Source organism: Pan paniscus, chromosome Y, assembly GCF_029289425.2.
Source record: "Pan paniscus chromosome Y, NHGRI_mPanPan1-v2.0_pri, whole genome shotgun sequence".
Taxonomy (NCBI): Eukaryota; Metazoa; Chordata; class Mammalia; order Primates; family Hominidae; genus Pan; species Pan paniscus.
The window spans coordinates 45,747,763-45,861,761 of NC_073273.2; the positions used below are offsets into that span (position 1 = coordinate 45,747,763).

Sequence of the window (113,999 nt, forward strand, 5' to 3'; positions counted from 1 at the left end):
TCTGTCATCTATCCATTCATCCACCTATCTATCCATCTATTTATCCATTCATCTATCTATCTATCTAATCTATCTATCTATCTATCTATCTATCTATCTATCTATCTATCTATCTGTTATCTGTCTATTTTATCTATTTTCTATCTATCTATCTATGTCTATCATCTATCTAAAATTCATCCATTATGGCTGGGCAAGGTGGCTCACGCCTGTAATCCCAGCATTTTCGGAGGCTGAGGCGGGCAGGTCACTTGAGGTCAGGAGTTCGAGACCAGCCTGGCCAACATGGTGAAATCCTGTCTCTACCAAAAATATAAAAAATTGGCGGGGCGTGGTGGTGCACACCTGTAATCTCAGCTACTCAAGAGGCTGAGGCAGGAGAATCACTTGAACCTGGGAGGCGGAGGTTGTAGTGAGCTGAGATCGCGCCACTGCACTCCAGCCTGGGTGACAGAATGAGACTCTGTCTCTTAAAACAAAATAAAATACAATAAAATTCATCTATCATCTATCTATCAAATATCTATCAGTCAATCATCTATCTAGCTATCATCTGTTACCTATACATCTATTCATCTATCATATATATTTTCATCTGTCATCTATCAGTCATCTATCTGTCTTCTATATATATCATCTATTTTTTAAATTTCTTTTGAGACCCATTTTCACCACACCTGGCCTCATCATAGAATCTTTCTCCCCTCCCTCTCTTTTCTCCACCTGCACAACCCTGATCTCATGCAGGTGACCGACGACCCTCCCCCCCAACAGTGTGACTCCCACCTGCATGCATCTTATAAACAGTCTTCTCCAGTTTAGGCATGCAAAGGATTGAATGTCTGCATTGCTCTTCCTTTGGTGCAGTGCGGTTGGGCAGGTGCAGTGCGATTGGGCAGGCACAGAGGGGTTGGGCAAGTGCAGTGCGGTTGGGCATGTGAAGTGGGGTTGAGCAGGTTCAGTGTGGTTGGGCAGGTGCAGTGCGGTTGGGCAGGTACAGTGGGATTGGGCAGGTGCAGTGGGATTGGGCAGCTGCAGTGGGGTTGGGCAGGCACAGAGGGGTTGGGCAAGTGCAGTGCGGTTGGGCAGGTGAAATGGGGTTGAGCAGGTTCAGTGTGGTTGGGCAGGTGCAGTGCGGTTGGGCAGGTGCAGTGGGATTGGGCAGGTGCAGTGGGATTGGGCAGGTGCAGTGGGATTGGGCAGGTGCAGTGCGGTTGGGCAGGCACAGTGTGTTTGGGCAGGTGCAATGGGGTTGGGCAGGCGCAGTAGGGTTGGGCAGGCGCAGTAGGGTTGGGCATGCACAGTGGGGTTGGGCAGGTGCAGTGGGGTTGGGCAGGTGCAGTGGGATTCGGCAGGTGCAGTGGGGTTGGACAGGCACAGTGGGGTTGGGCAGGTGCAGTGGGGTTGGGCAGGTGCAGTGGGGTTGGGCAGGTGCAGTGGGGTTGGGCAGGTGCAGTACGGTTGGGCAGGTGCAGTGCGGTTCTGCAAAAGCTCCCTCTCAGCCAATATTGACAGCCTCTGCCCACCCATTCCTTGGAGAGGGTCCTTAGGTGCCAAAGAACACAGGGGAGGGGCTGATCGCCACAGCCTTCAGGGGCCTCAGTCATCCTAGGCCCTATCTCTGCTGGCTGTTTTTTATTTTTTATTTTATTTTATTTTATTTTATTTATTCATTTATTTTGAGACAGAATCTCGCCCTGTCACCCAGGCCAGAGTGCAATCGCATGATCTGGGCTCACTGCAACCTCTGCCTCCCAGGTTCAAGCGATTCTCCTGCCTCAGCCTCCTGAGTACAGCACCTGCAATTACAGGTGCCTGCCACACCCGGCTAAGATTTTGTATCTTTAGCAGAGACGGAGTTTCACCATGTTGGCCAGGCTGGTCTCGAACTCCTGACCTCAGGTGATCCGCCCGCCTCGGCCTCCCAAAGTGCTGGGATTCCAGGCATGAGCCACTGTGCCTGGCCACAGCTCCTCTCTGTCACCCAGACTGGAGTGCAGTGGCGTGATCTCGGCTCACTGCAACCTCTGCCTCCCAGGTTCAAGTGATTCTCCTGCCTCAGCCTCCTGAGTAGCTGGGATTACAGGCGTGTGCCACCACACCCAGCTTTTTTTATTTTTATTTTTATTTTATATTTGTAGTAGAGATGAGTTTCACCACGTTGGCCAGGCTGGTTTTGAACTCCTGACCTCAAGTGATCCACCTGCCTTGGCCTGGCAAAGCGCTGGGATTGTAGGCATGGCCACCACGCCCGGCCTCTGCTGTCTCTTTGACACGAGGCCTCTGCTTCTGAGCTAAATGGGGCCTGAGGTCTCTGAAACCCACAGGTGCCTACCCAGGAATGTGGTGCTCCCTTGGGGAGGTGGACCTGCTTCCTGGGGTGTCCTGTGGGAGTCTCCTCCTCTCACTTCTTGCAGGCCCAGAGGATTCCACGCTTTTCCTTCCTTGCTGTGTTTTAGACGCTTCTCCCCGCCAAGAGCCTGGCCCCATCTCTTCCCCAAGCTTTGACTTGTGAATCAAAAGGTCAGGGGTAGAAGGTTCCGGAAGACTGCCTCTGCTCCATCGTCAAATCTCCCCTGCAACTCGGAAGCAAGGGGCTGGCTGGGGTTTGCAGGAGGGACGTGGAACACCCACGAGGGAGGAAACAGCTGCCACCTCATCGTCAGATCCATCCCAAGCTCGGCTCTCTCTTGGCTCCAAGCCCTGAAGTCCCCTGTAGGCCCTAGATCACCTGTCAGCCACCATCTCAGTTGATGTTTCAGTATCTGTGGCGATTGAATTACTCACTGATCGTGGGAGGCAAAATAATGTCCCGTAAATATGGCCATGTCCTAATCCCATGTGGGAGACAGAATAATGGCCCCAAAGATGTCCACGTCCTAATTCCATGTGGGAGACAGAATAATGGCCCCAAATATGTCCACGTCCTAATCCCCATGTGGGAGACAGAATAATGGCCCCAAATATGTCCACGTCCTAATCCCCATGTGGGAGACAGAATAATGGCCCCAAATATGTCCACGTCCTAATCCCATGTGGGAGACAGAATAATGGCCCCAAAGATGTCCACGTCCTAATCCCATGTGGGAGACAGAATAATGGCCCCAAAGATGTCCACGTCCTAATCCCATGTGGGAGACAGAATAATGGCCCCAAAGATGTCCACGTCCTAATCCCATGTGGGAGACAGAAGAACAGCCCCAAAGATGTCCACGTCCTAATCCCCATGTGATAGACAGAATAATGGCCCCAAAGATGTCCACGTCCTAATTCCATGTGGGAGACAGAATAATGGCCCCAAAGATGTCCACGTCCTAATCCCATGTGGGAGACAGAATAATGGTCCCCAGCATGTTCTTACCTGGATAAGCATGCTGTCGACACATTACAGAATGCTCTCTATGGAAGGAGGACTTTTATTCCAGGGATATTGCCATGGAGAGATGATTCTGGAGTGTCCACATGGGCCTGACATGTAATTACAATTGTCCTTATAAGGAACAGGTGTGGTGGTTCACACCTGTAATCCCAGCACTTTGAGAGGTTGAGGCAGGTGGGTCACCTGTGGTCAGGTCAACATGGTGAAACCCCATCTCTACTAAAAATACAAAAATTAGCCAGGTGTGGTGGCAGGTGCCTGTCATCCCAGCTACTCGAGAGGCTGAGGCATGAGAATTGCCTGAACCCGGGAGGTGGAGGTTGTAGTGAGCTGAGATCGTGCCACTGCACTCCAGCCTGAATGACAGAGCGAGACTCCATCTCAAATAATAATAATAATTTATAATAATAATAATAATTGTCCTTATAAGAGGGAGGTAGGAGAGTCACAGTCCAGTGAGATATGAGGAGGCAACAGCAGGCCTGAGTGACAGCAACCACCAATGAAGAAAGTCAGCCTTTTCTAGATGTGGGAAATGGAGGGAAATGAATTTCCGTCTCGTCTTAGTCTGTTTTGCGTTGCTACAAAGGGATTCCCGAGGCTGGGTAATGTGTTTTAAAGAGAGGTTTATTTGGCTGGACGCGGTGGCTCAGGCCTGTCATCCCAGCACGTGGAGAGGCCAAGGGGGGGCGGATCACGAGGTCAGGAGTTCGAGACAAGCCTGACCAACAGGGTGAAACCCTGTCTCTACTAAAATACAAAACAAAACAAAAAAAAGTAGCCGGGAATGGTGGCGGGCGCCTGTACTCCCAGCCACTTGGGAGGCTGAGGCAGGGGAATTGCTTGAACTGGGGAGATGGAGGTTGCAGTGAGCAGAGATTGTGCCACTGCACTCCAGCCTGGCGACAAAGCAAGACTCCAACTTAAAAAAAAAAAAAAAACAGGTTTATTTGGCTGATGATTCCACAGACTGTACAGGAATTGTGCCTTCAGCATCTGTTGCTGAGAACCTCAACAACTTCCACTCCTGGTGGGAGAGGAAGGGGAGCTGGTGTTACATGTTGGGAGAGGTGGCAAGAGGCAGGGAAGGAGGTACCAGCCTCTTTTTCTTTTTACCTTTTTTTTTGGAGACAGAATCTAACTCTGTTGCCCAGGCTGGAGTGCAATGGCGTGATCTTGGCTCACTGCAGCCTCCGCCTCCCAGGTTCAAGCGATCCTCCTGTCTCAGCCTCCCGAGTAGCTGGGACTACAGGTGCACCTGCCACCACACCCGGCTAATTTTTTGTATTTTAGTAGAAACGGGGTTTCACCATGTTGCCCAGGCTGGTCTCGAACTCATGAGCTCAGGCAATCCACCCGCCTCGGCCTCCCAAAGTGCTAGGATTACAGGCGTGAGCCACCGCGCCTGGGTACCAGCCTCTTTTTCATAACCAGCTCTTTCAGGAACAAATAGAGAAAGAACTCACTCATTACTACAAGAAAGGCACCAAGCCATCTATAAGGAGTCCGCCCCCTCTTGATTCAAACACCTCCTGCCAGGTCCCACCTCCGACCCAGAGAACCAAATTTCAAACTGAGATTTGCAAAGGACAAACAACCAAACTATATCATCACTTTGTCCTGCAGAAGGAACCGGACCTACTAAAAACTGGATTTATAACCCAGGGAGGCCTGGCACTGTACAATAATAATTTTTTTTTTTTTTTTTTTGAGATGGAGTCTCGCTATGTCATCCAGGCTGGAGTGCGGTGTTGTGATCTCGGCTCACTGCAACCTCCTCCTCCCGGGTTCACGCCATTCTCCTGCCTCAGCCTCCCGAGTAGCTGGGACTACAGGCGCCCGCTACCACGTCTGGCTAATTTTTTGTATTTTTAGTAGAGATGGGGTTTCACTATGTTAGCCAGGCTGGTCTCGATCTCCTGACCTCGTGATCCGCCCGCCTCAGCCTCCCAAAGTGCTGGGATTACTGGTGTGAGCCACCGCGCCCGGCCATCAATTTTTTTTTTTTTTTTTTTTAAATGAGATGGAGTTTTGCTTTTGTAGCCCAGGCTGGATTGCAATGGCGCAATCTCAGCTCACCAGGTCAGTTATTCAAGGAGGAGGCTACACAGTACCTCAGTGGTTGGGTTGGAAGGAGATGCAAAAGCTTCTTGGAGTCTAAGCATCTTTGCGAAATATCACTTTTTTTGAGACAGAGAGATGGGGTCTTAGTTTGTCACCCAGGCTGGAGTGCAGCGGTGCAATCATAGCTTACTGTCAGCTTGAACTCAAGTGATCCTCCCACCTCAGCCTCCCGGAGAGCTGGCACTACAGGCACAAGCCACCACGCCCAGCTAATTTTTGCCTTTTTGGTAGAGACAGGGTCTTGCTATGTTGCCCAGACTGGTCTTAAACTCCTGTCTCCAGCAATCCTCCAAAGTGTCAGGATTACAGGCATGAGCCACGGCGCCCAGCCAAATATCAGGTTTTTATTATTTATTATTATTGTTTGTTTTGAGATGCAATCTTGCTCTGTCACCCAGCTTGGTGTGCAATGGCGCGATCTCGGCTCACTACAACCTCCGCCTCACGGGTTCAAGCAATTCTCCCGCCTCAGCCTCCCAAGTAGCTGGGATGATGGGCGCCCGCCACCGCTCCTGGGTAAATTTCTGCAATTTTAGTCCAGATGGGGTTTCACCATGTTGGGCAGGCTGGTCTTGAACTCCTGACCTCAGGTGATCTGCCTGCCTTGGCCTCCCAAAGTGCTGGGATTACAGGCGTGAGCCACCGCGCCCAGCCCCAAATGTCATGTTTTTAAATAAAAACATAGAAAATGATATAAAGGTTCACAGCATCATCAAGAAAACAGTTCCTCACTGTCGCAGAGGCGGAGATGTCCATGCCATTCCTACACTCTCTGGGTCTCAGGTAATTTCCTTCACGGTCAAGACCTCTTCGCGGTAGCCTTTACCTTCCTCTGGGGTGAATTCCTCCCAGATGATCTGAGAAAAAGGAGGGTTCAGGCTGTCAGATCTTCACGAGCTCAGCCTGGGACTCAGTGGGCTGTGTTTATTTTCTTTTTCTCCCTCGAGACGGAGTCTCATTCTATTGCCCAGGCTGGAGTGCAGTGGTGTCATCTCAGCTCACTACAACCTCGGCTTCCCGGGTTCAAGCGATTCTCCTGCCTCAGCCTCCTGAGTAGCTGGGATTACAGGTGACCGCCACCACAAATTTGACTGATCAGATGAGGCCCACCCTTCTCCTTTAGACCTTCAGCTGATTAGATGAGGCCCCCCTTCCCCCTTTAGACCTTCGACTGATCAGATGAGGCCCACCCTTCCCTATATACCTTCAACTGATTAGACGAGGCCCACCCTTCTCCTTTAGACCTTCAGCTAATCAGATGAGGCCCACCCTTCCCGATACACCTTCAACTGATTAGAAGAGGCCCACCCTCCCCCTTTAGACCTTCAACTGATTAGACGAGGCCCACCCCTCCCCCTTTAGACCCTCGACTGATTAGACGAGGCCCACCCTCCCCCCTTTAGACCTTCGACTGATTAGACGAGGCCCACCCTTCCCCCTTTAGACTTTCGACTGATTAGACGAGGCCCACCCTCCCCCCTTTAGACCTTCGACTGATTCGACGACGCCCACCCTTCCCCCTTTAGACTTTCGACTGATTAGACGAGGCCCACCCTTCCCCCTTTAGACCTTCAACAGATTAGATGAGGCCCACCCTTCTCCTTTGGACCTTCGACTGATTAGATGAGGCCCACCCTTCCCTATATACCTTCAACTGATTAGACGAGGCCCCCCTTCCCCCCTTTAGACCTTCAACTGATTAGGTGAGGCCCACCCTTCCCTATATACCTTCAACTGATTAGACGAGGCCCCCCTTCCCCCCTTTAGACCTTCAACAGATTAGATGAGGCCCACCCTTCTCCTTTGGACCTTCGACTGATTAGATGAGGCCCACCCTTCCCTATATACCTTCAACTGATTAGACGAGGCCCCCCTTCCCGCTTTAGACCTTCAGCTGATTAGATGAGGCCCACCCTTCCCTATATTCCTTCAACTGATTAGACGAAGCCCCCCTTCCCCTTTAGACTTTTAACTGATTAGATGAGGCCCACCCTACCCTATATACCTTCATGTGATTAGATGAGGCCCACCCTATCCTATATACCTTCAACTGATTAGACGAGGCCCCCCTTCCCCCTTTAGACCTTCGACTGGTTAGACGAGGCCCACCCTTCCCTATATACCTTCAACTGATTAGATGAGGCCCAGCCTACCCTATATACCTTCGAGTGATTAGATGAGGCCCACCCTTCCCTATCTACCTTCAACTGATTAGATGAGGCCCGGCCTACCCTATATACCTTCACGTGATTAGATGAGGCCCACCCTATCCTATGTACCTTCAACTGATTAGACGAGGCCCCCCTTCCCCCTTTAGACCTTCGACTGATTAGATGAGTCCCACCCTTCCCTATATACCTTCAACTGATTAGATGAGGCCCACCCTTCCCCTTTAGACCTTTAACTGACTAGATGAGGCCCACCCTTCCCCCGTATACCTTCGACTGATTAGATGAGGCCCACCCTTCCCCCTTTAGCCGCCACCAGCTAAATTTTGTACTTTCAGTGGAGATGGGGTTTTACCATGTTGGCCAGGCTGGTCTCAAACTCCTGACATCGAGGTGATCCACTCGCCTCGGCCTCCCAAAGAGCTGGGATGACAGGCGTGAGCCACTGCACCTGGCCAGGAATTTTTCCTGGGGTAAAGATCTGAGACAGATCCACCCATGGGACCTCATAGTTGACGATGAACAGGGTGGTCTTTGGAAGAGCTTGTGAGCATGAAACCAGGGCAGGGTACAGCAGGTGCTAAGCCCCTGGAGCTGACGGAGCTCAGAGAAGGGAAGGTTGAAGCCTGAAGCCATCATCCTGGCACCTCGATGTGGGGGACCCCTGGGGGTCAGTGGAAAGAAGCGGGGGCCGGGGAGGAGGCTGGCGTTGGGGTGGAAGGTAACGGAATGACAGATGGCCGGGTCTAGGATGGGGGTGTGCAAGTGGCAACCAGGAGGATGTTACCTATGTGGCAGGGAAGAGGGCGGTGGGGGCAACCCTGGGCTCGAACTGGAGTTCCCCATGGGAGGAAGACACAGCCCCTGAGCTGGAGAGAGTTGAGTGGGAGAGGGCCACCCACGGGGTCTTGGGATGTGGGTCACGCAAGTCTCTCACCCTTAGTCACCCTCTCTGGGGTCTTGCTGTTCAGCCTCTCTCTTGGTCTCTCTGCCTCTTTTCTGTCTCCCTCTCTGTCTCTCTTTCCTCCCCCTCTCACCTTCTTCCACCCCCATCTCTGGGTCTCTATCTCCATCTTCCTGTGTGTCTGCCTCTTTTGGGTTCAGTCTCTGTTTCTCTTTCATCTCTTGGCCTTCGTCTCTGATACCCGGCACCACTGACGTGTCCCCGTGACTAGGCTACAGTCCCCAGTTATTGAATCGAACCATGACTCAGCGGCTGGTACGAAGGGGCTTTGTAGATGTCAAGTCCACAATCAGCTGATTTCCAGGAAAAGAAATTGGACTGGAGAATGTGGGTGGGCCTTATCTAATCAGTCAAAGGTCTAAAGGGGGTGGGCCTCATCTAATCAGTTGAAGGTCTGAAGGTGGTGGGCTTTGTGTAATTAATAAGCTGAAGGTCTAAAGGGGAAGGGGGGAAGGCTGGGCTTCATCTAATCAGTCGAAGGGCTGAAGGGGGATGGGTGGGCCTCATCTAATCAGTTGAAGATCTAAAGGGGGGAAGGACGGGCCTCATCTAATCAGTTGAAGGTGTAAATGGGTAGAGTGGGCCTCGTCTAATCAGTTGAAAGTGTAAAGAGGAAGAGTGGGCTTTATCTAATTCATAAGTTGAAGGCCTAAAGGGGAAGGCTGGGCTTCATCTAATCAGCTGAACGTCCAAAGTGGAAGGGTGGGTCTCATCGAATCCATCCAAGATCTAAAGGGGGAAGGGTGGGCCTCATCTGATCAGTCAAAGGTCTAAAGGGGGAAGGGTGGGCCTCATCTAATCAGTGGAAGGTACATAGGGGAAGGGTGGGCCTCATCTGATCAGTCAAAGGTCTAAAGGGGGAAGGGTGGGCCTCATCTAATCAGTGGAAGGTACATAGGGGAAGGGCGGGCCTCAACTAATCAGTCGAAGGTCTAAAGGGGGAAGGGTGGGCCTCATCTAATCAGTGGAAGGTATATAGGGGAAGGGCGGGCCTCAACTAATCAGTCGAAGGTCTAAAGGGGGAAGGGTGGGCCTCAACTAATCAGTGGAAGGTATACAGGGGAAGGGCGGGCCTCAGCTAATCAGTGGAAGGTATATAGGGGTAGGGTGGGCCTCATCTAATCAGTGGAAGGTATATAGGGGAAGGGCGGGCCTCATCTAACCAGTGGAAGGTATATAGGGGAAGGGCGGGCCTCAACTAATCAGTCGAAGGTCTAAAGGGGGAAGGGTGGGCCTCATCTAATCAGTGGAAGGTATACAGGGGAAGGGCGGGCCTCAGCTAATCAGTGGAAGGTATACAGGGGAAGGGCGGGCCTCAGCTAATCAGTGGAAGGTATATAGTGGAAGGGTGGGCCTCAGCTAATCAGTGGAAGGTATATAGTGGAAGGGTGGGCCTCATCTAATCAGTGTAAGGTATATAGGGGAAGGTCGGGCCTCAACTAATCAGTCAAAGCTCTAAAGGGAGAAGGGTGGGCCTCATCTAATCAGAGGAAGGTATATAGAGGAAGGGTGGGCCTCATCTTATCCGTGGAAGGTATATAGGGGAAGGGCGGGCCTCAACTAATCAGTCGAAGGTCTAAAGGGGGAAGGGTGGGCCTCATCTAATCAGTGGAAGGTATATAGGGGACGGGCGGGCCTCATTTAATCAGTTGAAGGTATATAGGGGAAGGGCGGGCCTCAGCTAATCAGTGGAAGGTATATAGGGGAAGGATGGGCCTAATCTAATCAGTCGAAGGTATATAGGGAAGGGTGGGCCTCAGCTAATCAGTGGAAGGTATGTAGGGGAAGGGTGGGCCTCATCTAATCAGTCAAAGGTTTAAAGGGGGAAGAGTGCGCTTCACCTAATCAGTCAAAGGTCTCAAGGGGGAAGGGCGGGCCTCATCTAATCAGTGGAAGATATATAGGGGAAGGGCAGGCCTCAACTAATCAGTCGAAGGTCTGAAGGGGGAAGGGTGGGCCTCAACTGATCGGTCGAAGGTCTAAAGGGGGAAGGGCGGGCCTCATCTAATCAGTGGAAGGTATATAGGGGAAGGGTGGGCCTCATCTAATCAGTGGAAGTTATATAGGGGAAGGGCGGGCCTCATCGAAACAGTGGAAGGTACATAGGGGAAGGGCGGGCCTCATCTAAACAGTGGAAGGTACATAGGGGACGGGCGGGCCTCATCTAATCAGTGGAAGGTCTAAAGGGGGAAGGGTGGGCCTCATCTACTCAGTGGAACGTACATAGGGGAAGGGCGGGCCTCATCTAATCAGTGGAAGTTATACAGGGGAAGGGCGGGCCTCAACTAATCAGTCGAAGGTCGAAAGGGGAAGGGTGGGCCTCATCTAATCAGAGGAAGGTATATAGAGGAAGGGCGGGCCTCATCTTATCCGTGGAAGGTATATAGGGGAAGGGCGGGCCTCAACTAATCAGTCGAAGGTCTAAAGGGGGAAGGGTGGGCCTCATCTAATCAGTGGAAGGTATATAGGGGACGGGCGGGCCTCAACTAATCAGTCGAAGGTCTGAAGGGGGAAGGGTGGGCCTCAACTGATCGGTCGAAGGTCTAAAGGGGGAAGGGCGGGCCTCATCTAATCAGTGGAAGGTATATAGGGGAAGGGTGGGCCTCATCTAATCAGTGGAAGTTATATAGGGGAAGGGTGGGCCTCATCTAATCAGTGGAAGTTATATAGGGGAAGGGCGGGCCTCATCTAAACAGTGGAAGGTACATAGGGGAAGGGCGGGCCTCATCTAAACAGTGGAAGGTACATAGGGGACGGGCGGGCCTCATCTAATCAGTGGAAGGTCTAAAGGGGGAAGGGTGGGCCTCATCTAATCAGTGGAACGTACATAGGGGAAGGGCGGGCCTCATCTAATCAGTGGAAGTTATACAGGGGAAGGTCGGGCCTCAACTAATCAGTCGAAGGTCGAAAGGGGAAGGGTGGGCCTCATCTAATCAGAGGAAGGTATATAGAGGAAGGGCGGGCCTCATCTTATCCGTGGAAGGTATATAGGGGAAGGGCGGGCCTCAACTAATCAGTCGAAGGTCTGAAGGGGGAAGGGTGGGCCTCAACTGATCGGTCGAAGGTCTAAAGGGGGAAGGGCGGGCCTCATCTAATCAGTGGAAGGTATATAGGGGAAGGGTGGGCCTCATCTAATCAGTGGAAGTTATATAGGGGAAGGGCGGGCCTCATCTAAACAGTGGAAGGTACATAGGGGAAGGGCGGGCCTCATCTAAACAGTGGAAGGTACATAGGGGACGGGCGGGCCTCATCTAATCAGTGGAAGGTCTAAAGGGGGAAGGGTGGGCCTCATCTAATCAGTGGAACGTACATAGGGGAAGGGCGGGCCTCATCTAATCAGTGGAAGTTATACAGGGGAAGGGCGGGCCTCAACTAATCAGTCGAAGGTCGAAAGGGGAAGGGTGGGCCTCATCTAATCAGAGGAAGGTATATAGAGGAAGGGCGGGCCTCATCTTATCCGTGGAAGGTATATAGGGGAAGGGCGGGCCTCAACTAATCAGTCGAAGGTCTAAAGGGGGAAGGGTGGGCCTCATCTAATCAGTGGAAGGTATATAGGGGACGGGCGGGCCTCATTTAATCAGTTGAAGGTATATAGGGAAGGGTGGGCCTCAGCTAATCAGTGGAAGGTATATAGGGGAAGGGTGGGCCTAACCTAATCAGTCGAAGGTATATAGGGAAGGGTGGGCCTCAGCTAATCAGTGGAAGGTTTAAAGGGGGAAGAGTGCGCTTCACCTAATCAGTCAAAGGTCTCAAGGGGGAAGGGTGGGCCTCAGCTAATCAGTGGAAGGTATGTAGGGGAAGGGTGGGCCTCATCTAATCAGTCAAAGGTTTAAAGGGGGAAGAGTGCGCTTCACCTAATCAGTCAAAGGTCTCAAGGGGGAAGGCTGGGCTTCATCTAATCAGCTGAACGTCCAAAGGGGAAGGGTGGGTCTCATCGAATCCATCCAAGATCTAAAGGGGGAAGGGTGGGCCTCATCTGATCAGTCAAAAGTCTAAAGGGGGAAGGGTGGGCCTCATCTAATCAGTGGAAGGTATATAGGGGAAGGGCGGGCCTCAACTAATCAGTCGAAGGTCCAAAGGGGGAAGGGTGGGCCTCATCTAATCAGTGGAAGGTATATAGGGAAGGGTGGGCCTTGTCTAATCAGTGGAAGGTATACAGGGGTAGGGTGGGCCTCACCTGATCAGTGGAAGGTATATAGGGGAAGGGCGGGCCTCATCTAATCAGTGGAAAGTATATAGGGGAAGGGTGGGCCTCATCTAATCAGTTGAAGGCATATAGGGAAGGGTCGGCCTCATCTAATCAGTCGAAGGTCTAAAGGGGGTGGGCCTTGTCTAATTAATAAGCTGGATGTCTAAAGGGGAAGCGGGGAAGGGTGGGCTTCATGTAATGAGTTGAAGGTCTAAATGGGAAGGGTGGGTCCCATCTAATCAGTCAAAGGTCTAAAGGGAGAAGGGTAGGCCTCATCTAATCAGTCAAAGGTCTAAAGGGAGAAGGGTAGGCCTCATCTAATCAGTCAAAGGTCCTAAAAGGGAAAGGTGGGCTTCATCTAATCAGTCAAAGGTGTAAACGGGGAGAGTGGGCCTCATTTAATCAGTTGAAAGTCTAAAGGGTAAGGGTGGGCCTTATCTAATAAGCTGAAGCTCTAAAGGGGAAGGGTGGGCCTTATCTAATCAGTCGAAGGTCTAAAGGGGAATGGCGGGTTTCATCTAATCAGTCGAAGGTGTAAATGGGTAGAGTGGGCCTCGTCTAATCAGTTGAAAGTCTAAAGATGAAGAGTGGGCTTTATCTAATTCATAAGTCGAAGGCCTAAAGGGGAAGGCTGGGCTTCATCTAATCAGCTGAACGTCCAAAGGGGAAGGGTGGGTCTCATCGAATCCATCCAAGATCTAAAGGGGGAAGGGTGGGCCTCATCTGATCAGTCAAAAGTCTAAAGGGGGAAGGGTGGGCCTCATCTAATCAGTGGAAGGTATATAGGGAAGGGTGGGCCTCATCTAATCAGTGGAAGGTATATAGGGAAGGGTGGGCCTCATCTAAACAGTGGAAGGTATATAGGGGAAGGGCGGGCCTCAGCTAATCAGTGGAAGGTATATAGGGAAGGGTGGGCCTCGTCTAATCAGTGGAAGGTATACAGGGGTAGGGTGGGCCTCACCTGATCAGTGGAAGGTATATAGGGGAAGGGCGGGCCTCATCTAATCAGTGGAAGGTATATAGGGGAAGGGTGGGCCTCATCTAATCAGTTGAAGGCATATAGGGAAGGGTCGGCCTCATCTAATCAGTCGAAGGTCTAAAAGGGGTGGGCCTTGTCTAATTAATAAGCTGGATGTCTAAAGGGGAAGCGGGGAAGGGTGGGCTTCATGTAATGAGTTGAAGGTCTAAATGGGAAGGGTGGGTCCCATCTAATCAGTCAAAGGTCTAAAGGGAGAAGGGTAGGCCTCATCTAATCAGTCAAAGGTCTAAAGGGAGAAGGGTAGGCCTCATCTAATCAGTCAAAGGTCCTAAAAGGGAAAGGTGGGCTTCATCTAATCAGTCAAAGGTCTAAACGGGGAGAGTGGGCCTCATTTAATCAGTTGAAAGTCTAAAGGGTAAGGGTGGGCCTTATCTAATAAGCTGAAGGTCTAAAGGGGAAGGGTGGGCCTTATCTAATCAGTCGAAGGTCTAAAGGGGAATGGCGGGTTTCATCTAATCAGTCGAAGGTGTAAATGGGTAGAGTGGGCCTCGTCTAATCAGTTGAAAGTCTAAAGATGAAGAGTGGGCTTTATCTAATTCATAAGTCGAAGGCCTAAAGGGGATGGCTGGGCTTCATCTAATCAGCTGAAGGTCCAAAGGGGAAGGGTGGGCCTCATCTGATCAGTCAAAAGTCTAAAGGGGGAAGGGTGGGCCTCATCTAATCAGTCGAAAGTATATAGGGAAGGGTGGGCCTCAGCTAATCAGTGGAAGGTATATAGGGGAAGGGTGGGCCTCATCTAATCAGTGGAAGGTATATAGGGGAAGGGTGGGCCTCATCTAATCAGTGGAAGGTATATAGGGAAGGGTGGGCCTCAGCTAATCAGTGGAAGGTATATAGGGGAAGGGTGGGCCTCATCTAATCAGTGGAAGGTATATAGGGGAAGGGCGGGCCTCATCTAATCAGTGGAAAGTATATAGGGGAAGGGTGGGCCTCATCTAATCAGTTGAAGGCATATAGGGAAGGGTCGGCCTCATCTAATCAGTCGAAGGTCTAAAGGGGGTGGGCCTTGTCTAATTAATAAGCTGGATGTCTAAAGGGGAAGCGGGGAAGGGTGGGCTTCATGTAATGAGTTGAAGGTCTAAATGGGAAGGGTGGGTCCCATCTAATCAGTCAAAGGTCTAAAGGGAGAAGGGTAGGCCTCATCTAATCAGTCAAAGGTCCTAAAAGGGAAAGGTGGGCTTCATCTAATCAGTCAAAGGTCTAAACGGGGAGAGTGGGCCTCATTTAATCAGTTGAAAGTCTAAAGGGTAAGGGTGGGCCTTATCTAATAAGCTGAAGGTCTAAAGGGGAAGGGTGGGCCTTATCTAATCAGTCGAAGGTCTAAAGGGGAATGGCGGGTTTCATCTAATCAGTCAAAGGTGTAAATGGGTAGAGTGGGCCTCGTCTAATCAGTTGAAAGTGTAAAGAGGAAGAGTGGGCTTTATCTAATTCATGAGTTGAAGGCCTAAAGGGGAAGGCTGGGCTTCATCTAATCAGCTGAACGTCCAAAGGGGAAGGGTGGGTCTCATCGAATCCATCCAAGATCTAAAGGGGGAAGGGTGGGCCTCATCTGATCAGTCAAAAGTCTAAAGGGGGAAGGGTGGGCCTCATCTAATCAGTGGAAGGTATATAGGGAAGGGTGGGCCTCAGCTAATCAGTGGAAGGTATATAGGGGAAGGGTGGGCCTCATCTAATCAGTGGAAGGTATATAGGGGAAGGGCAGGCCTCATCTAAACAGTGGAAGGTATATAGGGGAAGGGCGGGCCTCAACTAATCAGTCGAAGGTCCAAAGGGGGAAGGGTGGGCCTCATCTAATCAGTGGAAGGTATATAGGGAAGGGTGGGCCTCGTCTAATCAGTGGAAGGTATACAGGGGTAGGGTGGGCCTCACCTGATCAGTGGAAGGTATATAGGGGAAGGGCGGGCCTCATCTAATCAGTGGAAAGTATATAGGGGAAGGGTGGGCCTCATCTAATCAGTTGAAGGCATATAGGGAAGGGTCGGCCTCATCTAATCAGTCGAAGGTCTAAAGGGGGTGGGCCTTGTCTAATTAATAAGCTGGATGTCTAAAGGGGAAGCGGGGAAGGGTGGGCTTCATGTAATGAGTTGAAGGTCTAAATGGGAAGGGTGGGTCCCATCTAATCAGTCAAAGGTCTAAAGGGAGAAGGGTAGGCCTCATCTAATCAGTCAAAGGTCTAAAGGGAGAAGGGTAGGCCTCATCTAATCAGTCAAAGGTCCTAAAAGGGAAAGGTGGGCTTCATCTAATCAGTCAAAGGTCTAAACGGGGAAAGTGGGCCTCATTTAATCAGTTGAAAGTCTAAAGGGTAAGGGTGGGCCTTATCTGATAAGCTGAAGGTCTAAAGGGGAAGGGTGGGCCTTATCTAATCAGTCGAAGGTCTAAAGGGGAATGGCGGGTTTCATCTAATCAGTCGAAGGTGTAAATGGGTAGAGTGGGCCTCGTCTAATCAGTTGAAAGTCTAAAGATGAAGAGTGGGCTTTATCTAATTCATAAGTCGAAGGCCTAAAGGGGATGGCTGGGCTTCATCTAATCAGCTGAAGGTCCAAAGGGGAAGGGTGGGTCTCATCGAATCCATCCAAGATCTAAAGGGGGAAGGGTGGGCCTCATCTGATCAGTCAAAAGTCTAAAGGGGGAAGGGTGGGCCTCATCTAATCAGTCGAAGGTATATAGGGAAGGGTGGGCCTCAGCTAATCCGTGGAAGGTATATAGGGGAAGGGTGGGCCTCATCTAATCAGTGGAAGGTATATAGGGGAAGGACGGGCCTCATCTAATCAGTGGAAGGTATATAGGGCAAGGGCGGGCCTCAACTTATCGGTCGAAGGTCTAAAGGGGGAAGGGTGGGCCTCATCTAATCAGTGGAAGGTATATAGGGAAGGGTGGGCCTCAGCTAATCCGTGGAAGGTATATAGGGGAAGGGTGGGCCGCATCTAATCCGTCGAAGGTCTAAAGGGGGAAGAGTGGGCCTCATTTAATCAGCTGAAGGTGTAAAGGAGAAGAGTGGGCCTCATCTAATCAGTCAAAGGTCTAAAGGATAAAAGCTGAGGTTCCCCGTACAAGAGTTTTATTTCCTTTTTAAAAATTTCATCTCCCACTCTGAGAATGCAGGACGGTTCTGCCTCTGGGATGAGCATCAGCCCTGGCCTGACTTTCCAGCCTGCCAGCCTACTGCAACATAAGACGCAGTCCCTGAGCCGGAGAGAGGTGGGTGGGAGAGGAGCGCCACTGGGGTCTCAGGGTGGAGGTCACATGGTTTCTCGCCCTTGTTCACCCTCTCTGGGCTCTCGCTGAGACTAAGTCCGACTCCTCTGTCTTCCCTGTCTCTCTCGGTCTCTCTGTGTCTCTTTTCTCTGCCTCCCTCTCTGTCTTTTTCCTCTATCTGTCTCTCTTCCACTCTCATCCCTTGGTCTCTGTCTCTGTCTCTCTCTCTCTCTCCCCTGTCCGTGTCCACCTATGTCTCTCTGTTTCTCTGTCTTTTTCTCTTTGTCCCTGTCTCTATGTCTCCTTCTCCCTCTCTCTCTCTCTTTTTCTGTCTGTGTCTTTCTCTGTGTCTCTGTGTCTTTGTCTCTCTCCCCTCTCTTTGCCTCTGTTCCTCTCTGTCTCTCTCCTCTCCCTGCTGGGGATGATTTTTTTGTTTTGTTTTGTTTTTGATAGAGAGTTTTGCTCTTGTTGCCCAGGTTAGAATGCAATGGTGCGATCTCGGCTCACTGCAGCCTCCGCCTCCTGGGTTCAAGTGATTCTCCTGCCTCAGCCTCCAGAGTAGGTGGGATTACAGGTGTGCGCCATCACACCTGGCTAATTTTTGTAATTTTAGTAGAGACGAGGTTTCTTCAGGTTGGTCAGGCTGGTCTCGAACTCCCGACCTCAAGTGATCCACCTGCCTTGGCCTCCCAAAGTGCTGGGATGACAGATGTGAGTCACCGCGACCGGCCCCCGCCTGGGTCTTTATGTTTGTTGTTTATCTGTCTCTGTTTCTCCATCTGTGTCTCTCTGATTGTCTTTTTCTCTTTGTAGGTCAGTCTTGCTCTCTGTGTGTGTCTCTCTCTCTTTCCTTCTCTCTTTTCTCCCTCCCTCTCTCTGTTTCTCTGTCTGTGTGTCTGCCTTTGTTTCTGTCAGTCTGTCTGCCTGTTTGTTTCCCTCTCCTTTGTGTCTTCTTCTCATTCTCTTCTACATTCCTCTCTCTCTCCTCCATCTCTCTCCCTCCATCTTTCTCTGCCTCTGTCTCTTGTCTCTATTTCCGCCTCTCCTCTCTACCTTCTTTTTTCTTTTGAGATGGAGTCTCACTCTGTCAGCCAGGCTGGAGTGCGGTGGTGCGATCTCGGCTCACGGCAACCTCCGCCCCCTGGGTTCAAGCCGTTCTCCTGCCCCAGCCTCCCGAGTCACTGGGATTTCAGGCGTACACCACCACGCCCAGCTAATTTTTTGCATTTTTAGCAGAGATGGGGTTTCACCACGTTGGCCAGGCTGGTCTCGAACCTCTGACCTCAGATGATCCACATGCCTCAACCTCCCAAAGTGCTGGGATGACAGGCATGAGCCACCGTGCCTGGCCCTCTCTACCGTCTTCTCCTCCTTTTTTTGACCACCACCCTGCCTCAGTTTCTCCTGATGGAGCTCACAGAGATGACTCTGACCCCAACCCTGGAGAAGACCCCGACCCGGGAGAAGGCCCAGGAGTGGGATACAGATTCCAGCCACACCGGTGGTGACGCTGCGGTCCCAGCTGGTGGAGAAGCAAGATGGTCGACACTCAGAGGCCGTGTCCCACACTCCCCACTCCCCACCTTCCATCCCAGGTCACTGCTCCGCCCACCCCTGCCTACCTCGTCTTCCACCTCATGGTTATCATTCAGTTTGTCTTTGATCTGTGGAACTGGCGGGAACAGCTGCTGTATCCTAAGGAACCTGAGACACAGAGAAAAAGTGTGAAGAGAATGAACCCCGGGTCACCAGAGTTCCTTCCATCAACGCCCTGTGCCGAGGGATGCTACGTGCAGGGTGTCTGCGCTCAACTATGCAGAACTTCACTAAGAATCACCAAGTGACGAAAATCTTAAGGAACTAGGCCGGGTGCAGTGGCTCACACCTGTAATCCCAGCACTTTGGGAGGCCGAGGCGGGTGGATCACTTGAGGTCAAGAGTTCGAGACCAGCCTGGCCAACGTGGTGAAACCCCGTCTCTACTAAAAATACAAACATTAGCTGAGTATCGTGGTGCTTGCCTGTAATCCCAGCTATTCAGGAGGCTGAGGCAGGAGAATTGCTTGAACCTGGGAGGTGGAGGTTGCAGTGAGCCGAGATTGCACCACTGCACTCCAGCCTGGGTGACAGAGTGAGACCCCATCTCAAAAAAAAAAGAAAAAGAAAGAATCACCAAATGACGAAAATCTTAAGGAACTAGGCTGGGCATGGTGGCTCACACCTATAATCTCAGCACTTTGGGAGGCCGAGGCGGGTGGATCACCTGAGGTCAAGAGTTCGAGACCAGCCTGGCCAACATGGAGAAACCCCGTCTCTACTAAAAATACAAAAATGAGCTGGGCATGGTGGCAGGTGCCTGTAATCCCAGCACTTTGGGAGGCTGAGGCAGGAGAATCGCTTGAACCTGGGAGGTGGAGGTTGCAGTGAGCCGAGATTGCAACACTGCACTCCAGCCTGGGCAACAAGAGCAAAAGTCTGTCTCAAAAAAACAAACAAACAAACAAAAAAACCACCTCCAACCCAGAAACCACGCTCTTCAAGGCTGGTGGGATCAAGGCAGGTGTTTCCCCTCTGGAGCTCAGCCCTTCAACATCAGTGACCTCAGACTCCCTGAAGCTGCCCACAGCTGACTGCCTGTTCCATTCCCATCCCTGTGCCCGAGGGGCTGAGGGAAGATTCTAGAAAGATTCCCTGTGAGCATCACTGTGCATTCCTGTAGGATCTCCCATTTTCTCCATTCTTTTTGTTTGTTTTGAGATGGAGTCTCGCCCTGTCACCCAGGCTGGAGTGCAGTGGTGCAATCTCAGCTCACTGCAAGCTCCGCCTCCCGGGTTCACGCCATTCTCCTGCCTCAGCCTCCCGAGTAGCTGGGACTACAGGCGCCCGCCACCACACCCGGCTAACTTTTTAGTAGAAACGGGTTTCACTGTGGTAGCCAGGATGGTCTCGATCTCCTGACCTTGTGATCCACCCGCCTCGGCTTCCCAAAGTGCTGGGATGACAGGCGTGACGCCGTTCTAAGAGACAGAAGAGGAGACACAGACACAGAGGAGGAGGTCACGTGGAGACGGAGGGAGAGACGGCAGTGACGGGGCCACAAGCCCAGGGACGTAGGGAGCCTCCAGGATCTGGGAAAGGCAGAAAGGATCATCCCTTACAGGCAAAAGCCACAGGACACAGGAAGATACCGTAACCTTTGTGCCTGCACTCTGTGTTTCTCTCTTTTTATGTATTATTATTATTGTTATTTTTTGAGACGGAGTTTCACTCTTGTTGCCCAGGCTGGAGTGCAACGGCGTGATCTCGGCTCACCTCAACCTCCGCCTCCCGGGTTCAAGCGATTCTCCTGCCTCAGCCTCCCGAGTAGCTGGGATGAGAAGCGCCCGCCACCATGCCCGGCTAATTTTTATATTTTTTAGTAGAGATGGGGTTTCACCGTGTTGGCCAGGCTGGACTTGAACTCCTGACCTCAGGTGATCTGCCTACCTCGGCCTCCCAAAGTGCTGCGATTACAGGCATGAGCCACCGTGCCCGGCCGGGGTCAGTTTTTAAAGTATAATTTATTTATTTATTTACTTACTTACTTGGAGACGGAGTTTCGCTCTTGTTGCCCAGGCTGGAGTGCAATGGCGTGATCTCTGCTCACCGCAGCCTCCGCCTCCCGGGTTCAAGCGATTCTCCTGCCTCAGCCTCCCGAGTAGCTGGGATGACAGGCACCCGCCACCAAACTCGGCTAATTTTGTATTTTTAATAGAGTGGGGGTTTCTCCACGTTGGTCAGGCTGGTCTCGAACTCCCGACCTCAGGTGATCCTCCCGCCTCGGCCTCCCAAAGTGCTGGGATGACAGGCGTGAGCCAACACGCCCGGCCAAGGCTGTGTTTCTCTTTCTCAGAGACAGAGACTGGACAAAGCGCTTTCCTCCCGGCCTGGCCTGTTTTCCTGGGGGAGGCCCAGGTGTTTCACAGGTTACCTTTTAAAGAGGAAGACGAGGATGATGCCACAGACAAGGGTTCCCACGATCAGGAGCACGTAAATGTACACAGAGCCGAGGTTCCCGTTGTCAGAACCTAGAGAGACACACAGGTTTGCGTCTGCGGTGAATCGTTGACAGACATGTGAAAGGAAATTAAATCTCTTCGGGTGTCCAAATGCATTTAGCCAAAGGGAACAGTCAAGCTGAGAACTGGGTCCAGCAAACCTGCCTCCCTCTTTTTGGTTCTTAAGTAAGATGGCTCTGAGATGAAAGCAACCTGCCTGCCCTATGTTTTGCCCACAAGGAAATTTCTGCTGAGCTGTTAAAACTTCGCCACCATGGGCTGGATGCGGTGGCTCACGCCTGTCATCCCAGCACTTTGGGAGGCTGAGGCGGGAGGATCACCTGAGGTTGGGAGTTCGACACCAGCTTGACCAACATGGTGAAACCCCATCTCTCCCAAAAATACAAAAATTGGGCCAGGCACGGTGGCTCACACCTGTCATCCCAGCACTTTGGGAGGCCGACGCGGGAGGATCACCTGAGGTTGGGAGTTCGAGACCAGCCTGACCAACATGGTGAAACCCCGTCTCTCCCAAAAATACAAAAATTGGGCCAGGCACGGTGGCTCACACCTGTCATCCCAGCACTTTGGGAGGCCGACGCGGGAGGATCACCTGAGGTTGGGAGTTCGAGACCAGCCTGACCAACATGGTGAAACCCCGTCTCTCCCAAAAATACAAAAATTGGGCCAGGCACGGTGGCTCACGCCTGTCATCCCAGCACTTTGGGAGGCCGACGCGGGAGGATCACCTGAGGTTGGGAGTTCAAGACCAGCCTGACCAACATGGTGAAACCCCGTCTCTCCCAAAAATACAAAAATTGGGCCAGGCACGGTGGCTCACACCTGTCATCCCAGCACTTTGGGAGGCCGAGGTGGGCGCATCATCTGAGGTCAGGAGTTCGAGACAAGCCTCACTAACAGGGTGAAACCCCGTCTCTACTAAAAATACAAAAAAATTAGCTGGCCATGGTGGTGGGCGCCTGTAGTCCCAGCTACTCAGGAGGCTGAGGCAGGAGAATAGCTTGAACCTGGGAGGCGGAAGTTGCAGTGAGCCGAGATCGTGCCATTGCACTCCAGCCTGGGTGACAGAGTGAGACCCTGTCTCAATAAAAATATTTAAAAAATGGCCAAGCATGATGCATGTCTGTAATCCCAGCTACTCAGGAGGCTGAGGCAGGAGAATCGCTTGAGCCTGGGAGACGGAGGTTGCAGTGAGCCAAGATTGTGCCATTGCACTCCAGCCTGGGTGACACAGCGAAACTCCATCTCAAAATAAATAAATAAATAAATAAAAATAAAAATACAAAAATTGGCCAAGCGTGATGCATGTCTGTAATCCCAGCTACTCGGGAGGCTGAGGCAGGAGAATCGCTTGAACCCAGGAGGCAGAGGTTGCAGTGAGCTGAGATCGTGACATTGCACTCCAGCCTGGGTGACAGAGTGAGAGTCCGTCTCAAAAAACAAAAAATAAATAAACAAAAAAACATTTCTTACAGGTGCAGTCACCCCGGCCCACCAGACACGAATGCACCTCTGATCATCCCTGTACCCCGTTTTGTCTGTGTGATCTGGGAGGTAGAGGTGCACCACTGCACTGCAGCTCACATTTTTTCTTCTGTACCCTTTGTTGAGGTGAAAACCGCATACTTCTCAATATCCTGTCCCTTCCCCTTTTCAATTTGGAGCCCTCAAAATCGTCTTCAGAGAAAAGCATAGACCTGTCTCCTGGGCGGCCCAGACCTGGCTTTGAAGAGAGCTTCCCCGGACGGACACGGTGGCTCACGCCTGTCATCCCAGCACTTTGGGAGGCCGAGGTGGGCGGATCACGAGGTCAGGAGATCGAGACCATCCTGGCTAAAAAACGGTGAAACCCTGTCTCTACTAAAAAAAAAAAATACAAAAAATTAGCCAGGCGTGGTGATGGGCACCTGTAGTCCCAGCTACTTGGGAGGCTGAGGCAGGAGAATGGCGTGAACCCAGGAGGTGGAGCTTGCAGTGAGCCGAGATTGCGTCACTGGACTCCAGCCTGCGACAAGAGCGAAACGCCGTCTCAAAAAAAAAAAAAAAGAAAAAAAGAGGGAGAGAGCTTCCCCTTGGCCAGGGAGCCGGAATGGTGATGGTTTGACTGGACAAAGACTGACTGATTGTTTCCCAGTGGGGCAGAGGGAGGTGTGGCTTTAGGAGGGCTATCAGTGGGGTCCTTCTCTGGCTATTAAGGGATTCTAGCTCATCCACCCTGAAAAAAACACCAGCAAAGCAATGTTGCATGACCCCGTATGAGTATGAGACCACCTCCTTCTACTTTTTCTTTTTTTTTTTTTTTTTTTTTGAGACAGAGTCTCACTCTGTCACCCAGGCTGGAGGGCAATGGCGTGATCCCAGCTCACTGCAACCTCCACCTCCCGGGTTCAAGTGATTCTCCTGCCCTCAGCCTTCTGAGTAGCTGGGACTACAGGCAGCCGCCACCACGCCTGGCTAGTTTTTGCTTTTGTTTTTGTGTTTTGTTTTTGAGATGGAATCTTGCTCTGTCGCCCAGGCTGGAGTGCAGTGGTGTGATCCCAGCTCACTGCAACCTCCGCCTCCCGGGTTCAAGTCATTCTCCTGCCCTCAGCCTCCCGAGTAGCTGGGATTACAGGCATGTGCCACCATGCCTCGCTAGTATTTTTTTTTTTTTGAGATGGAGTCTCACTCTGTCACCCAGGCTGGAGTGCAGTGGCGTGATCCAAGCTCAGTGCAACCTCCGCCTCCCGGGTTCAAGTGATTCTCCTGCCTCAGCCTCCCGAGTAGCTGGGATTACAGGCACCTGCCGCAATGCTGGGCTAATTTTGTATTTTTAGTAGAGACGGGGTTTCACCATGTTGGCCAGGCTGGCCTCAAACTCCTGACCTTGTGATCTACCTGCCTCGGCCTCCCAAAATGCTGGGATTAGAGGTGTGAGCCACTGCACCCGGCCGAGTTTTTGTATTTTTAGTAGAGATGGGGTTTCACCATGTTGGCCAGGCTGGTCTCAAACTCCTGACCTCCGGTGATCCGCCGGCCTCAGCCTCCCAAATTGCTGGGATTACAGGCGTGAACCTCTGCACCTGGCCCTTCTCTGGTTATTAAGGGAGCCAACTCATCCGTCCTGAAAAAACATCAGCAAAGCAATGTTGCGGGAGCAAGTACGAGACCACCTCCTTCTTCTGAGCCTCAGCGATAAGCTCAGAGCCTGACACTACTCCCCGCGACGTGCTCAACTCGATCTCAGCGCCCAGGACAGAGCACCTGACCTCTGTGCCTGCTCCAGAGTGGCCGCAGACGGCACAAACATCCCTTACCTCTGCCCAACGCTTACCAAATTCAATGGCTTCACTCCAGGAGCTCCAATTCAAGATGCGGACGTCTGCAGCTCTGATCTTCACACTGTGTTTTGCTCTGGGCTCAGAGCTTGGAAAGTTGTATCTATTTTCCAAATCACCAGAAACATTAATCTTCGGAGGAAAAAAGAAAGTTAGAGATAGGCGTCTTCCTTGTGGGGGAAAAGGTTGCCTTTTTGCGTTCTTCTGTCTTTTAAATTTTTTTCTCCTTTTCTTTTTTTCCTTTTTTTCTTTTGTTTCTACCACTCTGAATGCACTTGGTCTGATCGGGTCTTGGAAGCTAAGCAGAGTCAAGCCTCGTTAGTATTTCGATGGGAGACAAGTTGGGAAAATTTGGGTGATGTAGGCTTTAAATTATTTTATTTTATTTATTTATTATTATTATTTTTTTTGAGACGGAGTCTCACCCTATAGCCCAGACGGGAGTGCAGTGGCGCGATCTCAGCTCACTGCAACCTCCGCCTCCCAGGTTCACGCCATTCTCCTGCCTTAGCCTCCCCAGCAGCTGGGACTACAGGTGCCCGCCACCACGCCCGGCTAATTTTTTGTATTTTTAGTGGAGACGGGGTTTCACCATGTTGGCCAGGATGGTCTCGATCTCCTCACCTCGTGATCCGACCGCCTCGGCCTCACAAAGTGCTGGGATTACAGGAATGAGCCACCACGCCCGGCCTCTTTTATTTTATTTTATTTGAGACACACTCGCTCTGTCGCCCAGGCTGGAGTGCAATGGCATGATCCGGGCTCACCGCAACCTCCGCTTCCCGGGTTCACGCCATTCTCCTGCCTCAGCCTCCCACGTAGCTGGGATTACAGGCGCCCGCCACCACGCATGGGTACGTTTTGTATTTTTAGTAGAGATGGGGTTTCTCCATGTTGGCCAGGCTGGTCTTGAACTGCTGACCTCAAGTGATCCGCCCACCTCAGCCTCCCAAGGTGCTGGGATGACAGGCGTGAGCCACCGTGCCTGGCTAAAATTTTATTTTCTGAAACAGAAATTGTTGGCCAGGTGTGGGGGTGGGCGCCTGTAGTCCCAGCTACAGGCTGAGGCTGTAGAATCTCTGTAGGGAGGCTGAGGCAGGAGAATCGCTGGGAGGTGGAGGTTGCAGTGAGCCGAGATCGCACCACTGCACTCCAGCCTGGGGGACAGAGCGAGACTCCATCTCAAAAATAAATACATACATAAATAAATGATTCAGGATTAACAACTGATCTTAACAGACCTTCAGACGGATAGTTTAGCAAGGGATATTAAGATCCCCAAGTCTAGCATACTCATCGGACAGAGGAGGATACTGAGGGTCAGAGTGGCCGCGAGACTTGGTAAATACCTGGCAACAGTACTCACTCTAAAAGCATTTTAGAGGGAGACATAATCTCCTTAGACAGTCACTAGAATATATTCTTAACCCACGTAGAGGAAAGAGGAATAAAATGGGAAAATCAGTAGAACAGGCTGAGCATAAATATTCCAACCATTGGGACATGAAGGTTGAGGCCAAGAGCAGACCCTGCCCAGTGAGAACTATGAGGGGGTCCTCACCCGTCTGAGATCTGCGTCCTCCGGTTCAGGATCCACCGTGTCCACCCCTGGGCCACACTGGCACCAAGAGTCCCATAAACCAAGACTGTAGGGTTATACTGGGTTCGTGGAGACTGTAGGGTGATGCTAGGGTTGTGAGTGGTTCAACTGTATGTCGGGCAGACTATTCTCCTGTCTACACTGGATCCAGGTAGACGTGGGGCAGGCTCTCCTTCTTGTCTACACTGGGTCTAGGGGGAGGTGGGGCGGGGTCTCCTCCTGATCACACTGGGTCTAGGCAGACATGGGTTATGGGTAGGGGACTATAGGGTTACACCGGGGGTCATGTGGGGTTACACTAGGGGTCGTGAGTAGGGGACTGTAGGGTTCCACCAGAGGTCATGGGTAGGGGACTGTAGGGTTCCACCGGGTGTTGTGAGTAGGGGATTGTAGGGTCACACTAAGGCTCCTGAATAGGGGACTATAGGGTTACACCAGGGGTCATGTGGGGTTACACTAGGGGTCGTGAGTAGGGGACCGTAGGGTTCCGCCAGGGGTCATGGGTAGGAGACTGTAGGGGTCGTGAGTAGGGGACTGTAGGGTTCCACCAGGGGTCATGGGTAGGAGACTGTAGGGGTCGTGAGTAGGGGACCGTAGGGTTCCGCCAGGGGTCATGGGTAGGAGACTGTAGGGGTCGTGAGTAGGGGACTGTAGGGTTCCACCAGGGGTCATGGGTAGGAGACTGTAGGGGTCGTGAGTAGGGGACCGTAGGGTTCCGCCACAGGTCATGGATAGGGAACTGTACGGTTACACTAGGTGTAGTGACTAGGGGACTGTAGGGTTCCGCCAGGGGTCATGGGTAGGGGACTGTAGTGGTCGTGAGTAGGGGACTGTAGGGTTACGCCGGGGGTCATGGGTAGGGGACTGTATGGTTACGCTAGGGGTCATGAATAGGGAACTGTAGGCGTTGTGAGTAGGAGACTGTAGGATTACTCCGGGGGTCGTGAGTAGGGGACTGTAGAGTTACACTAGGTGTGGTGAGTAGGGCACTGTAGGGTTACGCTGGAGGTCGTCAGTAGGGGACTGTAGGGGTCGTGAGTAGGGGACCGTAGGGTTACGCTGAGGGTTGTCAGTAGGGTCTGTGGTTTCACTTACCAGCAGGTTTTCCGTGCCAGGCTGGGTATTCTAGAAACAAAACAAAACACAACACAAGGCTCACTGTTTCCATTTCTAAAACACTGTAGATGGTTCACACAGTGTCTCCCCTGGTGTGGGCACCGAATGGGAAGGAGTCCCTGCGGAGTGGCAGGCAGGTCTCCCTCCACAAACCCCGAATCTACAAGACAGGTAGGATGAGGAGCTGCAAACACAGAAGTTTTCCTGGCCAGGTATCTTCCTGTAACCCATCCAGAAAGGTCCCACTGGCCTTGGGGCATGGTATTCTCCTGTCGTCCAGGTAGACATGGAGAGTCTCTCCTTCTTGTCTACACTGCGTCCAGGTGGTTGTGGGACAAGAGCTCCTCCTGTCTACACTGCGTCCAGGTGGTTGTGGGACAAGATCTCCTCTTGTCTACACTGGATCGAGGTGGACATGGGGCAGGGTTTCTTCCTGTCTACACGGCGTCCAGGTGGTTGTGGGACAAGATCTCCTCTTGTCTACACTGGATCGAGGTGGATGTGGGGCAGGGTTTCTTCCTGTCTACACTGGGTCCAGGTAGTTGTGGGACAAGAGCTCCTCCTGTCTACACTGGGTCTCCATGGAGGTGGGGCAGGGTCTCCTTCTTTCTACACTGCGTGTAGGTGGAGGTGGGGCAGGGTCTCCTCCTGTCTACACTGGGTCCAGGTAGACATGGGGCAGTCTCTCCTTCTTGTCTACACTGGGTCCAGGTGGTTGTGGGACAAGAGCTCCTCCTGTCTACACTGGATCGAGGTGGATGTGAGGCAGGGTCTCTTCTTGTCTACACTGGGTCCAGGTGGTTGTGGGACAAGATCTCCTCTTGTCTACACTGGATCGAGGTGGACATGAGGCAGTCTCTCTTCCTGTCTACACTGGGTCCAGGTGGTTCTGAGACAAGAACTCCTCCTGTCTACACTGGGTCTCCGTGGAGGTGTGGCAGGGTCTCTTCCTGTCTACACTGGGTGTAGGTGGAGGTGGGGTCAGGTCTCCTCCTGTCTACACTGGGTCCAGGTAGACATGGAGAGTCTCTCCTTCTTGTCTACACTGGGTCCAGGTGGTTGTGGGACAAGATCTCCTCTTGTCTACACTGGATCGAGGTGGACGTGAGGCAGTCTCTCTTCCTGTCTACACTGGGTCCAGGTAGTTGTGGGACAAGCGCTCCTCCTGTCTACACTGGGTCTCCGTGGAGGTGGGGCAGGGTCTCCTCCTATCTACACTGGGTCCAGGGAGACATGGGGCAGGGTCTCCTTCTGTCTACACTGCGTCCAACTGGAGGTGGACCAGAGGCTCTCCTTGCTGGTGGCATCGTCCCCCACACCTCCCAGTCCACTTCCTGGTTCCATGGTTGCAGGATCATCCTTGTCCACCCTCCCTGCAACCTCTTTCAAGGTGGCTTCACAGGCCACAGACCCTTCACCTCTTCCTCCGCTACCCGAAGTGCGTTCACCCCAGAGTCACCGCTCACCACCCACCCATCCTTCCCCCAGGCCACTTCCCCGGGATTCCCAGGCTCCTGTGCGGGCGTGTCCCGTACGCCTCCCTCCTGGTGCCCAGCCCCGGGGAGCTCTCACCGACCTTTCTGTGGACGTCCAGCTGGTACTGAAAGTCCAGGTACGACAGCTTCTGATAGGTCCTGGGCTGTTTCCACCGTACGAGGCAGTGCGTCGTGTTGCAACGTACGGTGACATTGCTGGGAGGGTTGAATCGTTCTGTAACGAGGGCGCAGGACACACCCCTGAACCCGAGAGGTCCTGTCTACACTGGGTCCAGGTGGAGGTGGGGCAGGGTCTCCTCCTGTCTACACTGGGTCCAGGTGGAGGTGGGGCAGGGTCTCCTCCTGTCTACACTGGGTCCAGGTGGAGGTGGTGCAGAGTCTCCTCCTGTCTACACTGGGTCCAGGTGGAGGTGGAGTAGGGACACCTCTTTGACTACACTGGGTCCAGGTGGAGATGGGGCAGGGTCTCCTCCTGTCTACACTGGGTCCAGGTGGAGGTGGGGCAGGGTCTCCTCCTGTCTACACTGGGTCCAGGTGGAGGTGGTGCAGAGTCTCCTCCTGTCTACACTGGGTCCAGGTGGAGGTGGAGTAGGGACACCTCTTTGACTACACTGGGTCCAGGTGGAGATGGGGCAGGGTCTCCTCCTGTCTACACTGGGTCCAGGTGGAGGTGGGGCAGGGTCTCCTCCTGTCTACACTGGGTCCAGGTGGAGGTGGTGCAGAGTCTCCTCCTGTCTACACTGGGTCCAGGTGGAGGTGGGGCAGGGTCTCCTCCTGTCTACACTGGGTCCAGGTGGAGGTGGTGCAGAGTCTCCTCCTGTCTACACTGGGTCCAGGTGGAGGTGGTGCAGAGTCTCCTCCTGTCTACACTGGGTCCAGGTGGAGGTGGGGCAGGGTCTCCTCCTGTCTACACTGGGTCCAGGTGGAGGTGGAGTAGGGACACCTCTTTGACTACACTGGGTCCAGGTGGAGATGGGGCAGGGTCTCCTCCTGTCTACACTGGGTCCAGGTGGAGGTGGGGCAGGGTCTCCTCCTGTCTACACTGGGTCCAGGTGGAGATGGGGCAGGGTCTCCTCCTGTCTACACTGGGTCCAGGTGGAGGTGGTGCAGAGTCTCCTCCTGTCTACACTGGGTCCAGGTGGAGGTGGAGTAGGGACACCTCTTTGACTACACTGGGTCCAGGTGGAGATGGGGCAGGGTCTCCTCCTGTCTACACTGGGTCCAGGTGGAGGTGGGGCAGGGTCTCCTCCTGTCTACACTGGGTCCAGGTGGAGGTGGTGCAGAGTCTCCTCCTGTCTACACTGGGTCCAGGTGGAGGTGGGGCAGGGTCTCCTCCTGTCTACACTGGGTCCAGGTGGAGGTGGTGCAGAGTCTCCTCCTGTCTACACTGGGTCCAGGTGGAGGTGGTGCAGGGTCTCCTGTCTACACTGTGTCCAGGTAAATGTGGAGTAGGGACACCTCTTTGTCTACACTGGATCCAGGTGGAGGTGGTGCAGGGTCTCCTTCTGTCTACACTGGGTAAAGTGGAGGTGGTACAGGGTCTCCTCCTGTCTACACTGGGCCCAGGTGGGCGTGGAGTAGGGACATCTCTTTGTCTACACTGGGTCCAGGTGGAGGTGGGGCAGGGTCTCCTGTCTACACTGGGTCCACGTAAATGTGGAGTAGGGACACCTCTTTGTCTACACTGGGTCCAGGTGGAGGTGGTACAGGGTCTCCTTCTGTCTACACTGGGCCCAGGTAAATGTGGAGTAGGACACCTCTTTGTCTACACTGGGTCCAGGTGGAGGTGGTGCAGTCTCCTCCTGTCTACACTGGGTCCAGGTGGACGTGGAGTAGGGACACCTCTTTGTCTACACTGGGTCCAGGTGGAGGTGGTGCAGGGTCTCCTGTCTACACTGTGTCCAGGTAAATGTGGAGTAGGGACACCTCTTTGTCTACACTGGATCCAGGTGGAGGTGGTGCAGGGTCTCCTTCTGTCTACACTGGGTAAAGTGGAGGTGGTACAGGGTCTCCTCCTGTCTACACTGGGCCCAGGTGGGCATGGAGTAGGGACATCTCTTTGTCTACACTGGGTCCAGGTAGAGGTGGTGCAGGGTCTCCTTCTGTCTACACTGGGTAAAGTGGAGGTGGTACAGGGTCTCCTCCTGTCTACACTGGGTCCAAGTGGGCGTGGAGTAGGGACATCTCTTTGTCTACACTGGGTCCAGGTGGAGGTGGTGCAGGGTCTCCTTCTGTCTACACTGGGTAAAGTGGAGGTGGTACAGGGTCTCCTCCTGTCTACACTGGGCCCAGGTGGGCGTGGAGTAGGGACATCTCTTTGTCTACACTGGGTCCAGGTGGAGGTGGTGCAGGGTCTTCTTCTGTCTACACTGGGTAAAGTGGAGGTGGTACAGGGTCTCCTCCTGTCTAAACTGGGCCCAGGTGGGCGTGGAGTAGGGACATCTCTTTGTCTACACTGGGTCCAGGTGGAGGTGGTGCAGGGTCTCCTTCTGTCTACACTGGGTAAAGTGGAGGTGGTACAGGGTCTCCTCCTGTCTAAACTGGGCCCAGGTGGGCGTGGAGTAGGGACATCTCTTTGTCTACACTGGGTCCAGGTGGAGGTGGTACAGGGTCTCCTCCTGTCTACACTGGGTCCAAGTGGAGGTGGGGCAGCTACCATGTACAGGAGAGATACCCACTGCGGCAGGGGTTCCAGGGTGGGAGGTGGGGATGGGCTTGGTGGGCAGGAGTCACACTTCTGTGAGAGTCCTAAGCCTGAAGAGGCTGGGAACGCCCAACGGGATGAAGGAGTCCATGGGTGGGATGCGGCGGGCTTGGGAAGAGGAGAGCGTGTGGGCATATGGGACTGGCTCCACGAGGCCAGCCAGGAGCAGGGCACTGGGACACGAAGTGGTGCTGGTGAGGAAGAAATGAAGAAAGAGGAAGGAAGGAGGAAATGAGTGAAGGAGAAGGAAGGAATGAAGAAGGGAGGGAGAGAGGGAGGGAGGGAAGGAAGAAGGGAGGGAAGGAGGAAGGAAGGAAGGAAAGGAGGGAGGGAAGGAAGGAAGGAAGAAAAGGGAAGAGAGAAGAAAGGCAGAAAGGCAGGGAGGAAGGAAAGAAGGAAGGAGGTAAAGAGGGAGGTCAGGCGCGGTGGCTCACGCCTGTAATCCCAGCACTTTGGGAGGCTGAGGCAGGCGGATCATCTGAGGTCAGAAGTTCGAGACCAGCCCGGCCAAGATGGTGAAACACTGTCTCTACTAAAAATACAAAAATTAGCCGAGCGTGGTGGTGTGCACCTGTAATCCAAGCTACTAAGGAGGCTGAGACAGGAGAATCGCTTGAACCTGGGAGGCAGAGGTTGCAGTGAGCTGAGATTGCACCACTGCACTCCAGCCTGGGTGACAGAGCGAGACTGTATCTCAAAAAAAGGAAAGTTAAATCAGCTCAGTTCTAATTTGTTACAGCACCAAAGTTACACAGATTTTTGTTTGTTTGTTTTTGAGACAGAGTCTTGCTCTGTCGCTCAAGCTGGAGTGCAGTGGCACAATCTCACCTCATTGCAATGTCCACCTCCTAGGTTCGAGTGATTCTCCTCAGCCTTCCGAGTAGCTGGGATTACAGGCACGTGCCACCATGCCTGGCTAATTTTTGTATTTTTAGTAGAGATGGGGTTTCCCCATGTTGGTCAGGCTGGTCTTGAACACCCGATCTCAGGTGATCGGCCTGCCTCGGCCTCCCAAAGTGCTGAGATTACAGGTGTGAGACACCACACCTGGCCTCAGTTACACAGATTTTAAGGCAAATTCCATTTCACCTATAAACAATAGGAAAATCATATGTGTTATTCTCACCTATTTTCTTTGTGTCCAAAAGTGAATCAAAGAATTGGATGCCAATTTCTCGGCTGGTTCCATTAACCAGAAAGTAATTGCGAGACGTTAATCCTGACAGGTTATCCAGGTGACATCCCACATGGGTTCCTGAGTCTTGTATGTAATAAGGACACCGGATCTCCCTCCTTCTCCTGAAAGATTAGAAAGTGCTCAGAGAGCAATCAGGAAAACAAAACAAAACACAAAAACACAAAACAAAACAAAAACAATCACAAAACAAAACACAAAAACACAAAACAAAAACACAAAACAAAAAACACAAAAACACAAAACAAAACACAAAACAAAAACACAAAAACACAAAACAAAACAAAAACACAAAACAAAACATAAAAACACAAAACACAAAACAAAACAAAAACAAACACGAAACAAAACACAAAAACACAAAACAAAAACACAAAACAAAACACAAAAACACAAAATAAAACACAAAACACAAAACAAAAACACAAAAACACAAAACAAAAACAAACACAAAACAAAACACAAAAACACAAAACACAAAAACACAAAACAAAACAAAAACACAAAACACAAAAACACAAAACAAAACACAAAAACACAAAACAAAACAAAAACAAACACAAAACAAAACACAAAAACACAAAACAAAACAAAATGAAACAAAAACACAAAAACACAAAACAAAAACAAACACAAAACAAAACAAAAACACAAAACAAAAACACTAAAACACAAACAAAAAAACAAAACAAAACAAAAACAAACACAACACAAAACAAAAAACACAAAACAAAACAAAAACAAACACAAAACAAAACACAAAACAAAACAAAAACACAAAAAACAAAAACACAAAAACACAAAACACCACAAAAACATGCAACCAAAAAAACACAAAAACAAAAGAAAAACACAGAAACACAAAACAAAACAAGAACACAAAAACACAAGGCAAAACAAAAAGAAACACAAAACAAAACAAAAAACACAAAACAAAAAACACAAAACAAAACAACAACAACAAAAAACAGTCCAGGTGCAGTGGCTCACGCCTGTAATCCCAGCACTTTGGGGAGGTTGAGGCAGGCAGATCACTTGAGGTCAGGAGTTCGAGACCAACCTGGCCAGCATGGTGAAACCCTGTCTCTACTAAAAATACAAAAATTAGACAGGTGTGGTGGAGTGCACCTGTAGTGCCAGCTACTTGGGAGGCTGAGGCAGGAGAATCACTTGAACCCTGGAGGGAGGCGCAGGTTGCAGGGAGCTGAGATCACATCACTACACTCCAGCCTGGGCGGGCGACAGAGCAAGACTCTGTCTCTAAATACATATATGGGGCCTAGTGTGGTGGCTCACGCCTGTAATCCCAACACTTTGGGAGGCCAAGGCAGGCAGACCACTTCAGCTCAGGAGTTCGAGACCAACCTGGGCAACATGGCAAAACCCCGTCTCTACTAAAAATACAAAATTTAGCTGGATGTGGTGGCGGGTGCCTGGAATCCCAGCTACCTGGGAAGCTGAGGCAGGAAAATTGCTTGAACCCAGGAGGTCGAGGTTGCAGTGAGCCGAGGTGGCACCATTGCATTCCAGCCTGGGCAACAGAGCAAGACCATGTCTTAAAAAAAGAAAAAGGAAAAAAAGAAAACCAGCATGATTTTTTCTCCCATCCCTGCATTCCTCATAATTCTTCACATGAGGTGAACACTTACTTTGAGTTTTGTATGTACAAAAAATACTGGACGTCACGGGGGGCCGCCGGACCCCTCGCCCAGGTGCAGTTCATTAAATCCGCATTGTAGATGAAACAGGAGAAATTCTGAGCAGCAGTACCCTCCCTTCCTGGGAAGAGGTAGAAACAAAGTAATTTTCACTCCGAAGTCCAACGGGATGTACTTTGATGCTGGCGGGGTGGTGGGGCCAGTGCTGTAAACGGATCCCTGAGCTGTCCTGCTTACCTGAATTTGGATAAAGCAGTTTCTGTTGAAATCCTCTTTGACTAGTATTCACGTGAACCTCAAATGTGACTCCTCCATGCAGACAGATTTCACGAAATGTGCACGAACATTCGTTGTTACTGAGCTGAAGAATTGCAACCAGACAGAGCCGATTAGGAAACAACCTTCTGTCTCCTACAGTCTTCAGGCTGGAGTGCAGTGGCGCGATCTCAGCTCACTGCGCCCTCCGCCTTCCAGGTTCAAGCAATTCTCCTGCCTCAGCCTCCCGAGTAGCTCGGATTACAGACACCTGCCACCACACCCTGCTAATTTGTGTATTTGTAGTAGAGACAGGGTTTCACCATGTTGGCCAGGCTGGTCTCAAACTCCTGACCTCAGGTGACCCACCCGCCTCGCCCTCCCAAAGTGCTGGGATTACAGGCGTGAGCCACCATGCCCGGCCATGGTATTGGTTTTTACCTGGATTTGGCGACATGCACCTGCCTCCCTTTGTGAAATCATCCCCCTAAGCTTCCTCCGAGGACTCTGAGTGGATACGCCAAATACCAGCTTGCAGGTGAAAACTCAATCTTATACTCTAGCAGTGCTGAAAGTATCAGACTAGAGGCCAGGTGCCGTGGCTCACACCTATAATCCCAGCACTTTGGGAGGCCGAGGCGGGTGGATCACTTGAGGTCAGGAGTTCAAGACCAGCCTGGCCAACATGGTGAAACCCCATCTCTACTAAAAATTAAAAAATTAGCCAGTTGTGGTGGCAGGCACCTGTAATCCCAGCTACTCGGGAGGCTGAGGCAGGAGACTCTCTTGAAACCGGGAGGCACAGGTTGCAGTGAGCTGAGATCACGCCAGTGCACTCCAGCCTGGGCGACAGACAGAGACTCCATCCCCCCAAAAAAAGGGTCGGACATAGTGGCTCACACCTGTAATGCCAGCACTTTGGGAGGCGGAGGTGGGTGGATCACTTGAGGTCAGGAGTTCGAGACCAGCCCGGCCAACATGGTGAAACCCCGTCTCTACTAAAAATACAAAAATTAGCCAGGTGTGGTGGTGGGCACCTGTAATCCCAGCTACTTGGGAGGCTGAGATAGGAGAATCGCTTGAACCCAGGAGGCACAGGTTGCAGGGAGCTGAGCTCACGCCAGTGCACTCCAGCCTGGGCGACAGAGCGAAACTCCATCTCAAAAAAAAAAAAAAAAAAAAAAGTATGTCATCTGGGGTAACATAGCAAGACCACGCATCGCTCCGTGTAACATCTACCTATGGAATTGATTATCAATCTTCCAATCACCTATTATCACCTATCAGTCAATAAATCATCTATCACCTACCTATCGATCACCCATATTTCTCTCTTCCTCTCCCTCCTCCTTCTATTCTTTCTCTGTGTTTCTCCCTCCTTCCCTCCCCTCTCCCCGCTCTTCTGTCTCTGTCTCCTGTGTTCCAAAAACCCTGACCTTAATCCCTTGGGGAACCAGGACGGTGACACACTGACAACGTGACTGACACTTTACTTTCTCCGTCCTACTTCCACCACAGACCCAGGCGCACAACCAACTGCATTTGCCAGGATTTCTCTTCTCTTGGGGTAAAATACGCTCTTGGGGTAAAATACGGTAACACAGGCTCTGCCTCAGGGAATCAGGCCCTGGTACACATTGTGGACATGAGCTAACAGCACTTTCCCGGTCCCCGTGAGATTATTGGCTCTGACATTTCTCCAAATACCACACTTGTGTTGTTTGTGTCTGTGGCCCTCTCGCTTTTATTTAATTGAATTTATTATTATTATTTTTTGAGACAGAGTTTTGCTCTTGTTGCCCAGGCTGGAGTGCAATGGCACCATCTCAGCTCACCGCAACCTCCGCCTCCCGAGTTCGAGTAATTCTCCTGCCTCAGCCTCCCGAGTAGCTGGGATTACAGGCACCTGCCACCAGACCCAGCTCACTGCAACCTCCACCTCCCGGGTTCAAGTGATTCTCCTGCCTCAGCCTCCCAAGTAGCTGGGATTACAGATGCCTGCCACCACGCCCGACTAATTTTTGTGTTTTTAGTAGAGACAGGGTTTCACCATGTTGGTCAGCCTGGTCTTGAACTCCTGACCTCAGGTGATCCACCTGCCTCGGCCTCCCAGAGTGCTGGGATGACAAGTGTGAGCCACCACACCCGGCCTTATTTTATTTTATGAGACGGAGTCTCGCTCTGTCGCCCAGGCTGGAGTGCAATGGCACAAGCTCGACTCACTGCAACTTCCACCTCCCGGGTTCGAGTAATTCTCCTGCCCTCAGCCTCCCGAGTAGCTGGGATTACAGGCATGCACCAGCACGCCCGGCTAATTTTGTATTTGTAATAGAGATGGGGTTTCACCATGTTGGTCAGGCTGGTCTCGAACTCCCGACCTCAGGTGATCCGCCCACCTCGGCCTCCCAAAGTGCTGGGATTACAGGCGTGAGCCACCGCGCCCGGCTGGCCCTGTTGCTTTTAACTCAGAAAGGGGTGTGTAAAGGACAGGGGTTGAGCATGGGAAATTCGTCTCACCCTGGGTTCCACGACTCTGTTCTTCTTGTCAGTTAAGAAACACCTGCTGAAGGTTGTGTTTTCTTGGCAGTCCCAGCTTAAATTCATCGTCCTGGAGTCAAACCTCACATTGAGACTAGAGGCTGGTACCACTGTTCGCAGATCTGCAAGGAGCGGGCACTGGATTCAGAATTTCCTCTTTTCTTTTCCTTTTTTTTTTTTTTTTTTTTTTTTGAGACGGAGTCTGGCTTTGTCTCCCAGGCTGGAGTGCAGTGGTGTGATCTCAGCTCACTGCAAGCTCCGCCATCCGGGTTCAAGTGATTCTCCTGCCTCAGCCTCCCGAGTAGCTGGGATTACAGGCGCCGACCACCATGCCCAGCTAACTTTTGTATTTTTAGTAGAGACGGGGTTTCACCATGTTGGTCAGGCTGGTCTCGAACTGCCGACCTCAGGTGATCCACCTGCCTCAGCCTCCCGAAGTGCTGGGATAACAGGCATGAGCCACCGTGCCCGGCCGGCCCTGTTTTCTCTCCTCCCACCCGGCTCTGGGAGGTGAAGTTCAGGGCTGAAGCCTGCTGATTTTCCTCTGTCACCCACGTGGCCCCAGGACGTCCCACATCCTCAGGTATCTGTTCCTCCCTTGTCCATCTTCCCTCCTTTTCACAGCCCCCTGGCTGTTTCTGAAAAAGGAGATTTCTGCTGCAGAAACATTCGAAAATCATCTGAAGACTGGGGGTGGTGGCTCACGCCTCTAATCCCAGCACCTTGGGAGGCTGAGGCAAAAAGCTGACTTGAGCCCAGTAGGTTGGGATCCATCTGGGCAACATAGCAAGATCGCATCTCTTAAAAAAAAACAATTTTTAAAAAAATTTAAATTAGGCAGGCGTGGCGGTGCACATCTGTGGTCCCAGCTTGCTCCTTCTCCACATGGAGATGTTTACTGCAGAAATCATCAAAAACTGGCCGGGCGCGGTGGCTCACGCCTGCAATCCCAGCACTTTGGGAGGCTGAGGTGGGCGGATCACCTGAGGTCAGGAGTTCGAGACCAGCCTGGCCAACATGGTGAAACCCTGTCTCTACTAAAAATACAAAAAAATTAGGTGGACATGGTGGCGGGTACCTGTAATCCCAGCTACTCAGGAGGCTGAGGCAGGAGAATCGGTTGAACCCAGGAGGTGGAGGCTGTAGTGAGCCGAGATCTCGCCACTGCACTCCAGCCTGGGAGACAGAGTAAGACTCCATCTCAAAAAAAAAAAAAAAATCAAAAACTAGTCTTGGCAACATAGCAAGATCTCCTCTATAAAATTAAAAAAAAAAATTAAATTAGCTTGGCATGGTGGTGTATTTCTGCAGTCCCAGCTACTTGGGAGGCTGGAGTGGGAGGATACTTGATCCCAGAAAGTTGAGGCTGCAGTGAGCCGAGATCACGCCACTGCACTCCAGCCTGGGAGACAGAGCGAGATCCTGTCTCAAAAAAAAAAAAAAAAAAAGAGAGAGAGAGAAAGAAAACCGCTTGAATGAGAACAGGCAAAGGCTCTTTGTCCAGAGTGATGTGGCTCTGAACACGCTTCCCAAATTATGGAACCTTGGCAGTTTTATATAAAGCTGAAGGAATTTGAGAAAATTGCAGAAACAGAAAGCTGTCTTTGTCTGTCTTCCCTGAACCAGGTCACAAACACCTGGAAATATTTTCCTGAAGCAGGCCCTGACACCCTCAGTCAAGAGGGTGCCTCCCGGAAATGCAAATCAAAACCACAATGAGCTATCATTCCACGCCAGTCACAGTGGCTGTTATTAAGAAGTCAACAAACAAGAGGCTGGGTGTGGTGGCTCATAGCTGTAATCCTAGCACTTTGGGAGGCCGAGGCACGGGATCACCTGAGGCCAGGAGATTGAGACCAGCCTGGCCAACATGACAAAACCCCGTCTCTATTAGAAATACAAAAATTAGCTGGGCATGGTGGTGTAATCCCACCTACTCGGTGGGATTAGCGCCTGTAATCCCAGCTACTCGGGAGGCTAAGGCAGGAGAATCGCTTGAGCCCGGGAGGCTGAGTTTGCAGTGAGCTGAGATTGAGCCATTGCACTCCAGCCTGGGCAACAAGAGGGAGACTCTGAAAAAAAAGAAAAAGAAAGAAGGAAAGAAAGAAAGAAAGAAAGAAGAAAGAGGAAAAAAGAAACAAAGAAGGAGAACAAACAAAGAAGGAGAAAGAAAGAAAGAGAGAGAGAGAGGGAGGGAGGGAAGGAAGGAAAGAAAGAAACAATGGAAGGAAGAAAGAGAGAGAGGGAAGGAGGGAAGGAAGGAAGAAAGAGAAAGAAAGAAGGGAGGGAGGGAAGAAGGAAGGAAAGAAAGAAACAATGGAAGGAAGAAAGAGAGAAAGGGAAGGAGGGAAGGAAGGAAGAGAAAGAAAGAAAGAAGAAATGAATCAGGAGGGAGAGAAGGATGGAAGGAAGGAGAGAAGGAAGGATGGAAAGAGGGAGGGCAGGAGGAAGAGAAGGAAGCAAGGGAGGGAAGAAGGAAGGGAGGAAAAAGGAAGGAAACAAAAGAAAGGAGGAACGAAGGAAGGAAGGAAGGAACACTTTGGCCCATGCAGACATGGGTGCTCATCCTGGCCCCATCACTACCTGGATGGTCATTGGGTTAAACTGTGGAGGTATCTGAGCCTCCGTTTTCTCATCTGTAGAATGGGTGGATGGGAATTAACAGCAGAAAAGGAGGTGAGAACAAGAGGCGCTCTGAGCTTCTGGTGGGTTGGCTGGTGCTTATTGGGTCCCTCATAAACATTAGAGATGAAATGCAGATGGGCCCACGTATCCAGATAGGTCTCCAGATGCAGGACATCTAAACAGGGGCCGCGGAGAAGGTTCAGCCAGGTTTCCATACTTACCCGATTTCCCTGGGATCAGGAGGAATGCTGGGTGTGGTAACTCACAGAGCAGAAGGCTTGTCACCAGGAGAAGCATGGTGCTGGTCAGAGAGAAGGGAAGAGCTGCAGGAGAGAAAATATCACACAGTGAGAAGGTTGCCTCTCCCAGGACATTCCTGGCAGGGGACCCCAGGGAGGTGATTTGGGGAAACAAACCCAGGATGGTGGTCAGCTGCTGACCTGGTCAAATGAGGGGTCATGGCCAGCTGGGGAAGGTCTGCAGGGCCATTATTCTGTCTCCCACATGGGACTAGGCTGTGGACATCTCTGGGGCCATTATTCTGTCTATCACATGGGGATTAGGACGTGGACATCTTTGGGGCCATTATTCTGTCTCGCACATGGGATTAGGACGTGGACATCTTTGGCATCTCAAGATGGTCAATCTAGAGTCAAGCTTCCATGGTTCACGGGTCATGGCTCAGCTGACCTTCACGAGGGAACCCATAGCTGACACTAAAGGCAGGTTCTAACACACTTCAAGGAAATTGCAGTCACTTTCGTTCATTTTTCGTAGCTTTTACTTTCTGTTAATAATTAGTGGATTTGGGGAAATAAGATAAAGGATGGCTCAGGTTTTCATTTTCATAACTTTTGTTTCGTTTTGTTTTGCTCTTTTGTACTTTTTTTTTTCTTTTTTGAGACGAAGTCACGCTCTGTCACCCAGGCTGGAGTGCAGTGGCGCGATCTCGGCTCACTGCAACCTCCACCTCCCAGGTTCACACCATTCTCCTGCCTCAGCTTCCCAAGTAGCTGGGACTACAGGCGCCCACCACCACACCCAGCTAATTTTTTTTATTTTTTATTTTTAGTAGAAACAGGCTTTCACCGTGTTAGCCAGGATAGTCTCGATCTCCTGATCTCGTGATCCACCTGCCTCGGCCTCCCAAAGTGCTGGGATTACAGGTGTGAGCCACCGCGCCCGGCCCTGCTCTTTTATACTTTTTTAAAAATCTTGACTTTTGCAACAGCTATAAAAGGCAAGTGAAAAAAAAAAAAAGAAGAGGAAGAAAGAAAGTGTGAGTACATAAAACGACATGAATGAAGTTTAAATACTTATGACTAAGGGAAAGAAGCCACTTTGAGATGGCTGCAGACTGAGTCATTCTAACACTTGGACACTGTGGAAAAGACAAAATCATGGAAACAGTAAAAAGATCTGGAGTTGGTTGGTGTTGGGCAGACGGAGGGATGAATACATGGACCTCAGAGGATTTTTAGGGCAGTGAAACTACTCTTATTTGATACTTCTTTATGCAAAAAAGGAAGAAGAAGAAGGAGGAGGAGGAGAAGGTGCAGGAGGAGGAGAAGGAGGAGGAGAAGGACGAGGAGGAGGAGGAGGAGAAGGAAGAGAAGGAGGAGTAGGAGGAAGAGGAGGAGAAGGAGCAGGAGGAGAAGGAGGAGGAGAAGGAGCAGGAGGAGGAGAAGAAGGAGGAGGAGAAGGAGGAGTAGGAGAAGGAGGAGGAGGAGAAGGAAAAGGAGGAGGAGGAGAAGGAGGAGGAGGAGAAGGAGGAGGAGGAGAAGGAGGAGGAGGAGAAGGAGGAGGAGAAGGAGGAGGAGAAGGAGGAGGAGAAGGAGGAGGAGGAGGAGAAGGAAGAGAAGGAGGAGTAGGAGGAAGAGGAGGGGATGGAGCAGGAGGAGAAGGAGGAGGAGAAAAGAAGCTACTCGGTATGATTCTACAAATGGTGGATCCATGTCGATATACTTCTATCCAAGCCCATAAGGAAGAAGAAGAAAAAGGAGGAGGAGAAGGAGGAGGAAGAAGAAGAAGAAGAAAGAAGAGAAGAAGAAGGAGGAGGAGGAAGAGGAGGAAGGGGGGAGAAGGAGGAGGAAGAAGAGAAGGAGGAGGAGCTACAAACTCAACCAATTGTCAACCAGAAAATGTTTAAATTCATTTATAGCCTGGAAGCCCCCACTTTGAGTTGTCCCGCCTTTATGGACCAAACTAATGTATTTCTTTTCTTCTTCTTCTTTTTTTTTTTTTTTTTTTTTTTTGAGACAGAGTTTCACTCTTGTCGCCCAGGCTGTGCAGTGGTGCAATCTCGGCTCACTGCAACCTCCGCCTCCCGGGTTCAAGCGATTCTCCTGCCTCAGCCTCCCAAGTAGCTGGGATTATAGGCACCCGCCATTATGCCAGGCTAATTTTGCATTTTTAGTAGAGAGGCTGTTTTGCCATGTTGGCCAGGCTGGGCTCGAACTCCTGACCTCAGATGATCTGCCTGCCTCAGCTTCTCAAACTGCTGGAATTACAGGCATGAGCCACTGCACCCGGCCTTTGTAGCATCTTTAGTTCAAGCGTCTGCACCTGGTGGGACCCATCTGTCCACCCTGCGGTTCCTGCTCCAAACCTCCTCTCTGAAAGATTGCGTCTCTCGGCCGGGCACAGTGGCTCACGCCTGTAATCCCAGCACTTTGGGAGGCCAAGGCAGGCGGATCGCCTGAGGTCAGGAGTTCGGGACCAGCTTGGCTAATACGATGAAACCTCGTCTCTACTAGAAATACAAAAATTAGCCAGGTGGGGTGGTGGGCACCTGTAATCCCAGCTACTCGGGAGGCTGAGGCAGGAGAATCGTTTGAACCCAGGAGGTGGAGGCTGCAGTGAGCCGAGATCGCGCCACTGCCCTCCAGCCTGGGTGACAGAGGGAGACTCTGTCTCAAGGAAAAACAAACAAACAAAAAAAAACGGTTGTGTCTCTCAGACCGTTCCTCTGCAAGAGGAACCTCGCTTGCTAAAAGGAAGTAAAAGCATGTAGGCCACACCTGTTTCTTCTTCTCCTGCCCCTGCCCCCTCACTCATCTGTAGCCCACATGACAGGGATGTGGCCACTTCCCCCACTGGACTGCGGCACCCCGCTTCTTGGAGCCTGCTTCTGGGTCCTGCAGGTGTTTCTGGGCACTGGACAGACTCTCCTGTGGCACCCTAGAGATGCACGTTCTGTCTGGGTGGGCCTGACATTGAGATCCAGATACAACACCCCAGGTGGTGGTAACAGGTGTAGAAGTCCTGTTCCTTGAGACTGGCCCCCCTCTGCTGAGTCACTAAATGTTGAGATTCAGACACAACTCCCCAGGTGGTGGTAACAGGTGTAGAACTCTTGTTCCGTGAGACTGGCCCCCTCTGCTGAGTCACTAAATGTTTGGGATATTTGTGTACTTCTCTTGCACTAGTTATTATTATTATTATTAATTATTATTATTATTTTGTAGACGGTCTTGCTCTGTTGCCCAGGCTGGAGTGCAATGGCACGATCTCGGCTCACTGCAACCTCCGCCTCCCGGGTTAAAGCGATCCTCCTGCCTCAGCCTCCCGAGTAGCTGGGATTACAGGCGCCTGCCACCATGCCCGGCTAATTTTTGTATTTTTAGTAGAGACAGGGTTTCACCATGTTGGCCAGGCTGGTCTCAAACTCCTGATCTCAAGTGATCCCCCTGCCTCGGACTCCCAAAGTGATGGGATGACAGGTGTGAGCCACTGTACGTACGGCCTTCTTGGTTGACTTATTTATTTATTTTTTGGAGATGGAGTCTCACTCTGTCACCCAGGCTGGAGTACAGTGCCGCCGTCTCGGCTCACTGCAACCTCTGTCTCCTAGGTTCAAGTGATTCTACTGCCTCAGCCTCCGAGTAGCTGGGACTACAGGCACGCACCAACATGCCTGGCTAATTTTTGTATTTTTAGTAGAGATGGGGTTTCACCATGTCGGCCACGCTGGTCTCGAACTCCTGACCTCAGGTGATCCACCTGCCTCGGGCTCCCAAAGTGCTGGGATTATAGGTATGAGCCACTGCGCCTGGCCTCTGGAGTACCTAGTCTTTCACAATTTTACTTTCATAATAAACTTGCTCGCCCTGAAATTTTTTTTTTTTTTTTGAGACTGAGTCTCATTCTCTCGCCCAGGCTGGAGTGCAGTGGTGCCATCTCGGCTCACTGCAACCTCCGTCTCCTAAGTTGAAGCAATTCTACTGCCTCAGCCTCCGAGTAGCTGGGACTACAGGCACGCACCAACATGCCTGGCTAATTTTTGTATTTTTAGTAGAGATGGGGTTTCACCATGTTGGTCAGGCTGGTCTCGAACTCCTGACCTCAGGTGATCTGCCCACCTCAACCTCCCAAAGTGCTGGGATTACGGGCATGAGCCACTGCGCCCGGCCTCTGGAGTAGCTATTCTTTCACTATTTTACTTTTGTAATAAATTTGCTTTGGCTTTGCACTGCTGACTCACCCTGAATTTTTTTTTTTTTTTTTTTTTTTTTTTTAGATGGACTCACTCTATCGCCCAGGCTGGAGTGTAGTGGCATGATCTCCACTCACTGCAAGCATCACCTCCCGGGTTCACACCATTCTCATGCCTCTGTCTCCCGAGTAGCTGGGACTACAGGCACGCACCACCACGCCTGGCTAAGTTTTGTATTTTTAGTAGAGACGGGGTTTCACCATGTTGGTCAGGCTGGTCTCGAACTCCTGACCTCGTGATCCACCCACCTCTGCCTCCCAAGGTGCTGGGATTACAGGTGTGAGCCACCGCGCCTGGCAGCCCTGAATTCTTTCTTGCGTGAGATCCAAGAACCCCCTCTTGGGGGCTGGATCCGAACCCCTTTCCTGTAACACAAGCTCCCTTGGTTGATGCTTTAAGAGAACCATGAGATGGGGCAGGAAGGGGTTATAACGAGCGACTTCTAAGCTTTCTGTCATTTCTTCACCTCCTTTCCCTGTCTTCTCAGCTACTGCGTAAGCTTTATTTATTTAGAGACGGAGCCTCGCTCTGTCTCCCAGGCTGGAGTGCAGTGGCGCGATCTCAGCTCACTGCAACCTCCGCCTCCTGGGTTCAAGTGGTCCTCCTGCCTCGGCCTCCCGAGTAGCTGGGATTACAGGCATGCACCACCACGCCCAGCTAATTTTTGTATTTTTAGTAGAGACAGCATTTCACCATGTTGGTCAAGATGGTCTCGATCTCCTGACCTTGTGATCCACCTGCCTCGGCCTCCCAAAGGTCTGGGATTGCAGGCGTGAGCCACCACACCTGTCTGCTACTGTGTATGCTTTCTAGGAGGCCAGGATATGCCTCCCCAGACAAGACTGTGGGAAATCAGTATATGCCACTTTAAAATACATTTCACCCCAAAATATATTTACTTGACATATTTTGAAATGGTCCTGCAAAACTGTCTGTTGGCTGACCACAGAGGCTCACGCCTGCAATCCCAGCACTTTGAGAGGCTCAGGTGGGTGGATCACTTGAGGACAGGAGTTCAAGACCAGCCTGGACAATACGGTGAAACCCTCTCTCTACTACAAATACAAAAACTAGCCGGGTGTCATGGCGGGCGCCTGTACTCCCAGCTACTCGCGAGGCTGAGGCAGGAGAATCACTGGAACTCGGGAGGCAGAGGTTGCCGTGAGCCAAGATCATGCCGCTGCTCTCCAGCCCAGGCAACAGAGCAAGACTCCGTCTCCAAAAATTAAAAATAAATAAATAAATAAATATATAAATATATAAACAAACATAAAACCAAGCTGCTGGCTGGGTGAGGTGGCTCACGGCTGTAATCCCAGTACTTCTGGATGCTGAGGCAGGCAGATCAGGTGAGGTCAGGAGTTCGAGACCAGCCTGGCCAACATAGTGAAACCCTGTGTCTACTGAAAAACAAAAACAAACAAACAAACAAACAAAATTTAGCCAGGCGTGGTGGCGTACCTCTGTAATGCCAGTTACCTGGGAGGCTGAGGTGGGAGAATTACTCCAACTCCGGAGGCAGAGGTTGCAGTGAGCTGAGATCGCTCCACTGCACTCCAGCCTGGGCGACAGAGTGAGACTCTGTCACAAAAAATAAAACAAATAAAATAAAACAGCCAGACACGGTGGCTCACGCCTGTAATCCCAGCACTTTGGGAGGCTGAGGTGAGCAGATCATGTGAGGTCACAAGTTTGAGACCAGCCTGGCCAACATGGTGAAACCCCGTCGCTACTAAAAATACAAAAATTGGCCGGGTGTGGTGGCTCACGCCTGTAATCCCAACACTTTGGGGGGCTGAGGCGGGCGGATCACGAAGTCAGGAGATCGAGACCATCCTGGCTAACACGGTGAAACCCCTTCTCTACTAAAAATACAAAAAATTAGCTGGGCGTGGTGGCGGGCGCCTGTAGTCCCAGCTACTCGGGAGGCTGAGGCAGGAGAATGGCGTGAACCCGGGAGGCGGAGGTTGCAGTGAGCCGAGATCGCGCCACTGCACTCCAGCCTAACAGACTGAGCAAGGCTTCATCTCAAAATAAATAAATAAATAAATAAAATAAAATAAAGTAAAATAAGTAAACAAACAAAAACATATAAAACCAAACTGCCGCTCAACCAGCTTGGATACGTGTTCTCAGGATCTCTTTACACTATTTTCCCTGGGCCTTCTTGCTCACTCATATTTGGCTCAGAATAAATCTCTTTAAATATTTTGCAGTGTTTGGGACGGACTGTCGCTCTGTTGCCCAGGCTGGAGTGCAGTGGCGCGATCTTGGCTCACTGCAACCTACGCCTCCTGGGTTCAAGCGATTCTCCTGCCTCGGCCTGCGGAGTAGCTGGGACTAGAGGCACCTGCCACTACACCCAGCTAATTTTTGTATTTTTAGCAGAGATGGGGTTTCACCATGTTGGCCAGGCTGGTCTGGAACTCCTGACCTGATGATCCCCCCGCCTCAGCCTCCCACAGTGCTGGGATTACAGGCTTGAGCCACTGCGCCTGGCCGGCTCTTTTTTTTTTTTTTTTGACAGGTTCATGCGTCTCTTCTGCCTGGAGACCCTTCAGGAGGATGTGCCTTGTCACGCTGTTTCAGGAGGATGTGTACTGTCTCGGAGGGAACGTGACATGTTAAATTTGTCATAGGTCAGACAGTTCCTCATTCAGATTCTTCTGCCCTGAGTTCTCACTTCTATCCTGGTTCATCATTACGGAGCAAAACATTTCAGTTCTTTAGACTTCACTTAAAAAAAAGAAAATCCCCAACCACATTACCGACAGGCCGAAGGAAGCACGTACAGGGTTCTACGCAAACATCGCCGCTTCTCGGATCTGCTGTCTCCACGGATTTTCCTGCTGTAAACTGTGAAAGGTAAATAAGTCTCAGGACCCCAAAATCATGAAAGGTTATAGTGGAAACTGTCTTAGGCAAACCTGCCTCGCATTTTATTCGTAAATAAGGTACTACAAAGGTTTTAAAAATTACATACTGGGGCTGGGCGCCATGGCTCACGCCTATAATCCCAGCACTTTGGGAGGCCAAGGCTGGTGGATCACCTGAGGCCAGGAGTTTGAGACCAGCCTGGCCAACGTGGAGAAACCCTTTCTCTGCTAAAAATACAAAAATTAGTTGGGCATGGTAGTGCATGCCTGTAATCCCAGCTACTCAGGAGGCTGAGGCAGTAGAATTGCTTGAACCTGGGAGGCGGAAGTTGCAGTGAGCTGAGATCGTGCCATTGCACTCCAGCCTGGGTGACAGAGAGAGACTCCATCTCAAAAAACAACACAAAACAAAACAAAAAAAGAACTACATATCTCCCTCACAATCTGGCCACAAGGAAATCCTTGGAGACAAAGGACAAACAGATTTCAAAGTCTGATTGTTTCCTCTCCCCTACCTTTTTTTTTTTTTTTACTAAGAGTTTCGCTCTGTTGCCCAGGCTGGAGTGTAGTGGCGTGATCTCCACTCACTGCAACCTCTGCCTGGGAGATTTAACCGATTCTCCTGCCTCAGCCTCCTGAGTAGCTGGGATTACAGGCACCCACCACCACACCACACCTGGCTAATTTTTGTATTTTCAGTAGAGACGGGGTTCCACTATGTTGGCCAGGCTGGTCTCGAACTCCTGACCTCAGGTGATCCACCTGACTCGGACTCCTGAAGAGCTGGAATTACAGGGGTGAGCCACTGCGCCTAGCTCCTCTGCCCTATTGTTCATGTAAAAATGCAGATTTAGGCCTGGGCGCGGTGGCTCATGCCTGTCATCCCAGCACTTTGGGAGGCCGAGATGGGCAGATCACGAGGTCAGGAGATCGAGACCATCCTGGCTAACAGGGTGAAACCCCGTCTCTACTAAAAATACAAAAAAATTAGCTGGGCATGGTGGTGGGCGCCTGTAGTCCCAGCTACTCAGGAGGTTGAGGCAGGAGAATAGCTTGAACCCAGGAGGCGGAGGTTGCAGTGAGCCAAGATCGCACGACTGCACTCCAGCCTGGGCAACAGAGCGAGACTCTGTCTCAAAAAAAAAAAAAAAAAAAAAAAAAAATGCAGATTTACTGAGCCAGGCTAAACTGTGTATTCTGTGGAAAACTGATCAAGGACTCGAATGAAACCTTTTGTCACTTAGGGCCTTACCGGACATCATCAATGCATATCTTACACGTATTGATTGATGTCTCATATATCCCTAAAATGTATAAAAGCGGCCGGGTGCAGTGGCTCATGCCTGTCATCCCAGCACTTTGGGAGGCTGAGGCAGGTGGATCACTTGAGGCCAGGAGTTCGAGAACAGCCTGGCCAACATGGTGAAACCCTGTCTCTACTGAAAATACAAAAATTAGCCGGGCGCGGTGGCAGGTGCCTGTAATCTCAGCTACTCGGGAGGTTGAGGCAGGAGAATCGCTTGAACCTGGGTGACGGAGGTTGCAGTGAGCCGAGATCGCAGCACTGCACTCCAGCCTTGGCTACAGAATGAGACTCTGTCTCAAAAAAAAAAAAAAAAAAAAAAAAAAATACAAAAATGAGCTGCGTGTGGTGGTCCATGCCTGTAATCCCAGTGACTCAGGAGGCTGAGGCAGGAGAATCGTTTGAACCCGGGAGGCAGAGGTTGCAGTGAGAGTGAGCCGAAGATCGCACCACTGCACTCCAGCCTGGGTGACAGAGCAAGACTGGATCTCAAAAAAGAAAAAAAAAAAAAAAAAAAAAAAAAAAAGGCCGGGCACAGTGGCTCACGCCTGTCATCCCAGCACTTTGGGAGGCCGAGGCAGGTGGATCACTTAAGGTCAGAAGTTCAAGAACAGCCTGGCCAAGATGGTGAAACCCCGTCTCTACTAAAAATAGAAAAATTAGCTGGGCGTGGTGGTGAGCGCCTGTAATCCCAGTGACTCGAGAGCCTGAGGCAGGAGAATCATTTGAACCTGGGAGGCAGAGGTTGCAGTGAGAGTGAGCTGAAATGGCACCCCTGCACTCCAGCCTGGGTGACAGAGCAAGACTGGATCTCAAAAAAAAAAAAAAAAGAAAAAAAAAAAGGCCGGACGCAGTAGCTCAAGCCCGTCATCCCAGCACTTTGGGAGGCCGAGGCAGGTGGATCATTTAAGGCCAGGAGTTCGAGACCATCCTGGCCAACATGGTGAAACGCCGTCTCTACTAAAAATACAAAAATTAGCTGGGCGCATTAGTGGGTGCCTATAATCCCAGCTACTCGGAAGGCTGAGGCAGGAGAATCGCTTGAACACGGGAGGCGGAGGTTACAGTGATAGTGAGCTGAGATTGCACCATTGCACTGCAGCCTGGGTGACAGAACAAGACTGGATCCCCAGCTCCCTCCCCCCCCCCAAAAAAAATGTATGAAAGCAAATTGTGCCCTGTGTATCCACAGCACCTGTCATCGCGATTTCCTGAGGCTCTGTCATGGGCAGGCGTCCTTAACCTCGGCAAAATGAACTTTCTAAATGGACTGAGACCTGTCTCAGATACCTCTTTTTTGGTTTACAGGACATTTTGCACTCACGGAAAATTATGCAACATCTTTCCGTTTTGTCTGTACCGCTTATACTTTTTTCTCTTCTTCTTTTTTGTGTTTATAGAATGAGTTTTCTTTCCCCTTTCTGGAAATTTTCGGCTGATCCTAAAATAGAGGCCGCCAAGCTTCCTTCTCAGATTCAAAGCAAGAATGATGGAGAGTGAGGGAAATCATGATATTTTACCCCAACACAGGGCTCCGTGGTATAACAAGGATTTTTAATGAAAAACCCTTTCATGCCGGGCGCGGTGACTCACGCCTGTCATCCCAGCACTTTGGGAGGCCGAGGAGGGCAGATCATGAGGTCAGGAGATCGAGACCATCCTGGCAAACACAGTGAAACCCCATCTCTACTAAAAAAAAAAAAAATACAAAAAAAAAAAAATTAGCTGGGCGTGGTGGCGGGCGCCTGTAGTCCCAGCTACTCAGGAGACTGAGGCAGGAGAATCACTTGAACCTGGGAAGCAGAGGCTGCAGTAAGCCAAGATTATGCCCCTGTACTCCAGCCGGGAGCAGTGGTTCACGCCTATAATCCCAGCACTTTGGGAGGCCGAGGCGGTTGGATCACCTGAGGTCAGGAGTTCAAGACCAGCCTGGCCATCACAGTGAAACCCCATCTCTACTAAAAAAAAAACAAAAAAGTAAAAACAGTTATCTGGGCACGATGGCTCATGCATATTATGCCAGCTATTTGGAAGGCTGAGGAGGCAGGAGAATCGCTTGAACCTAGAAGACGGAGGTTGCAGGGAGCCAAGATTGCACCACTGCACTGCAGCCTTGGAAACAGAATGAGACCATCTTAACAGAAAAAAAAAATACAGCTAAGAAACATATTTTGGGGCAACATATGTTGTTTTTTTCTCTGTCTTGTAACGTTTGCCAGAGTCAGGTTGGAAAGTAAGTCACGATATACCGGGTTCAATAAATCCCATTTGATGAGAATTTATGGTTTGTAGGGCTTGCCTCCTCAGACCTCTTAGATAGGAATTTGGGCAAGATGAAAAAAGTCAGAGGCCCGGTGTGGTGGCTGGTGCCTATAATCCCAGCACTTTGGGAGGCTGAGGCGTGTGGATCACTTGAGGTCAGGAGTTTGAGACCAGCCTGGCCAACCTGGTGAAATGTTGTCTCTACTAAAAACACAAAAATTACTCAGGCAGTAGTGGTACGTGCCTGTAATCTCAGCTACTTGGGAGGCTGAGGCAGGAGAATTGCTTGACCTTGGGAGGCAGAGGCTGTGGTGAGCTGAGATTGTGCCACTCCAGTCTGGGTGACAGAGTGAGACTCCATCTAAAAAAAAAAAGAAAAAAAGAAAGAAAAAAAAAAAGAAAAAGAAGAAGCTAGGTGCAGTGGCTCATGCGTATAATCCCAGCACTTTGGGAGGCCGAGGCGGTTGGATCACCTGAGGTCAGGAGTTCAAGACCAGCCTGGCCAACATGGTGAAACCCCATCTCTACTAAAAATACAAAGAAAATTAGCAGGGCATGGTGGCAGGTGCCTGTAGTCCCAGCTACTCAGGAGGCTGAGGCGGGAGAATCGCTTGAACCCAGGAGGTGGAGGTTGCAGTGAGCTGAGATTGCACCACTGCACTCCAGCCTGGGCGGCAGAGTGAGATGCCGTCTCAAAAAAATAAAATAAAATAAAATAAAAAAGAATAAAGAAAAAAATCAGAGTTCAGTCCCCAGTAGAAATTATATATTGCTCCTCAATAGAATTCCTCTTTCCCCCCAACCCTATAACCTTTTTTTTTTGTACCAGGATGCAATTCCCTATCCTTTCTGTAGTCTCAATGTGGTGTACTAGCTTCTGAACCTTATTGTGGGGTGGAGTCCTCATTCTGAAGAATCTGGTGTATGCACATTCTATCAATGTGTAAATCTGGCTGGGTACAGTGGTTCACGCCTCTAATCCTAGCACACTGGGAGGCCGAGGGAGGCGGATCACCTGAGGTCAGGTGTTCGAGACCAGCCTGACCAATATGGAACAACCCTGTCTCTACTAAAAATAGAAAAATTAGCCAGGCATGGCAGCACATGCCTGTAATCCCAGCTACTGGAGAGGCTGAGGCAGGAGAATCAGTTGAACCTGGAAGGTGGAGGTTGCAGTGAGCCGAGATCATGCCACTGCACTCCAGCCTCGGTGACAGAGCGAGACTCCGTCTCAAAAAAAAAAAAGAAAAATAAAGTGCATGTCTTTTCTCTTATTAATCAATCTGCCTCATGTCTGTCATCTACAGCAAACCTATAGGGGACCAAGAGCTTTCAGCCCTCGAGAAGAGTTTCTCGAGTTTAAACCAAAAATCTAAAGAGTGAAATCCGGCCGGGTTCGGTGGTTCATGTCTGTAATCCCAGCCCTTTAGGAGGCCAAGGTGAGCGGATCATTTGAAGTCAGGAGTTCCAGACCAGCCTGGCCAACATGGTGAAACACCATCCCTACTAAAAATACAAAAATTAGCTGGGTGTGGTGGTGGGCACCTGTAATCCCAGCTACTCAGGAGGCTGAGGCAGGAGAATCACTTGAACCCGGGAGGCGGAGGTTACAGTGAGCCGAGATCGCGCCACTGCACTCCAGCCTGGGCGACAGAGCAAGACGCTGTCTCCAAAAAAATAAATAAATAAATACAAAAATTAGCTGGGCATGGTGGCACGTGCCTGTAATCCCAGCTACTCAGGAGGCTAATGCAGGAGAATTGCTTGAACCCGGGAGGTGGAGGTTGCAGTGAGCGGAGATCGCGCCATTGCACTCCAGCCTGGGCGACAGAGTAAGACGTTGTCTCCAAAAAAAAAAAAAAAAAAAAAAAAAAAAAAAAATACAAAAATTAGCTGGGTGTGGTGGCAGGTGCCTGTAATCCCAGCTACTCAGGAGGCTGAGGCAGGAGAATCGCTTGAACCCGGGAGGCGGAGGTTGCCGTGAGCAGAGATCGCGCCACTGCCCTCCAGCCTGGGCGACAGCACGAGACTCTGTCTCAACAAAAAGAGTGAAATGTGATTTCGCACACCTATAAAACGTGCAACAAGCTGTCCAAATCCAGACTCTTAGTACCCCAATCTGGGTGGTAACTTAAGATGCCTCATTTCTGTCTTTCTTAAAATTTGTAATAACTTAATCTGTTTTGTATACACGAGGGATGGGGGAATCTTACGATGTTGCCCGGGCTGGTCTGGAATTGCTGTGGCCTCAAGCAATCCTCTGTCACCTCAGCCTTCCAAAATATTGGGATTACGGGCGTGCGCCACCACGCCCAGCCTTAAATGTTCCATTTATTTATTTATTTATTTTGAGACAGAGTCTCACTCTGTCACCCAGGCTGGAGTGCAATGGTGCGATCTCAGCTCACTGCAACCTCCGCCTCCCGGGTTCATGCGATTCTCCTGCCTCAGCCTCCCAAGTAGCTGGGATTACAGGCGCCCGCCACCACGCCCCGGCTAATTTTGGGTATTTTTAGTAGAGATGGGGTTTCTCCATGTTGGCCAGGCTGGTCTCGAACTCCTGACCTTAGGTGATCCGCCCACCTCGGCCTCCCAAAGTCCTGGGATTACACCACGCCTGGCTTAGAGGGACTCCATCTTGAATAGGGGCTGGGAACAAGGAGGCTGGGACAGGCTGGGCAGCATTCCCTGGAGGTCAGACATTCCCGACGACGCAAGATATGTGAACAGATCGATACTGTTTACTAGACAGACCCAGGACTGAACAGACACAGAAACCTCCTGATGTGTTGATATCTTCAGAACAAAAGCTTTCCTAGTGTGAGAATCCGTTTTGCTTTAAAAATGATAATATTGGGCCAGGCGCGGTGGCCCACACCTGTCATCCCACCACTTTGGGAGGCTGAGGCAGGAAGACAGATTGAGTCTAGGAGTTCAAGACCAGCCCGGGAAACACAGTGAAACCCTCGTCCCTACAAAAATACAAATATTTGCCAGGAATGGTGGCATTTGCCTTTGACCCAGCTACTGGGGAGGCAGAGATGGGAGGATTGCTTGAGCCCAGGAATTCAAGACAGCAGTCAGCTGTGATTGCACCACTGCCCTCCAGCCTGGGTGACACAGCCAGATGATCTCAAAATAATAATAATAATAAAATATATATAATATGTATATATACAATATTGATTACTGCAAAAGATAGTCATGACAAAGATGAATCCTTTATCAGACACCCTTGTAGTGGAGCATCTCTCCCCACGATTTTTTTCTTTTAGTTATCTTTTTTTGGGGACAGAGTTTTGCTCTTGTTGCCCAGGCTGGAGTGCAATGGTGCGATCTGGGCTCACTGCAACCTCCACCTCCCAGGTTCAAGCGATTCTTCTGCCTCAGCCTCCCGAGTAGCTGGGATTACAGGCACACACTGCCACACCTAGCTAATTTTTTCTATTTTTAATAAAGGTGTGGTTTTGCCATGTTGGCCAAGCTGATCTCGAACTCCTGAGCTCAGGTGATCCGCCCGCCTCAGCCTCCAAAAGTGTTGGGATTACAGGCATGAGCCACCGTGCCCGGCCCCCCTTTACTATCTTAATAAGCTTGCTTTCAGTTTGCAATGTGAACTTGCCTCCAGTTCTTTCTTGGGCAAGATCCCAGAACCCTTTCTTGGAGTCTGGATCAGGACCCCTTTCTAGTAACCAGTAACACCATCACACTCCCTCCCCCTTTCAGCTCTGCGTTCATCTCTTTTCCTCTCTCTTTTTTTTTTTTTTTTTTTGAGATAGAGTCTCGCTCTTGTTGCCCAGGCTGGAGTGCAGTGGTGCAATCTCAGCTCACTGCAAGGTCTGCCTCCCGGGTTCAAACGATTCTCCTGCCTCAGTCTCCTGAGTAGCTGGGATTACAGGTGCTTGCCACCACCATGCCCGGCTAATTTTGTATTTTTAGTAGAGACGGGGTTTCTCCATGTTGGCCAGGCTGGTCTCGAACTCCTGACCTCAGATGATCCGCCCGCCTCAGTCTCCCAAAGTGTTGGGATTACAGGCGTGAGCCACCACGCCCGGCCGCGTTCATCTCTCGAAACGGCTTCCGGATGCCACAGATAGCTATGAATTCACGTAATAATTCCGTGCTAGATACTACACCCCAACGCCCTGTAGCTTAGCAATGTACAGCCAATCATTAATCAATTGTTTTTTCTGTAAACCAACGAGAATTCCCAGCAGCTTCACAGAAGCCCCTCCCTGTCCTCCAGCAACACCTCCCTCTTTTTATTTTATTTTATTTTTTTAATTTTGCTTTAAAAACCTGCATATAACAAAGGCAGAAGACAACTCATATGCAAGGTTCCTTGGCTCTCAGTCTTCTGGGCCGCTGTCCCCACTTCGGCTCGAGTCAACGTTTGAAATCTTATGTTATAGTTCAGTCTCTTTCTTTTCTATCGACAGACACAGCAGAAACATGTACCCGGGTGACTCGACATGCTCAAAGACCCCAGAAGGAAAGAACTTAGCTTACCCCCACGGCATCCGCTTCCTCTCCTTCCACCTGCCTTTCTTCTCTCGGAGACTCCCGCTTCTCAGTAGCTCCTTTCAGAGTTCCTCTGTGTCATCATAGCCTCCCTGCCCCTCCCTCCCCAGCTTCCTCATTTCATAGGATTGGGAAACCTGTAACTGCTCCGTGAGTTCATTGGCTCCTGACCTCGGCTCCAAAGACTGGCCCGTGGAACAGCTCAAGTGTGAGTCCCACACACATCTACACACACACACCTGCACACACGTATGTCTGCACACATATCTGCACACGGAGACCTGCACACGCACACATCCCCACACGCCTGCACACACGTGTACACACACTCCTGCACACATGCTTGCACGCGCGTGCATGTTTGCACACACATCTGCACACACAGACCTGCACACACATATCCCCACACACCTGCACACAGTGCGCACGGGTGTACACACAGCTACACACACATCTGCACACACACCTGCACAGACATGCATGTCTGCACACACAACTGCACACACAGACCTGCACACACACATCCCCACACACCTGCACACAGTGCACATGGGCATACACACAGCTACACACACATCTGCACAAACAAGCACACTGGCACAGTCCTGCACACACACCTGCACACACATACATGTCTGCACACACATCTGCACACACAGACCTGCACACTCACACATCCCCAATCTCCTGCACGCACACGCATATCTGCACACACAGACGTGCACACACATCCCCACACACCTACACACAATGCACATGTGCATACACACAACTACACACACATCTGCACACACACCTGCACACACATCTGTACACACACACCTCCATACACATGCATGTCTGCACACACAGACCTGCACACACACATCCCCACACACCTGCACACAATGCACATGTGCATACACACAACTACACACACATCTGCACACACACCTGCACACACATCTGTACACACACACACCTCCATACACAAGCATGTCTGCACACACAGACCTGCACACACACATCCCCACACACCTGCACACAATGCACATGTGCATACACACAACTACACACACATCTGCACACACACATGCACACACACCTACACGCACGTCTGTACACACACACACCTCCATACACATGCATGTCTGCATACACAGACCTGCACACACACATCCCCACACACCTGCACACAGTGTACCTATCCATACACACAACTACACACACATCTGCACATGCCTCTGCACAAACAAGCATATTGGCACACACACACCTGCACACACACTTGCACACACACAAATACAGATGCCTTTTGTGCTGTCTACAAAATCATAAGAAACACCAAGCAGGCCAGGGGCAGTGGCTCACTAAAAAAAAAAAAAATACAAAAATTAGCCGGGCGTGGTGGCGAGTGCCTGTAATCCCAGCTACTCAGGAGGCTGAGGCAGGAGAATCCCTTGAACCCAGGAGATGGAGGTTGCAGTGAGCTGAGATGGTGCCATTGCCCTCCAGCCGGGGCAACAAGAGCAAAACTCCGTCTCAAAAAAAAGAACCAAGCAGACTGGACATGTGTTACGATACAAACAGTTGGCGCCTAAACAAAGCATAGGGCGTCATGCACATGCAATGGAAAACACCTGGATAGCAACATCAGCAAAGGTGAAAGATGGCTGACCAGGCTGCACCTCTACCGTCTTAGCCTCCCCATTCCTGCAGGAGCTGTCTAAGTCCATTCATGTTGCTGTAAACGAATACCTGAGGTTGGGTAATTGATAAAGAAGAAATCATCGGCTGGGCGCGGTGGCTCACGCCTGTAATCCCAGCACTTTGGGAGACCGAGGCAGGCGGATCATGAGGTCAAGAGATCAAGACCAGCCTGGCCAACATGGTGAAACCCCATCTCTACTAAAAACACAAAAATTAGCTGGGCGTGGTGGCGTGCACCTGTAGTCCCAGCTACTTGGGAAGCTGAGGCAGGAGAATCAATTGAACCCGGGAGGTGGAGCTTGCAGTGAGCCGAGATGGTGCCACTGCACTGCAGCCCGGCGACAGAGCGAGACTGTGTCTCAAAAAAAAAAAAGATTATAAATCATGCTGCTATAAAGACACATGCACACATATGTTTATAATGGCACTATTCACAATAGCAAAGACTTGGAACCAACCTAAATGTCCAACAACGATAGACTGGATTAAGAAAATGTGGCACATAGACACCATGGAATACTATGCAGCCATCAAAAATGATGAGTTCATGTCCTTTGTAGGGACAGGGTTGAAGCTGGAAACCATCTTTCTCAGCAAACTATCGCAAGGACAAAAAACCAAACACCGCATGTTCTCACTCATAGGTGGGAACTGAACAATGAGAACACATGGACACAGGAAGGGGAACATCACACACTGGGGCCTGTTGTGAGGTGGGGAGAGAGGGGGAGGGGTAGCATTAGGAGATATACCTAATGTTAAATGACGAGTTAATGGGTGCAGCACACCAGCATGGCACATGTATACATATGTAACAAAGCTGCATGTTGTGCACACGTACCCTAGAACTTAAAGTATAATAATAATAAAATTAAAAAAAAAAAGGTAAAAAAAAAAAAGAGATTATTTATTCGGCTCATAGTGGTTCTCCAGGTTGTCCAGGAAGCGTGGTGTTTGGACCTGCTTGTGGTGAGGACGTCACGCTGCTTCCAGTCATGACAGAAAGTGAAGGGAAGACATTGTGTGTGGAGAGACCACATGGGCAGAAAGGAAGCAAGAGAGAGGAGGGGAGGTGCCAGGGTCTTTTCAACAACCAGCTCTCCAGGAAACTGAGAATGAGAACTCACTCATGACTCTGGGGGCAGGACCAAGCCATTCATACGGGATTCACCCACATGGTTTAAACATCTCCCACCAGGCCCCACCTACCACACAGGGGGTCAAATTTCAACATGAAACCTGGCAGGACCAAACAAACCGTACCCAAACTGTAGCATGCTGCCTCTCTCCAGAATTGATGTAGAGAAGGTTATCTTCCCAAGAGCTCAAGCACGTGGCTCACGAAGGCTGCTGGAACTGGCCACCATGGTGGATCTTCTTGTGAATGGCTCATACTTTGTTGCTGACATCGATGTAGAGAAATTTAACTTTCCAAGAGTTCAACCAGATGGCTTACCAAGGCCCAAACTGCAAACTATAGTGGGTCTGCTTGTCAATGGCTCATACCCTGTTTCTGACTTTCACCATTCATGTAGAGAAGTTTGTCTTTCCAAGAGCCAAATCAGATGACTCACCAAGGCTGCTGGAAGTGGGCACAATAATGGGCCTTTTTGTCTTTAATGAGTCATGCCCTGTTGTTGACATCAATGTAAAGAAGTTTATCTTCCCAAGAATTCAACCAGATGGTTCACCCAGGCTGCTGGAACTGGGCATTATGGTGGATCTTTTTGTCAAAGGCTCATATCTTCTTGTTGACATTGATGTAGAGAAGTTTATCTTCCCAAGAGCTCAACCAGATGGCTCACCCAGGCTGCTGGAACTGGCACCACGGTGCATCTTCTTGTCAAAGGCCCATATCTTCCTTTTGACATTGATGTAGAGAAGTTTATCTTCCCAAGAGCTCAACCAGACGGTTCACCAAGGCTGCTGGAACTGGCACTGTTATACTTCTTCTTGTCAATGGCTCACACCTTGTTTCTGAGTTTCATCATCAATGTGGAGAACTTTAAATTCCCAAGAGTTCAACCAGATGGCTGACCAGATGCACAACGCGATATAATGGCTCGTATCTCACGGCTCACTCCGCGCTTAGGGCCAGATCCATTCAATTGTATATCAGACCCTCACAAAGCACCTTAAGCATTTTTCTTTTCTTTTCTTTTTAGATGGAGTTTTGCACTCTCTCCCAGGCTGGAGTGCAATGGTGCAATCTCGGCTCACTGCAATCTCCGCCTCCCGGGTTCATGCGATTCTCCTACCTCAGCCTCCCGAGTAGCTGGGATTACAGGCACCCGCCACCACACCTGGCTAAGTTTTTGTATTTTTAGTAGAGACGGGGTTTCACCATGTTAGCCAGGCTGGTCTCTATCTCCTGACCTTGTGATCCGCCTGCCTCGGCCTCCCAAAGTGCTAGGATTACAGGCATGAGCCACTGCACCCCGGCCTGAAGTGAGTTTTTCTTGTTGTTTTCTGTTCCTGGATGGGATGGCAGAACTGGTTGAGCCAGATGGCCAGTCTAGGTGGTGTCAGCTTATCCGCCAAATGCAGGCTCTGCAAAACATCTCAAGCATCGATCTTAGTTTTACAACAGTGACATACTCCTGCAGGAGCCCTAAACTGTAATTTCTAATTTTGTAGCTAATTTGTGAGTCCTCTGAAGGCAGACTGGACCTTAGCTCTTAGGGAAAGGGGCTGTTTTCCATTTTGTTTCAGAATTACACCACGAACTGAATTTCTTCTCTCTTTTTTTTTTTTTTTTAATTTTGAGAAGGAGTCTCGCTCTGTCGCCCAGGCTGGAGTGCAGTGGCGCGATCTCGGCTCACTGCAAGCTCCACCTCCTGGGTTCATGCCATTCTCCTGCCTCAGCCTCCCGAGTAGCTGGGACTGCAGGTGCCCGCTACCACACCCGGCTAATTTTTTCTATTTTTAGTAGAGACGGGGTTTCACCGTGTTAGCCAGGCTGGTCTCGATCTCCTGACCTTGTGATCCGCCCGTCTCGGCCTCCCAAAGTGCTGGGATTACAGGTATGAGCTACCTCGCCCGGCCTGAATTTCTTCTCAAAGTTAGTTCGGCCTACGCCCAGGGAATAACAAGGACAGCTTCAACGTTCAAAGCAAGACAGAGTCAGTTAGGTCTGGCCTCTTTCCCCCTCATAATTTCCTCAGTTAGCATTTTGCAAAGGCGGTTTTAGCCGCAAGCGCTGGGTTCTGTAGGGAACCAGGAATAGGAAGCTGCTGCCCCTACATGCGTGTGAACCCGGCAAATCTGAGACAGGACTCAGTGAATTTAGAAAGTTGATTTTGCCAAGGTTGGGAGCTTGTCACGGGACAATGATGTCTCACCCAACCAGCGTGTATCCAGCATGAACGTCGAATAACTGAGACAGGTCTCAGTCAGTTTAGGAAGTTGTTTAGCCAGAGCTAAGGATGTAGAGCCGTGACAGGTGCATAAGGGGCTCAGAGCACAGTGCGATTTGTTTTTTGTTTGTTTCTTTGTTTGCTTTGAGATGGAGTTTCACTCTTGTGGCCCAGGCTGGAGTGCAATGGTGCAATCTCGGCTCACTGCAACCTCCGCCTCCCGGGTTCACGCGATTCTCCTACCTCAGCCTCCTGAGTAGCTGGGATTACACGTGTGCGCCACCATGCCCGGCTAATTTTGTATTTTTAATAGAGACGGGGTTTCTCCATGTTGGTCAGGCTGGTCTCGAACTCCTGACCTCAGGCGATCTGCTCGCCTCGGCCTCCCAAAGTGCTGGGATTACAGGCGAGTCACCGCATCCGGCCTCACAGTTGGGTTTTATACATTCTAGGGATACATAAGAAATCAATTAACATAAGCAAGATGGGCCAGGGGCAGTGGCTCACACCCCTGACCTCAGGTGATCCGCCCCTGTCTGCCTCCCAAATGGCTGCATTCTTTTGAGTTTCTGATTAGCCTCTCTAAAGGAGGCAATTAGATATGCATCTATCTCAGTGAGCAGAGACGTCACTTTGAATACAATGAGAGGGAGAGGCTCTAAGCAGTTCCCAGCGGGGCCCAGAGATTTATTTTTCTTTCTTCTCGCCCAGGCTGGAGTGCAGTGGTGCGATCTGGGCTCACTGCAAGCTCCACCTCCTGGGTTCACACCATTCTCCTGCCTCAGCCTCCCGAGTAGCTGGGACTACAGGCGCCCGCCACCACGCCCGGCTAATTTTTTGTATTTTTAGTAGAGACGGGGTTTCACCGTGTTAGCCAGGATGGTCTCGATCTCCTGACCTCGTGATCCGCCCGCCTCGGCCTCCCAAAGTGCTGGGATTACAGGCATGAGCCACCGTGCCAGGCGATTTATTTTTCTTTCACAAGGGACATCAGCTTTCCTGGAAGGGGCTAGAAGCAGGTGAAGGAGGAGATGGGTTGGGGAGGAGGTGGGGTAGGGGAGCAGGGGAGCTGGGGAGAAAGTTGAGTTGGGGGAATGCAGAGATAAGAAATAAAAGTTCTGGGCTGGCCACGGTGGCTCACGCCTGTCATCCCAGCACTTTGGGAGGTGGAGGCGGGAGGATCACCTGAGGTCAGAGGAGTTAGAGACCAGCATGGCCAACATAGTGAAACCCTGTCTCTACTAAAAATAGAAAAATTAGCCGGGCATGGTGGCAGACGCCTGTCATCCCAGCTATTCAGGGGGCTGAGGCAGGAGAATTGCTTGAACCCGGGAGACAGAGGTTGCAGTGAGCCGAGATCGCGCCATTGCACTCCAGCCTGGGGGACAGGAGCGAGAGACTTTGTCTCAAAAAAAAAAAAAAAAAAAAAAAAAAAAAAAGAAAGAAAGAAAAGAAAAGAGAAAAGAAAAGAAAAGAAAAAAAAGAAATAGAAGCTCTGCTCTCAGGGGAATGGGATTAAGGGGCAAGGAGAGGGGCTCAGCTTCCCCAGGGAGAAACCATTCAGCTGAGGGGAGGGGTCTGCAGAGCACCTGCCCTCTGTCGGGTTGGGAGCATTCATGATGCTGCCAGAGAGCTTCTCATTCAGGCTGTTCTTTGTTCTCTACGTGACAGAAAGCGGCCCTCACAGGGGTCTCCCTGGGGCACCGTGATCAGAATGATCCTGTCCAGATAACTCCTTCCCAACTGGAAATTCTCCATGACAAAAAGCTCATGCTTCTGGGCCGGGCTCGCTGGCTCACGCCTGTAATCCCAGCACTTTGGGAGGTTGAGGCGGGCAGATCACGAGGTCAGGAGTTCAAGACCAGCCTGGCCAACATGGTGAAACACCATCTCTTACTAAACACACCAAAGAAATATTAGCTGGGCGTGATGGCGGGCGCCTGTAATCCCAGCTACTCGGGAGGCTGAGGCAGGCGAATCACCTGAACCCAGGAGGTGGAGGTTGCAGTGAGCTGAGTTCATGCCACTGCACTCCAGCCTGGACGACAAGAGTGAAACTCCATCTCAAAACATAAAACAAAACAAAACAAAACAAAAACAATCTCTTGCTGACCAGGCTCATTGACTCACACCTGTAATCCCAGCACTTTGGGAGGCCGAGACAGGTGGATCAGTTGAGGTCAGGAGCTCGAGACCAGCCTAGCCAACATGGGGAAACACCATCTCTACTAAAAACATCAAAAAAAGGCTGGGTGCAATGGCTTACCCTGTCATCCCAGCACTTTGGGAGGCCGAGGGGAGCGGATCACCTGAGGTCAGGAGTTCGAGACCAGCCTGACCCACAGGGAGAAACCCTGTCTCTACTAAAAATACAAAAATCAGCCGAGTGTGGTGGTGGGCACCTGTAATCCCAGCTACTCGGGAGGCTGGGGCAGGAGAATCGCTTGAACCCAGGAGGCGGAGGTGGCGGTGAGCCGAGATCGTGCCACTGCACTCCAGCCTGGGCAACAAGAGCGAAACTTCGTCTCAAAAAAAAAAAAACCCCGAAAAAAATTAGTCGGGCGTGGTGGCGGGCACCTGTAATCCCAGCTACTCGGGAGGCTGAGGCAGGGGAATCACTTGAACCCGGGAGTGGAGGTTGCAGTGAGCTGAGATCGTGCCACTACACTCCAGCCTGGGTGAGGAGAGTGAAACTCCGTCTCAAAACATAAAACAAAAAAAAAACAACAAAAAAAATCTTGCTGACCGGGCACAGTGGCTCACGCCTGTAATCCCAGCACTTTGGGAGGCCGAGAGGGGTGGATCACTTGAGGTCAGGAGTTCAAGACCAGGCTGGCCAATATGGTGAAAGCATGTCTCTACTAAAAATACAAAAACAAAAAAGAAAAATTAGCCGGGCGTGGGGGCAGGCAGCTGTACTCCTAGAAACTCAGGAGGCTGGGGCAGCAGAGTCTCTTGAACCTGGGAGGCAGAGGTTGCAGTGAGCCGAGATTGTGCCACTGCATTCCAGCCTGGGCAACAAGAGTGAAGCTCCATCTGAAAACATAAAAACAAAACAAAAGAAAAAACTGTTTCTGACCGGGCGCAGTGGCTCACGCCTGTAATCCCAGCACTTTGGGAGGCCGAGACGGGTGGATCACTTGAGGTCAGGAGTTCGAGACCAGGCTGGCCAACGTGGCAAAACCCTGTCTCTACTAAAAATACAGAAACAAAAAAAAGAAAGAAAAATTAGCCAGGCGTGGTGGCAGGCACCTGTACTCCCAGAAACTTGGGACGCTGAGGCAGGAGAATCTCTTGAACCTGGGAGGCGGAGGTTGCAGTGAGTCGAGATCGTGCCACTGCACTCCAGCCTGGGTGACAAGAGTGAAACTCCGTCTCATAACAAAAACCAAAAACCAAAAAACCCTCATTCCTCTGGAGCCCACAGACCTTCCAGAACCAAAATCCCATGGCCCAGAGGGGTCGGTTTCTACTTCTCTAGGACCGAGGATTACCTGGCAGCTGTGAGCTGCGGGATTTCAAATGTCCCTTGTCTGGCAGTTTATCCTAAAGGTTAGCGGCTGAGAGAAAGGTTCTGAGAACAGATGAGAAACAGGCTTTCCAAGAAACGGAGACTGGGTTTCCCGCTCTGCATGCTCTTCTGCCCACAGAAAGAATTCCCCACGTCTTATTATTCTCCCAGGTTTGGGCCAAAAACTCCGAAACTGATGTCCTTTTCAGAGGCTACTTATTAGCTACCGGTTTTTTTTGTTTTGTTTTGTTTTTTGAGATGGACTCTCTCTCTGTTGCCCAGGCTGGAGTGCAATGGTGCAATGTCGGCTCACTGCAACCTCCGCCTCCCGGGTTCAAGCGATTCTCCTGCCTCAGCCTCCCAAGTAGCTGGGATCACAGGCACCTGCCATCACGCCTGACTAATATTTTTTTTTTTGTATTTTTAGTAGAGATGGGGCGGCGGCGGGGGTGGTCTCACCGTGTTAGCCAGGCTGGTCTCGAACTCCGGACCTCAGGTGATCCGCCTGCCTCTGCCTCCCAAAGTGCTGGGATTACAGGCATGAGCCACTGTGCCGGCCTGTTTTGTGAATCTTATGATCTTGGTTTTCACGTGAATGCTGCTCAGCTGTGCCTGAATTCTAAAGGCAGGAGGCTGTAATGAGGCATGTCCGGCTCCACTTTCCATGACGGCCTGAACTAGACTTTCAGGTTAACTTTTTTTTTTTGAGACAGAGTCTCACTCTGTCACCCAGGCTGGAGTGCAGTGGCGCGATCTTGGCTCACTGCAAGCTCTGCCTCCTGGGTTCACTCCATTCTCCTGCCTCAGCCTCTTGAGTAGCCGTGATTACAGGCACCTGCCCCCACGCCCACCTAATTTTTTGTATTTTTAGTAGTGACAGGGTTTGACTATACTGGCCAGGCTGGTCTTGATCTCTTGACCTCAGGTGATCCTCCCGCCTCGGCCTCCCAAAGTGCTGGGATTACAGGCGTGAGCCACCGCGCCCGGCCTTAACTTTCAAATGTCCTTAGCTGAGGGAAGGGATCCATTCAGATGGTTGAGCAAGCATTCAAATTTTATTTGTGGTTTACATTAGTGATAACAGGAGCCTGTGGAGATGCTATAAACCTCTGTTTTTTCTCTTCTTTTCTCTTGTTTTTTTTTCTGTTTTTTTTTTTTTTTTTTTTTTTTTTTGAGACAGGGTCTCACTCTGTCCCCCAGGATGGAGTACAGTGGTGTGATCTCAACACACTGCAATCTCTGCTTCCGGATTCAAGTGATTCTCATACCTCAGCCTCCTAAGTAGCTGGGATTACAGGCATGCAGCACCATGCCCAGCTAATTTTTGTATTTTTAGTAGAGACGGGGTTGCACCCTGTTGGCCAGGCTGGTCTCGAACTCCTACCTCATGTGATCCGCCTGTCTTGGCCTCGCAAAGTGCTGGGATGACCGGCTGGGATCAAGGTGTCCAGGCAATTTTTTTTTTTTTTTTTTGAGACGGAGTCTCGCTGTCTCCCAGGCTGGAGTGTGGTGGCGCGATCTCAGCTCACTGCAAGCTCTGCCTCCTGGGTTCACGCCATTCTCCTGCCTCAGCCTCCTAAGTAGCTGGGACTACAGGCGCCCTCCACCACGCCTGGCTAATTTTTTGTATTTTTAGTAGAGACAGGGTTTCACCGTGTTGGCCAGGATGGTCTCGACCTCCTACATCACGTGATCCGCCTGTCTTGGCCTCACAAAGTGCTGGGATGACAGGCTGGGATCACCGTGCCCGGGGAATTTTATTAAAAAACTTATCTGTACACACGAGGTCTCACTATGTTGCCCAGACTGGTCTCGAACTCCTGGGCCCAAATGATCTGTCTGCAGAAAAACCCCAGAGTGATACATGATCTTGGCACATTCTTTTTTTTGAGACTGAGTCTCACTCTGTCACCCAGGTCGGAGGACAGTGGTTTGATCTCAGCTCACCGCAACCTCCACCTGCCAGGTTCAAGCGATTCTCCTGCCTCAGCCTCCCGAGTAGCTGGGATTACAGGTGCCCGCCACCATGCCAGGCTCATTTTTTGTATTTTTAGTAGAGACAGGGTTTCACCATGTTGGCCAGGCTGGTCTCGATCTCTTGACCTCGTGATCCACCCGCCTCGGCCTCCCAAAGTGCTGGGATGACAGGCGTGAGCCACCGTGCCAGGCGTGAAACTGTTCGTTTTTAAGCTTAGGTTTAACACAGTCTGGACAGCTGTGTAGAAACAGAATTGGTGGAAAAAGGTCTGATCTAAGGCTAATGAATGAGTGAGGAAATCCAGCCAGGCCTGTCTTTCTAGATTCTTCTTGGTGTCTCTCAGCAGAGCTCCTTTTCTTCTGGGTGTGGGGCAGAAGAAAAGAACGGAATTCCTGTTCCTCTCTGGAATGGAAATCTTAGGATCTTCAGACAAACAAGGGAGGTCATGGAATTTCCTTACGGCCAGTTTTTACACAGAAAAGGGGAGGGAAAATCAGAGTCCTATTTTTATTTATTTATTTATTTTAGACGGAGTCTCGCTCTGTGGCCCAGGCTGGAGTGCAGTGGCACGATCTCGGCTCACTGCAAGCTCCGCCTCCCGGGTTCACGCCATTCTCCTGCCTCAACCTCCCGAGTAGCTGGGACTACAGGCGCCCGCCACCACGCCCAGCTAATTTTTTGTATTTTTAGTAGAGACGGGGTTTCACCGTGTTAGCCAGGATGGTCTCGATCTCCTGACCTTGTGATCTGCCCGCCTCGGCCTCCCAAAGTGTTTGGATTACAGGTGTGAGCCACCGCGCCCGGCCTATTTATTTTATTTTATTTTTGAGGTGGAATCTCGCTCTGTTGCCCAGGCTGGAGTGCAATGGCGCGATCTCGGTTCACCACAACCTCCGCCTTCTGGGTTCAAGCGATTCTCCTGCCTCAGCCTCCCTAGTAGCTGGGACTACAGGCGCCCGCCACCACGCCCGGCTAATTTTGTATTTTTAGTAGAGACGGGGTTTCTCCATGTTGGTCAGGCTGGTCTCGAACTCCCAACCTCAGGTGATTCGCCCGCCTCGGCCTCCCAAAGTGCTGGGATTACGGGCGTGAGCCATTGTGCCTGGCCGAGAATTATTATCAATAGAAAAGAATGTCTGGGTTATAATGGTATAGGGTTTGGGGACCAAGGTTTTATCAAGCAGATGACGCCTCCAGGGAGCAGGCTTCAGAGAGAATAGATTGTAAATGTTTCTCTTTTTTTTTTTTTTTTTTTTTTTTGAGACACAGTGTTGCTCTGTCCTCCAGGCTGGAGTGAAGTAGCATGATCTCGGCTCACTGCAACCTCCGCTTCCCGGGTTCAAGTGATTCTTCTGCTTCAGCCTCCCAAGTAGCTGGGATTACAGGTGCCACCGTGCCCGGCTAATTTTTGTATTTTTTGTATTTTTTTTTTTTGCCACCAGACCCAGCCAATTGTAAATATTTCTTTTTCAGACTTAAGATCTGTGTTAGGCCGGGCGCGGTGGCTGAAGTCTGTAATCCCAGCACTTTGGGAGGCTGAGGAGGGCGGATCACCTGAGGTCAGGAGTTCAAGACCAGCCTGGCCAACATGGTGAATCCCTGTCTCTACTAAAAATACAAAAATTAGCCGGGCGTGGTGGCGCACGCCTGTAATCCCAGCTACTTGGAAGGCTAAGGCAGGAGAATTGCTTGAACCCGGGAGGCAGAGGTTGCAGTGAGCTGATATCATGCCACTGCATTCCAGCCTGGGCAATAGAGTGAGACTCCACCTCAAAAATAACCCCGTCTCTACTAAAAATACAAACTTAGCCGAGCATGGTGGCGCATGCCTGTAATCCCAGCTATTCGGGAGGCTGAGGCAGGAGAATCATTTGAACCCGGGAGGCAGAGGTTGCAGTGAGCTGAGATCATGCCACCGCACTCTAGCCTGGACAACAAGAGTGAAACTCCATCTCAAAAAAAAGAGAAAAATTATTTCAAACAATTACCAATCACCAAATGTTTAAATCTACCTATTACCTGGGAGCGTTCGCTGTGAGCTTCCCCATTTTTCCGGACTGAACCAATGTGTATCTTAAATATGTTTGATTCATGTCTCACGTCTACCTAAAATGTACAGAAGCAGCCCAGCCTGGTGTGGCTCCCGTCTGTCATCCCAGCACTTTTGGGAGGCCGAGGCGGGTGGATTGCCTGAGCTCAGGAGTTGGACACCACGCTGGGTATAGTGATGAAACCCTATCTGTACTAAAAATACAAAAAATTAGCTGGGCATGGTGGTGCGTGCCTGTAATCCCAGTTAGGAGGCTGAGGCAGGAGAATCACTTGAACCTGGGAGGCGGAGGTTGCAGTGAGCCGAGATCACGCCACTACACTCCAGCCTGGAAACAGAGCGAGACTCCATCTCAAAAAAAAAAAAAAGAAGAAGAAAGAAAAAGAAAAAAAGACAGACTCTCACTCTGTCCCCCAGGCTGGAGTGAAGTGTCCTGATCTCGGCTCACTGCGTCCTCCACCTCCTGGGTTCAAGCGATTCTCCTGCCTCAACCTGCCACGTAGCTGGGGTTACAGGCGTGCGCCACTGTGCCTGGTAATTTTTGTATTTTTAGTAGAGATGGGGTTTCACCACGTTGGCCAGGCTGGTGTTGAACTCCTGACCTCAAGTGATCCGCCCGCCTCAGCCTCCCAAAGTGCTGGGATTATAGGTGTGAGCCACCGCGCCCAGTCCATTTGTTTAGAATTTAAAGAGTAGGTTGCTGTAATTATCTCCACTCTTTTTTTTTTCTTTTTTCTTTTCTTTTTTTTTGAGACATAGTCTTATTCTATCGCCCAGGCAGGAGTGCAGTGGTGCGATCTCTGCTCACCACCACCTCCGCCTCCTGGGTTGAAGCCTTCTCCTTTCTCAGCCTCCCGAGTAGCTGGGACTGCAGGTGCCTGACACCACACCCTGCTAATTTCTTATATCTTCAGTAGGGACGGGATTTCACCATGTTGGCCAGGCTGGTCTTGGAACTCCTGACCTCACCCACTTTTTATTATTTTATTTTATTAATTTATTTTTATTTTTTTGAGACAGAGTCTTGCTCTGTCAACTAGGCTGGAGTGCAATGGTGAGATCACAGCTCACCGTACCCTTGAACTCCCAAGCTCAAGCAGAGTGGCGGGGACCACAGACATGCAACATCAAGTCCAGCTGTGAAATATTTTTTTATTTCCTTATTTTGAAATAGGGTCTTTGCATTTGGCCGGGTGCGGTGGCTCACGCCTGTAATCCCAGCACTTTGGGAGGCTGAGGCAGGCAGATCACAAGGTCAAGAGATCGAGGGCATCCTGGCCAACATGGTGAAACCCCATCTCTATTAAAAATACAAAAATTAGCCGGGCGTGGTGGCGGGCACCTGTAGTCCCAGCTACTTGGGAGGCTGAGGCAGGAGAATCGCTTGAACCCGGGAGGCGGAGGTTGCAGTGAGTTGAGATCGCGCCACTGCACTCCAGCCTGGTGACAGAGTGAGACTCTGTCTCAAAAAAAAAAAAGGCGGGTGCGGTGGCTCACGCCTGTAATCCCAGCACTTTGGGAGGCCGAGGTGGGCGGATCACGAGGTCAGGAGATCGAGACCATCCTGCCTAACATGGTGAAACCCCGTCTCTACTAAAAATACAAAAAAAAATTAGCCAGGCGCGGTGGCGGGCGCCCGTAGTCCCAGCTACTCAGCAGGCTGAGGCAAGAGAATCGCTTGAACCTGGGAGGCAGAGGTTGCAGTGAGCCGAGATCGCGCCAGTGCACTCCAGCCTGGTGACAGAGTGAGACTCTGTCTCAAAAAAAGAAAAAAAAAAAAAAGAAATAGTGTCTTTGCAGGTGTAATGAGTAAAAGATCTTGAGATGAGATCATCCTAGGTTTAGGGTGGATTCTCAATCCAATACCAGGTATCCCTGTAAGAGACAGAAGAGGAGACACAGACACAGAGGAGAAGGCCACGTGAAGACAGAGGCAGAGACTGTAGTGATGTGGCCACAAGCCCAGGGACACCTGGAGGCCCCAGGAGCTGGGAGAGGCAGGAAGGATCCTTTCCTAGAGCTTCTAAAAGGAACCAAACCAAATTGCAGTGGGTTGAATGGGGATCCCCTAAAGACATGTCCAGGTCCTCAACCTTAGAATCCGTGAATATGATCTCATTTGGAAATAGCGTCTTTGCAGATGTGATTAAGGGAATGATCTCAAAATGAAATCGTCTTGCATTGGGGTTGGAGTCTAAATCCAATGAGGGGTGACCCCATCAGAGACAGAAGAGGATACACAGACACAGAGGAGAAGGCCACATGGAGATGGCGGCAGAGACTGCAGTGAGGCGGCCACAAACCCAGGGACGCCTGGAGCCCCCAGGAGCTGGGAGAGGCAGGAAGGATCCTCCCCTAAACCTTCTAGAAGGTACCAAACAATATTATAATGAGTTGAATGATGATCCACAAAAGATAGATTCAGGTCCTAACCCCCAAGAACCTGTGAATAGGACCTCATTTGGAAATAGGGTCTTTGCAAATACAATTAAGTGAAGGATCTCAAAATGAAATCCATCTTGGATTGACATCATCCTGGATTAGGGTGGGCTGTAAATGCAGTGACAAGTGTCCTTCTAAGAGACAGAACAGGAGACACAGACACAGAGGATGAGGCCACACGGAGACAGAGGCAGAGACTGCAGTGATGTGGCCACAAGCCCAGGGATGCCTGGAGCCCCCAGGAGCTGGGAGAGGCAGGAAGGATCCTCCCCTAGAGCCTCCGGAAGGAAGCAAAGCCAACTGCATTGGGTTGGGCGGTGATGTCCAAAAGATCTGTCCATGTCCTAAGCCCCAGAACCTGGGAATGGGACCTCATTTCGATAAAGTTTCTTTGCAGATGTGATTAAGGATCTGGCGATGAGATCATCCCGAATTAGGATGGGCCGTAAATGCAACGGCGGCAGGTGTCCTTCTAAGAGACAGAAGAGGAGACACAGACACACAGGAGAAGACCACGTGAAGACAGAGGCAGAGACTGTAGTGATGCGGTCACAAGCCCAGGGATGCCTGGAACCCCAGGAGCTGGGAGAGGCAGGAAGGATCCTCCCCTAGAGCCTCTGGAGGGAGCATAGCCCTAAGACACCTTGATCTCAGACTTCTGTTCTCCAGGACTGAGGTAGAGGATAAATCTCTTTTCTTGGAAACCTCCCAATCTGTTTTAATTTATTGTCACAGCCTTAAGAAACTAACAGTTGGCGGGGTGTGGTGGCTCATGCCTGTAAACCCAGCACTTTGGGAGGCTGAGGTGGGCGGATCCCCTGAGGTCAGGAGTTCGAGAACAGCCTGGCCAACATGGTAAAACCCCATCTCTACTAAAAATACAAAAATTAGCTGGGCATGGTGGCGTGCACCTGTAATTCCACCTAATCGGGAGGCTGAGGCAGGAGAATCGCTTGAACCCTGGAGTTGGAGGTGGCAGTGAGCTGCAATTGTGCCATTGTACTCCAGCCTGGGCTACAAGAGTGAAGCTCTGTCTCAATAATAATAATAATAAAAAATAAGAAAAAAAAGAAATTATCACAGTTGCATTTTTCCACGTTTTTCTTGATTGTTTCAGATGGGAGGGTAAAGTGCGTTTCCATGATTCCATCTTGGCTGAACGTAGACTTCTCTGTCCCTACTTTTATCACCATCCCACAGCCCACCATGGACATGCAGCTGTAATGCCTGTAATCCCACCTACTCAGGAGGCTGAGGCAGGTGAATCGCTTGAACCCTGGAGGCGGAGCTTGCGATCAGCCGAGATCGTGCCACTGCACTCCAACCCGGCAACAGAGCAAGAGTCCCTCTTAAAAAAAAAAAAATTGAGACGGTGATAGAGTCTGTATGTTTGTACCCTCCAAATCTCATGTTGAAATGGGATCCCCAATGTTGGGGTGTGAGGTCTGGTGGTAGGTGTTTGGATCATGGAGTGAATCCCTAGTAAATAGCTTGGTGCAGTCCCCAAGGTAATGAGACAGTAAATGAGCTCTCCTCTGTGAGTTCGTGTGAGAGTTTGTTCTTTTACCATCCTGGCTAACATGGTGAAACCCCGTCTCTACTAAAAATACACAAAATTAGCCGGGCGTGGTGGCGGGCACCTGTAGTCCCAGCTACTCGGGAGGCTGAGGCAGGAAAATGGCATGAACCCGGGAGGTGGAGGTTGCAGTGAGCCGAGATCGCGCCATTGCACTGCAGCCTGGTGACAGAGTGCGACTCTGTCTCAAAAAAAGAAAAAAGCCGGGCGTGGTGGCTCACGCCTGTAATCCCAGCACTTTGGGAGGCCGAGGCGGGCGGATCACGAGGTCAGGAGATCAAGACCATCCTGGCTAACACGGTGAAACCCCATCTCTACTAAAAATACAAAAAACATTAGCCAGGCACGGTGGCGGGTGCCTGTAGTCCCAGCTACTCAGCAGGCTGAGGCAGGAGAATCACTTGAACCTGGGAGGCGGAGGTTGCAGTGAGCCGAGATCGCGCCACTGCACTCCAGCCTGGGCAACAGAGTGAGACTCCGTCTCAAAAAAATAAAAAAGACCCTGGCTTCTCTCTTGCTTCCTTTCTCACCATGTAATTCCTTCTACCCCTTTGCCTTGCACCATGACTGGAAACCCTCCGCCTCCAGTTCTCAGTTCTCCGCTTCCCTCGTACGTCACCTTCAGATGACATTGAGCATTTGTTTATTTATACTTCCCTGCCTTTCCAGAAACAATGGTCCCGTGAATCTTTAACCTCCAGTACTAAGGCCAGAACGTGGCCCAGAGGGATGTGTTCAAAGGACCGAGCTCTGAGATACATCCCAGCACCTGTCAGCGGCTTCCTGTAGGTGCCTGTCCTGGTCTGTGAACATGGGGATGGTGATATCTTTTGCTTGATGGACACATGGCCCAGAGAATGTCACTGTTTGAACAGACATAGCCTTGTCTGTGCCATCTCCTTGTTCCTTGCTGGGAAGCCCCAGTTCTCTCTTTAGAATGAGGGACGTGGGCCAGGCAGGGACTTTCTGACCTGAAGTTTCCTCTTAGCTGAAAACTGTGGTTCCTGGTCTCCTTCACCTCCCTTTTCTCAGGGGCAGGGATGGGTACCAGGAGTGGGGGTGGTATGAGGTAAAGCTCAGAGACAGACTTTAGATGGTGGGTTGGGCGAGGTGGCTCACACCTATAATCCCAGCACTTTGGGAGGCCGAACAGGGGCATTTAATAAATCTACACATTGGCCGTGCACAGTGGCTCACACCTGTAATCCCAGCAGTCTGGGAGGCCGAGGCAGGCAGGTCACTTGAGGTCAGGAGTTTGAGAGCAGCCTGGTCATCATGGTGAAACCCCATCTCTAACAAAAATACAAAAAAAATAGCTGGGTGTGGTGGCAGGTGGCTGTAATCCCAGCTACTTGGGAGGCTGAGGCAGGAGAATCGATTGAACCTGGGAGGTGGCCATTGCAGTGAGCTGAGATCGTGCCATTGCACTCCAGCCTGGGCAACAAGAGTGAAATTCTATCTCAAAAAATAAATAAAATAAGATAAAATAAAAATAATAAATTCACAAGTCGTGATTTTCCTGGAATATGTTGATGCTGTTGGGAAGGAGAGAAGTCTGAGGACTCAGATAAGCCTGTTCTGCCTCTGAAGCAGCTCGGCGTTGTAATAAGTAAAGGCACCAGTGGGAACAGGCTCAGGGTGTTGTCTGCTGAAGCAGCCTCAATGAGTTTTCCTGTGTGGGATGGTGGGAAGGTTGGCAGGTAGACCACAAGGCAAATTAAGATAAGCTGGTGACTCCGGCCTTTGGAACAAAGAGATGGAAAACTACAGCCCCAGGCCGGGAGTGGTGGCTCACGCCTGTAATCCCAGAACTTTGTTTATCATTATTATTTTGAGAGGGAGTCTTGCTCTGTCACCAGGCCTGAGTGCAGTGGCGCGACCTCTGCTCACTGCAATCTGTGCCTCCCGGGTTCACGCCATTCTCCTGCCTCAGCCTCCCGAGTAGCTGGGATTACCGGCGTGCATCACCATGCCTGGCCAATTTTTGTATTTTCAGTAGAGATGGGGTTTCACCATGTTGGCCAGGATGGTCTCGAACTCCTGATCTCGTGATCCACCTGCCTCGGCCTCCCAAAGTGCTGGGATTACAGGTGTGAGTCGCCATGCCCGGCATCTATCTATGTATCTATCTATCTATCTATCTATCATCTATCACTTATCTATCCTATCAATTATCTACCCTATCTATCATCTATCAATTATCTATCATCTGTCTACCTATCACCTACCATCTATCATATCTGTAATGATTACTTATTATATCAATTAATCTTCTATTCCATCTATTATTTGTCTATGCTCTCTATCTTTGTATCTACTCTCTATATATCTATATGAATAGATATCTATGTATATCTATATGGATATATCTATATGGATAGATATCTATCATAATCATTTATTATATCTATCATCTCAGTTTTATCTCTCTATATGTCTATCATCTATCATCTGTCTACCTATCACCTATCATATCTATAATGATCACTTATTATATCAATCGATCTTCTATTCCATTTATTATCTTTCTATGTCCCTCTATCTTTGTATCTACTCTCTCTATATATCTATATGGATAGATATCTATGTATATCTATACGGATACATCCATGTGGATATATCTATGTGGATACATCCATGTGGATATATCTATGTGGATACATCCATGTGGATATATCTATGTGGATACATCCATGTGGATATATCTATGTGGATACATCCATGTGGATATATCTATGTGGATACATCCATGTGGATATATCTATGTGGATATATCTATGTGGACATATCTATGTGGATATATCTATATGGATAGATATCTATCATAATCATTTATTATATCTATCATCTCAGTTTTATCTATCTATATGTCTATCATCTATCATCTACCTATCACCTATCATATCTATAATGATCACTTATTATATCAATCGATCTTCTATTCCATTATTATCTATGTCCCTCTATCTTTGTATCTACTCTCTCTAGATATCTATATTGACAGATATCTATCTAGGTAGATATCTGTCAATATAGATATCTATCTAGATAGATATCTGTCTATATAGATATCTACCTAGATAGATATCTATCACCTATCATAATCATTTATTATATCTATCATCTAAGTTTTATTTTATCTATCTATATGTTTATCATCTATCATCTATCACCTACCATCTATCGTATCTATAATGATCACTTATATCAATTAATCTTCTATTGCATCTATTATCTGTCTATGTCTCTTTGTATCTACTCTCTCTATATATCTATATAGATATCTACATAGATATGTATCACCTATCATAATCATTTATGATATCTATCATCTAAGTTTTATCTATCTATATGTCTATCATCTGTCTACCTATCACCTACCATCTATCATATCGATAATGATCACTTATTATATCAATCGATCTTCTATTCCATCTATTGTCTATGTGTCTTTGTATTTACTCCCTCTATATATGTATATAGATATCTATGTATCTATCACCTATCATAATCATTTGTTATATGTATCATCTAAGTTTTATTTTATCTATCTATCGATCTATCATCTGTCTACCTATCACCTATCATCTATCATATCTGTAATGATCACTTATTATATCGGTCCATCTTCTCTTCCATCTATTATCTATCTTTCTATCTACTCTATCTATCTATCTATCTATCTATCTATCTATCTATCTATCTATCATCTATCTATGTATCATCTATCTATAACAGTGGTTCACAGGCCAGGGAGAATTCTACCCCCAGGGGAAACTTGGCAATGTCTAGAGACAATCACAAGAGAATGACAATCTGTGGACACCCTTGGTGTCAGTCCTGGGAAGTTTGCTCCTGGCCCCCGGTGTGTGGATCCCAGGACGGCTGCTCAACGCCCACCAGTGCCCAGGACAGCCCCACCACAGAGAATCCTCCCGCTCCCAATGTCAGCAGTGCCGAGGTTGAGAATGCCCCATCCTCCATGTTGGGGACAATATCAGTTTGCTTTTTCCTTTTCTTTTTATTCTTGAGATGGAGTCTCGCTCTGTCATCCAAGCTGGAGGGCAGTGGTGCGATCTCGGCTCACTGCCACCTCCGCCTCCCGGGTTCAAGCGATTCTCCTGCCTCAGCCTCCTGAGTAGCTGGGATTACAGGCACCCGCCACCACATCCGGCTAAGTTTTGTATTTTCAGTAGAGATGGGGTTTCACCGTGTTGGCCAGGCTGGTCTCGAACTCATGACCTCGTGATCAGCCCACCTCAGCCTTAAAGTACTGGGATGACAGGCGTGAGCCACTGAGCCGGCCTCAGTTTGCTTTTTCTGCTGATACTGGCTCACTTTCCCTGTGGCCACACATTCTTGTGTCCACAGACCATCCCTCCAGCCACAGAAGGGAGGAGGGTGTGACCCCAACCCCTTATCTAGCGACAGAAGGAGCTGTGGTAGGGCAGCTCCTCAGAAGCCGGAAATCTGCAAGCTCTCGGGGGAGGGTGGAGCCCAGCGCGTTGTGACATCTCTTTTTCCCGAAGAGGAAGCACAGACTATCAGGCCTGTTTCCAAATCATCCGAGTTGAAATTTCTCAACTTCCTGACGACAGAGCGGAGTCGTGATCCTTCCCTGGGAGAAAGAGTGTGGGGGCCACATCTCCCCCACGGGGGGTGGGCGGCGCTCAGGTGCTACCTGGTGTCTGGACCAGGGGAAGAAGACGCTGGTGGCAATGGAATTTTTTCTTTTTTTTTTTTTTTTTTTGAGACGAAGTCTCAGTCTGTCTGGCAGGCTGGAGTGCAAAAAAGTCACCATTTTTGTATTTATTTATTTAGAGACGGAGTTTCACTCTTGCTGCCCAGGCTGCAGTACAGTGGCACGATCTCGGCTCACCGCAACCTCCGCCTCCCGGGTTCAAGCGATTCTCCTGCCTCAGCCTCCCGAGTAGCTGGGATTAGAGGCACCCGCCACCACATCCGGCTGATTTTGTATTTTTAGTAGAGACGGTGTTTCTCCATGTTGGTCAGGCTGGTCTCGAACTCCTGACCTCAGGTAATCCGCCCGCCTCGGCCTCCCAAAGTACTGGGATGACAGGTGTGAGCCACCGCGCCCAGCCTTTATTTATTTATATTTTTTTAGAAAAAGTCACCATTATTTATTTATTTATTTATATTTTTTGAGACAGTCTCCCTCTGTCTCCCAGGTTGGAGTGCAAAAAAGTTACCATTTATGTTTTTATTTACTTATTTATATTTTTTTAGACAGAGTCTCCCTCTGTCTCCCAGGCTGGAGAGCAAAAAAGTTACTGTTTTTGTTTTTATTTTTATTTATGTATGTATTTATTTATTTTGAGACGGAGTTTCGCTCTTGTCGCCCAGGCTGGAGTGCAATGGCACGATCTCGGCTCACCGCGACCTCCGCCTCCCGGGTTCAAGCGATTACACCTCGCCCGGCCTATTTATTATTTATTTATTTACTTATTTATTTTTGAGATAGAGTCTTGCTCTGTCTCCGAGGCTGAAGTGCAAAGAAGTTACTGTTTTTGTTTTATTTATTTATTTATTTGTATTTTTTGAGATGGAGTCTCGCTCTGTCTCCCAGGCTGGGGTGCAAAATGTATACCGTGTTTGTTTTTATTTATTTTTTTTGAGACAGAGTTTCACTCTGTCGCCCAGGCTGGAGTGCAGTGGTACAATCTTGACTCACTGCAACCTCCACCTCCCGGATTCAAGTGATTCTCCTGCCTCAGCCTCCCCAGTAGCTGGGATGACAGGCATCTACCACTACACCTCGCTAATTTTTGTATTTTCAGTAGAGACGGGGTTTCACCATGTTGATCAGGCTGGTCTCAAACTCTTGACCTCAGGTGATCCACCTGCCTTGGCGTCCTAAAGTGCTGGGAATACACGCGTGAGCCACTGCACCCGGCCTATCAATTTTTATTTTTTGAGACAGAGTCTCACTCTGTTGCCCAGGCTGGAGTGCAGTGGTGTAATCTTGACTCATTGCAACCTCCACCTCCCGGGTTCAAGCGATTCTCCTGCCTCAGCCTCCCGCGTAGCTGGGAATAAAAGCACCTGCCACCACGCCCGGCTAATTTTGTATTTTTAGTAGAGGCGGGGTTTCACCATGTTGGTCAGGCTGGTCTTGAACTCCCGACCTCAGGTGATCCACCCACCTTGGCCTCCCAAAGTGCTGGGATTACAGGCGTGAGACCAGGAGCCTAACTAATTTTCTTCCTGTTTTTTTTTTTTTTTTTGAGAGACAGCATCTCATTCTGTCTCCCAGGCTGGAGTGCTGTGTAGTGGTGCAATCTTAGCTCACTGCAGCCTTGAGCTCCTGGGCCCAGGCTGGAGTGCAATGGCACAATCTCAGCTCACTGCAACCTCCGCCTCCCAGGTTCAAGGGATTCTCCTGCCTCAACCTCCTGAGTAGCTGGGATTACAGCCACACACCCCCACGCCCAGCTAATTGTTGTATTTTTAGTAGAGACGAGGTTTCACCATGTTGGCCAGGCTGGTCTCGATCTCTTGACCTCGTGAACCACCTGCCTCGGCCTCCCAAAGTGCTGGGATTACAGGTGTGAGCCACCGCGCCCAGTCCATGCTGATCACTTCTGTTTTAAAAAAAGAGAAATAGGCCGGGCACGATGTCTCACGCCTGTAATCACAGCACTGTGGGAGGCCAAGGCGGGTGGATTACCTGAAGTCACGAGTTCGAGCCTGGCCAAGGTAGGGAAACCCCCCGTCTCTACTAAAAAAAAAATACAAAAATTAGCAGAGCGTGGTGGCATGCACCTGTAATCGCAGCTACTCGGGAGGCTGAGGCTGGAGAATCGCTTGAACCCAGGAGGTGGAGATTGCAGTGAGCTGAGATTGTGCCACTGTACTCCAGACTGGGCAACAAGATTGAAACTCCATCACAAACAAACAAATAAACAAAAAATAATAGGCTGGGCGCGGTGGCTCACGCCTGTAATCCCAGCACTGTCGGATGCCCAGGCAGGAGGGTCGCTTAAGCCTAGGAGTTCAAGACCAGCCTGGGCAACACAGTGAGAACGTCTCACAAAAAACCAACCAACCAACCAACAAAAAAAAACAAAAAAAAAAAAGAGAGAAATAAACAGCAAAAAAAGCTGTTACGAATTTGATTCTGCCACCAGTAGAAAAAAGACAAAAGCAACCTACATATATTGTTATACCTGGTTCTGATGTCCCTGGAGGCCAGCCTGGAGGGGGTGTCTGGTGTCCTATTTGAGGGGGTGTCTGGTGTCCTATTTGAGGGGGCCAGGGACACCTGTTCTGGGTTTTCAGTTTGGGTGGAATTCCCAGGACCATCAGGCTTTTTTTTTTTTTTTTTTGTCTTTGAGATGGAGTCTCGCTCTGTCACCCAGGCTGGAGTGCAGTGGTGCAATCTCGGCTCACTGCAACCTCCACCTCCGGGTTTCAAGCAATTCTCCTGCTTCAGCCTCCCGAGTAGCTGGGATTACAGGCATCTGCCACCACACCTGGATAATTTTTGTATTTTTAGTAGAAATGAGGTTTCACCATGTTGGCCAGGCTGGTCTTGAACTCCTGACCTCAGGTGATCCACCTGCCTCGACCTCCCAAAGTGCTGGGATTACAGGCGTGAGCCACCGCATCCGGCTTACCTTCAGGCTTTAACAAGCTCCCAGCCTCCTCCTAGCTGGCTCTGGCTAAAGCTGGAGTCCAGGAACCTCAAATAGCCTAGAGGCTCTCTCCAGGGCTTGAGTAGCACCAGGAAGGGCCACGTGGTCTGCGCTGGACAGAGACCTTCCTGGGGTGCAACGTGACACCTCCTGCCGCAGAGGCAGCTTCAGCAGAAACAGCTGCAGGCATCCCCAGCAATCCTCATCCCAAGCTCCTTCCACAGCTCACAGCGTCCGTGATGCGGGATTAACACAACCTGCTGGCTATATTTGAGGCTTGCCACATAGCCTGGCTCCTGCATTCTTGCCTCGGGATTCCCGTTGTGATCTGCTTTTTCCAGTCCTTTCTGGGACCCCTTTCATTGCTGACAGCCGCTGGGGGCTGAACCGGCCAGGGCTGAATCTGCAGACGTGTCCAAGGCGCGTCCCAGAGCAAGGGCTTTGGGGGGGGGGGGCGTCAGGGACCCGGGGCCTGTCGTTTAATGAGCTCTCACGGACACTTTACGCCCATTTATGCCGGAGGTTGCAAGTTTTTTTGGTGTAAAAAACCAGATCTTGGCGATGGCCTTCAGCGTTCAGACAAGCTTAGCGTTCCAATAATGGAACGCCAGGCATACACGGGTTCCTCATGAGCTCTCCGAAGGCTCAAGGGCGGCCTTTCTGCAGCTGAGGACACGCAGAGGCAGAAGACGGGAGACGCGCCTCGATCGCGGCCCCAAAATATATACGTTGAGTTCCAAATGCCTGGTCTCCCGGAATGACGCCTCATTTGGAATTAAGGCCCTTGCAGATGTAATTAGTTAAAAGAAAGGCGCCGGGGCCCAGCCGTTAATTCAGTACCACCCGCGTGGAAATTCGAGCCTGGCTGCGCCTTTGGAATTCCAGGGGTGGGGGAGGGATTCCTTTAACCCTTTCTTCTCCGGATCGCTAGCAACGAATCAAGCACCCAGGACAGTGAACCCTGCCAGAAACAAGAAGCAGAAAAGTGACAGCTGTGACTAACCCTGGAATCCCTCCCCTCCACCTCCACAAGAAAAGTCCGGGGTTTTCCGGCACCCCTCAACTCAAGGGGTGGGTAGTACAGGCTGTCTCCTCTCCTCTCCCCTCTCCTCCCCTCCCCTCTCCTCCCCTCCCCTCCCCTCCCCTCTCCTCCCCTCCCCTCCCCTCTCCTCCCCTCCCCTCTCCTCCCCTCCCCTCTCCTCCCCTCCCCTCTCCTCCCCTCTCCTCCCCTCCCCTCCCCTCCCCTCTCCTCCCCTCTCCTCCCCTCCCCTCTCCTCCCCTCTCCTCCCCTCCCCTCTCCTCCTCTCTCCTCCCCTCCCCTCTCCTCTCCTCTCTCCTCCCCTCCCCTCCCCCCTCAACTCTACGAGTGGGTAGTACAGGCTGTCCTCTTCTCCTCTCTTTTCTTTTCTTCCCCGCCCTCCCCTCCCCTCCCCTCCCCTCCATTCCCCTCCCCTCCCCTCCATTCCCCTCCCCTCCCCTCCCTTCCCCTCCCCTCCCTTTCCCCCTCAAGTCAACGGGTGGGTAGTATAGGCTCTTGTCTTCTCTTCTCCCCTCCCCTCCCCTATCCTCTCCTCCCCTATCTTCTCCTCTCTTCACCCCTCAACTCAACGGGTGGGTAGTACAGGCTGTCTCTTCTCGTCTGGTCTCCCCTCCCCTCTCCTCCCCTCCCTTCCCCTGTCCTCCCCTCCCCTCCCCTCTCCTCCCCTCCCCTCCCCTCTCCTCCCCTCCCCTCTCCTCCCCTCCCCTCTCCTCCCCTCTCCTCCCCTCCCGTCTCCTCCCCTCTCCTCCCCTCCCCTCCCCTCCCCTCTCCTCCCCTCTCCTCCCCTCTCCTCCCCTCCCCTCTCCTCCCCTCTCCTCCCCTCCCCTCTCCTCCCCTCTCCTCCCCTCCCCTCTCCTCTCTTCATCCCTCAACTCAACCGGTGGATAGTACAGGCTGTCTCTTCTCTCTCTCTCTCTCTTTCTTTCTCTCTCTCTCTCTCTCTCTCTCCTTCCTTCCTTCCTCCCTCCCTTCTTTCTTTCTTGAGATTCTTTTCTTTTCTTTTTGAGATAGAGTTTTGCTCTTGTTGCCCAGGCTGGAGTACAATGGCACGATCTTGGCTCACGGCAACCTCCGTCTCCCAGATTCAAGCGATTCTCCTACCTCAGCCTCCCGAGTAGCTGGGATTACAGGCATGCACCACCACGCCCAGCTAATTTTTTGTATTTTTAGTAGAGACGGGGTTTCTCCATGTTGGCCAGGCTGGTCTCGAACTCCTAAGCTCTGGTGATCCACCCACCTCAGCCTCCCAAAGTGCTGGGATTACAGGCATGCACCACCACACCCAGCTAATTTTTTGTATTTTTAGTAGAGAAGGGGTTTCTCCATGTTGGTCAGGCAGGTCTCGAATTCCTGAGCTTGTGATCCGCCTGCCTGATTTTTTTTTTTTTTTTTTTTTTAGAGCACTGTAAGCTCCGCCTCCCTGGTCATGCCATTCTCCTGCCTCAGCCTCCCGGTAGCAGTGACTACAGGCGCCTGCCACCACCCCCGGCTAATTTTTTGTATTTTTAGTAGAGACAGGGTTTCACCATGTTGGCCAGGCTGGTCTCGAACTCCTGATCTCGTGATCCGCCCGCCGGATTTTTATTACCGTATTTATTCAAATCCCGGAACCTTAAGCCACGCGATTTCTTTTTGGGGACTCGACTGCCACCTGCTGGCCATGCCTATGTTTGCAGGCGTGCGGTGCCGGGAGAATGAGGCTTGGAGTCCTCATTTGTAGGGTGTGTAGTTTCTTGGGGCGGACAGAACAAACCGAGGGCCTTAAAACAACTGGAATTTATCCTCTCTGAGTCCTGCAGACCAGGAGTCTTGAGATCCAGGTGTCTCAGGACTGCGCTCCCTCTGGAGGCTCTAGGGGAGGGTCCTTCCTGCCTCTCCCAGCTCCTGGGGGCTCCAGGCGTCCCTGGGTTTGTGGCCGCCTCACTGCAGTCTCTGCCACCATCTCCATGTGGCCTTCTCCTCTGTGTCTGTGTCTCCTCTTCTGTCTCTGATGGGGTCACCCCTCATTGGATTTAGAGTCCAACTCCAATGCAAGACGATTTGATTTTGAGATCCTTCCCTTAAACACATCTGCAAAGACCCTATTTCCAAATGAGGTCCTATGCACGGATTCTAAGGTTTAGGACCTGGACATGTCTTTGGGGGATCCCCATTCACCCCACTAGAGTTATATTCAGTTCCTGCTGGAGGTCCTAGGGGAGGATCCTTCCTGCCTCTCCCAGCTCCTGGGGGCTCCAGGAATCCCTGGGCTTGTGGCCGAATCACTCCAGTCTCTGCCTCCGTCTCCACGTGGCCTCCTCCCCTGTCTGTGTCTCCTCTTCTGTCTCTTTTTTTTTTTTTTTTTTTTTTTGAGATGGACTCTCACTCTGTCGCCAGGCTGGAGTGCAGTGGCTCGATCTCGGCTCACTGCAACCTCCGCCTGCCGGGTTCAAGCGATTCTCCTGCCTCAGCCTCTGGAATAGCTGGAATTACAGGCGCCCGCCACCACGCCCAGCTAATTTTTGTATTTTTAGTAGAGACAGGGTTTCACCATGTTGGCCAGGCTGGTCTCGATCTCCTGGGCTCAGGTGATCCGCCTGCCTCGGGCTCCCAAAGTGCTGGGATGACAAGCGTGAGCCACCGCGCCCAGCCCCTTCTGTCTCTTAGACACACACTCATGGGATTTATGACTCACCTTAATCAAAAATGATGTCATCTCAATTTACATTTTAATTACATTTCCAAATAAGGTCCCAATATTCACAGAGACTGGAAGTTGGGAACTCAACGTACATTTCACCCCTTAACAAATTATCCTGCTGCATCTCCGAGCTTCTGCTTTTGCTCGTCGTCGGCCACGGAAAGGCTGCCCTGGAGCTTTCAAGTTTGCCTGGCTGGAGAGCTCATTAATAACCCGTTTATAGGCTGGGCGCAGTGGCTCACGCCTGTCATCCTAGCACTTTGGGAGGCCGAGGCGGGTGGATCACCTGAGGCCAGGAGTTCGAGACCAACCTGGCCAACATGGTGAAACCCTGTCTCTACTAAAAATACAAAAAAATTTAGCAGGGCATGGTGGTGGGCGCCTGTAGTCCCAGCTACTCCGGAGGCTGAGGCAGGAGAATCACTTGAACCCGGGAGGCAGAGCTTGCAGTGAGCCGAGATGGTGCCATTGCACTCCAGCCTGGGGGACAGAGCCAGACTCTGTCTCAAAAAATAAAAAATAATAAAAAATAACCCGTTTATAGGGCGGGCGCGGTGGCTCACGCCTGTAATCCCAGCACTTTGGGAGGCCCAGGCGGGTGGATCACCTGAGGTCAGGAGTTCGAGACCAGCCTGGCCAACATGGTGAAACCCCATCTCTACTTAAAAGACAAAAGTTAGCGGCGCGTAGTGGCAGCTGCCTGTAATCCCAGCTACTCGGGAGGCTGAGGCAGGAGAATCACTCGAACCCGGGAGGCAGAGGTTGCAGTGAGCGGAGATCGCACCACTGCACTCCAGCCTGGGCGACACAGCGAGATTCGGTCTCAAAAAAAAGAAAAAAAGAATTACAGGCATGAGCCACGTTGCCCGGCCGTAGATGGGTTTAAAGCGTCTCTGCAGAGTTCATTAAACCGCAGGCCCCCGGGCCCCCTGAGCCCGTCCAGCCCTTGCTCAGGGACACGCCTTTAATTTGGAAGTTTTGGACACTAGGGGTCAGAAGCATCCTCTGCAAATTCAGCTTTGGCTGGCTCAGCCCCCCAGCAGCTGTTGGCGATGAAAGGGTCGCAGGAGGGGCTGGAAAAGCCTCTCTGTATCCCGCAGCACTTGGAGACCCAGTGTCCCCCAGGGCTGGAGCCAAGCTGTCTCGCCAGCCTCAAAGGTAACCAGAGGCTTGTGTTAATCCCACACCTGGGATGCAGTGAGCTGTGGAAGGAATTTAGGATGAGGATACCTGGGATGTCTGGGGCTCTCCCTTCCCTTCCCTTCCCTTCCCTTCCCTTCCCTTCCCTCCCCTCCCCTCCCTCTCTCTTTCCCTCCCTCCTTCCTTCCTTTTTCTTTCTCTTTTTCTTTCTCCTTCCTTCCTTTCTTCTTCTTTGCTTCCTTTCTCTCTCTCTTTCTTTCTCTTTCTTTCCTTCCTTCCTTCTCCTTCCTTCCCTTCCTCTCTTTTTCCCTCCCTCCTTCCTTCCTTCCTCTTTCTTTCCTTCCTTCTCCTTCCTTCCCTTTCCTTCCTTCCTCTCTCTTTCCCTCCCTCCCTCCTTCCTTCCTTTTCTTTCTTTCTTTCTCTTTCCTTCCTTCTTACTTCCCTTCCCTTTCCTTCCTTCCTTCCTCTTTCCCTCCCTCCCTGCTTCCTTCCTTCCTCTTTCTTTCATTCCTTCTCCTTCCTTCCCTTCCCTTTCCTTCCTTCCTTCCTTCCTCTTTCCCTCCCTGCTTCCTTCCTTTTCTTTCTTTCTTTCCCTCCTTCTCCTTCCTTCCCTTCCCTTTCCTTCCTTCCTCTCTCTTTCCCTCCTTCCTTCCTTTTCTGTCTTTCTTTCTCTTTCTTTCCTTCCTTCCCTTCCCTTCCCTTTCCTTCCTTCCTTCCTCTCTCTTTCCCTCCCTCCCTCCTTCCTTCCTTTTCTTTCTTTCTTTCTCTTTCTTTCCTTCCTTCTTACTTCCCTTCCCTTTCCTTCCTTCCTCTCTCTTTCCCTCCCTCCCTCCTTCCTTCCTTTTCTTTCTTTCTTTCTGTTTCTTTCCTTCCTTCTTACTTCCCTTCCCTTTCCTTCCTTCCTCTCTCTCTTTCCCTCCCTCCCTCCTTCCTTCCTTTTCTTTCTTTCTTTCCTTCCTTCTTACTTCCCTTCCCTTTCCTTCCTTCCTCTCTCTTTCCCTCCCTCCCTGCTTCCTTCCTTTCTTTTCTTTCTTTCATTCTTTCTTTTTTCTCTCTCTGTTTCTTTCTGCTTCTCTCCTTCATTTCTTTCTCTTTCTTTCTCTCTTTCTGTCTTTCTTTCTTTTCCTTCTTCTTTTCTATGGAGACTTGCTCTCTCACTCAGGCTGTACTGCAATGCACAATCTCGGCTCACTGCAACCTCCGCCTCCCGGGTTCACGCCATTCTCCTGCATCAGCCTCCTGAGTAGCTGGGATTACAGGCACCTGCCACCACGCCTGGCTAACGTTTTGTGTTTTCGGTAGAGACGGGGTTTCACCAAGTTGGCCAGGCTGGTCTCGAACTCCTGACCACGTGATCCGCCTGCCTCAGCCTCCCAAAGTGCTGGGATTACAGGCGTGAGCTACTGCGCCCAGCTAGGAAGGTCTCTTTCTGGGAACTACCTCCCTGTTGAGCCAAGCCCAGGAGAGCACGTCTTGGCCTTTGTGTTTTACGTGCTGGACCTTTAGCCAAAGCCCATTAGAAAGAGGCTGGGAGCTTGTTACCACGAGAGGGTTTCAGAAATTCATTCTGAACTGACAACTTGCACAGGTATCCCCTGGCCCCCTCAGACAGTACCCCTTCCTGACTGGATACCCTCGGCGGTATTTGAACCAGCTGTGAAAATCTAGGTAGCTTGCTTTTTTTTTTTTAAATGGAGTTTTCACTCTTTTCGCCCAGGCTGGAGTGCAGCGGTGTGATCTCAGCTCACTGCAACCTCCGCCTCCTGGGTTCAAGCGATTCTCCTGCCTCAGCCTCCCGAGTAGCTGGGATTACAGGCATCCACCACCACATCTGGCTGATTTTTGTATTTTTAGTAGAGACGGGGTTTCACCATGTTGGCCAGGCTGGTCTCAAACTCCCGACCTTTGGTGATCCACCCGCCTCGGCCTCCCAAAGTGCTGGGATGACAGGCGTGAGCTGCTTGTGAGTTGCTTGTTGTTTCTATTTCCTGGTGTTTGCAGAACCGGCTCTGCCTGAAAACTCTCAGCGTCCTTATCTCCTGGAGTTATCTTGTATGTTGGTGCCTTGGAAACCCCCTTCCCACCTCCAGCACTTGGCTTGAAAAATCTTCACAAGAAAAGAGAAATCAGATGCCTTCAAGAAGGCCAGGACGCTCTCTGGTTTGCTAAGTTTTGACAAAACATCCTGGGCTGGGAGACCCGCAAACCGGGGTGTAACTCCCACATGCTGGGTCCTTCCTGGGCGGGGAGGGTGGGGGGACCTTCCTGGGTTGGGGAGCCTCCCAGTACCTTTGCCAGCCACCCCCCCTGCTGTTTTCTCCTGTGGGGTTCGGCCCTAGGCCTCAGGGCATATTCTCACACCCCGAAAGCAAGCACTGAGTGGGAAGCCACAGGTGGGATGACTCAGCTGGGAAGAGGAGGGTTGCTGTGTGTTTTTGTTTTTTTTTTAATTTTTTTCAGATGGAGTTTCACTCTTGTTGCCCAGGCTGGAATGCACTGGTGCGATCTCGGCTCACTACAACCTCCGCCTCCCGGGTTCAAGCGATTCTCCTGCCTCAGCCTCCCGAGTAGCTGGTATTACAGGCGCCTCCCACCATGCCTGGCTAATTTTTGTATTTTTAGGAGTGACAGGGTTTCACCATGTTAGTCAGGCTGGTCTCGAACTCCAACCTCAAGTGATTCACCTGCCTCGGCCTCCCAAACTGCTGGGATTACAGGCGTGAGCCACCGCGCCTGGCCCTTTTTATTTTACTTATTTTTATTTTTTGTAGTGTTTTGAGGCGGACTTTTGCTCTTGTTGCCCAGGCTGGAGTGCAGTGGTGCAGTCTCAGCTCACTGCAACCTCTGCGTCCTAGGTTCAGGTGATTCTCCTGCCTCAGCCTCCCGAGTAGCTGGGATTACAGGCGCCTGCCACCACACCTGGCTAATTTTTGTATTTTTAGTAGAGACGGGGTTTCACCATGTTAGTCAGGCTGGTCTCGAACTCCGACCTCAAGTGATTCACCTGCCTTGGGCTCCCAAAGTGCTGGGATTACAGGCGTGAGCCACCGTGCCTGGCCCTTTTTATTTACTTATTTATTTTTTTTTTTTTCGAGGTGGACTTTCGCTCTTGTTGCCCAGGCTGGAATGCACTGGTGCGATCTCAGCTCACTGCAACCTCCGCCTCCCAGGTTCAAGTGATGCTCCTGCCTCAGCCTCCCGAGTAGCTGGGATTACAGGTGCCCGCCACCACACCCGGCTAATTTTTGTATTTTTAGGAGTGACGGGGTTTTTAGTCAGGCTGGTCTTGAACTCCTGACCTCAAGTGATCCGCCTGCCTCGGCCTCCCAAAGTGCTGGGATTACAGGCGTGAGCCACCGCGCCCAGCCCTATTTATTTATTTATTTATTTATTTAATTTTATTTATTTATTTATTTATTGAGGCAGACTTTCACTCTTGTTGCCCAGGCTGGAGTGCAGTGGCGTGATCTCAGGTCACTGCAACTTCTGCCTCCCGGGTTCAAGTAATTCTCCTGCCTCAGCCTTCCGAGTAGCTGGGATGACAGGCATGTGCCACCACGCTTGGCTAATTTTATTTATTATTATTATTTTTAAATATATTTTTCCAAGACAGAGTGTTGCTCTTTCACTCAGGCTGGAGTGCAGGAGTGCAATGGCGTGATCTGGGCTCACTGCAACCACTGTCTCCAGGGTTCAAGCGATTCTCCTTCCTCAACCTCCCAAGTAGCTGGGATTACAGGCGTTCGCCACCACACCTGGCTAATTTTTGCATTTTTAGGAGTGACGGAGTTTCACCATGTTAGTCAGGCTGGTCTCAAACTCCTGACCTCAAGTGATCCACCTGCCTTGGCCTTCCAAACTGCTGGGATTACAGGCGTGAGCCACCGCGCCCAGCCCACAGTTCCAGGAAAAAATGCAGGAGGGAAAATGCGATCAGGTTACTGTGTTTCTGATCGTCACCCCATGGATGGTCTTCACCCCAAATCTCCATCCCTCAGAGAGACCCCCATTCAACCCAAATCTCTATCCCTCAGGGACCCCCCCCACCCCAAATCTCCATCCCTCACAGAGACCCCCACTCACCCCAAATCTCCATCCTTCAGAGACCCCCACTCCATCCTTCAGAGAGAGACCCCCACTCACCCCAAATCTCCATCTCTCACAGAGACCCCCATTCACCCCAAATCTCTATCCATCAGAGACACCCCACTCACCCCAAATCTCCATCCCTCACAGAGATCCCCACTCACCCCAAATCTCCATTCTTCAGAGAGAGACCCTCACTCATCCCAAATATCTATCACTCAGAGACACCCCACTCACCCCAAATCTTCAACCTTCAAAGAGAGACCCCCACTCACCCCAGATCTCCATCCCTCAGAGACCCCCACTCACCCCAAATCTCTGTCCCTCACAGAGACCCCCATTCACCCCAAATCTCCATCCCTCAGAGACCCCCCACTGCATCCTTCAGAGAGAGACCCTCACTCACCCCAAATCTCCACCCTCAGAGAGAGATCCCCGCTCACCCCAAATCTCCATCCTTCAGAGAGAGATCCCTGCTCACCCCAAGTCTCCATTCTTCAGAGAGAGATCCCCACTCACCCCAAATCTCCATCCCTCAGAGAGACCCCACTCTCCCCAAATCTCCATCCTTCAGGGAGAGACCCCCCCACTCACCCCAAATCACCCCTCCTGCAGAGGCCTTCACTCACCCCAAATCTCCACCATGCTCCAGAGACCCCACTCAGCTGGGGGACTCCGAGGCTGGGGCCATGATCCTCTGGGATGGGGCCGTGGCCGACTGCTCAGTGGTCCTAGGCAATTCAGGGATCTTTATGGATGTCTTGTCTTGTCTTTTCTTTTTTTTTTTGAGATTGAGTCTCCCTTTGTCACCAGGCTGGAGTGCAGTGGTGTAATCTTGGCTCACTGTAACCTCCACCTTCCAGGTTCAAGCGATTCTCCTGCCTCAGCCTCCCGAGTAGCTGGGATTACAGGCACCTGCCATCACGCCCGGCTAATTTTTGTATTTTTAGTAGAGATGGGGTTTCACCGTGTTGGTCAGGCTGGTCTCGAACTCCTGACCTCAGGTGATCTGCCCGCCTCAGCCTCCCAAACTGCTAGGATGACAGGCATGAGCCACCATGCCTGCCTGGCTAATTTTGTATTTTTAGTAGAGACGGGGTTTCTCCATGTTGCTCAGGCTGGTCTCGAACTCCTGACCTCAGGTGATCTGCCCGCCTCAGCCTCCCAAAGTGCTGGGATGACAGGCCTGAGCCACCGTGCCCAGCCAAGAATGCAACCTTTTGTGCTGGACGCCCCCACTTCCAGTTTTACCCCTGCCTTTCTGGACAGAAGCAATCTTCATCTTACACATGTTGATCAAGGTCTCGTGTCTCCCTAAAATGTATAAAACCAAGGGGTGCCCCCGACCACCTTCAGCACCTGTTCTCAGGACCTCCTGAGACTGTATCATGGGCCATGGGTCAGTCATATTTGGCTCAGAATAAATCTCTTCAAATATTTCACAGAGTCGGCCGGGTGCGGTGGCTCACGCCTGTCATCTCAGCACTTTGTGAGGCTGAGGCGGGTGGATCACCTGAGGTCGGGAGTTCGAGACCAGACTGACCAACATGGTGAAACCCCATCTGTACTAAAAATACAAAAATTGGCCGGGCACGGTGGCTCATGCCTGTCATCCCAGCACTTTGGGAGGCCGAGGCAGGCGGATCACGAGGTCAGGAGATCGAGACCATCCTGGGTAACACGGTGAAACCCCGTCTCTACTAAAAATATGAAAAATTAGCCGGGCGTGGCGGTGGGCGCCTGTAGTCCCAGCTACTCGGGAGGCTGAGGCAGGAGAATGGCGTGAACCCAGGAGGCGGAGGTTGCAGTGAGCCGAGATCGTGCCACTGCACTCCAGCCTCTGGGCAATAGAGTGAGACTCTGTCTCAAAAAAAAAAAAAAAAAAAAAAAAAAATTAGCTGGGCGTGGTGGCGGGTGCCTGTAATCCCAGCTACTCGGGAGGCTGAGGCAGGAGAATCGCTTGAACCCGGGAGGCGCAGGTTGCAATGAGATGAGATCACACCATTGCACTGCAGCCTGGGCGACAAGAGCGAAACTCTGTCTAAAAAACATACATATATATATATATATATATATATATATTTTACAGAGTCTGACTCTTTTTTTTTTGAGATGGAGTTTTGCTCTTGTTGCCCAGGCTGGAGTGCAACAGTGTGATCTTGTCTCACTGCAACCTCTGCTTCCTAGGTTCAAGTAATTCTTCTACCTCAGCCTCCCGAGTAGCTGGGTTTACTGGTGCACGCCACCATACCCGGCTAATTTTGTTTATTATTTATTTATTTGTCTATCCAAGACAGAGTCTCGCTCTGTCGCCCAGGCTGGAGTGCAGTGGCGCCATCTCGACTCACTGCAAGCTCCGCCTCCCGGGTTCACGCCATTCTCCTGCCTCGGCCTCCCGAGTAGCTGGGACTACAGGCACCCGTCACCATGCCCGGCTAATTTTTTGTATTTTTAGTAGAGACGGGGTTTCACCATGTTAGCCAGGATGGTCTCATTCTCCTGACCTCGTGATCCACCCGCCTCAGCCTCCCAAAGTGCTGGGATCACAGTTGTGAGCCACCGCGCCCGGCCTAATTTTTGTATTTTTAATAGAGAGAGGTTGTTGCCATGTTGGTCAGGCTGGTCTCAAACTCCTGACCTCAGGCTGAGGTGATCCACCCGCCTCAGCCTCCTAGAGTGCTGGGATTACAGGTGTGAGCCACCAGGCGCGGAATAATTTTTGTATTTTTAATAGACACAGGTTTTTGCCACGTTGGTCAGGCTGGTCTCAAACTCCTGACCTCAGGTGATCCGCCCGCCTCGGCCTCCCAGAGTGCTGGGATTACAGGTGTGAGCCACCAGGCGCGGAATAATTTTTGTATTTTTAATAGACACAGGTTTTTGCCATGTTGGTCAGGCTGGTCTCAAACTCCTGACCTCAGGTGATCCACCCGCCTCGGCCTCCCAAAGTGCTGGGATCACAGGTGTGAGTCACCGCGCCCGACCTAATTTTTGTATTTTTAATAGAGACAGGTTTTTGCCATGTTGGTCAGGCTGGTCTCAAACTCCTGACCTCAGGTGATCCGCCCGCCTCGGCCTCCCAAACTGCTGGGATCACAGGTGTGAGTCACCGCGCCCGGCCAGAGTTTGGCTCTTTTTTTCTTGACAACACCCAGCACCAGAGGACAGGTCCGGAGGCTTCCCTGTCATATCCGTGCGTCAGCGCCGTGGGTGGGTGGGAATATTCCTAGAAGATACTGCTATCATCATGGGAGGCCAGAGCCCGGGGAGCCAGGCCTGGCCCTGACGTTGGAACCCACGGGCAGATCCCTCAAAGACCACAAGCAAATCAACTGCAGGTCAACTTCCCTGTCTCAGCATCCCAGAACCCCACCTCTGCCCCGGGGCCGCCCGGCATACGGGGAACTTAGGCAGAGGGGAAGTGGGAGTGCAGAGAAACCACAGCTAAATGGAGCCGAAATGTCTCATTTTGGCAAATTTTCCAAAGCCCGTGATCCTCTGAAGTTACGCCCTTCCCAGACCGCAAGACGAGCCGGCCTCCTGGTTAATTCACCTGTCTCTTACTTTTGTGTTTTTTAAATTTTTTTAAAATTAATTTATGTTTATTTTTATTTTTTGAGACAGAGTCTCACTCTGTCTCCCAGGCTGGAATGCAGTGGTGCGATCTCAGCTCACTGCAACCTCCGCCTCCTGGGTTCACGCCATTCTCCTGCCTCAGCCTCCCGAGTAGCTGGGACTACAGGCACCCGCCACCACGCCGGGCTAATTGTTTGTATTTTTAGTAGAGACGGGGTTTCACTATGTTGGCCAGGCGGGTCTCGAACTCCTGACTTCGTGATCCACCCGCCTCGGCCTCCCAAAGTGCTGGGATGACAGGCGTGAGCCACCGCGCCCGACCGAATTTTTTTTTATGTTTGAGGATGAGTGGGTTTTTCATTGCAATGACAGGTCTCAGTACATTTATTTTATTTATTTATTTATTCATTTATTTTGTTTTGAGACAGAGCTTCTCTCTGTTGCCCAGGCTGCGGTACAACGGTGTGATCTCGGCTCACCGCAACCTCTGCCTCCGGGGTTCAAGCGATTGTCCTGTCTCAGTCTCCCAAGTAGCTGGGATTACAGGCATGCACCACCACGCCCAGTTCATTTTGTATTTTTAGTAGAGACGGGGTTTCACCAGGTTGATCAGGCTGGTCTCCAACTCCCGACCTCAGGGGATCAGCCCACCTTGGCATCCCTAAGTGCTGGGATTACAGGCATGAGCCACCGTGCCCGGCCTTTATTTTATTTATTTATTATTTTATTTTTTGGAGACAGAGTCTCGCTCTGTCGCCCACACTGGAGTGCAATGACGTGATCTCGGCTCACGGCAACCTCCACCTCCCTGGTTCAAGCGATTCCCCTGCTTCAGCCTCCCGAGTAGTTGGGATCACAGGCGCCTGCCACCACGCCCGGCTAATTTTTGTATTTTTAGTAGAGACGGGGTTTCTCCAGGTTGGTCAGGCTGGTCTCTAACTCCCACCCTCAGGTGATCCACCCGCCTCGGCCTCACTAAATGCTGGGATGACAGGCATGAGCCACCGCACCCGGCCTGTTTTATTTTATTTTTTGAGATGGAGTTTCAGTCTTGTCACCCAGGCTGGAGTGCAGTGGTGTGATCTTGGCTCACTGCAACCTCCACCTCCCGGGTTCAAGTGATTCTCCTGTCTCAGCCTCCCAAGCAGTGGGGATTACAGGCACCTGCCACCACGCCTGGTTAATTTTTTTTATTGTTTTGTTTTGAGGCAGAGCCTAACTCTGTTACCCAGGCTGGAGTGCAGTAGTATGATCTCGGCTCACTGCAACCTCTGCCTCCGGGTTCAAGAGATTCTCCTCTCTCAGCCTCCTGGATAGCTGGGATTACAGGCACTTGCCACCACGCCCGGCTAATTTTGTATTTTTAGTAGAGACGGGGTTTCACCATGTTGACCAGGCTGGTCTCGAACTCCTGACCTCAGGTGATCCGCACACCTCGGCCTCCCAAATTGCTGGGATTACAGGCGTGAGCCCCCATGCCCGGCCGCAGGTCTCAGTTAATTAGGAAGTTTATTTTGCCAAGGTTGAGGACGTGAAGATTCGTCCCTGTGACGCAGCCTCAGAAGGTCCTGATGACAGATGCCGAGGGTGGTCCGGGCGCAGCTTGGTTTCATACATTTTAGGGAGATGTGAAACATCCATCAGTGTGGGTAAGATGAACATTGCTTCAGTGTAGAAAGGCGGGGGATAAGGCCGGGAGTGGTGGCTCACATGTGTAATCCCACCACCCACCACCCAGCCTGACTAATTTTTGTATTTTTATTTATTTTTATTTATTTATTAATTTTTGTATTTTTTGTATTTATTTTTTTGTATTTATTTATTAATTTTTGTATTTTAATTTATTTTGTATTTTATTTTATTTTATTTGTATTTTATTTTATTTATTTTGTATTTTTATTTATTTTGTTTTTTATTTTTTCAATAGAAACTGTGCTACTTTATTAAAATACTGAGTTTTATTTCACACGTATGTTTTTGTCTCCCCACCATTTCCACGTCTGACCACTGCTACGACTATGTCCTATCGTAAGATTCCGTACGTACTTAACACCAAGCAAAGGTGGCCGGGCATGGTGGCTCACGCCTGTAATCCCAGCACTTTGGGAGGCCGAGGCGGGTGGATCACGAGGTCAGGAGATCGAGACCAGCCTGGCCAACATGCTGAAACCTCGTCTCTACTAAAAATACAAAAATTAGCCGGTGTGGTGGCAGGCGCCTGTAGTCCCAGGTACTCAGGAGGCTGAGGCAGGAGAATGGCGTGAACCTGGGAGGTGGAGCTTGCAGTGAGCCGAGATAGCGCCACTGCACTCCAGCCTGGGCAACAGAACGAGACTCCGTCAAAAAGAAGAAGAAGAAAAAGCAAAGAATGGAGTTCCATCTTTAAAAACTAAACAGGCATCTTGGACAACACATTCTTGGCAACGGAACCAGGACATTTATCAAACATGGTAGGGAAAGTTCTTACTCTGCATTGTAAAAAGGACAGCCAGATATCAACTGCTACAGAAATGAAATAAGATGGAAAATTTTTAACAGATTGTTTAACCTATTTTCTTAAAGGAAAAATATGGCCGGGCGGGGTGGCTCACGCCTGTAATCCCAGCACTTTGCAAGGCCGAGGCAGATGGATCACTTGAGGTCAGGAGTTCGAGACCAGCCTGGCCAACATGGTGAAACCCCATCTCTTCTAAAAATACAAAAATTAGCCAGGTGTGGTGGCGGGCGCCTATCATTCCAGCTACTAGGGAGGCTGGGGCAGGAGAATCACTTGAACCCGGGAGGTGGAGGTTGCGGTGATTCGAGATTGTGCCACTGCACTCTAGCCTGGGTGACAAGAGTGAAACTCAGTCCCGGAAAAAAAATTTAAAAAAAGATAAAAGATTGTGAATTCAGACAAGGTTCTTTTGAAATCCTAAGGTAGTTGCCCTTAGAGACAATAGATGACAAATGTTTCCTATTCAGACCTTTATTATTTATATATTTATTTACTTATTTTTTAAATTTTTTTGAGACGGAGTCTCGCTCTGTCGCCCAGGCCGGAGTGCAGTGGTACGATCTCGGCTCACTGCAACCTCCACCTCCCGGGTTCACGCCATTCTCCTGCCTCAGCCTCCCGAGTAGCTGGGACTACAGGCACCCACCACCACGCCCGGCTAATTTTTTGTATTTTTAGTAGAGACGGGGTTTCACCCTGTCAGCCAGGATGGTCTCGATCTCCTGACCTTGTGATCCGCCCACCTCGGCCTCCCAAAGTGCTGGGATGACAGGCGTGAGCCACCGCGCCCGGCCCTATTCAGACCTTTAAAAGCTGCTAGACTCTCCGCTAATGTCTTCAGGATTGGGAGGGCCTGGAAGAAAAAGATCTAACTACGTCAAAAGAGATTCTTTACAGATGCCACTTTCCCCCCCGCAAAGGACAGCTCTGCGGGGCCATTTCCAAATATAGCAAAGGAACATGTTTGAGGGTAAAATATTTTGACTTGCTTCTTTGTCACATAGTGTGATGCCACAGTCCGACCGTAAAGTAAGTCATGATATATAGCGATAAATAAAACCCACTGAATGAAAATTTATGATTTGTAAGGCATATGACTCCTGATTACACAGGAAGTTGGGCAAGATAAAGAATCAGATCTTAGTCCTCGGTGTCAATGTACCACCTTCTTCTTTTCTTTTCTTTTCTTTTTTTTGTGTGACAGTATCTCACTCTTTCGCCCAGGCTGGAGTGCAGTGGTGCGATCTCGGCTCAGTGCAACCTCCACCTCCCGGGTTCAAGAGATTCTCCTGCCTCAGCCTCCCGAGTACGTGGGACTACAGGCGCGTGCCACCATTCCCGGCCTAATGTACCACATTTTCTTTTTTTCTTTCCTTTTTTTTTTTTTTTGGCGCTCTGTCGCCCAGGCTGGAGTGCAGTGGCGCGATCTCGGCTCACTGCAACCTCCACCTCCCGGGTTCACACCATTCTCCTTCCTCAGCCTCCTGAGTAGCTGGGACTACAGGCGTCCGCCACCACGCCCGGCTGATTTTTTGTATTTTTAGTAGAGACGGGGTTTCACCGTGTTAGCCAGGCTGGTCTCCTGTTAGCCAGGATGGTCTCGATCTCCTGACCTGGTGATCCACCCATCTCGTCCTCCCAAAGTGCTGGGATTACAGGCGTGAGCCACTGCACCTGGCCTCTAATGTACCACATTTTCTTTATCCAATGGTGGTTGATCTTTTTCTTCCTTCCTTCCTTCCTTCTTTCCTTCCTTCCTTCCCTTCCTTCCTTCCCTTCCTTCCTTCCTTCTCTCTCTTCTTTCTTCCCTCCCTCCCTTCCTTCCTTCTTTCCTTCCTTCCTTCCTTGCTTCCCTGGCTCCCTCCCTCCCTCCCTCCCTTCCTTCTTTTTTTTTTTCTGACGGAGTTTTACTCTGTCACCGAGGATGGAGTGCAATGGTGCAATCTTGGCTCACTGTAACCTCTGCCTCCTGGGTTCAAGCGATTCTTGTGCCTCAGCCTCCTGAGTAGCTGGGAATACAGGCACCCACGACCACGCCCGGCTAATTTTTGTATTTTTAGTGGAGACTGGGTTTCACTATGTTGGCCAGGCTGGTCTCGATCTCTTGACCTTGTGATCAGCCCGCCTCGGCCTCCCAAAGTGCTGGGATTACAGGCAGGAGCCTTGGCGTCTAGCGTAGTTTATTAATAATGTTATACTATCCCTTCCCTTCTCATTCACCATGTCCCTTGCAAACCCCCTCCTGTGCTAACAATAGAGAACCACGTTTTGCTGTAATTTTCCATTACCTACCCAACTCCTATAAAGCCACAACTTCCCCATCTCCCTTTGCTGACCGTCTCTTCGGACTCAGCCCACTTGCACCCGAGTGAATAAACAGCTTTATTTTGCTCACACAAAGCACCTGGCCAGTGGTTGCCTCTTATCTTGGACATTTCACCTCGCTGCTGTTTAGATCACACGTTTGTAATGCAGGCACGGATCGGCCGGGCGCAGTGACTCACGCCTGTAATCCCAGGACTTTGGGAGGCCGAGGCGGGCGGATCACGAGGTCAGGAGTTTGAGACCAGCCTGGCCAACATGGTGAAACCCCGTCTCTACTAAAAATATAAAAAATTAGCTGGGTGTGTGGGTAGGCACCTGTAATTCCAGCTACTCGGGAGGCTGAGGCAGGAGAGTTGCTTGAACCCAGGAGGTGGAGGTTGCAGTGAGCTGAGATCGTGCCACTGCACTCCAGCCTGGGCGACACAGCGAGAGTCCGTCCCGAAAAAAAGAAAATACAGTCACAGATTCAGGTCTCCCTGACAAGTCTGTAGTAGGGAGTGAATAAAGCCATACATCTCAAGATGCAAGCCCAGCGCTGAGCCACACGCAATGTTCTCAGCCCCTTGATCTCTGCAACCCTTGATTTTTATCACAAAGCAGAAGGAACTGCAAGAAACGGTTTGCAACTCAGATCGGAGAGACTTTCGCAGACCTGCCACACAGAAGGAGGCCTTCTCTTTCATTCTATCTCATTAGGAAATGTATTTATTCATTCTAATGGATACATAAAAACTGTGAAGTCCTAAAATTTGAGACAGGTCTCATTTAACTTCGAACGCTTCTTTTGCCAAGGCTGAGGATGGGTTTCGGTGACACAGCCTCATGAGGTCCTGATGACACGTGCCCATGCTTTGGGTACAGCTTGTTTTGTTTTTTTTTGTTTTTTTTGTTTGTTTGTTTTGTTTTTTTTTGAGATGGAGTCTCACCCTGTTGCCCAGGCTGGAACACAGTGACATGATCTCGGCTCACTGCAACCTCCACCTCCCAGGTTCAAGCAATTCTCCTGCCTCAGCCTCCCAAGGAGCTGAGACTACAGGCACATGCCACCACGCCTGGCTGATTTTTGTATTTTTAGTAGAGACGGGATTTCGCCATGTTGGCCAGGCTGGTCTCAAACTCCTGACCTCAGGTGATCCTCCTGCCTCAGCCTCCCAAAGTGCTGGGATTACAGGTGAGAGGCACCCACGCCCGGCTGATTTTTTTTTTTTTTTTTTTTTTGAGACGGAGTCTCACTGTGTTGCCCAGGCTGGAGTGCAGTGACACGATCTTGGCTCACTGCAGCCTCTGCCTCCTGGGTTCAAGTGATTCTCCTGCCTCAGCCTCCTGAGTAGCTGGGACTACAGGCACACATCACCATGCCCGGCTAATTTTTTGTATTTTGGTAGAGACGGGGATTCACCGTGTTAGCCAGGATGGTCTTGAACTCCTGACATCACGCAGTCCACCCGCCTTGGCCTCCCAAAGTGCTGGGATTACAGGCTGGAGCCACCGCACTTGGCCATTTTTTTTTTTTTTCCTGAGACAGAGTCTCACCCTGTTGCCCAGGCTGGAGTGCAGTGACATGATCTCGCCTTCCTGCAACCTCTGCCTCCCGGGTTCAAGCGATTCTCCTGCCTCAGCCTCTTGAGTAGCTGGGATTACAGGCATGCACCACCACGCCTGGCTAATTTTTGTATTATTAGTAGAGATAGGGTCTCACTATGTTGGCCAGGCTGGTCTCGAACTCCTGACCTCAGGTGATCCACCCGCCTCGGCCTCCCAAAGTGCTGGGATTACAGGCGTGAGCCATCACGCCCGGCCTTACAGCTTGGTTTTATACTTTTTTTCTTTTTTGAGATGTTGTCTCTCTCTGTCGCCCAGGCTGGAGTGCAGTGGCGTGATCTGGGCTCACTGCAACCTCCGCCTCCAGGGTTCAAGCCATTCTCCTGCCTCAGCCTCCCGAGTAGCTGAGATTACAGGCATGTGCCACTACACCTGGCTACATTTTGTATTATTAGTAGAGACGGGGTTTTGCCATGTTGGCAGGCTGGTCTTGAACTCCTAACCTTAGGTGATCCACCCGCCTCGGCCTCCCAAAGTGCTGGGATGACAGGCGTGAGCCTCCGCGCCCGGCGTTTGTTTTATGCATTTTAAGCAGACATGAGATGTGAATTAATATATGTAAGAAGTACACTGGTTCTGTGCAGAAAGGCAGTGACGACTTAAAGCAAGCAGGGGGCTCCCAGGTCCGAGGTAGGTGGGAGACCGATGGCTGTATTCCTCTGAGTTTCTGATAAGCCTCTCAAAAGCAGGCAATCAGAATATGCATCTATCTCCGTGAGCAGAGGGATGACTTTTTATAGAAACGGAGGCAGATTTGCCCTGAGTACCTCCTAGCTTGAATTTTCTCTTTAGCTTAGTGATTTTGGCCAGGCTGGTCTCCAACTCCTGACCTCAGGTGATCCACCTGCCTCGGCCTCCCAAAGTCCTGGCATCACAGGCGTGAGCCGCCACGCCCGGCCCCTGCTCAATTTTTCTTTAAACCTGAACTTCTCTACAAACAGACAGTATGGCAAACTTTGTGCTCTGAGGGATCCCTGGAGGGTCAGAAGTCAATGTGACACCATTTTTTTCTGCCCCCATGGTTGGATAACCATGGATCACTCATGAATAGGGTATTGGCAGAGGTAGCAGGGGACTGTGGTTGGGTGTGAGGGATGGTGTGAAACATTGAAAGAAGGCCGGGCGCGGTGGCTGACCCCTGTCATCCCAGCACTTTGGGAGGCCGAGGCGGGCGGATCACGAGGTCAGGAGTTCGAGACCAGCCTGACCAACATCTACTAAACATCTACGCTAGTATCTACTAAAATCCCATATCTACTAAAAATACCAAAATTAGCCGGGCGTGGTGGCAGGTGTCTGTAATCCCCGCTACTCCAGAGGCCGAGGCAGGAGAATCGTTTAAACCCGGGAGGTGGAGATTGCAGTGAGCCAAGATCACAACACTGCACTCCAGCGTGGTCGACACAGTGAGACTCTGTCTCAAAAAAAACAAAAAGACAAACAAACAAACAAACAAAAACCCATTGAATGAAAAAAGAAAGTCAGTCTGAGATGGCTACAGACTATGGCTGCAACTATAAGACATTCTAGAAAAGGCAAAACTGTCCAGGCACGGTGGCTCACGCCTGTCATCCCAACACTTTGGGAGGCCGAGGTGGGTGGATCACCTGAAGTCGAGAGTTCGAGACCAGCCTGGCCAACATGGGGAAACCTCGTCTCTACAGAAAACACAAAATCAGCCGGGCGTGGTGGCGGGCACCTGTCATCTCAGCTACTCGGGAGGCTGAGGCAGGAGAATCGCTTGAACCTGGGAGGCAAAGGTTGCGGTGAACCCAGATCGCGCGACTGCACTCCAACCTGGGAGACAGAGTAAGACTCTGTGTCAAAAAAAAAAAGAAAAGAAAAGAAAAGAAAAAGAAAGCAAACTTATGCAGACAGTAAGATGATCAGGGGTGGCCAGAGGTGTCAGGGAGGGAGGAATGAACAGGTAGAACTCAGGGGATTTTTAGAGCAGTGAAACTCCTCCGTATGATCGTATAATGGTCGATCCAATGTCGCTGTTTGTCCAAACGCACAGAACTTACAACAGCAACAAAGAACTCTTTTTTTTTGAGATGGAGCCTCGCTCTATCGCCCAGGCTGGAGTGCAGTGGCGCGATCTGAGCTCACTGCAAGCTCCACCTCCCGGGTTCAAGCAATTCTCCTGCCTCAGCCTCCCGAGTAGCTGGGACTGCAGGCGCCCGCCACCACGCCCAGCTAATTTTTTTTGTATTTTTAGTAGAGATGGGGTTTCACCATGTTAGCCAGGATGGTCTCAATCTCCTGACCTCGTGATATACCCGTCTCGGCCTCCCTAAGTGCTGGGATGACAGGCGTGAGCCACCGCGCCCGGCCAACAGCAACAAAGAACTCTAACATGGGCTGGGAGTGGTGGCTCACGCCTGTCATCCCAGCACTGGGAGGCTGAGGTGGGTGGATCACCTGAGGTCAGGAGTTCGAGACCATCCTGGCTAACACGGTGAAACCCCCTCTCTACTAAAAATACAAAACTTAGCCGGGCGTGGTGGCGGGCTCCTGTAGTCCCAGCTACTCGGGAGGCTGAGGCAGGAGAATGGCGTGAACCCGGGAGGCGGAGCTTGCAGTGAGCCGAGATCGCGCCACTGCACTCCAGCCTGGGTGACAGAGCGAGACTCTGTCTCAAAAAAAAGAACTCTAATATGAACTGTTATTGACTATTCGTTCATAATATATCAGTATTAGTTCATGGATTGTAACAAACACACCAAGCTGAGGCAGGGTGTTCACCATAGACGAAGCTGTGAGTTGGGGAGAGGATATATAAGAACTTTCTGTACTTTCTGCAAATTTTGGTCTAAACCTAAAAACACTCTAAAAATAGCCTGTATATATTTTTTAAGAAAACCACTTCTGACCGGGCACGGTGACTCACGCCTGTAATCCCAGCACTTTGGGAGGCCGAGGCGGGCGGATCACGAGGTCAGGAGATCGAGACCATCCTGGCTAACACGGTGAAACCCCGTCTCTACTAAAAATACAAAAAATTAGCTGGGCGTAGTGGCGGGCGCCTGTAGTCCCAGCTACTCGGGAGGCTGAGGCAGGCGAATGGCATGAACCATTCTCAGGAGGCAGAGCTTGCAGTGAGCCAAGATCGCACCACTGACCTCCAGCCTGGATGACAGAGGGATATTCCGTCTCGAAAAAAAAAAAAAAAGGAAAAAAAAGAAAAAAAAGAACTTTCTGTACTTTCTGCAAATTTTGCTCTAAACCTAAAAACACTCTAAAAATAGCCTGTATATTTTTTTAAGAAAACCACTTCTGTAGTTTCCCTTCATAGTCTTTGTAGTTGCCTTCGTGCATCTCCAGGATTTCTGGTCACGATGTTTACACATTACTTATAGGAGGTTTTCTTTGGAATAACTCCACACTTTTCCAAAAAAAAAAAAAGGCAGTTGATGGTAAATCAAGGGTAGGAAAATGGTTGAACAGAGAAGTGAAGGACCATTTACTTAATTACATTATTATTATTATTTTATAACAATAAAGGAATAGGGCCGGGCGCAGTGGCTTGTGCCTCTAATCCCAACACTTCGGGAGGCCGAGTTGGGTCGATCATCTGAGGTCGGGAGTTCGAGACCAGCCTGGCCAACATGGTGAAACTCCATCCCTACCAAAAATAAAAAAATTAGCCGGGCCTGGTGGTGCACGCCTGTAATCCCAGCTACTTGGGAGGCTGAGGGAGGAGGATCACTTGAACCCAGGAGGTGGAAGTTGCAGTGAGCCGAGATCATGCCATTGCACTCCAGCCTGGGCAATGGAGTGAGACTCCAATTCAAAAATAAATAAATAAAATAATAGTAATATCCATCCATCCATCAACCCACCCACTCACTCACCCATCTATCCATCCATCCACCCATTCATCCATCCATCCATCCATCCATCCATCCATCCATCCATCATTATAATGTTTGTTAAGAGTTTTATGATTTTGTCTGGGAACGGATCTGAGCTTCTGGAAAAAAAATATAGATGTCAGAGGCCCCTTCAGTGGCCAGAGGATATCTCACCTATGGATGGCATGAGATGGGGGAGTGTTGGCGTGACACTCTTCTGTGGGTCCAAGAATTAAGCATTGTCTATAGACCAAATAAAGTAGGACACATATTCTCAGCTGGGAGGTGAGCAAGACTTGTGGACTCACCCATCCCATCTACACATTCACCCACTCATCCACCCATTCCTCAATCCATCCATCCGCCTACCCATCCACTCACCCATCCTGTCATGTATCTATCCATCTATCCATCCATCCATCCATCCATCCATCCATCCATCCATCCATCCACTCATCTACCCATCCACCCACCCATCCTCTCATGTATCCATCCATCCATCCATCTATCCATCCGTCCATCCTTCCATCCATCCACCCATTCCTCAATCCATCCATCCATCCATCCATCCATCCATCCATGCCCCCATCCATCCACCAACTCATCTATTTATCCACTGACTAATCTATCCACCCATCCATCCATCTATCCATCCATCCATCCATTAACCAACCCACTCACCTATCTATTAATCTGTCCACCCACCTGTCCACCCATTCCTCAATCCATCCATCCACCCATCCATCCACTCACCCATCCTCTCATGTATCCATCCATCCATCCATCCATCCATCCACTCATCTACCCATCCACCCACCCATCCTCTCATGTATCCATCCATCCATCCATCTATCCATCCACTTACCCATCCGCTCACCCATCCTCTCATGTATCCATCCATCCATCCATCCATCCATCTATCCATCCATCCATCCATCCACCCATTCCTCAGTCCATCCATCCATCCATCCAGTTCATCCATACCCCCATCCATCCACCAACTCATCTATTTATCTACCGACTAATCTATCCATCCATCCATCCATCTATCCATCCATCCATCCATTTACCCACCCACTCACCTATCTATTCATCTGTCCACCCACCCATCCACCCATTCCTCAATCCATCCATCCACCCATCCATCCACTCACCCATCCTCTCATGTATCCATCCATCCATCCACCCACCCACCCACTCACCCATCCTCTCATGTATCCATCCATCCATCCATCCACCCATTCCTCAATCCATCCATCCATTCATGCCCCCATCCATCCACCAACCCATCTGTCTAATAGATAGATCATCCATCCTCTCATGTATCCATCCATCCATCCATCCATCCATCCATCCATCCACCAACCCATCTATTTATCCACTGACTCTTCTATCCACCCATCCATCCATCTATCCATCCATCCATCCATCCACCCACTCACCCATCTATTCATCCATCCACCCATTCCTCAATCCATCTATTTATCCATTCACCCATCCATCCACTAACCCATCTATTTATCCACCAACTCATCCATCCATCCATCCATCCATCCATCCATCCATCCACCCACCCATCTATCCATTCATCCACCCATGCACCCACCCATCCATTTATCCATCCATCCATCCATCCAACCACCCACCCACCAACTCATCCATCCATCCATCCATCCATCCATCCACCCACCCACCAACCACCCATTCATTTATCCATCCATCCATCCATTCACCCACCCATCCATCCATTCCTCAATCCATTCTTGTATCCACTCATCCATCCACCAACCCATCTATTCATCCAACCCATCTAACCATCCATCCATCCACCCATCCATCCACCCACTCTTGCATTTATCCATCCATCCATTTACCAACCCATCTATTCATCCACCCACTCATCTATCCATCTGTTCATCCATCCATTAATTCATCTACCTATCCATCTACCCATCCATCCATCAATCTATCCATTCATCTACTCCTCCCTCCCTCCCTTCCTCCCTCCACCCACCCTTCTATCTGACAATTCATATATCAATTTATTTATTTATTATTTTTTGTTGAGATGGATTCTCGCTCTGTTGCCCAGGCTGGAGTGTAGTAGTACAGTTCTTGGCTGTACCCAGCCCAGAACAAAATCTTGCCTCAAACAAATGAAATCACAACAGACTCCTAGCATCATCCTGTGCTATAAAACACTGCTGTGGCCAGGCGCGGCGGCACACGCCTGTCATCCCAGCACTTAGGGAGGCCAAGGCGGGTGGATCGTGAGGTCGGGAGTTCGAGACCAGCCTGGCCAACATGGTGAAATCCCGTCTCTACTAAAAATACAAAAGTTAGCCTGATGTGGTGGCGGGCACCTGTACTCCCAGCTACTCAGGAGGCTGAGGCAGGAGAATCGCTTGAACCCAGGAGGCGGAGGTTGCAGTGAGCCGAGATCTCACCATTGCACTCTAGCCTGGGTGACAGAGCAAGACTCTGCCTCAAAAAATAAAATAAAATAAAATAAAACACTGCAGTACTATGCATATAACCGTTCCCTCTGCTGGAGTGGGGAAACCCTTCTGTTATGGTTGCCCTGAAGAGCAAATACTCCTTTTTTTAAATTTAATTGAGCTGAGTAGCTGTAATAATCCATTTTCAGGAACCACACGTTTCTGTCTCCATGAAAGACCCATTTCTCCAGATTACAATTCCTCAGTCTCAGAAGGACCAAGGTGAACCCTGGTTGTGTATTTTGACTTGGGATTGGCCTCTGCGGCCGGCAGGTCTCCCCTCGTTATCAGCCTACAATTGTCTCCGCTTCCTGTGTAAAATTCCTGAAATCACAGCCCCCAGAAGTCAACCGGAGAAGAGCTGGAAGCTCCGGTGTCCCTGGGGCATTGGGGACAATGGAGGGTTGGGACGGGGAGGGGAATCCTCACAGCAAGGTGGAGTCAATTGGCTTTGGCTCGGCACTTAATCTGATAGGAAACCACACTGCTCACGGCAGCAAGCCCCTATTTCTTTTTCATGATTAGATTCAGCTGGTCTGGCAGATTTTTCGAAACAGAAACAGCTAGAGATAAGAGATCACCTCACAATGTACATTTTGACTCAATTCAATACAGAAAGTGTCTGACATTTAAGGTTGAGGCTTTACCCTGGCGATGAGGAGACCGAATCTTGAGTTAAAGCCGAGAATGAAGTTTTTTTCTTCTTTTTGAAATAACACTAGCCTGTATTTTATTTTTTTAATTTTTATGTAATTTAAAAAATTTTTTTTAAAAAAATTTAAAAAAATTTTTTAAATTTTATTTATTTACTTTTTTGAGATGGAGTCTTGCTCTGTCACCCAGGCTGGAGTGCAGTGGTGCAATCTCGGCTCGCTGCAACCTCCGCCTCCCGGGTTTAAGTGATTCTCCTGCCTCAGCCTCCCGAGTAGCTGAGACTACAGGCGCCCCCAATCACGTCGGGCTAATTTTTGTATTTTTAGTAGAGATGGGGTTTCACCACATTGACCAGGCTGGTCTCAAACTCCTGACCTTGTGATCCGCCCACCTCGGCCTCCCAAAGTGCGAGGATTACAGGTGTGAGCCACCGCGCCCGGCTGCTTTTCTTTTTTTTTGAGATGGAGTCTCACTCCGTTGCCCAGGCTGGAGTGCAGTGGCTTGATTTTGGCTCGCTGCAACCTCCACCTCCCAGGTTCAAGTGATTCTCCTGCCTCAGCCTCCCAAGTAGCTGGGACTACAGGCGCCCCCAATCACGTCAGGCTAATTTTTGTATTTTTAGTAGAGACAGGGTTTCACCATATTGGCCAGGCTGGTCTTGAACTCCTGACCTCAGGTGATCCACCCACCTCGGCCTCCCAAAGTGCTGGGATTACAGGCGTGAGCCACCCTGCCCTGCCAGTAGACTTTGTTTAAAGGAGGTACCTATTGCGGCGAAAGAAAGGTGGGTGCAAATGCTTCACAGAGCCCTTTTCCCAAACCCCCAGGAGAGCTGGAGTACACTTTGTCTTCCATTGAGTCTGGGCTAACCCATGGTTTGCTTTGGCCAATAGAATGGGGTGGAAATGAAAGTCATGTGAGCGAACCTTCCGGAATGTTCTGGTTCTATCAGCCTTCCAGCACAAATGGGCTGAGTCTCCGCCCAGCTTCCACATATGTAAGTCAACCATCCAGAAGATTCTGCACCAAGTAAGTCTGCACATAGATAGATACAGCCCAAGTCTAGCTCTCAACTGACCTGCCTAGCTTCCAGGTGAGCTTCCAAATCAATGGGCCCTTGAGAATGTTCTGAGGTTTGCAGATAGATAGGGTCCAAGCCAAGCTCTCAGCTGACTTTCCACTCAGCCTCCAGGTGGGCTTCCAAATGAATGGGCCCTTGAGAATGTTCTGGACGTATTAAGTTTGTAGATAGATACGGCCTGAGTTAAGCACGATCAGATGACACTCAGCCCAGCTTCCAGGTATGTGAAGGAACCATCTAGAATGTTCTGGATCCATTAAGCCAGCAGATAGGTACAGCCCAAGTCAGCTGACACACAGCCCAGCTTCCAGGTATGTGAGTGAGCCATCTAGAATGTTCTGGATCCATTAAGCCAGCAGATAGACACAGCCCAAGTCAAGTCCTCAGTTGAACTTCAGCCCAGCTACAAGACATGTGATTGAACCAACTAGAACACACCTGCCCAATCAATCCTCCAGTTTCCTACAGCCCCAGTCAACACCACATGGAGCAGAAGAACCTCCCAGCTGAGCCCTGTCAGCCCTCAGAATCACACCACATAACAACAAGTTGGAGTTCCTCAATGCCTCTATGTTTCCAGGTTAACGTGTCACATGACAATTGATAACCAAAACAATCCCCTCACTCAGGATTAGTAAAAAGCAATCTATGGAAGAAATTAGAAAGGCCTTCTTAGAGCAGCTGTTCCATGTTGAGCTGCATTGGAAGAGATGTTTGATGGCCGCCATCCTCCTGTTTTCCTCCCAGCTGACTCATTGTCCATGCCTGCTATTGTGAAACACAAACAACAGAATATTGGTTTGTGGTTTGGGATAAAGATGATGAAGAAAAAGGAAGCGGGGCAGTTGGGTGTGTGTCATCTGCATGACAGACAAGGATGACCTTCAGAACGTGCGTAGAATAAGTTTCCACTCTGGAGTCCAGAAAGGAGGACGTGCTTTGCCTGCCCCTTCAGACCTTAATGCCCCCAAACGTATACCCTTGTAAAGGGAAGAGCCAGAGCACTGAAGTGGCTGACGAATTTCCCCGTATTAGATATGAGTTCTAAGTTTCTTTTCAAAGAGTTAATATGTTAGTATGTTCAATCGTTTGCCTTGTACTTTTTAACTTCCTTGTAAAGCAAACTTTTTCGATCACCTGCTCCACCCTGACTCATTCCGATTACCTGCTATCTGCTCTGCCCTGACTCCCCCCAAAGCACTCACCCCGTCACTCTCTTTAAATTAGCCAATCGTTATTAGTTTAGCCTGTGCGGTCTAACCCTAGCCAACAGAGGAACGACACAGCACAGGGGCCACGTACGTCAGGGATAAGAACCCCTTCCCCTCCCTTGTCCAGCTGTGCACTCGCCATTGTTCCATCTGTACGGGACACCCTTCTATAGAAGTACCTTGCCTTGCTGAGAATTAAAAAGAAAATTTTATATTTGAGTGCTATTCCTTTTGTGGCACTGAAACTTTACATATAACACCTGGCAGCCGGGCATGGTGGCTCATGCCTGTAATCCCAGCACTTTAGGAGGCTGAGGTGGGTGGATCACCTGAGGTCAGGAGTTTGAGACCAGCCTGGCCAACATGGTGAAACTCTGTCTGTACTAAAAATACAAAAATTAGCTGGGCATGTTGGTGGGTGCCTGTGCTCCCAGCTACTCAGGAGCCTGAGGCAGGAGAATTGCTTGAAACCAGGAGGTGGAGGTTGCCGTGAGCCGAGATTGAGGCACTGCACTCCAGCTTGGGTGACAGAGTGAGACTCCATCTCAAAAACAAAGAAAAAAACAAACACACCTGGCAGTTCATCTTTTTCGCCCAACTCCAGCAAGTGTGTTCTTCCCACGGTATCACCCTTCCGAGAGTCGTGTCTTTCATTCTGCGTTTCAGTGGAAGGAGCTATGAAGTGCGGGGGAGACGGGCTTAGTAATTGACAAGGAGGTGCAAGGGAACTTGATGTATTCCAAGTTTCTCATCATGCATTACGGGTTCCCCCAAGAGCAAATACTCCTTTTTTTAAATTTAATTTGAGCTAAGTAGCTGTAATAATCCATTTTCAGGAACCACATGTTTCTGTCTCCATGAAAGACTCATTTCTCCAGATTACAATTACTAAGTCTCAGAAGAACTAAGGTGAACCCTGGGGGAGACGGGCTTAGTAATTGACAAGGAGGTGCAAGGGAACTTGATGTATTCCAAGTTTCTCATCATGCATTACGGGTTTCTCCAAGAGCAAATACTCCTTTTTTTAAATTTAATTGAGCTGAGTAGCTGTAATAATCCATTTTCAGGAACCATGTGTTTCTGTCTCCATGAAAGACCCATTTCTCCAGATTACAATTCCTGAGTCTCAGAAGAACTAAGGTGAACCCTGGTTGTCTAGTTTGACTTTGGATTGGCCTCTGTGGCCCGCAGGTCTCCCCTTGTTATCAGCCTACAATTGTCTCCTCTTGTTGCGTAAAATTCCTGAAATCACAGCTCCCAGAAGGCATTTGGAGAAGAGCTGGAAGCTCCAGTGACCCTGGGGTGGTGCTGGGGACAATGGACGGTTGGGACGGGAGAGGAAGGGAGGTCTCTCTCTCAACTTTCAGTGGACATTTGGAAAAGGATGGAGACGTTTTTGCTTGTCATGACTTGGTGGGGGATACTGCTGACATTTACTGGGTATGGTCTAGACGTTTGCCCCACATCCCCCAATGCACAGGACGGCCTCACAGCAGAGAATGACGCAGATGAGAATATTCTGGGCGGAAATAGCTTCAAAGTTGAGAAACCCTGACTTAGCGTGAGAAATTCTCTTTATCTTGTGTTCTTTCTCTCTCTCTCTCTCTCTCTATCTATCATTCATCTATCATTTATCTATCCATCCATTCATCTATCTATTCATCCATACTTCTATCTACATATCAATTAATATCATCTATCCATTTATCCATCTATTCATCCATTCTTCTACCTTTCTATCTATGTATCTATCGTCTAACGATTTATCCATCTATTCATCTATTTATCCTATCTATCACCTATCTACCCATTCATTAATCTATTTATCTATGTATCTATCATCTATCTAATCACTTATCTGTCTATTCATCTATCTAGCAATCCATTCTATCATCTATGTATGTATCTATCATCTATCCATTCATCTATCCATGCATCCATATACGTATCCATCTATTTATCCATCCATCATCTATCTACCCCTCCATTCTTCTATCTATGTATCTATTAATATCATCTATCTACCCATTTTTCTATTCATCTATTCTTCTACCTTTCTATCTATATATGTATCTATCATCTATCTAACCATTTATCCATCTATTCATCTATCTATCTATCTATCCACCTATCTTTTTTTTTGAGACAGAGTTTCACTGTTTCGCCAGGCTGGAGTGCTGTGTTGTGATCTCAGCTGACTGCAGCCTCAGCCTCCTGGGTTCAAGCGATTCTCCTGCCTCAGCCTCCTGAGTAGCTGGGATTACAGGCATGCACCACCACACCAAGCTAATTTTTGTATTTTTAGTAGAGACAGGGTTTCACCGTGTTGGCCAGGATGGTCTCGAACCCTTGACCTTGTGATCTGCCAGCCTCGGCCTCCCAAAGTGCTGGGATTACAGGTGTGAGCCACCGCGCCTGGCCCATTCTATCTATCTATCTATCTATCTATCTATCTATCATCTATCCACTCATTCATCTATGTATGTATCTATGTATGTATGTATGGATGGATTTATATATCTATCATCTATCTACCTATTCATTTATCTACCTTTGCATCTATGTATCTACCTATCATCTGTCTATCCATTCATCTATCTGTCATCTATCTATCCATTCATCTATGTATCTATCTGTCATCTATCTATCCATTCATTTACCTATGCTTCTTTTTTTTTTTTTTGAGACGGAGTCTCGCTCTGTCACCTAGCCTGTAGTGCAGTGGTGTGATCTCGGCTCACTGCAACCTCCGCCTCCCAGGTTCAACCCATTCTCCTGCCTCAGTATCCCAAGTAGCTGGGACTACAGGTGCCTGCCACCACACCCAGTTTTGTTTTTGTTTTTTTTTTTTGTATTTTTAGTAGAGACGGGGTTTCACTGTGTTCGCCAGGATGGTCTCAATCTTCTGACCTCGTGATCCGCCTGCCTTGGCCTCCCAAAGTGCTGGGACTACAGGTGTGAGCCACCGCACCTGGCCCACATTTATCTATGTTTATCTATCTATCCATTCATCTATCTATCTGTCATCTATCCATTCATCTATGTTTCTATGTATCTATGATCTATCCATTCATCCATCTATCTATCCATCTATCCATTCATTTATCTATTATCTATGTACCCACTTATCATCTACCTACCCACTCATTGATCTACCTTTGTATCTATGTATCTACCTATCATGTATCTATCCATTTGCCTATCTATCTAGCTATCTGTCATCTATCCATTCATTTATCTATATATCTATGTATGTATCTATCATCTATCTTTCCACTCATCCGTGTATCCATCTATTTATCCATTCATTTATCTATCTATCTATCATCTATTTATCTATCCATCCATCATTTATCTATGTACCCACTCATTCAGGTATGTATGTATGTATGTATGTATGTATCTATCTATCATTTATCTACCCACTTATCTATGTATCTATGTATCTACCTATCATCTATCTATTCGTCTATGTATCTAATCTATCTGTCATATCTATCCATTCATCTATGTATCTATCCATTTATCTATCATCTATCTATCCATCTGTCATATCTATCTGTCTATCTATGTCTATCTATCATTTATCTACCCACTTATGTATCATCTATTTACCCGCCTCTCATTCTTCTACCTTTGTATCTATCTACCTATAATCTATCTATTCATCTATCCATCTATTTAATCTGTCATATCTATCCATTCATCTATCCATTTATCTATCATCTATCCATCATCAATCTCTATCTACCCACTTATCTATCATCTATTTACTCATTCATCTATCTACCTTTGTATCTATGTATCTACCTATCGTCTATCATCTATCCATCTATCTATCTAATCTGTCACATCTATCCATTCATCTATGTATCTATGTATCTATCTATCCATTTATCTATCATCTATTTATCAATCTGTTATTTATCTATGTATCTAATCTATCTGTCATATCTACCCATTCATTCATCTATGTATCTGTGTATCTATATATCTATCATCTATCTATCTATCTATCTATCTATCTATCGCTCTATGTAGCTATCTAGCTATCTATCTATCTATCTATCTATCTATGTATCTATCGCTCTATGTATCTATCTATCTATCTATCTATCTATCTATCTATCTATCGCTCTATGTAGCTATGTATCTGTCTATATATCTGTCTGTCTATCTATCTATCTATCTATCTATCTATCTATCTATCTATCTATCTATGGCAGCGATTTACAATCAGGAGTGATTTCACCCCCCCAGGGAACCCTTGGCAACCTCAGTGGAATTTTTGGTTGTCACAGCAAGAGCTGGGAGGGGCTACTGACATTTAGTGGGTGGAGGTCATGGACACTTCTCAGCATCCTATGAAGCATAACACAGCCCACATAACCAAGAATTCTCCAGCTAAAATCTCATGAGGGTAGAGGTCAAGAACCCCTGGGTAAGTGAGATGCCAAGGCTGGGTTTAGGGGCTTCTTCCTTTACGCCTGAAGGTCCTCAGTCCGAAAACCTTCCTGACCACAGAAATCAGCAGTTCTGCCTCTGCCCTTCCTTCCCCTCCACTTCCCTTTTCCTTTCCTTTTTTTTCTCTCTTTTTTTTTCTTTTTTGTGAGATAGAGTCTCACTCTGTCATCTAGGCTGGAGTGCAGTGGCACGATCTTGGCTCACTGCAACCTCCACCTACTGGGTTCAAGCAATTCTCTTGTCTCAGCCTCCCAAGTAGCTGGGATTACAGGCACCTGCCACCACACCTGGCTAATTTTTGTATTTTTAGTAGAGACGGGGTTTCACCACATTGACCAGGCTGGTTTCAGACTCCTGACCTTGTGATCCGCCCACCTCGGCCTCCCAAAGTGCTGGGATTATAGGCGTGAGCCACCGTGCCTGGCTGCTTTTCTTTTCTTTTTGAGACGGAGTCTCACTCTGTTGCTCAGGCTGGAGTGCAGTGGCTCGATCTTGGCTCACTGCAAGCTCCGCCTCCTGGTTTCAAGTGATTCTCCTGCCTCAGCCTCCCAAGTAGCTGGGATTATAGGCGCCTGCCACTACACCAGGCTAATTTTTGTGTGTGTGTATTTTTAGTAGAGACGGGCTTTCACCATGTTGGCCAGGCTGGTCTCGAACTCCTGACCTCAGGTGATCCACCCACCTCGGGCTCCCAAAGTGCTGGCATTACAGGCATGAGCCACTGCATCCGGCCAACAAATGTATCTTGAATGAATGTTGAATGAAGCCAGTTCTGACACCTGTAGAAGCAGAACTCGTGGAGGGTCCTGGGCAGAGATGCTTCCTTTTTTTTTCTTTTCTTTTTTTTTTGACACGGAGTCTTGCTCTGTCACCAGGCTGGAATGCAGTGGTGCGATCTTGGCTCACTGCAACCTTCGCCTCCCGGGTTCAAGTGATTCTCCTGCCTCAACCTCCTGGGGAGCTGGGATTATAAGTGCATGCCACCACGCCCGGCTCATATTTGTATTTTTAGTGAAGACGGGGGTTCACCATGTTGGTCTCGAACTCCTGACCTCAGGTGATCCTCCCGCCTCAGCCTCCCAAAGTGCTGGGATTACAGGCACCCGCCATCACACCCAGCTAATGTTTGTATTTTCAGTAGAGACAGGGTTTCACTATGTTGTCCAGGCTGGTCTTGAACTCTTGGCCTCAGGTGATCCACCTGCCTCGTCCTCCCAAAGTATTGGGATTACAGGCGTGAGCCACCGCGCCCGGCCACTTCCCCTTTTCCCAGCACTCACCATGACCATGTCCAGGGCATACGTACTTATTTAAGCTTCGTCTCGTCCTACAGAACGCGTTCTTCACGAGGGCAGCAAGTCCTGTCTGTTTTTAGGCCAACCTCCTTTCTCTGTCTCTGCAGACTTGCCTACTTTGCATGCGACAGTATCTGCTGTCCAGCAGTAACAGTGGACGTTGATTGGGGGCTGAATTCAGAACGATGCTCAATGTTTTATGTATATTATCACTTTGTCTGTCTGAGCTAGGTGATATTATTGTCACCTCCCCAGTGCCTGGGAGATAACAGACCCTCAACAAATGTATCTTGAGTGAGTATCGAATGAAGCCATTTCTGTCATCTGTAGAAGCAGAAGTTGTGGAGAGTCCTGGGCAGAGATGCTTCTTTTTTTTTTTTTTTTTTTTTTTGAGACAGAGTCTTGCCCTGTCACCAGGCTGGAATGCAGTGGTGCCATCTCGGCTCACTGCAACCTCCGCCTCCCGGGTTCCAGCGATTCTCCTGCCTCAGCCTCCCGAGCAGCTGGGATAACAGGTGCCCGCCACCATGCCCGGCTAATTTTTCTATTTTTAGTGGAGACAGGGTTTCATCATGTTGGTCTCTAACTCCAGAAGTCAGGTGATCCTCCCGCCTCAGCCTCCCAAAGTGCTGGGATTACAGGCACCTGCCACCACACCCGGCTG

General features: G+C 50.0%; 1 protein-coding gene across 12 annotated transcripts; it reads right to left on the reverse strand.

Annotated features, from left to right (window-relative positions):
• Positions 1-1,631: 1,631 nt before the first annotated feature.
• On the reverse strand, positions 1,632-63,181 carry LOC129395249 (granulocyte-macrophage colony-stimulating factor receptor subunit alpha). 12 transcript variants are annotated; one of them, XM_055106993.2, is made up of 13 exons: positions 55,065-55,160; positions 46,883-46,970; positions 39,841-39,942; positions 36,974-37,116; positions 34,439-34,562; positions 34,193-34,322; positions 32,475-32,647; positions 28,725-28,858; positions 27,128-27,157; positions 24,429-24,564; positions 21,028-21,124; positions 18,681-18,762; positions 1,632-6,360 (listed from the first exon to the last, which is right to left on the reverse strand). In XM_055106993.2, the coding sequence occupies exons 3-13, from the start codon at positions 39,914-39,916 to the stop codon at positions 6,283-6,285; spliced, it is 1,203 nt and encodes a 400-aa protein (XP_054962968.1). In that variant the 5' UTR covers positions 39,917-39,942; positions 46,883-46,970; positions 55,065-55,160; the 3' UTR covers positions 1,632-6,282. The 12 variants fall into 12 exon arrangements, 9 of the variants coding, with proteins under 9 accessions (XP_054962968.1, XP_057157205.1, XP_057157206.1 ...); XM_057301222.2 differs by having other exon boundaries at positions 46,907-46,970; positions 55,065-55,155; XM_055106988.2 differs by lacking the exon at positions 1,632-6,360 and adding an exon at positions 18,099-18,580 and having other exon boundaries at positions 55,065-55,161.
• Between the last annotated feature and the right edge of the window lie 50,818 nt (positions 63,182-113,999).

Coding starts and splice junctions, on each gene's coding strand:
- LOC129395249 (XM_055106988.2), bottom strand. CDS start 39,916: ATGCTTCTCCTGGTGACAAGCCTTCTGCTCTGTGAGTTACCACACCCA. Junction 34,563..36,973: donor ACAGAGTCGTGGAACCCAGG/GTGAGACGAATT, acceptor GCAATTCTTCAG/CTCAGTAACAACGAATGTTC. Junction 18,763..21,027: donor CTCGTCTTCCTCTTTAAAAG/GTAACCTGTGAA, acceptor TCTGTGTCTCAG/GTTCCTTAGGATACAGCAGC.